The sequence below is a fragment of the Pyrus communis genome, chromosome 8 (assembly GCF_041283825.1).
Source record: "Pyrus communis isolate YQ-2024b chromosome 8, ASM4128382v1, whole genome shotgun sequence".
Classification (NCBI taxonomy): domain Eukaryota; kingdom Viridiplantae; phylum Streptophyta; class Magnoliopsida; order Rosales; family Rosaceae; genus Pyrus; species Pyrus communis.
The window spans coordinates 16,634,506-16,753,482 of NC_142572.1; the positions used below are offsets into that span (position 1 = coordinate 16,634,506).

Sequence of the window (118,977 nt, forward strand, 5' to 3'; positions counted from 1 at the left end):
AAAGCAAACAAATATCTCAAAAAATAAATACTATCAATTTCGAACCAAAGCTCCACATATAGAAGCAAAAACTAACAAATTAAGCTCAACCTCATAAAGCGAAGCAAACCTAAATCTCAAAAGAGAAAGCTGAGATGGGAAACACAAATTAATCACCAAACCATACACTGTATGGATGAACCATTCCAAGAAGTGCCGAGCAGAGGAGATGTTGTCTTCAACTTAAGAAATGGGTGAATTGGGGGTTTTATGTTATAGGTGGGATATCTTATTCTTAACTAGAATATCTATGCAAGGTTAATTTTGAAATTATATTATGCTGTTGTCATCATAAAACTACGAAACCCTAAAAGAAGGGGTTCGTGAAATGATTTTGAAACATTAGGGGGTATTTCTATTACTTTCAAAATTTGAGAGGGTTTTGTGAAAACTCAAAAATTCTCAAGTGGTGTATGTGTAAGTGTATGTGTAATTACAAGTCAATATTGCATGCAGGAATATATTACATACGCAAGAGCCTCATTTTGCTGGATATTGGCTGCATAAAATTTGGGAGGAGTTCCAAAAACATTAAAAGTATTATGAACAGTCTATTTATTGCATGCAGAAATATATTAATACAGTAAAAATATTACGAACCATCTATTTATTTGCTATAATTGATTGGCCATCCATTGTAATTTTATTGATTTTCTTATAGAGATTATGTTTATAAAATATTTTGTAATAAAAATAATTTGGATCATAAGCAAAAAGTCTCGTGAATTAGCTACGAAGTTTTGTGTGGAAATTCCTCTACAATTCTTGTGGAGTCAGTTATCTCTCTAATCGTATACGGGAGCATGCCGGATTGTTGTGTTACGTTTGGATACTATTAAGACTATAATTAATCATCTGTCCGACTTCCACAGTTAAAATAGTCAATTAAATACTGCTATAATTTATCTAAGGGGAGGTTGCATGCATGTTTCCCGGAAGATGGGTTACCATGCAGAAACACGCATGCACGAAAGCTGGTGTTATAAATACCAAGACTACTTCTCTCAAATCATAACTCAGAAATCTCTCTCTCTCTCTCTCTCTCTCTCTCTCTCTCTCTCTCTCTCTAACTGATCTGATGGAAAGAAGCGGTAGAGTAGAACCCCCCACAGTCTTTGGAAAGATAGTCACAGTTCTCAGTATCGATGGGGGCGGAATAAGAGGCCTCATTCCGGCAACCATTCTTACTTTCCTCGAATCTGAACTTCAGGTATATAAGACTTTCTGTCAATATATATATATAAGTACTTTACCATCTCTGTTTTAATAGTACTTTCAGTGATTTTCCCAATTAAGTACTAATAAGATTAATGTCATTGGTGGTACTGCAGAAGCTGGATGGTGAAGATGCAAGGATCGCTGACTATTTTGATGTGATTGCAGGAACAAGCACAGGTGGTCTTGTGACTGCTATGCTCGCAGCCCCAAACGAGAATAACCGCCCACTGTTCGCTGCCAAAGATATTATAGACTTCTACTTAAATCAATGTCCTAAAATCTTCCCCCAAAACACGTAATGCATGCTTAATTAATGACACGTTAATTATGTCCACTTAATTAATTTTTTATATTTTGGATATTCATAATAATTTTTGCGCTAATGGTTTAAACGACAGTTGGCCAATTTTTCCTAATACGACAAAGATTATCAAAGCTCTAGCAGGACCAAAATACAATGGCAAGTATTTGCATCGCTTGATTAGGGAAAGGCTGGGCAACAAAAAACTGCACGACACATTGACTAATGTTGTAATTCCCACATTTGACATCAAGAATCTCCATACAACTATCTTCTCCAAGTTTAAGGTAATTCACTGTCTTTCTAATATATTAACTAATTCGAATAATTTTAGTATATTCCAGAATATCCTATACTTCAAATTATTCTAAAATTTGTTCACGTCTAAAAATTATTTAAGCAAATTACTCATATATGTTGTAATATAATATGATGTGCTTATTTTTGTTGGCAGGTGAAAAAGAAGCCATCATACGATGCCTTACTCTCTGACATATGCATTGGAACCTCAGCGGCACCAACTTATCTTCCAGCTCATTATTTTGAAACCAAGAACGCTGCAGGCAGAACTAGGGAATTCAACCTTATAGATGGTGGCGTGGCTGCAAATAATCCGGTATATGTGATAGGAGGAGTTATATTACCAGATTGTCAATTTATACCATTGATTTTAAAAGTAAACTTCGGGATTATAAAAAATTAACTTAAACACTTAAAACACTTTTGTCCTTGCAGACTTTACTTGCTGTTTGTGAAGTTACAAACGAAATAAGGAAGGTGAATCCAGACATCTTTCCTGCGAAACCTATGGACTATGGGAGATTTCTAGTGATATCATTAGGAACTGGTTCATCAAAAGCTGAAATGAAATACCATGCACCCTCTACAGCTAAATGGGGCCTGTTGAATTGGTTAACCAGCGGTGGCTCCACCCCTATCATTAATGTTTTCAGTCAAGCAAGCAACGATATGGTTGATCTTCACCTTTCTGCAATTTTCCAAGCCCTTCATTCTGAAGAAAATTATCTTAGAATTCAGGTACTGAACTCATCATCCGAAATGCATTTTATCCATAGATTCATCAGTATAACTCTTTTTAGAATAATGTTGTTTAGACACAAAAAACTGACATCATTTCTGATACCAAATGTAGGATGATACCCTTCGTGGGACAATAGCTTCTGTGGATATAGCCACAAAGAAGAATTTGACCAATCTTGTAAAAGTTGGAGAAGGGCTATTGAAAAAACCAGTTTCTCGGGTTAATTTAGACAGTGGCAGGTTTGAGGCTACTAAGCATGAGACAAATGCAGAGGCTCTTACAAGGTAAAATATTTATCATTAAACCAACTGATTTATATGTGTAATTGGTGAGTAGTAAAAAATTGTAACTTAATTACTATAATTTTCAGGTTTGCTAAACTACTGTCGGAAGAGAAGAAGAGGCGCCAAGCAGGGTCAACCAACGAGCATGCTGAAAATACTTACTGATTAATTGTTACCCTAAGACGATGACAAGTCATTATTCTTTAAATTATACTGTTTTGAAATGTAAATTGTAATAAACTATGGATAGTTCAAGGGTATGGGGGCAAATGGCTACCATATACTCCATAAATTATACTGTTTGGAAACGTAAATTGTAATAAATTATGGATAATTCAAGGGTATGGGGGCAAATGGCAACCATATACTCCATCTATTAATATTTGTTTGTGTTCTAATCAATCCCCGTTGGGATATCACTGTAATAGATCTTTGTGTCTGTAATCGATATATTCATTCTTTTGTTAATTTGTTGGTTGTTGGATACTCAATAAAATTAGGCTTTCATTTTAAAAACACGGTATTACAGTGCTACACAGTTCTTCATCATGGTGTACGCAAGAGTATTAGAGTATACAATTACAAGAAGCAGCCATCCTATTCAGGCAGCATTATGTATATATTTGGAGGATATTAAATCGAATATGCAGAGTGAAATGATGAGATTTTGGATTAATTTCTCAACTCTCACATACTGATAACATGTATCACAGTACGTATCAATGGAAGAAAATGCAGAAAACTAAAGAGAATGTATGAGAGAGAATTGAGAGAATCAAGCTTCTGAGATTTCTTAGATGATTCCATCAGTCACAATACAAGCCGTATATATAGCTACTAGTAGTAGTAGCAGCAGCAGCTCAGCATGCAAGCTAGCACCATAACCACCTAACTTCCTAACTAATGATGTGGCGCTGATGTATTACATTTCTTAATTGCCAAAGATGATGATGTGGCAGCATTATCACAGTCTTCATCCCCCCTCAATCTTAGCTAGGATTTTGCATCTTAAGATTGTAACAATGCTTGATAAAAGAAGGACTATGTGAACCTTTAGTTAATACATTCGCAATTTACTCTTCAGTTGGTATGTATTGGATTTGTAAATCTCCTTGCTGCACTCTCTCTCTTACAAAATGATAGTATGTATCAAGGTGTTTAATCCTTGAATGGAACACTGGATTTTCACTTAACGCAATAGCAGACATATTGTCACAGTGAATAACAGGTGGACTATGAACAAACACCTTTAAATCCTTCAATATATTCCTTGTCCAGGCTATATCAGCTGCAGTGTGTGCAAAAGCTTTGTATTCGGCTTCAGTTGAACTTTGAGAAACTGAGCTTTATTTCTTTGATTGCCACAAAATTAGATTATTGCCCAAGTGAACCACATATCATGTGATTGATCTTCAAGTATTCAAATCCGCAGCCCAATCCGAATCTGAGAATGCATTGACTAAAGTAACCGTATCTACATTAAAACTGATTCCAGTGTTGATTGTCCCTTGGAGGTACCTTAGGATCCTTTTTAACAACTCCAAAATGTATATTAGTTGGTGTACACATGAACTGACATACAATATTTACTGCAAATGCAATATCGGGCCTAGTAAAGGTTAGATATTGTAATGAACCAACTAAACTTCTATACATTGATGGATCTGTGAGTAACTCTCCTTCTATTTGCAGCATTTGATGATGTGGCTTACACGGGGTATTTGCAGGTTTACAAGAGTCCATTCCTGCCTTGTGGATTAAATCCTTGACATACTTGGACTGGGTTACAAATATGTCTCCATTACTTTGATATTGGACCTGCAATCCCAGAAAATAAGTAAGCTTTCCCATATCCTTCAACTCAAAGACTTCAGATAATTCTTGCACCACTTTTTAAACTTTTGTAGCATTCGAACTAGTCAAAATAATATCATCCACATATAATAATAGGACGATAATATCTTATCCATCTTGTTTAATGAAGAGACTAGTATCTAAGGTTGAAGCTTTAAAACCCAAAATTGTCAAATAGCTAGTGGATTTCGAATTCCAGGCTCTTGGTGCCTGTTTCAATCCATATAAGGACTAAATCAACTTACAAACATGAGAGGGATATGATGGATCAACAAAGCCTTGAGACTACTTCATGTATACCTCTTCTTGCAAATCTCCACGCAGAAATGCATTTTTAATGTCCAATTGTCTAAGACTCTAATGATTGATAGCCACCAAAGCTAGGATGATTCTCACAGTGGTATGCCTTACAACTAGACTAAAAGTATCCAGGTAATCAATGCCATGTTCTTGAGAAAAACCCTGACCTACCAACCTTGCTTTATACCTTGACACACTGCCATCTAGATTCTTCTTAACCTTGTACATTCATTTACTCCCTACAATTGCTCTATCTTAAGGTGGTAGAACTAAAACCCATGTCCCTTAAGCTTTAAGAGAGTCATACTCTTCTTGCATTGTTGTTTGCCATTATGGTATAGTTGCTGCTTTTCGAAATATTGCAGGTTCAAGTACATCAGAAATTTCAGAAACAAATGAATACCCACCAATGAATGGTTCTTCATCTGTAATTTGCAAAGATTGTAACTCAAGACAAGCTACAACCAGTGCAGCATAATTTCTTCTTTCAATTGCTCCATTCTTTAGTCTAGTGAGCATTAAATGAGTTGAAGTGACAGGTTGCTGAATTGCATCAGAAAGAGACAAATTTGAAGACATACCTCAAGTTAAGATTTTGAATGGACAGGCAATACAGATATTGTACCAAAGTGATGGTGTAATAAGGAGAGATGCTGTGAAGATATTAATGATGTGATATCATTGCTCTTGTGCAACACTCCAGAACTATCAAATCCTTCTGTGTTTTGAACTGTTTCATGAATATCAGGACTATCAGAACCTGCACTTACATCACCAGTTGTGATAGATACTGAGTTGAGGTCTCGAAAATTGTGTTGAAGTTGTGCAGAAGTGGATGATCTAACACCTGGAACTTGTAAATGTGTTAGAATTGGGGGTTGTAATGACCTTTGCACTACACTTGAGGTCTTCTATGTTGAAACATGCTTGAAAGCATATATGTCTTCATCTTGAATTACATGTCTGGACAAAATAACCCTTCTGGTCTTTTTGTCATAACATATTACTCCTTTATAACCATGTGCAAAACCAAGAAATGTACACTGAGTTGATCGTGGTTCCAATTTATTATGATTGAATGATCTCAGTAATGGATAGACTGCATGCCAAATACCTTAAGATTCTTAATGTCAGATGGTCTAAAACACAATCTGATATGGAGATTTCATGTGTAAGCCTCTACTTGGCATTCGATTGATCAGAAAAGCTGCATGAGAACATGCATGATAGCAAACGAATATGTAGTTGTGCATCTGACATCAAATTGTAGCTGTCTCAACTACATGCCTGTTTTTCTTCTCAGTAACTCTATTATGGTGGGGAGTGTGAGGACAGGAAACATGGTGTATAATACCCTTTGCATCCAAAAATTCTTTAAACAAATTACACATATACTCTCATCCGCCATCAGATTGTAAAATTTTGATTGACACTTGAAACTGGTTCAAAACAAAGGCATGGAACTTGGTAAAAATTAAGAAAGCATCTAATTTATTCACCATTGGAAATATCCGTACAAACCTAGAACAATCATCAACAAAGGTAATGTAATACCTATAACCTTCCACATATTTCACAGGTGAAGGCCCCCATACATCTGAATGGATTCTCTCAAAAATAATAGTAAACCTATCTTGCTTTATATGAAATGGCAGCCTACTCATTTTTCCTTGAATACAAGAAGTACACATGGATTGACATGGATCTATACTATTTGACAACTCATTATTCTACAGCATCATACTAAGAACTTCTTCATATGGATGTCCTAACCTTTTATGCCAAATTGCAGCTTTAATCTTCTTACAAAAAAATGCAGCACACTTTCCCATTCTTGTAACACCAGACTTTAACAACATTGTAATTGGTATCTTGAACAGCTCCCCATCATCACTATTTCCTTGGTAAAATATGCTTCGAGTTGCCTTGTCATGTACAAAGAATATCAGATTCTATCGTTTTAGTAGAGTTTTATTGAATGGCCTCTATTTGTGTTTAGGTGAGTCGGTGGGAAGTGACATCGTCTTCTCTAGTTTGAGCAGCTCCCCGGGAACAAAATATATGTGAGTGGACCCCTTCTTTAATTGCATGTTTTTATAAAATATTAGGCTTGCATGCATTGCATATTTCATGAATTGAATATGTTTATTATGTTTCATGGATTTTCATACTTATGGTTTACGGAGAATTTATGATTTATTTAAATTGCTTTTACGAAATATTTATGATTTATCAAATTTACGTTTTACTAAGGGTTATGAATTATTGGCTTTTCGTATATGGAATTCTATGGATTTACGAAAATGATTTATCATGGATTTATGAGATGAAGCCTTGAGCTTTTGAGCTCCAGATTTGATATGAGATTTTTGAGATACATTTTCGATGCTTATATAGTGGGTTATCATATAACACATACACAAAACCGAGTATGTAGACGTCTATAACCATTGGACATAGTTGATGATATTTATGACATACTCCCAGCTTCACTAGCCCGGGGCTAGTGTCAGTGTGTAAATGTTTCTTCTCTGGCATAACCCAGAGTCATACAGCTTCACCTTTAGGCGATAGACCCTATATTTCTTCTCTGGCGTAAGCCGCGTAACCCAGAGTCGTAGAGCTTCACCTTCAAGTGATGGACCCTATATTTCTTCTCTAGCGTAACCCAAAGTTGTACTGCTTCACCTTCAGGTGATGGATCCACTACATATATATATATATATATATATATATTTGTTTCTTCTCTGGCGTAACCCAGAGTCGTACAGCTTCACCTTCGAGTGATGGACCCACTACATATACATACATATACATATATATATATATATACATACATATACATATATATATATATGTTTCTTCTCTAGCGTAACCCAAAGTCGTACAGCTTCACCTTCAGGTGATGGACCCTATATTTCTTCACTTGTGTATCCCAGTGTCGTACAACTTCACCTTCGGGTGATGGTTATGCCTTCGAGTCACTATGATACCCCTAGTTGAGTACATCAATGATGTGATTTACGGATGTTTTACAGATTTGCCTTCGGGCGACTATATTACCTTTACTGAGCACTAGTGCTTTGGATTCTACATACTTGTTTTACAAATGACTATATTACCTTTACTGAGCACTAGTGCTTTGGATTCTACATACTTGTTTTACAAATGTTTTTCATGGCATGCTAGAGTTTTCAGAAAACCTATTATGTCATACTATACATATGTGTTTTCAAAATAGGTGGGGTTAGTATGTTTAGAAAGAAAATGGTTTTCTTATTATTAGTATTATTATTATAAACTTTGGTCCACTCATCCTTTGTTTTACGCCCCCTTTAGGAGTTAGAATCAAGGCACACGATCTCGGCGTTAGGGCACTTACGCATAGGCATCTTCGAGTCTTCTCTGTGTAGGACTCATTCCTTTGTTCATATCTTTTTATAATAATTCTTTCACATTATTCTTGATTAGTTGTATGCACACGTTAATGGCATTTTTCTTTATAATTACATATTTTCTTTGTAGGCATGTTTAAAATGGCTTCGTTACCCTTGGGTGTCAGCCAGCATGTACCCATCCAGGTATTAGAGGGATATTGGGATCGGGGCTTGTCAATCAAGATTTAGATGGATCCCTATCTTTTATCTCTAGACTCGTGGCCACACTATATTTATTACTTGGATCTAGACTTTGTAATTTCATTGGACAATTTTTCTGAAATTAAACGCTGCCTAGGCTTTTGGACATGCTGAATTTAGAAATGTTGCCTAGGGTTTTGGATAGGCTGAATTTAGAAATGTTGCCTAGGGCAATATGGAGAGAATAAATAAAATGATATAAACTATTTTTCTAATCAATTTAATTCTTAATTTTTCACGTATTGAATTACAAATGCAAAGTATAATATGAAATTTATATAACTCATTAATTTTCATGTGTTTGCAAACACAAAGAGAAGTCATAAATTAGAAATGCTCATGTTTATGTGTTAGTAAATACATAAAAGTCAAGAATTGAAATGATTCTACTACCCAAACGTTTACTGACTTCATGGATCGAAATCAAAACTAGGTTCGATTACTGTAACAAAATAATTTATAGAATTTTTTCAACTATTTACTAGTAAAATTTTCAAAAGAAAAATATTACTTTGATAATAATACCATTATAATTTCTTTAAAATATTATTTGCTATATATTTGGTTGAGACTTGAAGACATTGCTGGAAGTTCCAGAAGCACAGAACTCAAGTCTTATAAGTGAGCTGCCATAACCAAACCATAAGCCACGTAAGGACAGGAAGCCCCTTATCGATATGTACAACTTGCCACTAGAACTTGACCACAAATTATTAATGTTTAGGCCAAAAGTTTACTACGTCTTATGGTCAGCACTTAAATATTATCTCTAAATTAACAAGAGTCTTTCGATTGTCGATTCGCGATCTTTAGGGACGCAAATTTGTCGACCAGTTGCATTGTTGATCGTGGCATGTGTGGCTCATGAATTTTTTAACCCATTTGCTGCTAAGTTATTACAATGCAAATGTTATATGATAATGCATGTTTTTTGTTGAGAGGGGACAGGAGGTCAAAGAAGCAGGGGATTCATATTCTGTGATAAGCTGACCTCCCACGTTGCATCGCTTCTTTTACGAAGGCTTTCAATTTCACTGTTACGTATCATATATCAATCCCTAATGTATTATCAATTAAAAACGCTAGATATTGTAAAAGAGTTATGATATCCATAACTCCTTTGTACTTCTCATATATTCTTTTAATTTTCCGTCATCGAATTAGATAAATTAAAGAAAATTAAAAGATAAAAATTAATAAAAATTGTCCGAAAATTTAAAAAATGTATAAATAACACACCCGATTATAAAATAAATCTCCCCTTATCTTTTGTTGGATTATCAAACTAATTAGTCAAATTTATATTTTGTATTACGTTGTTTGACTTCCCCACTTGATCCGATTGGGAATCTGAATTGGTCTTAAGCAGCACGTGCTCCTAAACTCACTGTCATAGTAGAGCATTTATATATCTTATTGTTTTTTCATTAAGGGAGAGGAGCTGATAGTTTTGTCATAATAGTTCACTTTTTTGGAAGTCGAGAAGACTTACAGAATCATTTCAGCATCTCTTTAGTCACCAGACAATAGTGTGATCTAGAAGTTCCAGAAAATCAAATCCAGGAAGTGCTGCGTGAAATACAGACTTGAAATTCGTCTCCAATCACTGAGTCATCCCATAGAGGTTTTATCTTTTTGTTTTTTTAATTTACTATTACTATTATTAAGGGGAATGGAGAGAGTTCAAAACAATTAAAATAATTTAGGAGAAAGAAGAAATTTCAAACCGAACGCATATATAAAAGGCCAACACCATATCTACTAAGATATTAGACCATGTACTAGAGCATTTATCTAAACAATTAAATCAAATGAAAAAAAATCGATAATATAGATACAGTAATACAATTGGAATAATTTGGTGGAGTGATTTTTTTTCCTAGTGTAATCATCAAATTCTTATGTGGCATTATTATTCCACCTGTAATATAACAAAATTTATTTATATATGTATCGATACTATGTTTAAATCCATAAAGTGTCATCCCAGTCATCCACCCATACAAATCGAAAGAGGTTTAAAATTGCCATCTCTGAGTTAACTCAGTAATAATTCAGTATCAATATTCTTGCATTTGTTAACATATTCTTCCCTTAAAACTATCTAGTTGCAGTTTGGGTGCTTTCTCAATCCCCTTGTACATCATCCTAAGACTACGATACTACTACAAGGGCTTCCAAAATCTGAAAGACTAGGAAAATCCACGATTCTTGCGCAGAAGCTGCTTCTTGTGCTCAGCGCAGCCTTACGGAAGAAAAGTATACAAGACGCTCTAGATAAGTGATGCAATGGTGTTCATCTCCAGCTCGTAGAGTTAAGCCTGTCGAAAAATCACCTTCTACACAAAAATGAGTCCACCCTAGACCAATGCTACCTGATAACAGAACAGAAAACCATTGCTAGCGATCACTGCTGTGACACAAATGCACCAGAAAATGCACGGATGAATTTAGCAACCAATGTTTGAAAGCAGAGGTATTAATATCTGAGAAATTCAAAAAAAGAAAGGAGAAAATAAATTTAGACATTCTTAACGATAAGGGATCTCCCGAGCAGTTTGATTCAGATTACTTGGGCTCTAGGATGATCCAACGAACTGTCTGCCCCAAATACCGAAATGATTTTGTTGTTTCTTTTAAGCGTTTGTTTTTGTCATCTCGAGTCCAATGCTGTACTCACAAAACAAAAATTTCCAACTTCTAAGTACTAAGAAGTAAACACAACTAGAAACTCAACCAAATGAGACCATATACAAATAGTTTCTCAGGCATTAACCTCTCCAAGCTTGTTGACCTTCTCACGAACACCTTTCAACAACTCCTGCACGTCCCCTTCCCATGTGTAAAACCCCAACTCCCTTCCTTCCAGCAACTTCTCAGATACCTGAAATTCACGAATCCCAGTTTGCAGAATGCAAAAGTAGTTACTAGTCAGTTGATTCCGTACTGTAAAAAAGCACTAGAAAAAACCTCATCTTTCCACACAAAGATCAAAACTTTCATGCTTCAACGAAATGGGCTGAAAGTTGGAGACCTTCTACTCTACATCAATGCATTGTATTTTAAGCGGCTTAGTCTTAGAGTCGCACACTAAATTCCGTCACATTTCCCCCCGCAAATTCAATAATGTATGTCATACGCTGATGTACTCTAGAATTTACGCAACTTCAGCAACACCGCCTCAGAATTCAGAACAATTAACATAAATTTCAAGACTGAGAATCATTTAGGCAAGATTAAAGAATCCCGAAAACTCGAAAAGTACCTGCCTTGCAATGACCTGCCCACCAGCTATATGCGAAATGTAGATATTGTAGAAGTGGCAGAGGAACAATGGAGCAGAACGTGCAGAGAGCCCCTCCAAATACTTGGCATAAGAAACTCCTGGATTGCTGGGTCCAAACATTTCCTAATTCGAAAAATTCAACGGAATTCAAGAGAAGAATGGAGAAAGCTTACCTTCTTAGACGGATGAGGCTGGCAGGAGAAAATGAACCTAAAGAGATTGGGAACGGCGCCGGGCCTGCCAAGCACGGGGGCGGACACATTAGGATCGGAGATCAAGAAGGCGAGAGCTCTAGCCGACTCGGCCTGGCTCCCACACCCATCCCTAGGGACAGCCACCGACTCGAGCAGCCAATCGACAACGGCGCCACCTCCAGCCCCAACAAGGGCGACCCTTCGGCTGGCATTGGCGGCGGCAATATCGGCAAGGAATGCAGCGACCCGGAGCTCGAAGCCGGAGCGGACCTCGTGGTTGGCAGAGGACAAGATGGGGCTGAGAGAGTGCCAGAGAACGGAGGCGCCGACGCCGGTCTGTTTAGCGTGGTGGAGAAGCTTCCTGAACGACTTGGTGGATTTGAGGACGGCATGTCGTACTCCGTTATGTACAGGATTCAACGACTTGTCGTAGCAGTCCGTCCAAACGACGACGAACAAGGCGATCAGGGCGGAGGCGAGGGTGCCGGAGAGCGCGATAGCGGCGGCGCGAGCGAGAGAGGAAGCGCCAGGGACAGAATACAGAGGGTTTAAGCGGCGGTGTAGAACAGAGGGAGGATGGGGGACTTGGTCAGAATTCTTGAAATTGTTGGGGGGCTCGTCGGGGTTTCTGGAAGTGGAAGAGGAAAATAAGCGGGCGGGATTGTGATGACGGTGGTGGTGGGGGAAGAGGTGGTGGCAGTAGCGGCGGGTTGTGTAACAGAGGCGGAGCAACATTTGGGGAATTGGAGATTGTATGGAGAGTTTCGCTACTGCACATGAGCCACATGCACATCAGTTGAACAAATCAAATTTAGCGACTCGTTTTCATTTAAAAAAAAAAAAAATGGAAGGTCGTGATTTGTTTAAATCAACCGATGCGCAAGGAATGCGCATGTGGCTCACCTGTGGAGGGAAGTTCTCTTATTGTATGCTTAATTAGAATAAGAAGAAATTAGAATGAGTAGTCATTGGATTAAGAAAGGAAACATAATGAACACTAGCAACCGGTACAGGCGTTATTCGTGTGCAATTTAATTTTCTTTCCATTATGGTATGAGTTACATGAACTTATGAAAAATAATTACTAACATTAGTAAAATAAAACCAAACTTATGAGTTAGGCAATACTTTCAAAATTTTATAATAATTTGTTAAGATATTATTACATGCAACACTAAAATTATCACTAACTTCAATTGGATGAGGATCCTCTTTGTGGGGATCATAGGGATCCTCGCATCATAGTCGTTTGTCATATTATTACTTGCAACACTAAAATCATCACTAACTTTAGTACTTCGGATAAGGATCCTCTTTGTGGGGATCCTAGGGATCCTCACATCATAGCCGTTCATCGTACATCATGTGGTCAACTTTCGTCAGATATTATTTGTGTTTAATTTTTAAATAAAAAAAGTCAAATAATTTCTGACTGCACGATGTACGATGAATGGGTAAGATGTAAGAATTTCTAGAATCCCCACAATTTGGATCCGGATAGGATCCAAATCCTAGTACATCTCCCAAAAGTTGTATAATATGGAACTCTACTTGGATGAAACCAAACCCAACAAAGGGTAAAAACAATCGAATGCAACAAAATAAGTAATCGAGGAGTGATAAATCATGATTAACATATGTATTTCAATGACGCATCTAACGAATTGCAAGAGATTTTTAATGCGTAAAAATTTCTTCCTCCAATCTTGCATAAGATGTAGAGACTAAATAATGAGGCTCATACCTTCAGAACACTGGATGCCGATTCATGGTGCGAGGTGCTCCAGTCTAGGGTTCATGGGTCAAAGAGGCAGGGGGCGGCGATAAAAGGGTCATGGGGGAAAACGCAGAGGATGTGGGAGAAGTTTTTGGGTGGTAGGTCTGGCAGAGGGCAATTAGGGTTTTGGAGGAGAGGAAGAGCCTACATAATTTGCAGGTGGGTTAGAGACAAGTGAGGTGGGCGATTATGTTATTATTACATGGTTATGAGGTTTGCATACAAAAATAATTTGTGGTTTGTAATTACTAAATTGCTTATATTTTTTTTTAATTTCTTTTCAATTTTAATTAGAAGGTTAGTGTCACATCCTGACTCGGACCCCCACCACATCCCGGGCACGACTCTACCGTAGCACGATATTGTCCGTTTTGAACCCCTACCGCACCCTCACGGTTTTATTTCTGGGAACTCACACGAGAACTTTCCAGTGGGTCACCCATCATGGAAGTGCTCTTGTGCGCTACTCGCTTAACTTCGGAGTTCTCATGGAACCCAAAGCCAGTGAGCTCCTAAAAGGCCTCGTGCTAGGTAGAGATGAGAATATACATATAAGGCTTACATGATCCACTCCCCTGGACGATGTGGGATGTTACAGTTAGAATGGTAATTTCATAGAAATTTAATTGACAACTAGAATTCTATTAATATAGTTTTAGACCAGGCTTGTTTTACTTACAAAAAATAAATTTGTAAGAAATTGATATCATTCATATTCTTATGTTTGCTAGAACCAAAAGAATGGAAAACATAAATGCATCTGGGTATTCTCGTACCTGAAAAGTGAAAAAAATTCAATGAGAAATGAGATTAACATACCAAATTCTCCGTATCCTTATTCCGATAACTTGGTAAGTAAACATGCCCAAATAAATAGGCCTGTCCCAAGTGTTTACCATCAAGAATCGAATGAAAAAAAAAACCTGAACTCTAATAAAGTGTTAACGTATTCGGAATTAAAATTGAAAATTATTATTGGCATTCCAAAAATTTCATTTTGCATTTTAAACTTTATATAATTAGAAATAAAACTACATTTATGAGGAGTATAAATAAGATTTTTTGAATGCTAATAACAGTTCTTTTAAAATAATTAATTATTAAAACACATCAGTATAAAAATAAATTACCTTTCATCATTCAAAATTGAGAAGGCAATTTGGTGTAAATTAAAATTTGAAATCTGTTCATGCTTTTTTCAGTTTTGCCTCCCACATTAGAGCTATCCTACCTGTTGGCGATGACAAGCAATCACTTTTACTATTCACTCTAAAAAGGCTCTGGCGGCCCAAAAATCAATCTCGTATTATCCTTTCATACTTTACTATTAACTCTGAAAAGGCCAACTTATGGAGTAAATTAAGTGGTAATTTCGAAAAGAATACTTAGTCTATCAATCACGTATTATTCTTATGTGTAAGTTGAGAACAGGATTAGTGTGATGAGTAGTGTGCATCAGTCTATTCAAAATGTAACAAATACTTAGGTCTACCTTAAGACAGATAATTATCTATTAGATAATGTTGGATAATATAAAGGGAGTTTTAACGAAAAGCCCACAATACTATTCACTTTAACAAAAAAACTACATTTTTACACTAAAAAGTCAATCCTGGTATTATTCACTTTACCCTATATTTTGTCCTTGTCATTAAAACTCAAAGTTTTCAAGCCCTTTTCATTAGTTTTCCTTAATATAAATGATTATGATCATAATACACATGTAAATTCAATCAATTTGATAATATCTAAATGCATCAAACACATTTATCAATAAATAAAGCAGTAAAAAGGAAAAAAGTAAAGAATGATCTGGCTTGTGATATTAAGCGAGGCGTGTTGTCATTGTTCTAAAGCTGTAGACGCCTTTCTACGCGTCGGTTATAACAACTATCTACAACTCCAAAATACAACCCTTGAATCTCACAGAGTGTCTAATGCATAAGCACGATTACGGTAGACGGGGTGCCAAGTAGTGATCAATTGCCCATTGATAATCAAGATGAGTAGGAAGATAATAAGGATTATATATGAGTACTGTTGTAGGGAGAGAAGGAAGACATTTTAATTGTTCTATTAACGTTTTGAGGAGTTTCCCATTTATAAAACTCTATATAACCTTTGGTAAAAGACATGACTTCTCTAATTGATATGACTTTTCATATTTATTATTTAAAATAATAACAAATAAAGTTTTGAATCTTTAAGAAAATAAAACAAATAACCAACAATGCCCCACAAGATTCAAAACTCCATATAAGTGTATAAGACAAAAACATATAGATACTAATGGAAGAAATTTGGGCAACTTGTATACCATGCAATGGGTGTAGGTGTCTTTTAGACTTGAACCTACACTTAGTGTTAACAACTTTCATCTGAAGGAATCATAGTGAACTATGTCTTGAACTAGACTCCTTTTGACCAGATTACTAAATGTAATACATATGGTATCGATAAAAAACTTGGCGCGGGTTAGCGCTATTTATGGCCATGCACTTAATCTTGATTCTCATGAGAGTTATTAGAGAACAGCCCAATCCTCACAGTTGTGGCCTCACAACTACTCTCACTTAGATGAGTTCTCTAAGAGTACATGTGACATGTACCCTACGGGAGATTGCCCGCCTCGAAACTCATTCAGGGTTAATACCCTTCCTAATGTCACATAAAATAGCACTAATGTCATAGGGATGAGAGGAAGAATATCTCATGGATATCTTCATTATAATATGAGTGCTAGAATTAGTCACGCAATATGGATTGTTTCTACCACATTGAACTTCCTTCATGGGATCTCCAATTACAGAAGTTGGGTTTCTTCCTTAGGTGACTCCCTTACGGGATTAAGCACATTCCCCTCAACAATTTTGCATTTAATCTCCACGAGACATGTAGACAAATGACTAACAAGTCATTTTATTATGATTGCCTTCACAAGGTATATATAAGTTTATTGGTCATATATTTGCTCGTCAATGCTTTTAAACCTGCACGTTATAACTAACTGCAAGCTAAAAATATTTTAGTCATAACTTCACATATAAATTGTTTAAGGTGCAGAATCATTCATAGTTTCACTAGAATAAACATGAGTACAAGCAATGAAACATACCACCACATTATGGTGCTCATTAGAAAAATTAATTTCATGAAAATCTCAAATCAATTTCAGTATATATAAGATATCAAAAGTAAGAGTAAATTACACGCACCTTGAAAAAAAAGTTTAATATTATTTGTTTGTTCTCAAAGAGTAGCTTTATTCTCACTGTGATACCAAAACTCAACAAAGCAAAACTCAATCAACATATAATTCACAATTTGTAACATCTGGTTAAGAGATTGAAAAATAAAACCCAAATATACTATCCCAAGTTTCTTTTTTTTTTTTTTTTTTTTTTTTTTTTTTTTGTACAAAAGTATAAACCAAGAAGATCAACAAATATACTGTTTTGACCAAATCCCATAGTGACACGGCACCGACTTATATTTACACTTTTGATTTTATTAAATTATTTTATCATCAAATGCATTGAAAGAACTGAGGCATACAAAGTCAGCAGTCCATCTTAAATTACACTTTTCTGTAGTCAATATATAATCACTCATATATATAGTGATTGACAATATTAGTAACATTAGAAGTTAATAGTGCAAGTAAAACTTTTCAAAGTACATACTGCAAATCTTTTTTTGCAGGTATATATATGAGGATGACGATATAATACACAATGAATGAATTTTTAGACATAACAAGGTGTCTAACATACGAAAATCAAAGAGCCATGAAAACTCAATAAATTCATATTCTATGATTTAGTTTACCACCCAATTAAACCAACTTTTACTTATAGCGTTTAAGTCATACTGTATGTTTTTTTATACGATTTTTGACAGATTGTGTCTTATTTTTTAACTGCAACCATGCAAGTTTGCGAAAAACATGATCAAAGGCAAGTGTCTAATATCAAAGAGAAGCGATCTAACTGCATTTCCAAGTTGTGTACCATGTAAAGATGCAATCAAACTATAATACCAGCCCCTTTCGGTCAAATTAATTATTACCAAACAGTTATGCAGTTTCAAGAACAAGAAGCATGTAGGTATAATCATATATAAAATTAATTGTTCCAATGACTGGTTCCAGAAAACCAATTTCACTTATTTCTTAGTATGATATATATATATATATATGTAACTACATAGAGCATTACTTTTCCCTTTTGACGACATAGAATCTGAAACCCAAATTAACATGCTTTCGTCCAGAATTTCCATATTCTAAGTCATTGCTTAAAATGATCATAACTCAATCAACTCACAACGAAATTTAGCAAATAATATATGGATTTTATGGTACTAGGAAGGATCTGCAAGACTACATAATTCTTGTTGGCATTTGATGCCTGTACGAATATTTACCAGGCAAGAAAAGTGACCAGTTTAGAAGGTTTTTTTTTCTTCAAATAATTCTAGATGCAAACTCCTAATCTCAATCTTTTATACCACAATGCTAAGTCATCGAAGGTACCAAGAAAACAATTACACAAGCAAGAAAGCACAAAGAATATTGAACTTATATTCAACCTGTCAGAACCCTAATTTAAAATATTTCTATGTATACTGTAGTCCTATAAAGAGATACGTATCATGGATAATCGATGCATATACATGCAAACACCTTTTTGTTAAATTACGAAATTAATAAATTGTGATAATTGATCACACAACCAAAATAACAACACATAAATTCATAGGGATTTCCACGATAGTAGAGATGCTATTTACGACTTTAGTTGTAGGATAATATAAATGATTATGATCATAATACACATGTAAATTCAATCAATTAGATAATACTCAAATGCATCAAACACATATATCAATAAATAAAGCAGTAAAAAGGAAAAAGTAAAGAATGATCTGGCCTGTGATATCAAGAGAGGTGTGTTGTCACTGTCCTAAAGCCGTAGATGCCTCCCTACATGCCGGTTATAACGGCTATCTACAACTCCAAGATACAACCCTTGAATCTCACAGAGTGTCTAATCCATAAGCACAATTACGGTAGACAGGGTGCCAAGTAGTGATCAATTGCCCATTGATAATCAAGATGAGTAGGAAGATAATAAGGATCATAAATGAGTACTGTTGTAGGGAGAGAAGGAAGACATTTTAATCATTCTATTAATGTTTGAGGAGTTTCCTATTTATAAAACTCTATATAACCCTTGGTAAAAGATATATATGACTCTTCATATTTATTATTTAAAATAACAAATAGAGTTTTGAATCTTTAAGAAAATATAACAAATAACCAACAGATAATACATGGCAAACACTTAGGGCACGTTTGTTTGGCATCCTTAAGTTTCACTAGAGTAGACTGACTTATTAGTCCGTGTTTGGTGCAAAAGGAGACTAACTTTAATGAGGCTAAGTGTGACTCATTCCAAGTAAATCCTTCGCTAGATGTTCTTAGCGAGACCCCTCCGAAAGGAGAAGATTGCTAATCATGTCTCCTAACACCTGCTTTGCTTCCATCGTCCTCATACCGATTGCTTCGTCTGTTTTGGCAACCTGCGCTACTTTGCTTCGCCAATGCACCGCTACAACCCAATTCAGCAACTGGTACAATATGCTGAATTCTCTTCTTCCTTGTTTAATTTCTTCTAAAACTTCTTTGGGTCAATTTAATTTCTTCTAAAATCTTTCTGGGTCGGTCTAATTTCTTCTGAAATCTCTTTGGGTTGATCTAATTTCTTCTTATCTCTTTGGGTCAGCTTGGTGAGGCTTTTCATTGAGATGTTGCGTTGACAATGATGTGTCAAAGGCATAAGGTGACTCACTAAGAAGACTAGGGTCATCAGGAGGTGACTCCCTAAGAAGACCAGGGACATTAGGAATAGGAATGGGCAAATACCCATCGGTTATGGGTAACCGTAGTTACCTGTCCATTTAAATTTCACGGTTACAATTATGAGTAACCGTTTATCCGTGAAATTTATATGAACGGTTATGGGTATTAACTACAGTTATAAATGGGTACTCATTTACCGTTTATTTTAATATATACATAAAATTTAAAAAAAAACAAAAAACAAAAAACCTATGCTAAGCTAAATCACAACATTCACTTTCCATAAAAATTGCATGTTGATTATAACATCCATTTCAATTATAACATCTAGTGCTAATGCTTATTGATTCCAGTGCTAGTGCTTAAAACATCCAGTTCTGGTGCATATTGATTATAATATCCTCAACCTAAGATAATGACTACCTTGAGTTTTAGAAGCTTTACTTTGTAATCGTATAGATGTTATAATTGAAGACTTGCTTGGGTATAGAAAAAAAATATGTCTAAAATACATGAATTTTATTTCCAATATGCTTGCTCAAGTAATGAGAGGTATTTTGTTAGTAACAAATCAATTCTTAGCAAATATATCATATTACCTTGATTGATAATAGTTAAAAATATTGTTCGTGTTGTAAGCATAATTTACTGAACAATTATGGAGGCCATAGAGAGAGAGAGAAAGGTGCGGCAATAGTAGAGAGAAGCGAGAGATGTGTAATTGTGGATGTATTCTATTCCACCCATTATGCCTTTATTTATAGTAGTAAGGAAGGCTAATTCCTTACCCTTTAAGATTACAACATTTAATAGGTAATCTACTTCTAATAGGAATATAAGATATATTCCCATATCTACTAGGATTTACACAATCACATTCCTAATCTAATAAGACTGCAACACTCCCCCTTGAGTGTGTAAATACTCAAGTAAATGGTGCATCAGGTCTTCAGTGATGAAGTAAGTACAGTTGATGAAGTCGTCGGCACAATGGGCGAATACGAGTCTCAAATCAAAGGAAGAATACATAAAAAGTAAAACTTACAAATCCTCGCTATGGTAAAACCCAAGGTGGAGAAAACCCATAGTCTAAGAAGAAAAGTGAGAAGTTGCATTAAGTCAAAATTATACGTCTTTTGGACGCAAGTAGAAGAGCTCACAAGGGTATGATCAGCCTAGGATGGGTGCCTCGTTAAACCCTAGTGGGAAAAATGTTCCTAATCATAGGGGAAAAGAGTACATTAAGATCAAGTAAGTATACTTCTGGATACTTCCCCTGAGTTTGACGTAACTTCCAAATGAGAACTACAAGCATTGCATATGAGTAATTAGGCATACCAATTCCTTGGACAAGCTTCTGGAAGGTTGACTTCAGCAGTGACGTCGTGTAAAGGTCGGCAAGGTTGTCTGGGATCGGCTTGCATGACTTTAATCTCCTGATGCTTTGCTAATGTAGATGTAGATGCAATATGTCTTGGCGTTGACTTCGTTAATGTATCATGGTTTGGTCGGGTTGATACATGCGACATAATCTTCATGGATCGTCGTCGAGACTCAACAATGGATGAAAACACATCAAGTACTTCGAAATTCTCCACAAGAACTCCTAACCATGTCTCACTTGTGGCGTAGTGAAGTGAGGTGAGTCTTGGAACGATTTGAAGATTTCGCAACTAAGGTCATATCGTGGACCTTCAAGATATTGTGATATCCCTAACGGTAAAGATATAACCATTTGGGGATTTTGCCTTGTGCGGGTTTGATAAGTAACTAGTGTCAACATAACAAACAAGGCAAACATCATTCTGAGGATCAAGGGGGTTGGATCCACTGTGATATGTTGGGATTTGCCCATGTAATACCTTCAGGATATGTTTTTAATACCAATCCAGTGGATGCGTGCAGGCGCGTTACTGCATCTTTACCAATAGATCAATAGCGAATGAGATGTCTTGTCTAAATACAATAAGCTAAGTACAACGAAGCGCAAAGTTGAACTTTAGATATGGAATTTCGGATTCCATAACCTCTTCAGAGTCTTATGTGCATATAATGTATAGACGATCAAATGTATACTCAAAAGTAACACATTCGGGGTGTAGTTCGACTAATAGACCAAAATACTGTCAGAATAATGCTTGAACTTCAGGTCAAAGCATAGACGAGTTTTCCCAAGATCCTTCATCTCAAATTCCATCTTCAGGTGCAAGGCAGTTTTCTCAAACTCTTCCGGAGTTTTAGTGAGATTCGTGTCAACGACATAAACTGTAACTCTAGCAATTTGGAATAAGACTTCATAGTTTAACACGCAAAGGCATAATTCATCCTTGATTGATCAAATAATCACGTACACGGGTATACCACTTCTGTCAGATTTTTCAATCCATAAGTGAACGCCTCAAAACAAGTTTAAGAAGGTGTTCCGTGGTTTTGGAACTATTTGAACCAGTCCATGTAATTCTTCGGGAACTCACATGTCAATCTCCTATCTATATCTCCATGGAGAAAACACTAACCACATTTCATAATGCTGTTATTAATCATAAAACGTTTGAGAGAAACCTTGCGCCGTAAGACGTGCATCATATAGAACTATTTCATTCATCTCATAACACTTCCTTTCCCACTTGTAACACAATAGGGTTACCTTGGGTAGTGTAGGAACGACAGGTCCAAAACACACTCTGGTAAGGAATTTGACCTGGATTGTAACTTTAGTTGTCCAATTAGTTTTACGTTGTCACTTAATCACCAGAACACGGTTCGATATCATCGTTTTTCATTTATGTCGGTAGCTACCATATAAGTGAAAACATCATTGATGATAATCTCATTTCAATTCTATTTAGCTCATCCAAACTAGTATACTGGATCAAAAACTTTAAATATCGAGAGAAATCCGGATTAATCTCACGAGATGGAAATGATTTGAGACAGTGATCGAGTTTAGATTCATTGTTGTGCTGTGTCTTCCTCTTCTAGGGAAGTGAATCATATGAATTAAGTGATATGTCGTGCTCCAGGCCAAGACAGATTGATTAGCTATCCGTCGATGTACCGGACCGTCCAACAGGGGCGTCTAAACCATCCAACAGGGGCGGCACACCTTCCAGGGATGTTGACTCGACGTCCGTTAAATACATTTATCCTTGCAGGCATGTTTACAGCTGGTATATGATCTCGTCACTTTAACTAGATCAGGGAATGCGTCTGGAGCAACATTCTAAAATCTAGAATTCATCGCACTTACTTATCATACATGTGCGGTACGGGGATCGAGATAAGACATAGTGGGTAACATCCACGAAATTCGTGTCGTTCTATAGTAACGTTGATGGTTTTATCTCCCCCTAATGGCAGGAAGACTGTCTTATTAAAGTGACAACCCGCAAATGAGCGGTAAAGAGATCACATGCAAGGGTTCTAAGAGAGCTAGTGTGAAGGAGAATCATGATCGACAAAAGATACACATCTTTCTTTGAGGACCCATAGTGGTATGTTGTGGCGGCGCAACTTGGCACATGGAATGCACACCCAAATGCGTAAATACGAAAATCGTTAGGTTTGTACCCAGTAACCAACTATAACGTCATATAGGTTGGGTGGCAATGGGCATCAAGTTAGACCAACATAACTGCGTACAAGGATTGCACAACCCTAGGCAGAAACCGAAAACTTGGTATGTTCACCAAAATTCAGGCAATCATTTAAATTGCGCTTTATGATCACTAGGCGAGACTATTTGGGGTGAACATGGGAATTCGATGTTCAATTAGAAACCCAAAACGACATGCAATACATTAGCGAAAACCTTCAATATAAACTCTCCAGCATTATCCAGTCTCCCAGATCTTAAGGGATAAGTAGGGTGGTGAACCCATAATCAGCCATGAGGTTTAACAACAATGTGTGTGGACAAACATGTGACCAGTTTGTCGATTCATCAACCAAAACCATAAGTATTTATATGGTCCACGTTTTGGTTGGATTAGTCCATATATATTCCCTTGAATCCACTATGAAAAGAGAGTCGTTTCGTATCTTTGCGAGGGATGATATAGAAAATTAATTTCCCTAATGAGCATGCTTGGAAAAGTGTTTTGTAGGCACAATATCCTTACTTCAGATAAGGAGATGCATTGTAGCATCATTGTTCGACCTAAGTGTCCCAAAAGGTCGTGCCAAAACAAGTAAACTGCTCAATCACCAAACTCCAGGGCAGCCACATGTGGTGTATTCCCAGTTGGGAGAAAACCCATTAGCCCCAAATCAAAGCTTCAGGCTTATTTTTGGAGGTGATGCAAAAATATTTCACTCTATTTTCTTCAGTAGTTTCATTTATGATCATTGTCATCCTGAATATCCTTACAAACTCAACGTCTGGGAGAATTCAAGGTCCCTTAAATGGTAATTCAGTACCATACAACGAGGAGCGTGCCAAATGCTCTTAATCAGGTTGGATAGACCTGAAGTCGTTGTTAGATATGTGATTTAGGTGTAAAGTTAGTGTGCGTAGTACGCATTTATCCAGACAACTAACTTTCCCACATTCTTACCTAATCATGTGTTTAATTGAATCGGTCACATGTATTAAGAAACATGATTCAATTAACTCATATTCGAGGACAATATCAATAAGATTATCCATAAGTAAAACATACACCAAACTTGAATCCAAGAACATCGTTTTCATGAAAAACGTCGGGTTTTCATGGGTGTATTGTTTTATGAAAACTTCGGGTTTCAAAGGCACTAAATTTGAAACTATAGGTTCAATTTAGTTTTATGAACAATTAGTTCATAATGAGAGGTTCCTGTAAGAAACACAGAATGCAATATGCTGATTTAAGTATAGTGGATTTGAGTTTCTTCGAGAACTCAAGTGTGAGAGCTTCGTTATTACGAAAGTATATGACGGTTCAAAGTATAAAAATAAATTATTGAATCGTTAATGTCCAAAAGTGATCTTCATGTCAATAATTTTGGATTCATTATCAGATTAATGGACTGTAGGTCACTTTTAATTAATTCAATAAATCGAGTCATATAGGGTAAATTGTAGAAGCTAAATAATATTAGAATAATATTATCGGGTCGAAAAATATTACCCCAAAAATAATTGGGTTTGAGTTGGGTGCCTTGAGTGAAAGGCAGGGCCCTAAATGGCCTTAGGAGTGGGCTGCAGGCCACGGGCCTGGGTGGGAAACAAAGACAGTAGCCCAAGATGCTGGTTTGGGCTTCAACAGGTGCATGGGACGTGGGCCCAGCACGGAGCTGGCCTGGTTATGGCACAGGGAGCCCAGCCAAATGGCTGGCGTCATATCAAGCAGTGGGGAATAAAGCCCAAGCATCTGGGCTGGCGTCGGAGTGGGCAGGCCGCAGGCCTGGGGCGACAACAGGGCCCAGCAAGCAAAGCTTGCTGCGGGCTGGTGTGTGAAACAGAGCCCAATTTCCCCTTTTTGTTTCCTTTTTTTTTTCTTTCGATTTTGTTAGGGTTCAAGAAACCCTAGAATTGCTTTTAATTTATTTTATATAATTTGACTCATAAATTCCACATAGCACATATGCGTAATGCATGAAACAAATATATATTGACAAATATATGAACATATACAATATATATATATATATATATATATATTTATATCAGAAGGAAAATATAAAGTGTTCATGCATCATGGGGAATGTTTTCATGCTTCATAGTCGTTTCAAATATCCTACTTTATTTTAAGCGTACCTGATTGGCAGAAAACAACAAAAGCCTTTGAATTTGTAGAAGATCCTTCTTAGAAAGCCAGAATTGCATCTCCAATGCGTTGTATCACGTTCAACAAAGAAAAACTAAATTGAACCAATAGCATGTATATTAATTCAATAAAACAATTAATTAATCATAAAAAGCATAATTAAAACGTAATACTCCCCTGATGGAAGATAAAACTCTCTTGTTAACGCAGTGTTAAGAACGTGTTGATAACGTGTTGGAGGCATAATTTACTGAACAATTATGGAGGCCATAGAGAGAGAGAAAGGTGCGGCAATAGTAGAGAGAAAAGAGAGATGTGTAATTGTGGGTGTATTCTATTCCACCCATTATGCCTTTATTTATAGTCCTTTAGGATTACAACATTTAATAGGTAATCTACTCCTAATAGGAATATAAGATACATTCTAATATCTACTATGATTTACACTATCACATTCCTAATCTAATATGACTGCAACAATTCGTGAATTATTATTTCAATTATTGGAGTTTTATATGGTTACGGTTAAAAAAAACATGTAAATAGAGAAAAAGGGGTAAATGGGTTAAAAAAAATGGGTAAACATATATACGGTTAGGGTTAAATAGATACGCGGTTATGGATATGGTTAACCATTTATAAACAGGTATACGGTATCAGTATAACCGTTTAGACAATTACCCAACGAGTAAACGATTATGCGAGCATAAGTATAAACAGTTATGGGTAAATAACCGTGATTACCTGCGCGTCATAACCATTGTCCATTTCTAATGAGAAGGCGCCTAACCAAGCACTAGGTACGGCTAATTTGCATCCGAGTAAAATCTGATTTTGAGTTTCATTGATATATTCTACTTAGTGTTTCCCCTTCTGGTATTTTGCAATTTAGGATTTCACTGTGGGTTGGATAATTTATGATATTGTATGGAATTAATTTTTTGTGATTGTTCAAATTGGGTCCTCTTTTCGTTGATTTTTATTACCCTGCTTTTTAGTTTGATACTATATCAAACGCTTTACTATATCAATCTAATTTAATCTAGTCTAAATCAGTTCAACTTAATTTTTTAAGTTAATCCGGTCTGAAATTATCCTGTATAACAAATGCATTCTTATTAGACAAATAATGCAACTCGAATTTTGTCTCGTGTGGAAGAAAGAATTTGTCCCCACCCTAAGAAGCACCTTCATGTCCACGCTATTTGATTTAGACCAAAACTAAGTTTAGACCTGTCTTTTTGAATACTCAAACCCAAACAATTAAATAAGGATGAAACTATCCTTCAACTGCGACAGATTAATTCGTTCGTTTCTTTTATTCCAAACCCCGAATTGAAAGGTTGATTATTCCTTGGGGTTTGGATTATTTCAACAATTTGATTTAATCCAACATCTGGCTGTTTTGGTTTGTTTTTTCAAGGCACGTTTTAAGAGTCTAATTATTTGCAAACTAAGAGATTACTATTCATCTCACTTTTTAAAAAGAAGAATTTGAAGTACGATTGGATAAAGTTACATATTATCCTATCTGTCAACCTCATATTGTTGAATTGGCTACTGCCATATATAAGACCAATTGGTTGACATCGAATAAATTCAATCGCTTTTTCTGTTTTTTGAACTGAATTAATAAAGTACGGCAGCATGACATTGAATAAATCCAATATATAATTATGAGAAAAGCTCATAAAATTCTGTCAAAACTTGAAGAATTCTGCAATGTTGTATCACCCAACAGATAGAGATAAAGATCAAAATATGGACCATAATCCGAAAGGCATGATTAAGCACGCAAATGAAAAGACCTTTGCATCAGTCAAAATAAAACTTTATCAACTAAAAATCTATGATTAGCATAACGAGTTGAAAAACGAACAAGATTGTTTAACGCGCACACCATAAACCTAATGATAATTAATAGACCTTGGCAGCGGTCGAGTCAAAATCTTGTCGCAGCCACATATACATCCATGATCAGTTAAATATTTGAAAAAATAAGCAAAGTTTCTCAAGGAACTATATTTACACCTCATAGCAGGCGCATCAGGTTATTTATTTATTTTTAAAAAATTTTTATTGTTAAAAAGAAAAAAAAGAGTTCAAAATTATTACAATAACTTAAGAGATGAGAAGTTTTGTGTGGAAATTCCTCTACAGTTCTTGTGGAGTCTGTTATCTCTCTAATCGTATACGGGGAGCTTGCCGGATTGTTGCGTTACGTTTGGATACTGTTAAGACTATAATTTAATCATCAGTCAGACTTCTACAGTAAAAATAGTCAATTAAATACAGCAATAATTTTAATTCGCCTCATTTCTGAAGGACCGGCTCAGAAACACGCATGCACGAAAGCTGGTGTTATAAATACCAGGACTACTTCTCCCAAAGCATAACTCAGAAATCTCTCTCTCTCTCTAACTGATCTGATGGAAAGAAGCGGTAGAGTAGAGCCCCCCACAGTCTTTGGAAAGATAGTCACAGTTCTCAGTATCGATGGCGGCGGAATAAGAGGCCTCATTCCGGCAACCATTCTTGCTTTCCTCGAATCTGAACTTCAGGTATATAAGACTTTCTGTCAATATATATAAGTACTTTACCATCTGTGTTTTAATAGTACTTTAAGTGATTTATTTTCCCAATTAAGTACTGATAAGATTAATGTCATTGGTGGTATTGCAGAAACTGGATGGTGAAGATGCAAGGATCGCCGACTATTTTGATGTGATTGCAGGAACAAGCACAGGTGGTCTTGTGACTGCTATGCTTGCAGCCCCAAACGAGAATAACCGGCCACTGTTCGCTGCCAAAGATATTATAGACTTCTATATTAATCAATGCCCTAAAATCTTCCCCCAAAACACGTAATGCTTGCTTAATTAATTACATGTTAATTATGTCCACTTAATTAATTTTTTTATATTTTGGATATTCATAATAATTTTTGCTCTAATGGTTTAAACGACAGTTGGCCAATTTTTCCTAATACGACAAAGATCATCAAAGCTCTAGCAGGACCAAAATACAATGGCAAGTATTTGCATCGCTTGATTAGGGAAAGGCTGGGCAACAAAAAACTACACGACACATTGACTAATGTTGTAATTCCCACATTTGACATCAAGAATCTCCAGCCAGCTATCTTCTGCAACTTTAACGTAATTCACCGTCTTTCTGATATATTAACTAATTCGAAAAATTTTAATATATTCCAGAGTATTCTATACGTCAAAGTATTGTAAAGTTTGTTCATGTCTAAAAATGATTTAAGCAAATTACTCATATATGTTGTAATATAATATGATGTGCTTATTTTTGTTGGCAGGTGAAAAAGAAGCCATCATACGATGCCTTACTCTCTGACATATGCATTGGAACCTCAGCAGCACCAACTTATCTTCCAGCTCATTATTTTGAAACCAAGAACGCTGCAGGCAGAACTAGGGAATTCAACCTTATAGATGGCGGCGTGGCTGCAAATAATCCGGTATATGTGATAGGAAGAGTTATATTACCAGATTGTTAATTTATACCATTGATTTTAAAAGTAAACTTCGGGATTATAAAAAATTAACTTAAACACTTAAAACACTTTTGTCCTTGCAGACTTTACTTGCTGTTTGTGAAGTTACAAACGAAATAAGGAAGGTGAATCCAGACGTCTTTCCTGTGAAACCTATGGACTATGGGAGATTTCTAGTGATATCATTAGGAACTGGTTCATCAAAAGCTGAAATGAAATACCATGCACGCTTTGCAGCGAAATGGGGCTTGTTGAATTGGTTAACCAGCGGTGGCTCCACCCCCATCATTAATGTTTTCAGTCAAGCAAGCAACGATATGGTTGATCTTCACCTTTCTGCAATTTTCCAAGCCCTTCATTCTGAAGAAAATTATCTTAGAATTCAGGTACTGAACTCGTCATCTGAAATGCATTTTATCCATAGATTCATCACTATAACTTTTTTAGAATAATGTTGTTTAGACACAAAAAACTGACATCATTTATGATACTAAACGTAGGATGATACCCTTCGGGGGACAATAGCTTCTGTGGATATAGCCACGAAGAAGAATTTGACCAATCTTGTGAAAGTTGGAGAAGGGCTATTGAAAAAACCAGTTTCTCGGGTTAATTTGGACAGTGGCAGGTTTGAGGCTACTAAGCATGAGACAAATGCAGAGGCTCTCATAAGGTAAAATATTTATCATTAAACCAACAGATTTATACATGTAATTGGTGAGTAGTGAAAAATTGTAACTTAATTACTATAATTTTCAGTTTTGCTAAACTACTGTCGGAAGAGAAGAGGAGACGCCAAGCAGGGTCAACCAACGGGCATGTTGAAAGTACTTACTGATTAATTGTTGCCCTAAGACGATGACAAGTCATTATTCTTTCAATTATACTGTTTGGAAATGTAAAGTGTAATAAATTATGGATAATTCAAGGGTATGGGGGTAAATGGCAACCATATACTCCATCTCTTAATATTTTTTTGTGTTCGAATAAATCCCTGTTGGGATATCACTGTAATAGATCTCTCTGTAATCGATATATTCATTCTTTTGTTAATTTGTTGGTTGTTGGATACTCAATAAAATTAAGCTTTCATTTTAAAAACACGGTATTACAGTCCTACATAGTTCTTCATCATGGTGTATGTAAGAGTATTAGAGTATACAATTACAAGAAGCAGCCAGCCTATTCAGGCATCATTATGTATATATTTGGAGGATATTAAATCGGCAACATTATGTATATATTTGGAGGATATTAAATCGAATATGCAGAGTGAAATGATGAGATTTTGGATTAATTTCTCAACTCTCACATACTGATAACATGTATCACAGTACGTATCAATGGAAGAAATTGCAGAAAACTAAAGAGAATGTATGAGAGAATTGAGAGAATCAAGCTTCTGAGATTTCTTAGATGATTCCATCAATCAGTCACAATACAAGCCGTATATATAGCTAGTAGTAGTAGCTCAGCATGCAAGCTAGCACCTTAACCACCTAACTTCCTAACTAATTTGACACGTGAAGCCTAAAATAGTCCCAAAAATTCTAGAGGCAACACATGAACTTTTATTCAAGAAAAATAAGATTGCCCTCAATAAATGGGTAGGTTTCTTAGATGCTCCCACGCGTAGCTCACATCCTTGGAGAACTCAGGAGTTGAACATAACTGCCCACAGCTCACCTGCCCTTGGCAAGGAAAAGATAAAGATTAATTACCCAAATCATATCTTTAATACATTCCCAATTGAAGATTGACTCCAATTAAGTAAGTAATCCTAAGTTAAATAAATTAGGGATAATTACTCCATTATCTGAAGATATTATTTCCTATTAAATATCTTGGGAATATTTAGAGAATATATCTCCATTAAACACTATATGGCTGGCCCTATCCCTATAAATACCCCATATTCTACCAAATTTTAGAACTTTTGCAACCCTAAAAAGGCCTTAAACACTTTCTCAGAGAAACTAAGTTAGTCATCAGAGCCTTAAACATTCTCTCAGAGAAACTAACTTAGGCATCGGAGATCCGTTGACCTAACCCCCGCCCCCACCTCGTGGGCGCGTGAGACTTAGGTACTTGATCAAAGGTGTTGATTGTTTTGCAGGTGTATTTTCGCCAAGACTGAAGACGGTGGAAATTTGCATTGACAACTTGGTGCTTTCATTGAGAGTTGATTCAAAATACTTGAAGAGGCCTTTAGCATTTGTTTCTTGAATTTTCTATTAGGTTGAATCTCTCATACATTATATCAATTAATATTTCCTAGAAAAGTTTCTTGATCAATCCCTGAAGAAAGGATACAATGGTAGGAAATTCAGAAACTACGACGAACGAAACCCCGTACGTGTGAGGATTTGGACCAGAGAGTGAAGACGAGGACATAACCCCACGATGCAGGTCCTCAAGGCTCAGTACAACGGCAGAAGGAGCTCCACCATCGTGGAGCTGCACCACAACTATCACCACCATGACCCAGTAGCCACGGTAAGGCCACAGGCCACAGCATAAATTCCACTGCCGTTGCCCTTGTAGCGCCGCATCCCTCCAAACCCTAAGCAGGAGGCCCAGTTCCATTTCCAAGCCCACAGGCAGGAGGCCTAAAACTTGGCAGCTGCTACAGCAGGCCTAGGGCAGGAGGCCCAACCCACTGTGACAGCAGGTCCAAACCCGAGCCCAGAACGTAGCAGCTTAGCGAGCCCAAGCCCAAGCCACCCGGCCAGCAGGCCAAGATGTGGCAGACCAACGTGTTCCGTGAACTGCTCCGACAACTTGGCCTGTGGCCCAATCCATTCCGAGGCCACCTCCAGCAATCTAGATTCCAACCACAGATCCCGCGATCGATTCATGGTTACTTACACCCCATTTTTCTGTAGGAATGTCTGCTTTGGGCTGAAGTTTTGTACCTGCAATCTATTATATTTTCACCACACATGGAGACGCCCATTATCCAAACTCTTCCAATCCAAATGACGAGCACCATCTGCCCCAGAAGGTTGCCAATTTGATGAAAGCCCTTGCGCAGCAAACCACCTTAGTAAACCATCTCTTTGAGCGCACCGAGATGCAGCGCACCTTAGATGAGATGTCTCGAAGCAAGATAAGGGCAGAAGAACGTGACTCATTCCAGCAACGTCCCGGCAAAAAGTCACTCAGCCTGCCACGAACCGTGTGTTTGAGTAATGTGCATTCTCATTTAAGCCCTTGGGGAAATGTCTTTTCCTACCTAAATACACAGAGAAACGTTCATTCCGACTAGGCTGATGAGTCAGTATACATTCGAGGTTAGGTCCACACTCTGACGAGTACTCAGGACATTCCAGGCAAAGCATTCACATAAGGCTATGCCCACAAGGAGATCTTCCAACGAGGCAACAGAGTAGGCAGCTGCATGACGACTAGAGAAGAGCACGAGAGCAGTCCAGCTCAAGTTCCATTATCATCCCCCACTAAGATTGATAACGAGTAGCACATGACGAACCACGTGCACCGTAACCACGGCACAAACGAGCAAGACATGCTGAAGAGCAGCATAGACTAGCAAGTCAACACTGAGGGCAGCTGGAGGTTTCGCTGCCCCACCAGGCGTAAATCTAGGAGGAAGTACAAATGCTCCTAGCAGAGCAGCTATACGGATTCCAGCGCATTGATATTACCGACGATGCTCTTCAAAAACAAATGGCCAACCTGAGCAGGTCACCTTTTGTAGACAAGATCGAGCAAACAGAGCCACCGTGGAAGTTCAACCTGCCACATTTCACCTTGTTCAAAGGAAATGAAGATCCGAATAGACACTTGATGCACAACCGAAGTGCCATGACCCTCTAAGCCAACAACAACGCGTTCATATGCAAAATCTTTGCCACGACACTCCAAGGCGAGATGCAAGACCAGTTCCACACCCTGTCGCCACGTTCAATCCAGAACTTTAACGAACTTTCCTTGGTTTTCACTAAGGAATATTTGTCCTACCGTTTAATGAAAAAGAAGTCTGACCACCTTTTCAACATGAAGAATGGCCCGAATGAATCACTCGGTACATACGTCAAAAGATTCAAGGTGGAGAATGCGAAGATTGTCGGATGCAATGACCGCATCGCATACTCAGCATTCCGAAAAAGGCTTCCAGTAGATAAGCCAATTTTCAGAGAATTGATTATAGGCGAGAACTTGTCCCTGGCAAACTCTTATGCTTTGGTAAAAAAGCATTCCTTCTGGGACTAAGAAAAACTCTCCCAAAAGCCGCTCGAGCAGCCGTGCAAAAACTCGGAAACGACTCAAACGAAGGCGAGCGATAAACTGCTCAGCAACAAAAACAGACCATGAAACACATACAAGGACCAGTCTCCAAGGGACACACATAGGGACCGATCCCCAGCAAAGGGAGTCATAGCGCCTAAGACATACACCAAGTTCTCAGTCCCAATCAACCAGATCCTTTGCGACCTTAAGGATAATTCGTGGTTTAACACGCCACCACCTATGAAGGGGGACACCTCTAAGAATAACCAAACAAAGTACTGCGCATTCCATAGAGGTCCCGGGCACATAACCAATAATTTCACCATGTGGAAAACGTACCTTAAGCAACTCGTGAAAGAAGGCAAGTATAACCAGTATGTCAACAGACCAGCTGCCCAGCCAAAGAGAGAAGCAGATGCCAATGCCGAACCCCTAACCAAGACAATTTGAATCAACGGAATCTTTGATGAATTCGAGCATTTGGGGGCCACCAATAACTCCAAGAAGATGAAGATTCAACAAGCGAGATCGATCTATCAGGTTCAAGCTATAGATGTTGTACCTGGACCAATTGTCGGTTTCATTGAGCAGGATGTTGAGGGAGTAAACTTTCCTCACGATGATGCCTTGGTAATTTTTGTATAACTGTCCCATGCCATCGTTAACAGAATTATGGTGGACAACGGCAGCTTAATCAACATCCTACAACTATCAGTCATCCAAAAAATGGGCTTGGAAAGCACAATCCAACGAAAAACAGAGGTCTTGACCAGATTAAACGAACTCACCTCAACTGTTATTAGCATTATCACACTTGATGTAACCAGCCAACCGATTGTCTCATTGTAAACCTTCATGATCGTCAGCAACCCATCTCCTCATAATGGGATATTGAGTCGACCCTGGCTAGTGAAGATTAAAGCTGTGACCTCGATTGAGTATCAGAAAATCTGATTTCGAATCCCAGGATGAGCAGTCGGAAAGATTAAGGGCAACCAGGCCATGTCCAGGAGATGTACTGTACAAGTTTTGAAAGAATCAAAGAATAAGTTTTTCGCTTTAGCAGTAATAGCTGAAGTGCAGAAAGATAACTCTATCTCGGCCACATAGCAATTACAGCAGGCAGGTCAAGAAGATGGCGTCAAGGTCGACAATGCCTTGAAAGATGAATTAGGATGGAAACTCGAAGAAGATGTCGAAGACATCATTTTTTACCCCCACCAGCTGAAAAAGACGATTAGGATCGCTTACGTCTGAGCCCGACGGAGAAGGAAGAACTCACAGCTTTCTTTAGGGAAAATTACGACGTCTTCGCATGGTCACCCTTTGACATGCCCAATATTGATCCAGTGTTAGCTTGTCACAAGGTGCACGTTGATCCGCTACCAAACCTGTGATCCAGAAAATGCCACATTTCACACCCGAGCGAGTAGCAATTATTGAGGCGGAGATCAACAAGCTGCTAGAGGCCGGATTCATTGAGAAAATGATGCACTTAGCATGGTTGGCCAACATCGTGCTAGTGACGAAAAAAGAAAAGGGCAAATGGAGAGTATGCGTGGATTACACCGACCTCAATAAAGCATGCCCTAAAGACAACTACCTGGTTCCCCGAATTAGCCTGCTCGTTGACTCAACATCCAGGAACTAGTTGATCAACTTCTTAGACGCGTACTCAGTCTACAATTAGATTGCCATGCACAAGCCTAACAAAGAAAGGACCACATTCGTGATCGAGCGAGGCACATACTGCTACAAGGTCATGCTCTTTGGCCTCAAGAACGCATGAGCAACCTACCAACGACTCGTAAACACGATGTTCAAGAAACAGATCGGAGTCACCATGGAAGTCTACTTCAACGACATCATGGTGAAAGGCAAACAGCGGTCATACCACATTCGCAACTTAGCAGAGACTTTTACTATATTCCGAGAATACAACATAAAGCTTAACCCAGCTAAATGTACTTTTGGCATCTTCTCAGGCCAATTCTTAGGGTACCTTGTAACCCAACGAGGAATCCAGGCTCATCCAAGACAGATCAGAGCGATCCTGGATATGAAATCACTCACGACTCTGAAGAAGATCCAAATTCTGACCAGACGAGCAGTCGCACTCAATCGTTTCTTTTTGCAATCCACTGACCGATATAAGTCCCTCTTCAAGGCAATAAAAAATACACAGAATGACAAGTGAGACGATGAGTGCGAGAAAACATTTCAGGACCTGAAGCAGTACCTGACGTCACATTCACTACTATCCAAGCCGGAAGTAGCAGAGAACCTGTACATTTATCTGGCGGTATCAAAAGTAGCAGTAAGCTCTGCCCTCATACAAGAAAAGCTGGAGGCCCAACTACCTGTATTTTATACATCCAAAGCTCCCCTTGATGCGGAAACCAAATACCCAAATATTGAAAAGCTAATTTTGGTGATAGTTATTGTAACTCGAAAACTCAGACCTTACTTCCAAGAGCATCCGGTCATTGTCATGACCTAGTACCCACTGCGACTTGTTTTGCATAGTCCAGACGCTTCCTAACAAATGATGAAGTGGGCGTTGGAATTGGGCCAATACAGCTTAGTATACCAACCTCGCACGGTGATAACAGCCCAGATGTTGGCGGACTTTATAGCATAATTCACCCTAAGCCTGAAGGATGCAGCAACACAGCCCGAAAATGCCTAAGAGGTAGCCGAGCACACTATAGGATCAGGGGCAAGCCTAGTTTTTACTACTCCGAACGGCTCAATGCTCAAGCAGGCAATCATTCTAAGCTTTAAGGCGTCAAACAACGAAACAGAGTATGAAGCCCTACTGGCAGGTCTCTAATTGGCAAAAGACCTAGCGGTGAAAAAGCTCGCAATCTATTCAGATTCCCAGCTAATCACCAACCAAACCTAAAGGGAGCGCAACAAAGCATCCAAGGATGGCCCGATACTTAAGAAGGTACGAGAACAGCCAGCGACATTCCAGGGGTACACACTCACTCAGGTTTCACGAGCAGAAAATGCCCACATAGACACACTAGCAAGCCTAGACTCCATGCTAAACCATTAGTTCAGGCGCTCCATCCCAGTCGAGTACTTAGAAAAACCAAGCATAGATGACGAACTAGCGATCCAGGTGGCGCAGATTAGCACAACGGTTCACAGTTCATGGGCAAAGACTTGGAAAAATTCTTAAAAAAATATGGCATCAAGCAGCACATGTCCATGCCCCGGTATCCGCAGGGCAACGAGCAGGCTGAGACGTCCAACAAGGACATCTTTGACTGCCTTAAGAAGACTCTCTTAAGAAGACTCTCCCTGGGGCATGGTTTTGAGGCGATCATTTATCTCAACATCGTGGTGCTAAGCATCAACACTGTACTGCCAAACTTCAATCAGAACAAAAGGAGATGGCCACCAACTTAGACTTGGCAGAGGAAGAGCGTCAGAAAGTTATCACCCGCATTGCGGCCTATCAGCAGCAGTTCTTCTCCAGCTATAACAAGAGGGCAAAAATCTGGCAGTTCCAACCATGAGACTTAGTCCTCAAAAAAGCCTTCATCACCGCCCAACGAGAAGGCTAAAAAAAAAAGCTTTCATCTGGGAAAGTCTGTACAAAATCAGCCGAGTAGGCAAAAAATGGCAGCTACACCCTCATCACTATGAGCGTCAAAGAAATGGACAAACAATGGAATGCCTGCAACCTGAGGAAGTACTACGTACGACATCCCACCATTTCTTGGACCCCGTTTAAGACAAAAAAGTTCGAAGACTTAAGCAGCTTGACGAACAAGACCTTGCATGTTGAGAATTATCAGTTGTTATGCCATTACTGCTTACGAGCAAAGTTAATAAAAGGCTTTATTTTCCATGAAGATTGAATGAATTATTCATAAGCCTGGGCCAAATGCATAAACAAACTGACCAACCCTGTGACAAGCAAAAAACACCCGCAGCCCTACAGACATAACATAAACTCTCCAGCTCGATAGGGTTAACTAATTCCTCGACACCCACATAGGTATTTTACTCCTGTGACAAGTAGAAGACGTCCGCTGCCCCGTAAACATGGTGTAAACATTCCAACGTGAAAGGGTAAACCAATTCCCCAACACCCACATGGGTATTTTATTCCCGTGACAAGTAGAAGACGTTATCTACCCATTTAGACACGGCGTATGCTCTCAAATACGAGAAGGTAAACTAATCCGGAATACCCAGACGTGGATAAGTGGTACGACTGCTCAGTTTCCCCTGAATACATTGATTACTTGAGCTGGAGACTCCCAGAATTAGCCACAATAACCCTTCCCTTAAAATAGACTTTGCCAATTGAAGGATTCAATTCTGCCGGATCTTGGGTCTTTAACGGGAAGAGACGTTAAGTGTAGGACCCCTGCCTATAAAAGAATTTGCGTGACAAGATAGTCCGTCCTCAACGTGTAAATCTTCATGAAGTGGCTTGGTTTTAAAGTGTTGTAATACTAGTTAAGCGACCTGCAGACTCAAGTTGCGACTCGGAAAAATATGGTTTTTGAGGCACGATTTTGCCTACACCTTATGCCTAAAACGCCTCCGAGATGCCAGGGACAACGCCTAAAGTGGTTACGCGAGTCGTTTGCTTTTGTAAGTAAGACGCCCAGCAAATGACCCCACGGCTGGCAATCCAAGGCAATCCATAAGCCGAGACTTACACCTACTATGACTACGCGAACTCGCCTACTTACTTAAAAGCAGCATTTCTGGCTAATAGTCTACAATTTAAGTTTTGCTGGAAAAAGTTGAGGTACGACTATAGTAGCTACGCGAACCTTCTCTGCTTCCTATGAGAAGCATGAGTCTAGTCGACGATTCTATAAGTTAAACACTTCGCAACACACCCCGGGAGGGCCAAGGCTTCATAAACCAGTTAAAAGCTAAAATACAACCATAGTGGCCATAAAAACTCCTCTACTTTCTACGTGAAGCACATATTCGACCGCTGGCCCTAGAGGTTAAAAATTTCACAATACATCCCAAGAAGGCTAAAGCTCACGAAGCCATCCAAAGCCGAGATTCACAACTATAGTAGCTACGCAAACTCACCTGCTCCATGCAGAAGTATGAGTCCAGCTGACAACTCTATGAGTTAAAAAAATTTGCACTTTTCCTCTTACAGGTAAAACTCTATGAGCATCAAAGCCAAAAATGAAGCTTAAAGTGACCACACGGGTCAACTGCTCCATCGAAGTAGCCAGCTCAACCGCCCATCTCACATTAAAGTTTTGCAAGCAAGGCTCAAGAAGCCCCGAAGCCGAAACTAAAACCTAAGTGATGACGTGGGATCAACTGCTTTGTTGAAGCAGCTCACCCAGTCGCCCGTCATACAGTAAAGTTTCATGAAAGACATGACGAAATAGAAGGATGAAGCAAAAACAAGGAAAGTTGTTTATTAAATTTCTAGCAAATTGATAAACCGGCTCAAAGGCCAACAAAGTTCAAGCAAAGCAAAACAAAAAGGAAAATAAGAAAACTTTTAAGTTTAAGCAAAAAGACTATTCATGGGCAGTCTGCGCAACCACATGTTCCTCGACTACCACGCCTTTAGCAGCCGTACTGCTCTTAGCAACCAAAGTTTCCATCAGCTCATCCTCAGCCACCCCTGCCGGGATTGCCTGACCCTTAGCTGTTCCACCAAAGGCAACCTCAAATGAGAAATCAAGCAAATCAACTGGAGAAATGGAAAAAGTCTCGAAGTCCTTCTCAAAAAACTTATAATCAGACGGCATACCCTAATGATGGTTTACACAGCTAAGCTTGTAGAAATCGGCCTGACAAAAAACAAGCGCTACTTCATGACCAGGCTTGATGATGCTTAAACTAGGCTTGTTGAGGTTTACACAGTTAACCTTAACAAGCCTAGTCTAAGCACCCTACAGCTCATCCAGTCCCTTTTTTAGGTTCTCGCTAGCAAACAACGCACCTTGTAGATCGACTTCCTTGGACTCAAGTTTACTGACAACCTCCTTGAGACGAGACACTTCAGCATGCATGAAGATAAGCTTTTCGTCCTTAGCAAAACATGCAGATGGTAGCTCTGAATTGACACGTTTAAGGTCCTCGACCACTGGAGAAACACTACTGACTTCCTTCTCTACAGCTTCCAACATCGCCTGAGTCGCATTAAGCCTACCATTCAAATGGGCAACCTCCTGATGAGCGATCACCAGCTACAAAGAAGTGGGAGTAGAGACATTAGACCCTTTCAAAACGGCGAGTTCAGATTCAAGCTTCTTGATCTTTTCAACAGCTGAGCGAAGCTGAGCCACCAACGCCACTTCGGCCTCTTTAGCACACTTGACAGCATCCTGATTAACGAGCATAGACTTAGTTGCCAGGATCAAAGTCTTATGCATTGTAGCAATCAGGGATGATCTTCTTGAATAGGCAGGACGCTTCGCAAATGAGTCTCGACGAATGACAACTTTCCCAACACTGTCAACAAACTTGGCACATGCATCGACGTCTTCGAGCAGGTCAGCATTCAGCAGTGCACAAACCTCGGGAAACTCACTAACCTCAAACTCAATGGATCTCTCATAACTACCTGTGCAAAATTTCCCCTTCTCAGCAGACGAGTTAGTCACGGCAGAAGGAGGAGCAGGCCCAAGCACCACCTTAGCAGCGAAATCCACCTTCCCGCTTTTCATAGCGGCGAGCCTCTCAAAAGCAGAACCAAACTTAGCTCCTGGCGGACGCTTCGATACAAACCCAGATACCGAAGGTGGTACTGAACTCTTTCGCTGGGCAAGTCTCTCAGCAATGGATATGGCCACCTTTGGAGTAGCAGGTTTCACAAGCTCAGGCTTAACGGTCTTCTTCACCCCATTGGGGGAAGTTAAATCAATGACAAACTTCTTGACAGCAGATGAGCTCCCATGAGCAGCAGAAGAAATCCTTGGCTTCTTCTTGGCCAAAGGCTCACAAGCAAGTGAGGAAGATATTTTCTTTCCACCCTTATTGGCAGTAGGCTCTACAGCAGCGATTGGGCGAGTCAACGCCTCCTCATTTATCCGCTTTATTTTTTCCTTCGGAGGTAGGACACCTTTCTCCCAACGAATAGGGCTGAGCAGCCAACGCCACTCATGGTACTCAACAGGAATGTCCAAGGCAATGTGTACTTTCTTCATATCTACCGAAGTCCTTAGAGTTGAGCCAAACTCTGAATCTACACAAAGTAAGAAAGATGATCAATAAATTGAAGTCATGAAGCAGCTCAACAAAAATTTAAGCAGGACAAGAATGAAGCAATTCACTTACCACTGATAAAGGTAGTTGGGACATGCAGCTCAAGAGAAAAGTCAAACTCCCACTCTCCACTCACCTCCAAGGTGTCTCTCATCCACTCATGATCACCTTTGCTAGAAGTATCGAACAACCTAGGACGAGACCTCAGCTGCCTCACACCTTCCTTGTGGTTGATCTCAAAGAAGTACCAAAACTCATTTATGGTTAAACTAAGATACAAAAACCTGCTCAAGTTCGAAAATCCCACCATCGTAAGAACTACATTTGGGGAGCACTGAGCAGGCGAGCATTTCATGGAGCAAATCACCTCTTGGAAAAGACGCGACATGGGAAAAGTAAATCCCAACACAAAGTAGTACAGATGGAATTTGATAGCTCTCTTCCTAGCAGAGACACCTTCACTGCATAGTTCATGGCTGTTATCATTTTTCGACCGCTTGACGCAAACCTTTGATGGAATTGCATGCTTGTACGCCTCAAGAAAATCCTGAAACAGTTCGTCAGAATTGATCTTGACATGTGCAGCCTTAAAGTAACCCACCTTGCCAGAAAAACCATCTTTACGATATACAGGTGGAGGATATTCGTCACTTTTGCAATCGGAGGAAGACAACTCAAAGTCTCTACAAAAAGTACAAGGAAAAATACTTAGAAGGCAGCTCGTAAAAAAAAAAAAAAAAAAAAAGGACCGTAAAGCCCAGAGTCCCAGCTCATCCACATGGATAGGCCGCAAAGGGCCCAGCTCATGCTCCAGTTCGCCTTACACGCGGTCCAAGCTGCTCGACCCAGCAGGAAGGGAAGTTCGCGCCTCTTTCCTCTCTTCTCCTTCACGCGCCAGACGCCCCAAGAAGCAAACTCAGGCCTCACGACCTAGGTCATACGCACAAGAGGGCCAGTCCACGCTGGTCCCTCTTCTTCTCTTCCCGCCTGCGTAGGCTCCAACCCAGCAACCATGAAGACCTGGGCCAAGCCGGTCTCCCCATGCCAACCAACCCTCTTGCCGCACCACCTCCAGCCCCGTGGCATCCTTGCCACGCAATTCACACCTCTTTGGCACCCACCAAGCCAATTTTTCAAGTCTCGAGACTCCCAAAAAATTGAAGAAAAAGAAAATTCGAATTTTTCTTACCTTGGTGCGGCACGGAGAAGAAGAACAACAACATGAGACGACTCTTTGCAAAGGCAAGAAAAGAAGAACGCTAGGGGAGGGGGAATAAAAATTTCCTTTGGCTTCTCTTCCTTGTTGGAATAAGGATTGCTCTCCAAATTTATTTAGTCCCCTGCTTAAGGCAAAATTAAATAAGTATTGAGGGTAATTATTTTTCGTTTCCTAAAATAATTCTATCTCCAAATTAAGAAAGAAGATCAAATTCAAATTGGGAAACAACTCTACAAGCCTAAGCAGCTTGGAATTCCTAAACCTACTATCATTTTCCTGCGTGCAGCATAGTAGGTGTGGGGGCATTTGTGGAGCCTAAAATAATCCCAAAAATTCTGGAGGCGACACATGGACTTTTATTCAAGAAAGACAAGATTGCCCTCAATAAATGGGCAGGCTTCTCAGATGCTCCCACGCGCAGCTCACATCCCTGAAGGACTCAACAGCTGAACACAACTACCCACAGCTCACAATATATCTCCATTAAACACTATACGGTCGGTCTTATCCCTATAAATACCCTATATTCTACCAAATTTTCAGAGCTTTTGCAAGCTTAAAAAAGCCTAAAACATTTTACTCCATCAGATAAACTAACTTGGGCATTGGAAATCCGTTGACCTAACCCCCCCCCCCCCCACATCGTGGGTTTGTGAGGCTTAGGTCTTTGATCAAATGTGTTGATTGTTTTGCAGGTTTATTTTCGTTAAGACTGAAAACGGCGAAAATTTGCATCGACAAATGTATGAGAGATAATTGAGAGAATCAAGCTTCTAAGATTTCTTAGATGATTCCATCAGTCACAATACAAGCCGTATATATAGCTAGTAGTAGTAGCTCAGCATGTAAGCTAGCACCATAACCACCTAACTTCCTAACTAATTTGACAGATGATGTGGCGCTGATGTATTACATTTCTTAATTGCCATACATGATGATGTGACAACATTATCACAGTCTTCATCCCCCTTCAATCTCAGTTCGGATTCTACAGCTTGAGATTGTAACCATGCTTGATAAAAGCAAGACTATGTAAACCCTTAGTTAATACATTCACAGTTTGCTCTTCAGTTGGTATGTATTGGATATGTAAATCTCCTTGCTGCACTATCGCTCTTACAAAATTATGGTATGTATCAAGGTGTTTAATCCTTGAATGAAACACTGAATTTTCAATTAATGCAATAACAGACATATTATCGCAGTAAATAACAAGTGGACTATGAACAAATATCTTTAAATCCTTCAATATATTCCTTATCCAGGCTATATTAGCTACAGTGTGTGCCAAAGCTTTGTATTCGGCTTCAGTTGAACTTTGAGAAACTGAGCTTTGTTTCTTTAATTGCCACGAAATTGGATTATTGCCCAAGTGAACCACATATCTTGTGATTGATCTTCGAGTATTCAAATCCGCAGCCTAATCTAAATCTAAGAATGCATTGACTAGAGTAACCATATCTTCATTAAAACTGATTCCAATGTTGATTGTCCCTTGAAGGTACCTTAGGATCCCTTTAACAGCTCCAAAATGCATATCAGTTGGTGTAAACATGAACTGACATACAATATTTACTGCAAATGCAATATCTGGCCTAGTGAAGGTTATATATTGTAATGAACCAACTAAACTTTTATACATTGACGGATTTGTGAATAACTCTCATTTTGTTTGCAGTATTTGATGATGTGGCTTACACGGGGTATTTGCAGGTTTACAAGAGTCTATTCCTGCCTTGTGGATTAAATCCCTGACATACTTGGACTGGTTTACAAATATGTTTCCATTACTTTGATATTGGACCTGTAATCCCAGAAAATAAGTAAGTTTTCCCATATCCTTCAACTCAAAGACTTATGATAATTCTTGCACCACTTTTTGAACTTTTGTAGCATTCAAACCAGTCAAAATAAAATCATCCACATATAATAATAGGATGATAATATCTGATCCATCTTGTTTAACAAAGAAACTAGTATCTAAGGCTGAAGCTTTGAAACCCAAGACTGTCAAATAGGTAGTGAATTTCGAATTCCATGCTCTTGGTGCATGTTTCAATCCATATAAGGACTTAATCAACTTACAAACATGAGAGGGATAAAATGGATCAACAAAGCCTTGAGACTGCTTCATGTATACCCCCTCTTGCAAATCTCCATGCAGAAATGCATTTTTAATATCCAATTGCCTGAGACTCTAGCTATTGGTAGCAGCTAAAGCTAGGATGATTCTCACAGTGGTGTGCCTTACAACTGGACTAAAAGTATCCAGATAATCAATGTCATGTTCTTGAGAAAAACCTTGAGCTACCAACCTTGCTTTATACCTTGACACACTGCCATCTAGATTCTTCTTAACCTTGTACACCTATTTACTCCCTACAATTGCTCTATCTTAAGGTGGTGGAGCTAAAACCTATGTCCCTTAAGCTTTAAGAGAGTCATACTCTTCTTGCATTGTTGTTTTCCATTGTGGTATAGTTGCTGATTTTTGAAATATTGAAGGTTCAAGTACATCAGAAATTTCAAAAACAAATGAATACCCACCAATGAATGGTTCTTCATCTGTAATTTGCAAAAATTGTAACTGAGGACAAGCTGCAACCAATGCAGCATAATTTATTCCTTTAATTGCTCCACTCTTTAGTCTAGTAAGCATCGAATGAGTTGAAGTGACAGGTTGCTAAATTGCATCAAAGGGAGACAAATTTGGAAGACATACCTCAAGTTAAGATTCTAAATGGACAGGTAATATAGATATTGTACCAGAGTGATAGTATGATAGGGAGAGATGCTGTGAAGATGTTGATGATGTGATATCATTGCTCTTGTGCAACACTCCAGAACTGTCAACTTCTTCTGTGTTTTGAACTGTTTCATGAATATCAGGACTATCAGAACCTGCACTTACATCACTAGTTGTGATAGACATTGAGTTGAGGTTTTGAAAACAGTGTTGAAGTTGTGCAGAAGTAGATGATCTAACACTTGGAACTTGTAAATGTATTAGAAGTTGTGCAGAAGTGTCGGCATGTTATGTTATATGTAAACGTTTCTTCTCTGGTGTAACCCAAAATCGTACAGCTTCACCTTCAGGTGATATACCCTATATTTCTTCTCTGGTGTAACCCAGAGTCGTAGAGCTGCACTTTCAGGTGATGGACCCTATATTTCTTCTCTAGCGTAACCCAGAGTCGTATTGCTTCACCTTCAGGTGATGGACCCACTACATATACATATATATATATATATATATTTGTTTCTTCTCTGGCATAACCCAGAGTCGTACAGCTTCACATTCGAGTGATGGACCCATTACATATACATATACATATATATATATATATGTATGTATATGTTTCTTCTCTAGCGTAACTCAAAGTCGTATAGCTTCACCTTCGGGTGATGGACCCTATATTTCTTCACTTGCGTATCCCAGTGTCATACAGCTTTACCTTCGGGTGATAGTTACGCCTTCAGGCCACTATGATACCCCTAGTTGAGTACATAATTGATGTGATTTACGGATTTGCTTTTAGGCGACTATATTACCTTTACTGAGCACAGGTGCTCTGGATTCTACGTACTTGTCTTACGAACGTTTTTCATGGCATGCTAGAGTTTTCAGAAAACCTATTATGTAGTACTATACATATGTGTTTTCAAAATAGGGGGTTAGTATGTTCAGAAAGAAAATGGTTTTCTTATTATTAGTATTATTATTATAAACTTTGGTTCACTCATCCTATGTTTTACACCCCCTTCAGGAGTTAGAATAAAGGCACATGATCCCGGTGTCAGGGCACTTATGCATAGGTATCTTTGAGTCTTCTTTGTATAGGACCCATTCCTTTGTTCGTATCTTTTTATAATAATTCTTTCACATTATACTTGATTAGCTGTATGCTCTGAACACACTCCTGCATTGGCATTTTTCTTTCTAATTACATATTTTCTTTGTAAGCATGTTTAAAATGGCTTCGTCACCCTCGGGTGTCGACCAGCACTTGCCCATCCTGCTTTTAGAAGGATATTGGGATCGGGGCATGTCAATCAAAATTTAGATGGATCCCTATCTTTTATCTCTAGACTCGCGGCCACACTGTATTTATTACTTGGATCTAGACTTTGTAATTTCATTATATAATTTCTCTGAACTTAAATGCTGCCTATGGTTTTGGACATGTTGAATTTAGAAATGTTGCCTAGGGTTTTGGACAGGCTGAATTTAGAAGGGGTGCGATATCCACACACCCCATTTTACTTCTCACACACCTTTTTAATTTTCGGCTCAAAGAACTTAAATTATCAAGGGGTGTGTGGATAGCATACCCCATTTAGAAATGTTGCCTAGGCCAATATGGAGAGAATAAAAAAAATGATATAAACTATTTTTCTAATCAATTTAATTCTTAAATTTTCACGTATTGAATTACAAATACAAAGTATAATATGAAATTTATATAACTCATTAATTTTGATGAGTTTGCAAACGCAAAGAGAAGTCATAAATTAAAAATGCTCATGTTTATGTGTCAGTAAATACATAAAAGTTAGGAATTGAAATGATTCTACTACCCAAACGTTTATTGACTTCAAGGATCGAAATCAAAACTAGGTTCGATTACTATAACAAAATAATTTATAGAATTTTTTCAACTATTTAGGAGTAAAATTTTCAAAAGAAAAATATTACTTTGATAATAATACCATTATAATTTCTTAAAAATATTTTTTGCTATATATTTGGTTGAGACTTGAAGCCATTGCTGGAAGTTCCAGAAGCACAGAACTCAAGTCTTAGAAGTGAGCTGCCATAACCAAACCGTCAGCCACTGGAACTTGACCATAAATTGTTAATGTTTAGGCCAAAAGTTTACTACGCCTTATGGTCAGTGATCCAGTATAAAAAGCATTTATCGGTCAGTATTTAAATATGTCTCTAAATTACCAAGAGTTTTTCGATTGTCGGTTCGCGATCTTTAAGGACGCAAATTTTGTCGACCAGTTGCATTGTTGATCGTGGCATGTGTGGCTCATGAATTTTTGAACCCATTTGCTACTTAATTATTACAATTAATGCTAATGTTATATGTTAATGTATGTTTTTTTGTTGAGAGGGGACAGGAGGTCAAAGAAGCAGGGGGTTTTATATTCCTTGATAAGCTGACCTCCCACGTTGCATCGCTTCCTTTACGAAGGCTTTCAATTTCACTGTTACTTATCATATATCAATAATATATTATCAATTAAAAACGTTAGATATTGTAAAAAGGTTGTGCTATTCATAACTTCTTTTTACTTTTTATATATTTTTTTAATTTTTAATTGTCGAATCAGATGAATTAAATAAGATTACAGGATAAAAATTAATAAAAATTGTCTGAAAAATTAAAAACTGTGCAAATAGCACACCCGATTATAAAGTAAATCTCCCCTTATCTTTTGTTGGATTATCATACTAATTAGTGGGGGTGGTTTTGGTACATTACCGTACCAAAACCTTTATACCAATTACCATACCAAATATTTGATACGACAAAATCTATTACCATTACCGTACCAAACTTTCGGTATACCGAATATCGATATACCAAATAGTTTGGTTGGTATGGTGTGGTATGCTAATAGTAATTGCCACTTTGTTTTACACCACTTAGTTTGTCTAAAATCTAATATTTTTTTAATTAATGTAGAAGTGTAAAAAATATATAAACGCTTGTAATGACAAGCTTTACAACTTTCGTGAAGAGCTTAACTTTGAAATTCGCCATTATAATCATATAAATTATAGATCAAAATTTAACCGTTGATTGTTGTTTGCATTTACCCCTCATTTTTCTCATCAAATTTTGTTTTTTTTTTTATTTTCTTTTTTGAAAACATGATTTATTAGAGGATGTAGGAAGATAAATGGTTGGAATCGTTGATATTATGTTCAGAGTTTTACAATTAGTAAAACTATTGCTTAATGTTTATAAAGTTTCTACAAACTAGATGACATCAACTCATATTTCAGTTAACCGTAAATATCGAAACGCGATATCAAAGATCTGAATTGTTCATCTTCTTACATTCGTCAGATGATCATGTTTTCAAAAAGGAAAATTTTTAAAATGAAATTCAGTAAGAAGAATAAAATGTAAATGACAATTGATGGTTAAATATAAATTTAAGGTTTATGGATTATAGCATTGAATTTTGAAGCTGACATCTTCATGAAAGTTGTAAAGCTTGTCACTATAAGTGATTATATATATATATATATATATTTACATTTTTTACACTTCTACAATAATTATTATTAATTTTATTAATTTTGCCCTCAAATAATTATATGAATAAATACATAATATAATATTAATAATATTGATAGGTATGGTATACCACCGATATTGGTTTTGGATACCAATACTGTACCGAAATAGTATAATATGGTACAAATACCGTACCATTACCAATTGGTATAAATATTTGGTAATAATTTGGTATGGTATGGTTGGTAGGGTGGTTGGTGAGGTAATTTGGTAAAAAATTTCATCCCTACTAATTAGTCTAATTTATGTTCTGCATCTTGTTTGACTTTCCCACTTGATCCGACTGGGAATCTGAATTGGTCTTAAGCAGCGCGTGTTCCTAAACTCACTGTCATAGTAGAGCATTTTATATCTTTATTTATTTATTAAAGTAGACAAGTTAGTAACTTCGCCATAATAATTAATCTTTTCGGGAGTAGAGAAGATTCATAGAGACATTTCAACATCTCTTTACCCACTAGACAATAGTGTGATCCAAGAGTGTCAAAAAATCAAATCCAACAAGTGTTGTGTGAAATACAGACTTGAAATTCGTCCTTAATCACTGAGTCATCCCATAAAGGTTTTATCTTTTTGTTTTTTTAATTTACTATATTACTATTATTAAGGTGAATGGAGAGTTCAAAACAATTAAAATAATTTGGGAGAAAGAGGAAATTTCAAACCGGACGCATATGTTAAAGCCTAACACCATATCAACTGAGATATTAGACCACGTACTAGAGCATTTATCTAAACAATTAAATAAAATAAAATAAAACGATAATACAAATACAGTAATACAACTGGAATAATTTGGTGGAGTGATTTTTTTTTTTCTGGTGTAATCATCAAATTCTTATGTCGCGTTATTATTCCACCCGTAATACAACACGAATTATTTATGTATGTATCGATACTATGTTTAAATCCATGAAGTGTCATCCCAGTCATCGACCCATACAAATCAAAAGAAGTTTAAAATTGCCATCTCTGAGTTAACTCAGTAATAATTCAGTATCAATATTCTTGCATTTGTTGACATATTATTCCCTTAAAACTATCTAGTTGCAGTTGGGTGCTTTCTCAATCCCCTTATACATCATCCTAAGCGTTACGGAAGAAAAGTATACAAGGCATCCTCGTCTTCTCTCTAGATCAGTGATGCACTGGTGTTAAAGCCTGGTTTGGTACTGAGATGATTCTGAAAAAAGCTGGTATCAAAAAAAGCTGGGAGCTGTTTTTGTGTTTGGTAAACATTCAGCTTCAGCTTTTTTTCATAGTTTTGAGTGAAAAAAAGCCAAAAACAAGAAGCTGCAAAACCCAGCTTTGAAAAACTGGTTTTTTTTCACATCTGTTTTACATAAAAGTTTACCAAACACTATAATACTGCTTTTTTTTTTCAAAAGCACTTTTACAAAAAAGTTTACCAAACACTCTGCTGCTTTATTTCACAGCTGCTTATTCTCACAGCACAGCAGAAGCAGTTTTTTTTCAAAGCACAGCAATACCAAACCAGCCCTAAGCCTTTCGAAAAATCACCTTCTACACAAAAATGAGTCCACCCTAGACCAATGCTACCTGATAACAGAACAGAAAACCGTTGTTACCGACCGCTGCTGTGACACAAATGCACCAGAAAATGCAAGGATGAATTTAGCAACCAATGTTTGAAAGCAGAGCTATTAATATCTGAGAAATTCAAAAAAAGAAGGGAGAAAATAAATTTAGACAGTCTTACCGATAAGTGATCTCCCGAGCAGTTTGATTCAGATTACTTGGGCTCTAGGATGATCAAACGAACTATCTGCCCCAAATACCGAAATGATTTTGTTGTTTCTTTAAAGCATTTGTTTTTGTCATCTCGAGTCCAATGCTGCAGTCGCAAAACAAAAATTTCCAACTTCTAAGTACTAAGAAATAAATACAAAAACCCCAAACTCCCTTCCTTCCAGCAACTTCTCAGATACCTGAAATTCACCAATCCAAGTTTGCAGAATGCAAAAGTAGTTACTAGTCAGTTGATCCCGTCCTGTAAAAAAGCACTAGAAAAAACCTCATCTTTCCGCACAAAGATCAAAACTTTCATGCCTCAACAAAACGGGCTGCAAGTAGTCAATAACTTGGAGACCCTCTACTCTACATCAATGCATTGTATTTTAAGTGGCTTAGTCTTAGAGTCGCACACTAAATTCCGTTACATATCCCCCCGCAAATTCAGCAATGTATGTCATTCGTTGATGCACTCTAGAATTTACGCAACTTCAGCAACACCGCCTCAGAATTCAGAACATTAACATAAATTTCAAGACTTTGAATCATTTAGGCAAGATTAAAGAATCCTGAAAACTCGAAAAGTACCCGTCTTGCAATGACCTGCCCACCAGCTATATGCGAAAAGTAGATTTTGTAGAAGTGGCAGAGGAACAATGGAGCAGAATATTCTGCAAGCCCCTCCAAATACTTGGCATAAGAAACTCCTGGATTGCTGGGTTCCGGAATCACATTGCCCTGCTGCTTAAACCATTCGAGATCTCCCGAAAGACACTCCTAAAATATGCATCTAAATTGAAAAAACAAATATCCAATAATTTGTAATTAAAATTCCCAATTGATTTTTTTTTTTTTAAAAAGACGGTGAATTGATGAAATGAAATCAGCCACAAACTCACAAGCGACGCCGTTTGATTCATCGACAATGCGCTCGACGGTGTCAAATACGAGCCTGCTGTCCACCAAGAACTTGATAAACCCTTCCAAGCTCCGCCGCCAAGTCTCCGTTTCACCCCCGTCGCCGTCGGCATCCGATTCCGAGCTATTGTCCACGGCACGGGCATTATCGTCATTCCGACCATCACCGTCATCGTCATCAGAAGAAGAATTGTTACCGTTGGTGCTCAATTTATTATCTCCTCGGTGATGCCTTTGCTCTCTCCCGGGTACTGCTTCCGGTACCTCATCGTCCTCCGCACCACCGGCGGCACCGTTCCGGTGTTCGCAGTCTAAACAATCGGCGCAGACAGAGACGTGGAAGCGGCGGTGTTCGAGTCGGAGCAACGGAGCGGCAGAGCTCGACGACGGGCCTTTGTCGTTAAAATTGTCGAGGGCTTATTCGACGAGTGAGGGCGTGGAAAGACGAAATGGGCCATTGATGCCGAGACGGCTTTCTCCATTAACATCGACGACATCGTTAACGGTGTTAAGTTGCAAACTGTGTCACACTGTCTCGAATATTTGCTACTTTTATAATTTTACATCCACAACATTTATTTTCAAATAATTACAGGCCGCCTTCAAGTCAACAAAATTTTCTGCTCCCCGCTTTGCGAGGGTCAGGAAGACGTCAATCGTATGCGGCGGAGTGCTACATAATCTTTCACAAATACATATGGACAGACTCTGAAATGTTACACCTATTATGCATATGATACACAATACAACAGATGCTTTTTTTCTACAAAATTCAAAAATCTTAATGATACAACAATGCTAACAGAGTACAAAGAATAATGGTTATGCAACTCTGGGTGGTGGAGAGTACAGAAATCTGATCTGTCAAAACTATGGACGAACTCTGATGTGTCAAAATTATGCTTTTGCCTCCGCTTCCGCCTCCACCTCCGCCCAGGAATGACTCGGGGTTACCTGATCCCTTTGGATGAAAATCCACCGGTGACTCCTGGCACGCTTGGATTTGGAACATTCGTGAACATAATTCCTGAGGCAGAATCCCTTTACGCAACTGCCTGTTCATTTCTGGCTTGCTTTCAGCTTCCGCAAAAACTGTAATATCTCTGTATATGAGGGATCGCTGCGGCTGAGTGGTTTGCACGAGTTTATGTGATCTGTTGAGTCTAGTACCTGTTCCAAAGTTACAAAATTAATGCCGAAAATAAACAGACATGCAGAATATGGAACACTTATTACTGGAAGCAAATTATAGGGCTGGTTTGGTATTGCTGTGCTTCGAAAAAAAACTACTTTTGCTGTGCTGTGAGAATAAGCAGTGAAATAAAGCAGCAGAGTGTTTGGTAAACTTTTTTGTAAAAGTGCTTTGGAAAAAAAAAAAAAAAAAAAAAAAAAAAAAAAGCAGCATTATAGTGTTTGGTAAACTTTTATATAAAATAGATGTGAAAAAAAGCCGGTTTTTCAAAGCTGGGTTTTGCAGCTTCTTGTTTTTGGCTTTTTTTCACCCAAAACTGTGAAAAAAAGCTGAAGCTGAATGTTTACCAAACACAAAAACAGCTCCCAGCTTTTTTTTATACCAGTTTTTTTTTCAGAATCACCTCAGTACCAAAGCAGGCCATAGTCTAGGGTTTGTTAGTATCATTTTTTTAGGCAGATGACCTAACCGATTTTTTAGTGATCCACATTTGTTTGCAATCATACTTACAACGAGATCGCCAAATCCAGGATATGCTGATTCAATTGGTACAATTTCCATCCGGAAGGCCCATCCGCCGTAACCTTCAACAATTGGAGTTACCTTGGTCTGCAAAAGGAGTCATTACCTAATTAACAAGTTCACAAAATCGCAAATTGACACAAGCACCACCACAAAACTTTAGAGGTACCTCACAGAAACTGAGGACTTGAAGCATCCCCTTCTTGTGAAGCTGACGGATAAAGTCATTAAGCTCTACTAATCTTGGAGATCCACTTCTTAGCTCCCCTATCTACGAAACATCAAGAAGTGATTCTATCAACATCAATACAGCAAGATTTGCTGGTCCAAACATTCAGAACCAGCGATCTGATACTATAGGGAAGAAAACGTTTAGGTTGTAAACATCATATACTAACAGTCGGTGCTGGGCGAAACACAAATCCCATTCTCCAAGGCATGTCAGCTAGTTTGCTTCCAAAATGTGGGCAGCTATAGAAAACCTGAAGCGAGCATAAAACACTAGAGTTCTCATATAGAAAATGATAATAAACAGGTGAAGAACAGCCTTGTAGGTGAATTGTTCAATTATAGAAAGGTGCGTACAACTCCAATGGTGTTTTTCACGAGGTTATTGATATTATCTGCTCTTGCTTTATGCAGTATCTGCTTGACAACCAGACCTCCCATGCTGCAAACAAGAGAAAGCTAGTAGATTATTGCATTAAAAAATAGAATCATCTATAAATTATATTGTATAAAAACTTAGTAATAAAAGGATGCTATGAACTGTTTACCCAAAAAATAGAAAATCAATCAAATGCCTCTAGCAAAACCTTTTTTTATTAAAAAACTCGTAGACAACTTTCTTTATCATCAAGGACACCTTTTTGTATTATTAAGGACACTTTCTTTATTACTAAGGATCTCATGAAGGGCAACTCAATTTTGTTTTTCGTCCTTATAATACAATACATGTTCTTAATAATAAGAAAAGTTGACTAAGTGTTTTTCAATAAAAAGAGTTTTGTGAGGGACTTTTTATTAGTTCTCCCAAAAAACAAAGGATGCTGTGAACCAAAATAAAGAGAAAGATTGGTTGCATTATTTACTGCACTAAATTGAAGTTGAGAAAAGGAAGACACAATAAAAGACTATATCCTTTGGTTGTGAGACTGTGTACCACATTTGGTGTTTACCAGAAAGTTCATTTAAAAGAAAAACGTCTGCAGCACCTGCTTCTTTTACTTCTGTTTTGTTTTTTCGGGGATACAAAAAACTCCGACAACACACAAGACCTCAAAGACATCCTTAAATCGGTCAAAGTTAGAACTCGAAATTGAAAAAATAGAGAGAGAGTGCATTTTATATGTGTGTGTGTGTGTGATGACAAAAAAATATATGTCATGGCTACTGTATGATTAAACCGAAAATGGCACATCAGTGGGATAGATTTGAACACACAAGCAACACTGTACAGACCTGTGAGTCACGAAAACAACAGGTCGATTCCCAATACCTGCAGAAACAAGCTTCTCTAACAGCATCGAGCTAACTTCCTGCACAATCCAAAAACAAAGGAAGACAATTGGAAACTGCAAGGAGCTAAAAAACATCTAGATCAGCTACAGGCTCAAACATGACTTGTTGGTGAAACCAAAGATCATTGCCTAAAATTAAGTCATGCACAGATTCATATGTTCTACAAATCAATAAACTCCTGAAGTCATTAGAATCTGAATCACTAGCAATGAAGAGAATGCTCTTAACACCCTATAGAAACCAATTCCTGTCAACCAAAAAGCACTGACCTGAAGAGGCAGGCTAGCACCGGACCACTGTGTTAGATTTGTCTGCATATAACATTCAGATAAAGAGTTAGATGCCAATGAGGGGACCAGCCTACAAGAAAATAATAAATTTAATACAACAATCACAAGAACAAACCTTGTATTTAAGGGTAAACATACGAGCTCGAGGAAAGTCAGATGAAAGCCATTCACCTGGCCAGAATGTTCCTAGCTTTCCCGCTTCCTGGTCAATCTTCTCTACTAAGCCAGACTTGGTGGATGACTTGTCCTCGGATATGCGCCAAGTCTTATAAGGGCCTCCACGGAGGCCATGGACAAAAACAATATCCAGCAGAGGCTCCCTTGTGGCTGCATTACTACGAGATGCATCCATAGAACTGGATATGTTAACATCATCTGAAATTCTGGACACAGATTTATCCACACTCTCAACAGAATTTACTTGATCCGAAGAGGATGCATCCCTTGGACTTGTGTCTTGGTCACTTTTTTCAGGGCAATTCCAATGGGGAAGTTCAGGATTGATTAAGAATATCATGTCATCATAACGGGGGCAATTTTTGTTTCCATTTGCAATACCAGCATTGGGAACATCACCATTTGCAGAATCTCTTTGGCGTCCGCAAAATATATTTATAAGTGTTTTTCTAGCATAACTTTGAATTTTAAGATCACTACAACCTGAGATCTTACCGTTAGCACAATCCTCAAGCCATTTACACCAAGTTTTATCTGCTATTATGACTCTCTGGACTTTTGGATGTATTGAAAGAATAGTCAAGAGCCTCGCTGCATGCCTACGGATGTGAGCTGTGGGTGGAACTTGGACACTAGATTGACCATTACTATCTGGAATAGATGACTCTTTAGAAACATAGGAGGTTCGCTCTTGTGCCTCAAGCGTCTTAGAAGCATCATACGCTTCTATGGCAGCAAATTTCTCATAATCATCACATAACAAAAACCGTCTCAGCAAACTTAAGACTCCAAAATCTGTTAGTTTCTCCTGACATAAAGAATCGTCAGCACAAACTTCAGTCAGTGCTTTGATTCCCTTCAGAGTTGCCACTGCAGAATCTGCCGCATTAACCTTAGGCAAACTATCTTTCTTTAGGGTTTTAAATGGCCCAGAAAAAGGTTCAGCGGACAGAAGATCTGCCAGTGGAAATGTATCAATAGAATCAGTGGTTGTTCCCAGCTGATTTCCTGCTAGATTAACAACAGCTGCCAATAACTGATTAGAAGTCTGTGCAGCAAAAAGCATGTTTGACTGATCAATTTGTGTCTGCAAAAGAAAAATTCAGGTCAATATGTACATTCTAAACAAAACTAGATGAGAGAAACGAAATTGAAGTGGTTTCAGCATAAAGAAAAATTGGAAGCAACATTCTTAAAGATACAAAAGAATTTCCAAACAGGAAATAAGAATGCTGACCTTCACATTCACAGATCTAGCCTGAGGGGTTCCTTTAACTGATGCCTTTTTCAAAGTGAGAATTTCAGTAAGTAGAATAGCTAACCATCCCTGAGAAATGGGTACAGAGTATGGTCCATAGTCTTCGAGAATGCTAGAAAGGATTTTTATCGCTGACAAACGTAATGTGTCAGAAGAAGGTTTTCCAAACACCCAACAAAGTAATACAGCAGACCACCTTTGGCCTTCTTCAAGAGGTAAATGCAAGTCCCCAGAACAAAGCAATTCCAATGCCCTTGACAATGCTTCTTGCACATCATTATGCTTCATCGTTCGCTTCGCAATGTCTCTTATCAGATGAAGACCCTTTTCCATCACTATCTTCCGCGCTTCAGGGCTCCTCTCAACAGAAATCAAGAATGCTGACAAAGCCACCCGAGCCAAAGGAATGTCTTCGTTTTTAGTTGCCTGAGAAACAGTAGAAAGAAGACTGGAACTCCAATCAGAAACTGAATCGTTCAGGGGTAGATTCTGATCCTCTAATAGCAACCGAGCCACCAAACTTCCGTGCCATTTGACTGATCTCTCAGGCGCCATTAAAGCAGTCATAATAGCTTGCCCATCTGCATCCAGTTCCTGTATTCGTGACCTATTCACTTCTGATGCCATCGCCCAGTTTGCCAATGCCCATGTAGCAAAAGGAACAGCAACATGTTGACAATTCAAATCATCCCAGAGGCCAGGAACAACAGCAGAAGACAGATTACTCTGTGCTAGAGAACTGGCATGCATATTTTGCAGGACAAGATTATGAGGATTAACCCTTCCAGATCCCAACTCACTAGTATCAGCACTTCCCAGCTTCACAACTCCATTTTTTCTTGATAGGCCTAAAACTGATGTACCCCCGAGAACTTTAATACCAATCCCCTTGATTCCACTGTCACCATCTTCGTCATCTTCATTTTCATGTGACTCGTCCAAACGCATGCCACCTTCTTCAATAACTTGAATGGCAGCTGCTATATCCTGCGTTTCAGCATTCGCCGACAGGAATGGCTTCAAGGACACTTTTTCTAAACTATCACAGTTGGCTGTGACGATATCCATAATGGCAGCTACAAGCATGCTCCTCCCTTTCAAATTTTCAGAAACATCAAGTGAACTACGCCTTGCACGCTGCTCTGACAGAAATTCCATTGATTAATACTAAAAACAGAACTAAACTCATCAACAAACTCGGTTATGAAGGTCGAGTGATGTTAATTAAAATGGGGCACAAAGGATCCTACCCATGCTCACTGGAAATTGCCTCAAAGCATTTCCCTATTGAAAGTTATCGTCTTTGTCATGTTGATCTCGGTTACTATCCTAGTGCACAGAATTTTCAATAGAAAGACAATGCCAGTGTTCATAACGAAAAACGAACTCAATGCCGCAAACGCTAAGGGTCCAAACTTTTCCTAATTCGAAAAAATCAACGAAATTCAAGAGAAGAATGGAGAAAGCTTACATTCTTAGACGGATGAGGCTGGCAGGAGAAAATGAACCTAAAGAGATTGGGAACAGCGCCGGGCCTGCCGAGCACGGCGGCGGACACATTAGGATCAGAGATCAAGAAGGCGAGAGCTCTAGCCGACTCGGCCTGGGTCCCACACCCATCCCTAGGGACAGCCACCGACTCGAGCAGCCAATCGACAACGGCGCCACCTCCAGCCCCAACAAGGGCGGCCCTTCGGCTGGCATTGGCGGCGGCAATATCGGCAAGGAACGCAGCGACCCGGAGCTCGAAGCCGGAGCGGACCTCGTGGTTGGCAGAGGACAAAATGGAGCTGAGAGAGTGCCAGAGAACGGAGGCGGCGACGCCGGTCTGTTTAGCGTGGTGGAGAAACTTCCTGAACGACTCGGTGGATTTGAGGACGGCATGTCGTACTCCGTTATATACAGGATTCGACGACTTGTCGTCGCAGTCCGTCGAAACGACGACGTACAAGGCGATCAGGGCGGAGGCGAGAGCGCCGGAGAGCGCGATGGCGGCGGTGCGAGGGAGAGCGGAAGCGCCAGGGACAGAATACAGAGGGTTTAAGCGGCGGTGGATAACAGACGGAGGATGCGGGACTTGGTCGGAATTCTTGAGATTGTTGGGGGGCTCGTCGGCGTTTCTGGAAGCGGAAGAGGAAAACAAGCGGGCGGGATTGTGATGACGGTGGTGGTGGGGGAAGAGGTGGAGGCAGTGGCGGCGGGTTGTGTAACAGAGGCGGAGCAACATTTGGGGAATTGGGGATTGTGGTGGGAAATGATTAGTTTCTGTTTGGGGGAAAAGAGGGAAGGTGTTGGGGATGGAGGCTTTCCATGGCGGGAGGAAATTTGGCGATTTGTACGGAGAAGTGTTTAAGTGAAAAAGAAGGGTCTACAGAAACAGGAATTTTCCTAGGGGAGATGCGAACCTCTTCCCCAAGTAACGGTATGGACCTGGGCTTTGCTTGGTTTTCCTCTTTTTCTATTTTTTTTTTTTTTTTGGGTCAAAATTTTTTGTTTATTTTATTAAAGCCCAAGTTAAAGCCCTTTTGCTCAGTCAGTATTATTGTATGTGGAGTTTCGCTACCGCACATGAGCCACATGGACATCAGTTGAACAAATCAAATCTTAGCGACTCGTTTTCATTTAAAATAAAAAATATGGAAGGTCGAGATTTGTTTAAATCAACTGATGCGCAAGGAATGCGCATGTGTAGGAGGGAAGTTCTCTTATTGTATGCTTAATTAGAATAAGAAGAAATTAGAATGAGTAGTCATTGGATTAAGAAAGGAAACATAATGAACACTAGCAACCGGTATAAACGCTATACGTGTGCAATTCAATTTTCTTTCCATTATGGTATGAGTTACATGAACTTATGAAAAACAATTACTAACATTAGTGAAATAAAACCAAACTTGTGAGTTATGCAATAATTTCAAAATTTTATAATAATTTGTAAAGATATTATTACATGCAACACTAAAATCATCACTAACTTCAGTACTTCGGATGAGGATCCTCCCCGGATCCCCTTTGTGGGGATCCTAGGGATACTCACATCATAGTCATTCATCGTACATCATGTAGCCAGTTTTCATCAGATATTATTTGTGTTTAATTTTTAAATAAAAAAAAGTCAAATGATTTCTGACTGCACGATGTACGATGAATGGCTAAGATGTGAAAATCTCTAGAATTCCCATAGTTTGGATCCGGATGGGATCCAAATCCTAGTACATCTCCCAAAAGTTGTATAATATGAAACTCTACTTGGATGAAACCAAACCCTGCAACAAAGGGTAAAAACAATCGAATGCAACAAAATAAGTAATCAAGGAGTGATAAATCATGATTAATATATGTATTTCAATGACACATCTAACGAATTGCAAGAGATTTTTAATGCTTAAAAATATCTTCCTCCAACCTTGCATAAGATGCAAAGACTAAATAACGAGGCTCATACCTTCAGAACATTGGATGCCGATTCATGGTGGGAGGTGCTCCAATCTAGGGTTCATGGGTCAAAGAGGCAGGGGGCGGCGATAGAGGGGTCATGGGGGAAAACGCAGAGGATGTGGGAGAAGTTGTTGGGTGATGGGTCTGGCAGAGGGCGATTAGGGTTTTGGAGGAGAGGAAAAGCCTACATAATTTGCAGGTGGGTTAGAGGCAAGTGAGGTGGCCGATTATGTTATTATTACATGGTTCTGAGGTTTACATACCAAAATAATTTGTGGTTTGTAATTGCTAAATTGCTTATATTTTTTTTTCTTTTCAGTTTTAATTAGATGGTTAGAATAATAATTTCATAGAGATTTAGTTGACAACCAAAATTCTATTAATATAGTTTTAGACCAAGCTTGTTTCACTTACCAAAAAATGAATTTGTAAGGAATTGATATCATTCACATCCTTATGTTTGCTAGAACCAAAAGAATGGAAAACATAAATGCATCTGGGTATTCTCATACCTAAAAAGTGAAAAAATCAATGAGAAATGAGATTAACATGTGTTTGTTTATTTCATACCAAATTCTCCATATCCTTATTCTGATAACTTGGAAAGTAAACATGCCCAAAAAAATAGGCCTGTCCCAAGTGTTTACCATCAAGAATCGAATGAAAAAAAATAAACCTGAACTCTAATAAAGTGTAAACTTATACTGGAATTAAAATTGGGAATTGTTACTGACACTTCAAAACTCTGATTTTCCATTCTAAACTTTATATAATTAGAAAGAAAACTACATTTGTGAGGAGTGTAAATGAGATTTTTTGAATGCTAATAACTATTCTCTTAAAATAATTAATTATTAGAACACATCAGTATAAAAATAAATTACCTTTCATGTCACATCCCGGCCCAGGGCGGATCACTTCCCGGGCCCGCTCTACCACCGTAGCACGATATTGTCCACTTTGGGCTTACCATTCCCTCACGGTTTTGTTTTTGGGAACTCACGAGCAACTTCCCAGTAGGTCACCCATCGTGGGATCGCTCTAATCCCCTTCTCGCTTAACTTCGGAGTTCCTATGGAACCCGAAGCCAGTGAGCTCCCAAAAGGCCTCGTGCTAGGTAGGGATGGGAATATACATTTAAGGATCACTCCCCTGGGCGATGTGGGATGTCACAATCCACCCCCCTTAGGGGCCCGACGTCCTCGTCGGCACACCACGGCCAGGGTTAGGCTCTGATACCAATTGTCACATCCCGGCCCGGATCACTTCCCGGGCCCGCTCCACCATCGTAGCACGATATTGTCCGCTTTGGGCTTACCATTCCCTCACGGTTTTGTTTTTGGGAACTCACGAGCAACTTCCCAGTGGGTCACCCATCATGGGATTGCTCTAGCCCCCTTCTCGCTTAACTTCGGAGTTCCTACAGAACCCGAAGCCAGTGAGCTCCCAAAAGGCCTCGTGCTAGGTAGGGATGGGAATATACATTTAAGGATCACTCCCCTGAGCGATGTGGGATGTCACATTTCATCAATCAAAATTGAGAAGGCAATTTTGGTGTAAAAATTTGAAATCTATTCAGGCTTTTTCATTTTTGCCCCCCACATTAGAGCTATCCTACCGTTGAGGAAGGGAAATGGCGATGACAAGCAATCACTTTTACTACTCACTCTAAAAAGGCAATTGCTCTAGCAGCCCAAAAATCAATCTCGTATTATCCTTTCATACTTTACTATTCACTCTGAAAAGGCAAATGATAAGATTTTTACTACCTACAAAAATAGGGATAAAAACATATGAAATACTTACAAGAATACAAGGATGTTGTAGTATAGATGCTCATGCAAGGTTGTTCTCCTCAAGGACTATTTGGATAATTTATGCAAAAATAATTCCTAATTAAATACTTCAACTTAAAAGTTGAGAAAAGAGATTTTAGACTTGAGTAATATTAAAAACGACTTTTAATTAAAAACAAATATGATAAAAGAAAAGAGTTTTAAATACCAATTCATAAAAGCACTAGGGTTCCACCATCACCTAGAAATCCTATGCATTTTTACCAATTACTTATGATCCACACATGCCACTTTGAAGGTTAGGTTTTCCTAATTTATATTCTACTTGGAACCTCCAACATAGAACGTATATTTAACATACAGCCCGTCTGGACGTTCTAATCAAATCTGAACATGAGAGACTCATTATACTTTATGAAAACCCTTTGAAAAACCATACAACCCTTAATAAGTGGTGTTCATCTTAAGTGAAATCACAATTATTAATCACAAGAAGCCAGCGCCAATTTCAGGGAACCTTCCGACCAAAATTGCATCAAATTACTTTTCTAAAGATCCTAATAGTGATCAAGCATTAATATAATTAGATAGTTTTAATCACGGTGATTAATAATTCAAAGCAAACATGGAATCAATCATAAGCAATTAAATAAAAATTACATATTCATGCTAAGGCTCAAGGCTTTACCCTAGCAAAAGGAATTAGTTATGCATATTCATAATTGAAATCATAGAAAATATTATTAAAAATAAAAGGAATGAAAACACCTCTAAGAAAACTAGGGCCATCAGGAGGCGACTCCCTAAGAAAACCAGGGACATCAGGAGTAGGGATGGGCAAATACCCATCGGTTATGAGTAATCACAGTTACCCATTCGAATTTCACGGTTGCGGTTATAGGTAACCGTTTATTCGTGAAATTTATATGGACGGTTATGGGTATTAACTACAGTTATAAATGGGTACCCATTTACCATTTATTTTAATATATACATAAAATTAAAAAACAAAGTAACAAAAAACAAAAACCTAAGCTAAGCTAAATCACAACATTCACTTTCCATAGAATTTACATGTTGATTATAACATCCAGTGCTAATGCTTAGTTATTCCAGTGCTGGTGCTTATAACATTCAGTCCTGGTGCATATTGATTATAATATCCTCAACCTAAGATAATGACTACCTTGAGGATGTTACAATTGAAGACTTGATTGGGTATAAAAGAAAAATATGTCTAAAATATATGAATTTTCTTTCCAATATGCTTGCTCAAGTAATGAGAGGTATTTTGTTAGTAACAAATCAATTCTTAGCAAATATATCATATTACCTTGATTGATAACAGTTAAAAATATCATTCGTAAATTCTTATTTCAATTATTGAAGTTGTATACGGTTACGGTTCAAAAAAACATGTAAATAGGAGAAAAAAGGGTAAATGGGTTAAAAAATGGGTAAACTACGGTTAGGGTTAAATAGATGTTATAGGTATGGTTAACCGTTTATAAACAGTTATGAGTATGGGTATAATCATTTAGGCAATTACCTAACAGGTAAACGGTTATGCGGGTATAAGTATAAATGGTTAGGGATAAATAACCGCGGTTACCTGTGCGTCATAACGATTGTCCATTCCTAATCAGGAGGCGCCTAACCAAGCACTAGGTACGGCTAATTTGCATCCCAGTAAAACCCGAATTTGATTTTCATTGATATATTCTACCTAGTGATTTCCCCTTCTGGTACTTTGCAATTTAGGATTTCATTGTGGGTTAGATAATTTATGATGTTGTATGGAATTAATTTGTTGTGATTGTTCAAATTGGATCCTTTTTTTATTGATTTTTATTACCCTGCTTTTTATTTAGATATTATATCAAACGCTTTACTATGTCAATCTTATTTAGTCTAGTCTAAATCAATCCAGCTTAGTTTTTTAAGTTAATCCAATCTGAAATTATCCGATGTAACAAACACATCCTTATTAGACAGATGACGAAACTCGATATTCTTCTTGTGTGGAAGAAAGCATTTGTCCCTACCCTAAGAAGCACATTCATGTCCACCCTAATTGATTTAGACCAAAACGAAGTTTAGACCTGTCTTTTTGAATAATCAAACCCAAACAATTAAATAAGGATCAGAATATCCTTCAACCGCGACAGATTAATTCGTTTGTTCCCTTTTTCCAAACCCCGAATTGAAAGGCTGATTATTGCTCACGGTTTTGGATTATTTCAACCGTTTGATTTAATACAGCATCTGGCTGTTTTGGTTTGTTTTTTTCAAGGCACGTGTTAAGAGTCTAATTATTTGCAAACTGAGCGATGACTATTCATCTGACTTTTTAAAAAGAAGAATTTGAAGCACAATTGGATAAAGTTACATATTATCCTATCTGTCAACCTCGTATTGTTGAATTGGCTACTGCCATATATAAAGACCAATTGGTTGATATCGAATAAATTCAATCGCTTTTTCTGTTTTTTGAACTGAATTAATAAAATACGGCAGCATGACCTTGAATAAATCCAATATATAATTAAGAGAAAAACTCATAAAACTCTGTCAAAAGTGAGACTCTCCATGAGTTTTCTGTGATCGTATGTTTCTCACAATATTTTAAAATATTAGCACGGTGATTGACTGTGAGGTAGCAAAAAAGTCCACAAAAAGTCAAGAGTCTCCTTAACATTTCTCTATAATTGTTCCCATTTATGCATGAGGCTATATGTGCAGGTTTAATTACGTATAAACCCCCTTACGGGCTTAAAATGGTGTTTGTCTACAAGTTTTGATTAGACGATGCTTATTATATAAAAACACTAATAATATTTTTTTTCGTTGAAATCACTGCACATAATCGCCAAAAACTTGAAGAATTCTGCAATGTTATATCACCCAACAGTTAGAGATAAAGATCAAAATATGCAACATAATCCGAAGGCATGATTAAGCACGCAAATGAAAAGACCTTTGCATCAGTCAAAATAAAACTCAATCAACTAAAAATCTATGATCAGTATAATGAGTTGAAAAACGAACAAGATTGTTTGACGCGCACACCATAAACCTAATGATAATTAAATGACCTTGGCAGCGGTTGAGACAAAATCTTGTTGCAGCCACATATACGTCCATGATCAGTTAAATATTGGAAAAAATAAGCAAAGTTTCTCAAGGAACTATATTTACACCTCATAGCAGACACATCAGGTTATTTATTTACTTTTTAAAATTTTATTATAGTTAAAAAGAAAGAGGGAAAGTTCGAAACTATTACAATAACTTAGAAGATGAGAAGTTTCGAACCAGAAACACATAAGTGAAAACCCAACAGCTACCCACTATTTCACAAAAATAAAATAAAAAATAAAAAAAACACCTACTTACTAGAATATTTGACCACATGCAAACGCATCAAGATGGTTATGAAGAAATACTTGAGAAGGCAACGTTCATTTTTATTTACTTACGTAAACCTAAAAATATAAAAGTCGGTCCACCTTAACCTATAAACCTAAAAAGTGCCAATGTTCTGACTTTTTAACCCTCACACTTCACTCTTGTTATAAAAAAAATTTAATCTTAAAAAAAAAAAAAAAAAAAAAAAAAAGAATCTTAACTGCACAATAAACACAAAATTAAGTAAAAATTATAACGCAAAGCAAACAAATATCTCAAAAAAAAAAAAAAAAAAAAAAGGGCAAAGCAAACCTAGATCTCAGAAGAGAAAGCTGAGCTGGGAAACACAAATTCATCACCGAACCATACACTGTATGGATGAACCATTCGAAGAAGTGCCGAGCAGAGGAGATGTAGTCTTCAACTTAAGAGATGGGTGAATTGGGGTTTTTTGTTATAGGTGTGGGATATCTTATTCTTAACTGGAATAGCTATACAAGGTTAATTTTAAAATTATTTTATGCTGATGTCACCATAAAACTATGAAACCCTAACGGAAGGGGTTCGTGAAATGATTTTGAAACATCAAGGGGTATTTCTGTTACTTTCAAAATTTGAGAGGGTTTTGTGAAAGCTTAAAAAAATCTCAAGAGGTGTATGTGTAATTACAAGTCAATATTGCATGCAGGAATATATTACATACGCAAGAGCCTCATCAAGCTGGATATTGGCTTCATAAAATTTTGGAGGAGATTATGGTCATCGAACTTTACAAAAATGATAAAGTATTACAAACCGTCTATTTATTGCGTGCATAAATATATTAATACAATAAAAATGTTACAATCAATTTATTTATTTGCTACAATTAATTGGCTATCCATTGTAATTTTATTGATTTTCTTATAAAATAATTTGGATCATAAGCAAAAAGTCTCGTGAATTAGCTACGAAGTTTTGTGTGGAAATTCCTCTACAATTCTTGTGGAGTCGGTCCTCTCTCTAATCGTATATGGGAGCTTGCCGGATTGTTGTGTTACGTTTGGATACTATTAAGACTAGAATTAATCATCAGCCCGACTTCTACATTTAAAATAGTCAATTAAATACAGCTATAATTAATTAATTCGCCTAATTTCTGAAGGACCGGCTGAGCAATTCAGCATGGGTTATTATCCACACGTTGGAAATTTATCTAAGGGAAGGTTGCATGCATATTTCCCGGAAGATGGGTTATCATGCAGAAACACGCATGCACGTGCGAAAGCTGGCGTTATAAATACCAAGACTACTACTCTCAAAGCATAACTCAGAAATCTCTCTCTCTCTCTCTCTCTCTCTCTCTCTCTCTCTCTCTAACTGCTCTGATGGAAAGAAACGGTAGAGTAGAGCCCCCCACAGTATTTGGAAAGATAGTCACAATTCTCAGTATCGATGGGGGCGGAATAAGAGGCCTCCTTCCGGCAACCATTCTTGCTTTCCTCGAATCTGAACTTCAGGTATATAAGATTTTCTGTCAAAATATACTAGCAGAGAGCACACATTTTGTGTGTGTGTGAACAATTTCTTTTAATAAGTTCATATTAATATTATATAATTACTGTTTTGTCTTCCTCATGTAAATATTGTGTATCAAAAGTGAGGGAAAAATAGAAAGATAGGTATGATTGTCATTTTGTCAAAATGTACAAAATTACCATTTTACCCTCCCTTTTGTCAATAGTGTGCATAAAAATGAAGGTAAAATAGGAAAAAAAGGGAAAAAAGTTGACAATGAGGATTTTCTTAATAATAGTATAAATAAGTACTTTATCATCTGTGTTAAGTGATTTATTTTCCCAATTAAGTACTAACAAGATTAATGTCATTGGTGGTACTGCAGAAGCTGGATGGTGAAGATGCAAGGATCGCTGACTATTTTGATGTGATTGCAGGAACAAGCACAGGTGGTCTTGTGACTGCTATGCTCGCAGCCCCAAACGAGAATAACCGCCCACTGTTCGCTGCCAAAGATATTATAGACTTCTACTTAAATCAATGTCCTAAAATCTTCCCCCAAAACACGTAATGCATGCTTAATTAATTACATGTTAATTATGTCCACTTAATTAATTTTTTATATTTTGGATATTCATAATAATTTTTGCTCTAATGGTTTAAACGACAGTTGGCCAATTTTTCCTTATACGACAAAGATTATCAAGGCTCTAGCAGGACCAAAATACAATGGCAAGTATTTGCATCGCTTGATTAGGGAAAGGCTGGGCAACAAAAAACTGCACGACACATTGACTAATGTTGTAATTCCCACATTTGACATCAAGAATCTCCAGCCAGCTATCTTCTCCAGCTTTAAGGTAATTTACCGTCTTTCTAGTATATTAACTAATTCGAAAAATTTCAGTATTGTCCAGAATATTCAGAATATTCTATACGTCAAAATATTGTAAAAGTTGTTCATGTCTAAAAATTATTTAAGCAAATTACTCATATATGTTGTAATATAATATGATATGCTTATTTTTGTTGGCAGGTGAAAAAGAAGCCATCATACGATGCCTTACTCTCTGACATATGCATTGGAACCTCAGCGGCACCAACTTATCTTCCAGCTCATTATTTTGAAACCAAGAACGCTGCAGGCAGAACTAGGGAATTCAACCTTATAGATGGCGGCGTGGCCGCAAATAATCCGGTATATGCGATAGGAGGAGTTATATTACCAGATTGTCAATTTATACCATTGATTTTAAAAGTAAACTTCAGGATTATAAAAAAATAACTTAAAACATTTTGTCCTTGCAGACTTCTCTTGCTGTTAGTGAAGTTACAACTGAAATAAGGAAGGCAAATCCAGACGTCTTTCCTATGAAACCTATGGACTATGGGAGATTTCTAGTGATATCATTAGGAACTGGTTCATCAAAAGCTGAAATGAAATACCATGCACGCTCTGCAGCGAAATGGGGTCTGTTGAATTGGTTAACCAGCGGTGGCTCCACCCCAATCATTAATGTATTCAGTCAAGCAAGTGCCGATATGGTTGATCTTCACCTTTCTTCAGCTTTCCAAGCCCTTCATTCTGAAGAAAATTATCTTAGAATTCAGGTACTGAACTCGTCATCCGAAATGCATTTTATCCATAGATTCATCAGTATAACTTTTTTAGAATAATGTTGTTTAGACACAAAAAACTGATATCATTTCTGATACCAAACGTAGGATGATACCCTTATGGGGACAATAACTTCTGTGGATAGAGCCACAAAGAAGAATTTGACCAATCTTGTGAAAGTTGGTGAAGGGCTATTGAAAAAACCAGTTTCTCGGGTTAATTTGGACAGTGGCAGGTTTGAGGCTACTAAGCATGAGACAAATGCAGAGGCTCTTATAAGGTAAAATATTTATCATTAAACCAAAAGATTTATATATGTAATTGGTGATTAGTGAAAAATTGTAACTTAATTACTATAATTTTCAGGTTTGCTAAACTACTGTCGGAAGAGAAGAGGAGGCGCCAAGTAGGGTCAACCAACGGGCATGCTGAAAATACTGATTAATTGTTACCCTAAGATAATGACAAGTCATTATTCTTTAAATTATACTGTTTTGAAATGTAAATTGTAATAAATTATGGATAGTTCAAGGGTATGGGGGCAAATGGCTACCATATACTCCATCTTTTAATATTTGTTTGTGTTTGATTAAATCCCTGCTGGGATATCATAGATCTCTCTGTCATCGATATATTCATTCTTTTGTTAATTTGTTGGTTGTTGGATCCTCAATAAAATTAAGCTTTCATTTTAAAAACACGGTATTACAGTCCTGCACAATTCTTCATCATGGGGTACGCAAGAGTATTAAAATATACAATTACAAGAAGCAGCCATCCTATTCAGGCAGCATTATGTATATATTTCGAGGTTATTAAACTGAATATGCAGAGTGAAATGATGAGATTTTGGATTGATTTCTCAACTCTCACATACAGCTGTTTCTATTATCCTTAATTCGGTGCAAATCTCCTCTTATTGTGTGGCAGAACCCGGACCTAAAAGATATGGATTATCGTGAAGTGGAAAAAAATAGCATGAATACGATGATAATTGTAGTTTATTGACATGAGAAACCAAAGCTACAATTAACTCGAACGATATATGTGTTACATCGTCCCAAAACTGACATAAATCAAAGCTACATTAACTCGAACAAATTCAAAAGTCAAATACCTCAATTTTCGTGATACGCAACAACAAATAACCTTTATTGAACGTCTCTCCATTATTCTATTTTATTGAAATAATCCAATTTCTATTTACATCAAGCTATTCCTTATTTTATCATACAAATGTCATAATCGCATCCATTCTTAATTATCATTATTTAAAGACCATTTTTAGATTTATCCGACACTTATGAATGACTAAACAGTTTTTAAATTGAATAAATTTTTTTAGAGATGATCTTTAGACAATGATAAATAAATAAAAAAACAATCCCGATTATGAAATTTATACAATAAAATGTTGCCACATTTTCATTCGAGGAAGGATGCATGGCTCCTTACATGTATGGAGCCGAAAATTGTCATAATATATATAGTTTGTGTGTGTGTATTTTAGTAGAAAATAATATTTCCAAAACTATGCAGTGTGCATACACTTTTAGACTCAAATTTAAATTTCTCTTTCCGTAGGTTAGAGTAGTTTAAAAGTTCTCTCCCCCTTTCACAACGTACTGGACATTAGGTTGATTTCAATTCTTGTGAATGTGAACAAAAAAAAAATTAATAATAATAAGGAGATGAAAGTCCTAATTCAATCGCGAGAGGGTGATTCCTTGTTTTCTTTCTTCAACACCGAATTGAATGTTGATTGTGCGATGGGGTTTGGATTTCAATGGTTGCTAATATAAAACAATACATCTGATGGATTATTTCTTTTAATTAGATTTCAAATTGTTGCAAACTGGCAGACGAAGAGGTTTGAATCATCTCATTTTAAAAAATAAATATAAAATCTGTTTGGATAAAACCATCTATTACATGTCGTCCTATCTGTCAAGCTGATTGTTGAATTGGCTTTTGGGGCCATGTGTAAGACCAATTGAGGTACTACTACTTTGACCACTAGTGGTCATGAATATTTACAGGTCAATATTGCATGTGCAGGATATGCAGCTACCACGAAGAACTCTTCATGTTTATATCATGTACGCAAGAGCCTCAAGAATACTGATAACGGCTCATGTGTCGATAAGTTGTTAAAGTCTGCATACAAACAATTAGATGCTTTAATAAAAAAAAGGGCTGGTTGAATTACCGAATGGCTAGGTCTACAAGAAACCACGGTTACAACTAAGCTATATATATCACTTACAATTTTGTGTTTACGTTTCTATCTTTTTTCTGATATCTTATTAGCTCCATTGCTGATACTTGATTTGTAACATTCTGTCCCGATTTTATCGGAACAAAAGAGGTATTTTCGGGAAATTTGCATCTTGGGCTAGATATTTCTCTTTTAAAATTGTTGTGTGCCCAAGGGGCCCACCTTTTGTTTGTTGTTCCTCGGGTCCAAGCCTTTCACCTTTCTCTCTCTTCTCTCCTTCTCCCCAAGCTCTCTTTGTCTCAGTTCTATCTTTCTCCCTCTCGGTGCTCTTCTTTCCGACAAGAACACACACACGCACCCATACATATATACACACATCCATATCAATCTCTTCATCCCGCTAAGTAGTACAACTTTCCTTTTTGAGTCACCCAATTTCGTTTAGTATTGAAGAAGTTATATCAATTTGAATTTTACCCAGTTTCCAGCGACCTCCGAGGCTTTCGAGGCGTTTTCCTGCCAAACCACAGCGCGTTAGATGTCGTGCGATGTACCATTCTCTTTGTCTCATCGAGTACTACAACCTTCGTTTTTGTCTCACTTGATTTCGTTGAGGTTTGACAAAGTTATAGATGTTTAAAGTTGGCTCAGTTTTTCGACAAAAAAACCTCAAATTCTGGTGTTCTTCTATGGTTAGCTACAGTGAGCAGCAGCCACACCAGGCCTTTGGGCCTTTAGCATCGGCCCTCTTTACTAACCCAAGCTCTTAAGAACTCGGGCTTTAGGCCCGTTATCCTTTTAAACCCAACCCAAATCATTTAATCTATTTATATTTATTTATTTCGTTTTATAAAAACCCAAATGGCTACTGGGCCAGGCCTTCAGCCTAAGGCTAGTTAGGACCAAACCCAAAACCCTTAGAGGCTAAGGCCTTAGGGCCGTGTAGGAGTAGGCCTTCGGGCCTTTGCATTTAAGCCCAAACCCTAGGCCCTCCAGCCTATTAACCCCTTGAAGCCCAAACCCAATAACCTTTTTATTTTCATTTATCTTAAAACCCTAAACCCTTTTTTCCTTTGGGCCAGGCCTTAAGCCTAAATCCCTTTGGACCCAAGCCCAAAGCTCAAGCCCAACTCGGATCCACCTAAGCCTAGACCCGCTGACTTTGACCATGTTTGACCGTTGATCAAAGTTGACTTTGACTTTGATTGGTCAACGTTGATTTTGACCATTGACTTTTTGGGTTTTCGTTCAAGATCTCTCCTGGGCTAATTTCGACGTCCTGGACCTGTTTTTGAAGTCTTTTTTTTTTCCAAATTCAATCGTTTGAGTAGAGTTTAACTAAATGTACCCTTTATGTGTGTAGAGACAATTAATTGTGGCGTTCTGTCTCCGTTAGTTGCGTGGCTCTTCGGCGGTTAAGTATATGTGAGTAGACCTCTTCAAAAATGCATGTTTTAATAGTAGAAATGCATACATGAAAAGCATGATTTGATGACTATGTTTTATGAAACGTTTTATGAAACGTTTTATGAGATAACATGCTTACTGAGGCTAGTTTGAATTATTACTATTGTTCTTATAACCCTTGTTCTTATAGAATATCCGATGGATGATGATATGATAATTAGAACATGTTTAGAACACCTCTTTATAGTATAAATGATGGATGACTTTATACTATGAAGTTGCTTTTCAATATATGTATGTTCAATGGTTTTGTACCTACCTAGTGGTCCTTATTCCGCTACGGGGCGTAGGGATAATTTTCAGTCCGTCCCGGGCGACAGTTTGGTGTTGGCATAGGGCTTGAAGTGTGTTTCCTCTGGCTATTAGCACAGGGACGGGGAGTTGGCATAGGGCCTGAAATGTATTTTCCTCTGATTGTTTGCTCAGAGACGGGGAGCCGGCATGGGGCCTGAGGGTTATTGGACATTCACCAATGATTATTATATATACAAGTTATGATTTGAGACATTGTACGGCATGCTAGGTTTCGAAAAACCTATATTTATCATGATATATATGTGGTTTCATAAAACCTGGGGGTTAGTACGTTGATAACTGTTTTACTATATATATATATATATATATATCAACTTGGTCCACTCATGTTTGTTTTGCACCCCCTTCAGAACTTAGAATTGAGGCATACAATCCCGGCGTCAAAGTACTTCTGCATCGGCATCTTCGAGTCTTCTCAGCGGAGGACCCATTCTTTTATTCATTCAATTGTATATTATTTCCCTTGGTATTCTAGTTAGTTGTATACTCTGAACATGTTCCTTTAGTGCTTATTGTTCATAATTAAATTTAGGGTAAATGACAAAAAACTACCTCAACTATGGGTCTCACGACACTATCATACCTCATCTTTTAAAATTGACAATGTCATACCTCATCTTTAGAATTTGGTCCAACGTTATACCTTCCGTTAGCTTGGCGTGAATTTCTCAGTTAAATACTGACGTGGTTTGATGCGAGACCCACTTTCTATTAAAAAATTAATAAAATATTATTAAAAACTAAAAAAAAAATCATTTAATATTTTTTAAATATTAAAATAATAAAGAAAAGTTATATATATATATATATATATATATATATATATAATCAAAAATCAAAAGTCAAAACCCTCAGTTCGTCCCCTTCCCCCCACCCTTCTCTTTCTTCTCCCCCATCTTCATCTTCTTCCCCCTTCCTGCAACCCAGAAAAAAGAAGAAAAATAAATAAAAAATCAATTTGTCTTCCCCCCGCACCCACCCTCAATTTGTCTTCCCCCTTCCCCACCCCACCCCCCCCCAACCCCCTCTTCTCCCCCACCTGAGCCCAACCTGCAACCCAGAAAAGAAAAAGAAAAAAAAAAACCCATCTTCATCTTCCTCGACCCCCCTTTCTTTCTTTCCCTCTCCCGTCTTCCCTACCCTCCGCACCCACCCTTGCACCCACTACCTGCAACCTAAAAAAAAAAAAAAAAACTCAAATCCTGTTGAGGTGGAATCGGGAAACCTTCGCCAGGCCGATTACGGGGGTGGAGAACTTGGGCGCGGAGAAAATGGGGGGAATGGGTATGGAGGGAAGAGGGTGGGTGTGAGGTTGGGTGCAGAGGGTGGGTGCAAGGGTGGGTACGGGGAGAAGAGGGGGTTGGGGGGGGGGGGTGTGGGGAAGGGGGAAGACAAACTGAGGGTGGGTGCGGGGGGAAGACAAATTGGTTTTGTTTTTCTTTTTTGTTCTTTTTTCTGGGTTGCAAGAAGGGGGAAGAAGATGAAGATTGGGGAAAAGAGAGAGAAGGTGGGGGAAGGGAATGAACTGAGGGTTTTTTTATTTTTTTTTTAACTTTTCTTTATTATTTTAATATGTAAAAAATATTTAATGATTTTTTTGTGGTTTTTAATAATATTTTATTAATTTTTTAATAGAAGGTGGGTCCCGGATCAAGTCACGTCAGCATTTAACTGAAAAATTCACGCCAAGCTAACGGAAGGTATAACATTGGACCAAATCTAAAGATGAGGTATGATATTGTCAATTTTAAAAGATGAGGTATGATAGTATCGTAGTTGAGGTAGTTTTGTGTAATTTACCCTTAAATTTATAAGTCTTATTTATTCATTTTTCTCAGCATTTGCATTCAATAAATGGCTTTCGTCATCCTCGGTGTTGGCTAGCACGTGCCTATCCTAGTATTCGGAGAATATCGGAATTGGGACATGTCATGATTGCATTTCATTCTCTTCTCTCTTAATCTTACTGTGCACTGAGAATAAATTTCTCATTGTGATCATTCTATTAAAGATCTCTTCCATATCAGTATGATAGACTTCGTAGGTCCTTGTGTTAATTATTGTGAGTTGTTAAGCAGAACAATGCAGTCTCGCAATTTTGGTCATCTAGCTGTTACGTTCCTTCCATCTTCACAAATTCGACATTTTGGGAGCTTCATAGTGGAATAATGCAATAATGCAAGGCAAAACGATAGTTTGATTTTGAAGGTGTAAGAGTGATGAAATCAAAGGCTCAAAAGATGCCACTTGTCATTAGATTAACGAGGTTGTTAGACAAGTTATCTTTTACTGTACCTTAGTGAGCAAGCTTTGTAATAACTCATATAAAACCGATTCTCTCTTGTATTGTAAGTAACTTGATCAATAAGAAAAGATCTCTTTCTCTCTGCATTTTCTGAGATTCATCCTTCTCTGTGTTCTTCATTTCTTCAAAGCTTTACTGTAAAACCCTTGTGTTCTTCAATCTTTACAGAAGGTACACTCAACCACCTTTTCTGATTCCTTTGATTGCAAAATTATACAACAGTGGATATTCTATGAATGCAACCTGTTGACAGTCTGTTTATTGCTCTCATTGATGTTTTTTTTTATTTTTTTTTATTTTTTATAGTAACTTAGTTTAAGAAAGAAACCCTTGTTAGATTTTTGACAAATTTTATTACAGATGAGGAGAAACTGAGAAAAGTAATTGAATTGAGTTGGTAGAGTACCAACATACACACACACACACCCATATTTTTATTTCTTGTTCTCTACCAACTACAGTGATGCTCATCATCTATGGATGATAAATTATTTAGGAGAAAAGTGATCAGTACCAACTTTGTAAATCTCAGTTTTTGTAAAGCGTATATTTCCTGATTACAGTACTACAACAAAACATCCTATAGGATACCCTTCTAAGCAAACTAATGAAATTCGGTGCCTTTTCGAACTTTTCATTCACCAATGTTTGATACTAGTTGCCTTCTAATTTGGGAAACTAACAAATTAACGGCATGGCTTGCAAAAATTTGATTGCAAATGGGATTTATAAATTGGATGAGAAGTATGCATAGTGCAAATGAAGCAGAAGCCAAGTATAATTTGAACCCCCATACATGCCCAATATGGCAGAAGAGACCCTTATTACCCCAATAGGAAAACAAAAACAAAATAAACAAAGATGAAGGCGTGCAGGGTTTCGAACCCATGAGAGATGGGAGTAGAAAACAACAATTGGCAACTTTGCCGAGCACAATTTTGTTTGACATTCCCGCGTTTGACGGATATATAAACCTTCACAAAAGATGATTAAAATTTAGAGGCCTCAAAAGTCGGAAGTCCTGTGCCGTCGCACACCTCGCACACCTAAGGGCCAGCCCTATGGGGAGTGTTTGGGTAATTACCTTACCGTTCTCTTTCTACCCCATTAGTAGATGTATTAACTCAAGCAAGTGCAGATATCGATCGATCTTCGTACGTGTGCAGTTTTCCAAGCCCTGGCATCTGAATAAAAATTACCTACCATGGAGTTCGGGAATCGATTGCTGAATCAGTCATATGTGTGTGTCACTACTACAAAATGGACTTATTGTATCACTGGGTGATGTCGCTTTAATATAATATAGTGGCGGACAAGACATTTGCGACACCTACTGAACATGACGTCGAATTTATTGTTGCCTGTAAGCATTATAAATTGTCTATGTTGCTTTTAACCGACGTAAACATTTAATGTCGCTTATAACCGACATACATTTTAATAATTTTTAAATAATGGTGTGGCTTAAAAAAAAATAGTGTCGCTTTCAAGCGACATAAAGTATTGGTGCCGCTTCTAGCTGACACTAATTATTGTTTTTAAATATTTTAAAGCCTGCGTCGGTTCTGAGCGACATAGATTTTATTTTTTTTAATATTTTGAAACCGGTGTCGGTTGGAAGCGACAGATTGATGGTCTTCCCTCGTGTTTTCTTCTTCCTCTCTTGCATCTTTCTTAAGGATGAGTTTATGAGGTGCCACGCAATTAGGTCTAGCAAACGGGTCGTGTCTATCGTTTTCGCGTAACTCATGTTATCTTAACGGGTCGTGTTGTGTCTCATCCATTATCTTAACGGGTCTTTAACAGGCGACCCGTTATGACCCGTTACGAAAAATATTTTTTTTTCTTAAATTTGCACATACCACACATTGCCACATAAATATTACTTGAAAACATTAAAACACATTTGTCGTTTAAGTACTACATCTACACTCGAAAATAAGAGTCTAATAAACAAACATCCATACACTATTACTCTATTACAAAATGTTAAATGTGTAAGGATATGCAAAATGAAAGAGTTTTTGTTTTCAAGGTTGTGAAGCCTTTCTCAAAAGTTTAAACCTTGCCAATGGAACTCAAAGCTTGCATGTTATTCCTTTTACAAAATCCTCAATTTTGATCGATAATCATGACATAAGATTTTGTGGCATCCACTTGTGTAAATATTTTAAATTGACGATCAAAATAGTTCACTGTATTCATATAGGATCAATGAGTGTAGCAATAATAAATCATCAAAATTGGAGTTAAAATAACCATTAAATCGTGACTTTTCATTTATAACCGTTGAAAAGTTTTGTCCCATTACTTGATTTCTGAATGTTTGTTTTTTACAATTTTTGGTGTATGCGATCTCGAAGTATATACAAACATGTTTGACAGTTGTATCATTGAAACTAGTTTCGTAGAATGCATATCCCATCAAAACAATAGATTCACTAACACTTAAGAGTTTATTCATACTTTCATTAAGTTCACTAGTGTAAATATTTTAAATTGAAGATCGAATTCATTCATTGTATTCATATAGGGTCAAGAGTGTAGCTGTAAAAAATCATCAAAATCGAAGTTAAAATAATCGTTAAGTCGTGATTTTTCGTTTATAACCGTTAAAAAGTTTTGTCCCGTAACTTGATCTCTGAATGTTTGTTTTTTACGATTTTTGGCGTATGCGATCTCAAAGCATATACAAACAAGTTTGACAGTTGGATCGTTGAAATTAGTTTCGTAAAATGCGTATCCCATCAAAACGATATATTCACTAATAATTAGAGTTTATTTATACTTTCTTTAAGTATAACATAAGATTTTGTGGTATCCACTAATGTAAATATTTTAAATTAAAGATCGAATTTATTCATTGTATTCATATAGGATCAAGGAGTGTAGCTATAAAAAATAATCAAAATTGGAGTTAAAATAACCATTAAATCGTGATTTTTTGTTTTATAACCGTCAAAAAGTTTTGTCCCGTTACTTGATTTCTGAATGTTTGTTTTTTACAATTTTTGGTGTATGCGATCTCGAAGTATATACAAACATGTTTGACGGTTGGATCGTTGAAACTAGTTTCGTAGAATGCGTATCCCATCAAAACAATAAATTCACTAACACTTAAGAGTTTATTCATACTTTCATTAACCATGGCATAATATTTTGTGGTATCCACTTGTATATATATTTTAAATTAACGATCAAATTAGTTCATTGTATTCATATAGGATCAAGGAGGGTAGCTGTAAAAAATCATCAAAACCGGAGTTAAAATAATTGTTAAATTGTGATTTTTCGTTTATAACTGTCAAAAAGTTTTGTACCATTACTTGATCTTTGAATGTTTGTTTTTTGCGATTTTTGGCACATGAGATCTCGAAGCATATACAAAATGACACGCCCCGACCTTGATATTGCCCGAATACTAAGATAGACACGTGCTGGCCGACACCCGAGGGTGACGAAAGCCATTAATTGATACAAAAGCTAAGAATAAGAAATAAATAAGGGTTATGATTTGAAATACAATGAATTAACAATTTAGGAACGTGTTCAAAGCATACAGTTAATTAGAACACTAAAAGAAATAATATAAAATTGAATGAATAAAGGAATGGGTCCTACACCGAGACGGCTCGAAGATGCCGATGTTGAAGTGCCTTGATGCCGAGATTGTATGCCTCGATTCTAAGACTTGAATGGGGGCGCAAAACAAAGGTGAATGGACCAAGTTTATATACATACATAATACGAAAACAGTTGTGAACATACTAACCCCCAAGTTTTAATAATGAAAACTTCTAGCATAATAAGTGATAGGTTTACTGAAAACCCTAGCATGCCAAAAACATCTCAAAAGATATATCGCCGAAAAACATCGCAGAAATCAAAATATCAATCGTCTCACATATCGTCTCGTAAGCGTGGTGTGCTGCTAGTAAGATCACTGAATAAATATAATTCCCGGTCCTATGCCAGCACCGTGGTCTCTGCGCCCGTAGCCAGAGATTACCAACTCCCGGCCCAATGCCTGCTCCATGTCCCTTAGCCTGTAGCTAGGGATTATTTCTCCCGGCCTAACTGCCAACACCAGATCCTCACCCCAGGCGGCATAGTGTCCACTAGGTACGCACAAATAGTTACACCTCTAAAAAATAACCACTTCATAGTATAAAGTCATCCATCGTCTATACTATAAAGAGGGGTTTCTAAAACATGTTCTAGCATCCAATCGTCATCCATCAGATAGTCTACCAGTTCATGGTTTTCATAGAAAATACGATATATCAAACTATAGCTCAATATAGGCCAACAATTAATTCCTTACAAAATAACGAGATGATAATCAACATTTCAATAAACATGCTTAACATAAAATCAATTCATAAACTCGTAAGGCATGCTTTTCATTTATGCAATTAAACTATGAAATCATGTAATTTTAGAAAGGGTCCACTCACATTACTCAGCTGCCGAAGAGCCACGCAATTAGGAAAGACGGAAATGCCACAATTAATTGCCCCTAAGCACATAAAGGGTACATATAGGCAAACTCTAGCCAAATGACTTATTTTGAAAAAACGGACATCAGAAACAGGTTCAAGACGTCGAAATTAGCCTAGGAGGGTCTCGGACGAAAACCCGAAAAAGTCAACGTTGACCGTTGACCGGTCAAAGTCAAAGTCAACGCTGACTGTTGACGGAGTCAACGGGTCAAATAGTTAAACCGGGTCAAAGGGTCTTGGGCTTAGGGTTTTGGATCTGGATTAGGGCTTAGGTCCTAAAGCCCAAGGGTTTAGGGTTTTGCTACACGGGCCAAAGGCCCTAGTTTTCTCAAGGCCCAAAGGCTTGTTTTGAAAGGGTTTAGGGGGATCGGGCTCAAGCCCTTAACAGAAAATGGCCCAAAAGGCCCTATTTGGTTTAAAACAATTTAACTAAAATTAAAATAAAAAGGAAATGGGTTTGGGTTGGGCTTGGCAGGAAAGGCCCAAAGGCCTTGGGTTTGGTGGGTCACCGGATTCCAAGGAAGGAGAAGGCCGGATTTCGGCCGGAGAATTCCCACGCTCCGATGGAGCTCAAAACTCAACCAAAACATGTCATTCAATATACCAAATTGAAACCCCGAAGGCAACGAATCGAAATATACCCTTGGTTCCTGTCATTGTGACCGAAGTTGGCCGGAAAACGGCCTAGAAGCCATGGGTGTCCGCCGGAAACTGGGTAAGATACAAATGAATATAACTTCTTCAATACTCAACGAAATTGGGTGAAACAAAAAGGAAAGTTGTAGTACTCGACAAGACGAAGAGATTGATACCTTGCATGCCGGCCAATTCCCTATTGTTTGGCCGGAAACTACCTCGAAAGGGGCGGTGCTCGCTGGAAAACTAAGAAAGTATCCCCGAACTGGTTCTTCTTGGTTTTGACGTCCAAAGCAAGTACAAAGGGGTTAGTTTTCAACCAGTGACGAGTTTCTCGATCTGCATGTCTCTCTCACTCTTGTTGTTTCTCTGTCACTCTCTGTCTCACCCTTCCTTAACTCTCTCTCCCTCTCGGCTCTCTCCATCTCAGTCCCTTCCAAGGGCTTTTCTCACCAACAAACAACACCACCATCCTTGAGCTCCCTTCTGGCATCATTGAAACTCGACGAAGGCGAAAGAGTTACCGAGCTCCGGTATGGAGGATGAGCTTCGAAGTATTTTCTCGAATTCCAATCACGATGGTAAGTTCTAAACCCTTTTGATCATCTTTCCAGAAAGAGAATGGGAGTTGGGTGTTTGCCATGTGGCAGTGTGGGGGAGAAGAGAAATCGAGATAAAGGGTCCGGATTAGATTAAGATAAGGGACCAAAAAGAAATTTTCAAAAACTTTTTGGGGGAAAATATGAAATTTACAAAATAATTGGGGGTGGGGTGTAACACAAAAAAGTTTGATGGTTAGATTGTTGAAATTAGTTTCGTAGGATGCGTACCTATCAAAACAATAGATCCACTAACACTTAGAGTTTATTTATATTTTCATTAAGTATAACATAAGATTTTGTGGTATCCACTAGTGTAAATATTTTAAATTGAAGATCGAATTCATTCATTGTATTCATATAGGATCAAAGAGTGTAGCTATAAAAAATAATCAAAATCAGAGTTAAAATAACTTTTAAATCGGGATTTTTCATTTTATAACCTTCGAAAAGTTTTGTCCCGTTACTTGATCTCTGAATGTTTGTTTTTTTGCAATTTTTGGTGTATACGATCTCGAAGTATATACAAATATGTTTGACAGTTGGATCATTGAAACTAGTTTCGTAGAATGTGTATCCCATCAAAACACTAGTTCACTAATACTTAAGAGTTTATTCATACTTTCATTAAGTATAACATAAGATTTTGTGGTATCCACTAGTGTAAATATTTTAAAATTGAAGATCGAGTTCATTCATTGTATTCATATAGGGTCATTGTATTCATATTGATGTTTATGCCATACCTAATTTGGATGATCGGATACTTGACAATGAAATTTTCCATACAAGGGTTGGCATGGAAGAGACTCATTTTCATGAATCATTACCGTATGTGATGATATTAATTAGACTATGTTTCAATTCGTATGTGATGATATTTTATCATAAAATTATATTTTTGTTTTTTATTGCGTATTTTAGTTATTAAAATCTTAAAATATTATATGAGATAACATTTAAAAAAAAAACGCTGGTTAATTTTTTTCTTTGGGTTAAACATTTTTTTTTTTCAAAATAGTTTTCTGTCGCTTTTATCCAACGCCATTGGTTGGATTATTTGAAATACTTAGGCGGGAATTTTCCTGCTTGCATTTCTTAATTCAACACCATGTGAGTAGTGTTGGTTAAAAGCGACGTAAAGTGACTTGGGAAGAGAAATTCAATCAGTCACTTGGGAAGGGGACTGTCAGTCCGCAGCTAGTGTGTCAGATGTGCTGTCGTTTTTAACCGATGCTCCGTGTATTTCAATAAAGTCTGTCAGAATCTATTGTCGGTTATAAACGACACCAATTTTCATTAAACCGACGCCGCCTGAACTTCAATAAAGTTTGTCAGGCTTCATTTAATTTGACATGCATATCAGTAAAGTCTGTCAGAACTTGGTGTCAGCTTCAATCGATGCCAAGCTTAATTTATTTTGACGCTAGTGACTTTTATTTCGACGTCATGCAGTCAATGTCGGTTTTAACCGACTCTAACTCAGTATCCATATTTAAAACCCTTCTTCCCCATTTCATCCGTGCCATCATTTCTGTCTTTCTTCTTCTCCATCCCCATTTCATCTGTGCTCCATCTTCCTTGTGCGTCTCTTTCTTCCCCCGTTTCAGTTTTTCTCCTTCTCCTTCCAGAAACTTGTGCTATGGATCAACATTTTGAAGATCAACATTATGAGAAACTCCAATTCGAAGGGGAAGAGTTAGAGGGTGGTTCATTTTTAAATTATTATGATTATTAATTTATGTTTCTTCTTTGTAGTCTAACTAGTATTATGCTTAAATTGAAAATTTATTTTTTGTTTCTTGGGTTTTAACTGTTTTTTCTGTATTTGTAAGGATCAACTCAACGGAGACGCGGACCCTCAATTCCCAGTTGGAAAGAACAGCCTTGTTCATTTGATTCATCTGGAGAATGCATTAGTGATAATTCTAGTGCATTTTCTAGACATGTAGCGGCAAAGGTTAGAGATTACAGAAATATTCCAATGGTTAGAGATTGGCGTTTGATGAAGGAAGAAGACAAGGAAGTGTTTTGCAATAGAATAAAGGTATAAATATTTTTACTTGACGATTGTGGAATAAGTCAATGATTATAATAATAATTAATTAGCTTGGATTTTTTTGATGAATTTAGGACAATGTTATTTTTCAAGAAGAAGATATAGTAAAAATGCCAATGATCCGCCACATGACGCTTAAGATTGCAGAGCATGCACATAAAGAGTATAGAAATAAATTTAAAAAAAAACGTATTATACTGATAAACCAGTCGAGTTTGTTATGGTGGATGAGTTTTTGTATGTTATGTGTGATATAAAATGTTTGTTATGGTAGATAATTGTTATTAATTTTATTAATGTTTGCTTTGGCCTAAAATATGTTGGGAATTATTTTTTATATAAATTTTTTTATGATTATTAATTAATTTTAATTTTTTTTTATTATTAAAATATTTGGTGTCGCTTATGGACGACAACACAAGAAATATTTTATGTATCGAGATGTTAGGTAATGTCGGTTCGAACCGACGGTAGGTTTGATTAATTTATTATTTTAACTGTTGATGTCGGTTAGGATCGATAGTAGGTTTGATATTTTAATTCTTTAATTATTGCTTGACGTCACTTAGAACCGCCATCATGTCAGAAATTAACGTCGCTTCTAACCGACGTAATGTTGGAGGTCGCTTTTAAGCGATGTTGTTCTTTTTTATTTTATATTACTTTGCTTCTTGGTGGCGCATTAAAGGGACTAACCGACATCAATACCATTTTGGTGACGGTGGCAATGATGTCGCTTCACCTATCCGACATTGCACGACTTTATGTTGGATTTTTACCAAAAATCCTACAATAATTGGGTTTTATTTTCGGTTTTTACACCGCCAATGATAGCCTCTTTTGTAGTAGTGTGTGTGTGTGTGTGTGTGTGTGTGTGTGTATTCATTGTTAATATGTTATTCAACCTAGTTATTAAATGGAATGGCTGAAATAAGGATACAAAACATAATCTTGGTAGATACTGGGTGATGTTTCCACCAAGGAGAATTTGGAAAGTCTTGCAAAAATGAGACTAATGAACAGGTTCTTATAAGGTGTTAAGTGTGTTAAATTGTTCTATCTTGGTAATTAAACTTCTGCTTATATAATATAGATTCTATTATAGAAAATCTCTTTAAACCATGTGCATGGTTCACAGCTAATCAATCTGATAGTTCTTGAATATGTATCTTAAAGAGAGAAATAGAGGATTCGAAGAGAGAGAAAGAAGAGGAAAATCTGATATCTTTGTATTTCTTAATGAAGAAGTTATTACATCACATTTGTATTTATAAGCAACAAAATCTAACAACCTTCACTAACTAACTTCACATATGAATGACAAGTGTCACAATCTCTATCCATCGAATATACTCTAACATCTCCCCTCAAGATCATGGTTGGGGAATCCAAGCATGGGATTGTTGCAGTGGGTTCGAAAGAAGGGTGCACTGAGACCCTTAGTTAGTATATATGCAAACTACTCTCGAGAAGACACAAACTGCACTCCAAGTTGCTTCTTGGCAATTCGTTCTCGAATGAAATGAACATCAACTTCGATATGCTTGGTTTTCTGATGCTAAACATGATTAAAAGATAGGGTAATCGTAGACAAGTTATCACAAAATAACACAGGAGGAGCAATGACTTGAATCTGCATAAATGAAAGAAACCGTTGAATCCAATGGAATTCAGCTGAAGTAGTGGACATTGCACGATATTCTGCCTCTGTGGAAGATTGTGATACCATATATTGCTTCTTAGAAGACCAGGAAATAAGATTGGATCCCAAAAACACAACCAAACCTGTTGTTGACCTGTGATCATTTGGATCTTCAGCCCAGTTAACATCACTGAAAGCTTTTAATAATAAATCTGTAACGACCTGTCTTAAAATTCACATTTTAATTAGTTAAAATTACAAAAAGACGCCTCACGACAAAAATGTTGACTTTCATCTGTTGACATGTAGGAATTTTTTCTTTTATTTTATTCTTGTAGTGCTTATCACTACGAACGCGTAGGCAAGAGCGAAATTGATTTTAGAGTTAAAATGAAGTTTTTACGAAGTTAAGCGTCAATGATATTTAGGTAATTTTACGTTCGTAATTAGTTTTCCTGTTTCGTATTCTGTAACTTTTTTTGTGAGCCATTAGGGCCCACATATTTGTCTCGTGTCCCCTAGCTCTCTATCATTTTTTCTAGATTCATTTCTCCCTCTCTTTTCTTATAATTTAAATTGTACTACTCCTCTCCCTTTCTCACCTCTTTTTCTCTGCCATTCACGTGCCTTGTCTCCCTCACCCTAACTCTCATCTCTTTCTCTCTGTACAGCCAAAACCATCATCACAAACCACCTTATCACTTTGGTAAGCATCATTCTCAAGCAACCTTCCTCCCAAATCCTTGACTGAGACATGACCATTTTCTCCCCCTCATTTTCTTGCTTAGCACAGTAGTGCCTTTACTGTGCAAATTTTCCTGGCGAGTTATCGCCGTCCTCAGCAAAGGTAAGTCATGAGCCACCCTTCAATCTTCTTCCCACGTGGTCTAGATTACATAGTTGTTGAATAAAATGGTTTTGGTGAAGGTTTAAACATGGAAACAACTCGGGGAAGCATTTTTATGAAATCTGGAGATGGAGAATCGTGGTCGTTTGGCCATCTTCTAGCCATTTTTTCGGCCAACTCGATCTCTGTTGGGCCTCCTAAGGGTATAAACCTCATCTCCACATTCTTAACTAGCTTTTGAATCACTCGATTTGGGCTTGCATAGAGCTCGGAATGAGCTCTTGAATTTGGAAGTAAAATCTAGAAAAAAACTTCAGAAATTTGAAGAAGGCGAGTATGCTTTTACTCGCGGCGCGTGACCTCTCAGGCTGCCGCCTTATGGCAATGTGCGGCGGTGCGTGGGGGAACCCAAAGTCCCTCCTTAGGTTTTTCAATGTATCGAATCTGAATCCGCTGTTTGTTTTCCCAAATTTGATCGCTTTAGTAGAGTGTTTTTTTTTTTTTTTTTTTTTTTTAATGGGGCTCCTCAGTAGCGAAATATTTGCGAATGGACCCCTTCTTAAATTGCATGTTTTTATAAAATATTAGGCTTGCATGCATTTCATATTTCTTGAATTGATTATGTTTTATAATATGTTTTACGGATTTCTATAATTATGGTTATGGAGAACTTATGATTATTTAAATTTTTTTTACGAAATATTAATGGCTTACCCATTTATGGTTTATAAATAGCATATTTAGAGGAATCACATTTATGGCTTGTTTATGATTTTAGATGATAAGATTTTAAATGGTAAGCTTGGTATGAGTTTTTGAGATATGTTTTTCGTGCCTATCTAGTGGGTTATCATACAGCACATGCACACAACACAAGTATGTAAACGTCTATGGCTATATGACATAGTTGGGGATATTTATGACATACTCCCAGCTTCACTAGCCACGGCTAGTGTCGGTGTGTTATGTGTGTGTGTCTATATATATATATATATATATATATATATATATATATATATATATCTTCTCTGGCGTAACCCAAAGTTGTACAACTTCACCTTTGGGTGATAGGACCTACCCTATTTCTTCACCAACGTAACCCAGAGTTGTACAGCTTCACCTTCGGGTGGTGGTTATTCCTTCGGGCAACTATAATACCCCTAGTTGAGTATATCGTCATGCTGATTTTTGAGACCTGGTAGTTTTGCCTTCGGACGATTCACTATCACTTTTAAAGATGATTTTACCGTACGCACATTTTGCCTTCGGTCTACTCACTTTTGTTATTTATTTTTTATTTTTTTTATTTACGCCCCCTTCAAGACATAGTGACGAGGAATACAACCCGAGCTTCGAGGCATTTTCCTACCAGTGATCTTGCGTTCTTCCACTTGCGTATGGCTTCTTAATGAATAATTCTAACTTGATGTCTTACCTTTCACTAGTACTTCCATTTAGTGGTATGCTCTAGACATATTCGTACATCTTTTATTTCGGATTTGTGGCCGTTGGACATTCTTTTTTGTTCATGTTTAATTTGGATTATTATTATTGCCTCTTAGGGTTTGCATAATCCTTGTGATTATTGTTTGTTGTATGACTTTTGGATCACATGTCGCTTTATGTCCTCGCAAATTCATATATTCATGGCTTTCGTCACTCTCGAGTGGCGGCCAGCACTTACCATCCAGGTGTCATTTGAATATCTGGGGCCTTTTGAATAAATAATACCATGATGCATTGTACCCTTCAAGTACCCAACAATATAGTGTGAAACCATTGGAGTTTGCATAAACTGGCAGACTTGGTGCACTGAAAAAGCAATATCAGGCCTTGTAAATGTGAGATATTGTAGGGCACCTACAATTTTTGTATATGCAGCGGGATTGTTGTAGGGAACCCCATCATCCTTGAGAAGCTTGTTGTAAGGTAAACAAGGTGTATCACAACTTTTAGAATCAAACATCTCAGTTTTGTGCAGCAAATCCTCCACATACTTGAACTGAAACAAGAACAACCCAGATTTCATTGAGGTGATTTGAATGCCAAGAAAATAGTGCAGGTCACCCAAGTCGTTTATATCAAACTCAGATGTGATAGAGTGAATAACATGTTGAATGACAAATGAAGAGCTCCCTATGATTATAATGTCATCCACACAAAGAAGGAAAATCACGATATCACTGCCAATCTTCTTCACAAATAAATAAGAATCTGAATAAGTGGATTGAAAACCAATGGTAGGTAAAAATGCAGTGAACCTTTCATTCCATACTCTCGGAGCTTCCTTCAAGCCATATAGAGACTTATGAAGTTTGCAAATTAAATGGGGATTCTGTGCATCTACAAAACCAGGAGGTTGAGACATGTACACTTCTTCCTGCAACAAGCCATGCAAGAATGCATTTTTAACATCAAGTTGCCTCAATTTCCATCCATGATGTGCAGCTAAAGCCAAAACCAACCTAACAGTAGTAGGTTTAACAACTGGACTAAATGTCTCTCTATAATCAAGTCCTGGTTCTTGACTGAACCTTTTTACCACCAACCTAGCTTTATGTCTGGCAATAGTACCATCTGAGTTCTTCTTGATCTTAAAAAACCACTTGCATCCAACTAAGTTCTTCTGTGAAGCAAGAGAAACCAAAGACCATGTGCCCTGAGAATGTAAAGCTCAAATTTCCTCCTGAATTGCTTTAAGCCAAACTGGAACCTTAAATGCAGTTTTGTATGTAGTAGGTTCATCCAAAGACAAATCCACAGTTGCAGAATCATCTAGAACTGTCAATAAGGCCTTCTTTTTAATTATTCCATATTTGCTTCTAGTCTGCATTGGATGCATGTTGAGTGGAGCAAGGGGAAGAACACTTTCAGGATCAAACAAATGATCTACAGAGAGTGAGGATGACTTACTTGTAATGCCAGTAATGGACTCAGAAGCAGCATATGGTACATAACTATGGAAAAGTGGAGCAGCAAGTACATATTGTGAACTAGGGACATATGAAGAACTTGATAAAGGTTGTGACGGATGTTATGATACAGAGGGTAATGATGGAGACACTAGTACATTGTCAAGAGTTGTGACTAATAGTGGTGGTAAAGCAACACTAGGAATAGAAGAAGCATAGAGTTGTGTAGATTGTTTTATCAAACTAGAATAAAGAAACTCTAGTTCATTGAAAAACACATGTCCAGAAATATAAACCTTGTGTTTAAAGACATCAAAACAGATATACCCTTTGTATTAAGATGCATAGCCAAGAAACACACATCTAGTTGTTTTAGCTTGCAGTTTGGATTTATTTTATGGTCTTAATAATGGAAAACATGAGCAGCCAAATATCTTCAGATGAGATATAACAGGTAATTTGCTAAACAAGAGTTGAAATGGGGATTTGTGTTGTAAAAGTGATGATGGCATTCTATTGATAAGATACACAGGAGTTTGACAAGCAAAAGACCAAAATGGGGAAGGAAGTTAAGCATGTTGTAGCTAGGTAATGGCAGGCTTAATGATGTGCCTATGTTTTCTCTCAGCTAGGCCATTTTGTTCAGGGGTTAGGGACATGATTTGTTATGGATAATTCCCTTGTCTTGCAAGAAAGTATGTAATTTATGATTGACATATTCTCCACCTCCATCAGTTTGTAAGGTTTTAACAGAAGTTGAGAATTGATTTTGCACAAATGCACACAGAATGAAACAAAGGAAGCAAATAAGTCTGATTTATTAACAAGAGGGAATAACTAACAAAATCTATCACACACATCAATAAAAGTGACATAGTATTTAAAACCATCCATTGAATTACATGGTGCAGGACCCTATAGGTCACTATGAACAATCTCAAAAGGAACAATGGATTGATGAGACCTAGATTGAAATAGTAGGTTAGTGAACTTTCCCTCTAAACAGCTATTACACAGTGCAGGATTAACATCTTTAGCATAAGAGATAACAGCAATCCTAAGCAACAGTAGGGTTAAATGGATGACCTAAACAACTATGCCAAAGATTGGAGTTGACAAGTCTTCTAAAGCATGCAATAGCTTGTTGAATGCTTATTTGTGGTCGAGCAAGTGAAGGGATATGATATAGACCATCACTGCACAGTCCTTTATACAAGATCCTCCATGTGGCTTTATCTTGGATCCAAAAACAATAGGCATCGAAAATAAGCCAGCAGTTATTGTCAAGACAAATCTTGTGAACTGATAGCAAGTTATGAGATAATTGTGGAAAATATAAAATGGATAGAGTTTAATTAGATGAACTGAAGGTTTGATAATGCTGCTACCAATGTGAGACACTTTCAAACCTTCACAATTAACAGTTTGAACTGTTTCATTTGCAAGATATGGAGATGCCAATGACAAATTTTGAAGATCAGAAGTCATGTGAATTGTAGCTCCAGAATCAGCAAGCCAAAATTGAGATGTCCACTGTGGAGTAACAGTCTGAGATGGCTAAGAAATCATAGTGTTCATGGCATGAATTGGAGGCTGTGAAGTAGATGGTTATGGAGCATAGGATAGAAGTAACAAGTCATAGGTGTAGATGGAGCATAAGACATACTAGGCTGAGAAAACTGAGGTGAACTAATGTAGTTAGGACCCTTTTCATTGTAGAAACAAAACCAAATGGAGTGATTATGTTTTCCACATATATGACAACCTTGTTTTGGTGGTGGTTTAATGCCCTAAAAAAAGCAGAATGACCAAATGTATTACACAGTTGGCAAATAACTGAAGGAGAAGATGAACCACCACTTAGGGTACTGCAAAGAACACCTGATGCAGAAGTGGGATACACATTATAAGACTGTCTAGGGAATCTAGACCCTTGATTGAATTTGCCCCTTCCCTTATGCTTGTTTTCATTAACTTGTCTAGATCATCTTGAGAAGTAAGTTGATTGTTCAGAAAAAGGTTCGTAGTTGTTGTGAAATTGTTGTTGGGGTTGCACATTTGTGTTTTTAGACTCTGTGGAAACATTGTTAGCTACCATTGCAGAAAGAAACTGTGAATTCACACTATTTTCCACAACTAATTCCTCAACAGGAAGTTAAGACCTAAAGTCTTTAAGAGAAACAACATTTTCAGCCCCCCTTTATAACTGTCCTAAAAGTGTTATACTTAGGTGATAATCCATTCAAGGCAAGAGTCACAATGTCTTTATCTTCAAAGTGAACACCAGTAGCTGAGAGGTAATCTCTAACCTCTTTAATTTTCTAAATATATTGTGACATAGAATCTGACCCCTTTTTGATAGTTTGAAGATTGGATTTTCTTCTGAAAAATGCTTAGTCAAAGGACAATAGAAAAATGTTCTTTCAGCCTTGTCCACAAATCCTGAGTACTAGTGCTTCCAATTGCACAAGAAACAGCAATTGGAGACAAAGTAGCAATGATCAATTGCATCAGTGCATGATCATGCATCTTCCAAACAATATATTCATCATTTTCAACTTGTGTGGAAGAATTAGGGGTATTATTTTAAATAAGCAATTAACCAATCTAGCAGGACATGGATAAGTACTATCAACAAATCTAGAGAGTCCATGGCCATCAAGTAATAATTGCATTTGAAATTGCCAGTTCAAGTAATTAGAATCATCAAGTTTAACATTCACAGATGTAGAAACAGTGGAAATAAATGAAGTAATCGGCGATTGAACAATCTGTAGTTGTAAAGCAGTCACCATGATTGTAGAAATCAATTGATTCAGAGAAGTAAGAAGAACTATCACACAAATCTTTTCGAACACTGATATCATGAAGAACAGAGAATCGTAGTAAAAATCCCTAGAAATTGAAGGGTATGAACACTGCAAACCCTAGAAATTGTGACCAAAATCACCAACCTTGAGAAATGAAGAAACTGAGATGAAGAACTCAGCGAAGAGAGACAAAGAGTAGCGGAAGCACGTCAGAGGATCAAGGATGTGTTTGCAATTTCTGCGAGTGATACCATGCATGGGCTTATAAACCTATAGCAAGGCATGTCCATCACTGACGTGGGACAAACTTTTGCTCACATCATCAAATCTCAATACGCCCCTGCACGTGTGGTCGATTTTCAAGTCTACATGTGGACAAAATGGGTGACGCGTAAGCACGTGTGGCCCTTGGGCTTTCACATGAAAGACAACCTGCTCTGATACCATGTTAACCATACCTGATCAATCTGATAGTTCTTGAATATGTATCTTAGAAAGAGAAATAGAGGATTTGAAAAGAGAGAAAGAAGAGGAAAATTTGATATCGTTGTATTTCTTAATGAAGAAGTTATTACATCACACTTCTATTTATAAGCAATAGAATCTAACAACCTTCACTAACTAACTTTACATATGAATGACAAGTGTCACAATCTTTATCCATTGAATATACTCTAACAGTGCAGGTCGGCATTTAATTAAGCCTTCGTGATCAGGCCTTATCATCGACGATACTAGGGCGGCCGACTAATTAAGCATGACATAAAATTTTGAGTACTTGTGTTGTATCTTGACCTGAATAAAAGTAGTGCAAATACGGGATCGTTTGTAAGTGCTTAAAATGATTGAAAGCGCTTTTAAAGAAAATATTTTTGGGTTCTAAATGCACTTGAAGTGCTTTTTGCAAGAAGCACTTTAAGTGTCTTTTCAGGATTTACTTGCATTTTTACTAAAGATTGGTTCCAAAAATATTTTCACCAAAAGCACTTTTAGCTATTTTAAAAGCACTTCCAAACCAACTCGGCTTGAAAACTAATGCAATAAAATCTGCTTAGAAATTAGAAAATAGTCCAAATCTATAAGTCATTAAAATTCTTTTTGTTTTTTAGTACGAGCTATATTACTACTCTAAATTACAAACTACGGGAGAGATGGTTTTTTTTTTTTGGGAGAAGGGAGGGAGGGTGGGGGGAGTATTTCAACCAGGAACATAGTAAGTGGAGAAGAAAGACCTTAACCGTCAGGACAATCCATCACTAAATATAATAATAACCATATATATGCCATAGGCCCCTTTTCTAAAGTAAGGGTTTTGGATTCTATATGTTATCAGTACCTATGTTGGATGGTTAAAACTTTGTTTTCTTATGTTTTGGACACAAGAAAAGTGATCAAATAAATGATGCTGGTGATGGTTTCTTTTTCTGCATGTTTAAAATTTTCCACCTTCATTACAAAATCTGTTGGAATGCTACCAACGTTTGACGACAATAACTTGCAGTTCTAGAATCAAGACTAGCCCTTTATGATTTTCTTCTACGGCTGCTATGTACGTCTGAGAAGAGAGTAACTTTAGTAAAAACTCTCAGAATATTTTATTTCTGTCTCGAACTCTTGTTCGATAAGTTTTAAATATTAGTGTCGTGCCCGTACGCAATGAAATATGTCACCAACTTGCGACCAAGAACCTCAAAGCTGCCAGTTCAATTTCTTATCACTTGAACCAAAAAAAAAAAAAAACAAAGGTTTTTTATTCTCAGAAGAACTAATTGTCAAACTTTTTTCTTGGACTGTGAATTCGGAGTTTGATCATTTGAGTACGGTGTGATACACATTTTTTCCTCAGCGTGGCATCCACCTGGAGGAAAAACATACGTTACTGAGTCAACAGTGAACAGTATAGTTTTGCAGACTCAGTTAACCATACTTTCTTACGATATTTTTGCTTCTGTGCATTCATCATTGATTGTCTGAATCTTAGGAAAAAAAATTTGAACACTCGTGTACTAATTTGGACTGCTTATGCACGTACATATCTTGAATTAGCATTTCAGCATATCATTCTTATATCTTCCGGTTACCCTAGGGCACAAATAATTAAGTTGAAGCTGTTTTCATATGGGGAAAAATTATGAAAAGGCCAAAAGTCTGAATGAGACTTAATGTAGAAAAGAAATCTTTGTATGTATGCAATAGTATCCAATACAACTACAAGAAGCCGCCATCCTATATACGCACCAGAACAAAGTTACAGAACTCTGTTGTATCCGGATAAGATTAGAAATGCAGTGAATTCTTAATTGATGAGGAACTAAGCTGGAGGGATTAGCTTCAGCCAGCCACTGACAGCTAATTACCTCCCTGATTTAGTGTGCTTGCAAACTTTGATCAGTTAAAAACTTTAACTTAGAATTCAGGAAATGAATGACCAGTAAAAAATTCCAAATTTATAGTCTGCGCTAACACTATATGGTATGGGACAATGAGAAATGGAGCAAAATGTTTTTTTTTTTCGCTGTATCCAGAATACTGTATAATTGTAGAAGATGATGCAATGCTGATCCGGATCCATAATGCTTACAATATAATAGTGCAAGATAGGTTATATATAGGTCAATAATTTCCGTCCTAATCAAGGTACAGGAGACACATATAACCATAGAATATGATTAAGTCATGGACATTTCCTTGAGATACCATACATCTCTTTATTATCATCATGCACGATTTTGACTACTTTGTTCCATTGTTGTTCATCCTAATTGACCTTGTAAACCTGCTATGCCCCTGTTAATCATCGCCGCCTTTTGCGAATCAAACTAATTGTAGCGTGTTATATATGATATGATATATTCTACTAAACCTTTGAATGCAGCATCAATCTTATCATGATTCCTTCATAGTATGTTGGCCGCACAAAAGAAACTGATTTAATAATTAAAAATCTAAAGCAGTACTAGTTTGCTTGATGGAGGTTACTTTAGATGTTATGCAAATTTCATGAGCAGAGGTTTGGCCTAACAAGCTGTTTCCCTTATGTTTTCTAACCTCAGTTGTTTCACCTAATCACTCTTACCTACAATTCTCCTGGAGTCTCACCTACAAGTCTTGAATTCTCAAATATATATGTTTGTCCATGACCTAGCTAGGGGAGCAATGAACATTTTCTCTCTAGCACACGGGGCACAGCTGGACTAGGTATGAACAATTAGTTAATTATATATCGTTTTGTTGTTTAGAAAAGATGCCGAGTTCAACTCAGACCATATCGAAGAAATATACAAACCGGGTCAAAATTTTGCATCGCATAGACATTCTTGCTTATTTGATCTTAAGGGAATGTGGGGGCGCATGTAATCCATTGACTTGGATATCTCTTGGAAAATGAGTGTAATAGGGAGTCTATAAATACCTATATTTCTCTTAAGGGAAAACTCACCAAAGAACTCTAGCTAGCTATTTTTCTAAAGCATTTTCTAAGTTCAGACTCATTCTCTTCAGCTCCCTTTTATATACAGCAGCATTTCAAAACTCTCAAGTGTCATGGAAAGAACCACCAGCATTCCCCTTCAGCCCCCAACTTATGGAAACATAATCACTGTTCTAAGCATTGATGGGGGTGGAATAAGAGGACTTATCCCAGGAACCATCCTTGCTTTCCTAGAATCCGAGCTTCAGGTAGAATATGAATATCTTAGGTTAATCTCATGTGAGGAATATATAGATATAAATGTTTTACGACTTGCATTTCACAAAACACATTCATTTGCAAATCATGCATCCAGTATGCGTTGCTAGTTTTTGAGGATATGCACATAACCTCATTGTGTGTTCTTTAAGCCTTGCATCACAAGACATAAAATTCAAGACTTCTCAATCAAACGTTACCATTCAATTTTGAGTCCGATGCTTTAACTTTAACGTGCTAGTATACATATTTGGTCATCTTCACCTTGCATGCATAATATGGTTATCCAGTTCACTTCTTAACCATCTCTCTTATAATGCTAGTACTCTATATTTTATTAACAACTGTTGCAAAAGGAATTAATGTCGTATATGAATTTAATTACTAATCTATATTTTTGTTCATCGTGTTGCAGAAGCTGGATGGTGAGGATGCAAGACTTGCCGACTATTTTGATGTGATTTCAGGAACAAGTACAGGTGGTCTTGTGACTGCCATGCTAACAACTCCAGATGAGAATAACCGTCCTGTATTTGCTGCCAAAGATATAAAGGACTTCTATCTTACTGAGAGCCCTAAAATCTTCCCCCAAAATACGTAATGATAATTTGCATAACTTTGATATAACTAATTTGCATATTGCAACGTTTTTGGATATAAATACTTTCTTCCTGGTTTCTAATCTTAGGTTTAATAATTGACAGTTGTTGGTTGTTTCCTTATATTACGAAGATTATCAAAAGTCTAACAGGACCAAAGTACAATGGGAATTATCTGCATAGCTTGGTTAGGCAAAAGCTTGGTGAAAAAAAGCTCCACCAGACATTGACTAATGTTGTCATTCCTACATTTGACATAAAGAATCTCCAGCCAACAATCTTTTCTAGCTTTGAGGTTCACCTTCTTCTCTTCACCTCTTCGGTTTGTTCTCAAGGTTTAATTTTACCCTTACATGCCTTGCTGGACATATATCTGTCGCTGAGTTATAATATCCACTTTTCTTGGGTGATCGATCAGGTGAAACATAAGCCATCTTTTGATGCCTTAGTCTCAGACATATGCATTGCAACCTCAGCAGCACCAACTTATCTTCCAGCTCATTATTTTGAAACCAAGGACCACAATGGAAATGTTAGAGAATTCAACCTAATCGATGGTGGAGTGGCTGCAAATAATCCGGTACATATTATAAATAGATAAAATAACGAATATTAGATTCTTTTAAAATAAATATTGTACAGGAAAATAACTTCAAGACAATTTTCAGACTTTAGTTGCTATTGGTGAAGTGACAAAGCAAATAATCAAGGGGAGCCCGGACTTCTTTCCTATCAAACCTATGGACTATGGACGATTTCTAGTCATATCATTAGGAACTGGCTCACCAAAAGCTGAATTGAAATATAACGCACATGATGCATCTAAATGGGGCTTATTAAATTGGTTAACCAGCGGAGGCTCGACACCGATCATCAATGTTTTCAGTCACGCAACTGCTGATATGGTTGATCTCAACCTTTCTGTGGTTTTCCAAGCCCTTCACTCGGAGAAAAATTACCTTCGAATTCAGGTATACTTATCTATTCGACTAATAACATGCATAAAATAATTATTGGAGTCAAGACAAAGATTGAAGGTTCAGATTTATTAAAAAATTCATTTGAATGAAAAAAAATAATTCGCAGGATGACAAGCTGCATGGGGACATATCTTCTGTGGATATAGCAACAGAGAAGAATTTGGACAATCTTGTGAAAGTTGGTGAAGGCCTATTGAAGCAACCTGTTTCTAGGGTTAATTTAGAGACAGGAAAATTCGAAGCTTGCAATCATGAGACTAATGAAGAAGCCCTTATAAGGTATACAGATCATATATCAGTTCCCAATATATATTACCACATTCTATATGCTAATATCTGCTCTGATTTTAATTGATCCAAAATCTGAATATTGTAACTTATGCTTTGCAGGTTTGCAAAACTACTCTCTGAAGAAAAGTGGCTTCGTCTTGCAAAGTCGCCACAGGGTCAATGTATTGCAAAATCCAACTGATCATCAAATACACATTTTAATCTTTGTGTACACAGCTCATGATTCTTTGATTTAGTATACTGTTCAGGTAGTAAATTCAATATTTGTAAGTTTTTAGGTATGGGAGGAGCCAATAATCCAACATACTAAATTCTTTAATATTCTTTATGTAATCGAATAAATCCCCGGTGTGTACACAGCTCATGATTCTTTGATTTAGTACATTGTTCAGGTAGTAAATTCAATATTTGTAAGTTTTTAGGTATGGGAGGAGACAATAATCCAACATACTAAATTCTTTAATATTCTTTATGTAATCGAATAAATCCCCGGTGGGTTTGCAAATGTGTTCCTTTATTGTGATTCATCAAAAATAAAGTTAAAAGTATTGCAAGCAAAAATTCCTTTCCGTGTCAAATTGTTTTTAAATTATCACCCATATTTCTGTGTTATATTATGCACGTACTTGTGGGGAGACCTTTGGAGCTCTTTCGATAAAACGGCATAAATTCACCAACTCTTCTTAGTATATTACCTAGAGAGCGATATTACAACATTCCACTTTAAGAAGTTTTTTTGTTTGGCACTTTGTTGCTTGTTTAAACAAAAGGTTTGAGGGTTTTTTTTCTTTCTCTGTAAAGGTATTAATGTTGCATGCAGAATCGTAGATACATCACTGTTGGAAACGTTGGTCACAAATTAACTTGACTATTTGGTCAGTTGGAATGAGACAATATTAATATAATTGTGCATTAGTCAAGTTGGAATGTGACTGTTACCAACAAGTCCACAAGCTTTAGTTTAATTGCGCAGCGACTTTAAAAATTGAGGGATAAAGTCATATTTGGTAAAAGAAGAACGCCGGCCACCATCTAACTCGGCCTCTGGGGGTTGCACTTACTAATTTAGAGCATTTTTTTTTATAGTACCATGAACAATCACATGGGCGGAAGAACCGGTCTCTTGGCATCAATATATGAATCATTCAGCCAGAAAGTACAAGCTCCCTATTTGGTTTTTCAAATGAACACCCCCAAAGCACAGCATCAGACATGAACACAAATTAATGATCAGTAAAACATTAAGCATGGATCACTAGGGATGGCTTTCTTTTTGGTTCATAACAATACCTGCATTTTCAGAGAGGTGGGTCAGCGGCACACTACTAATCAACACTGATATTGTCCCTAACGTAACTACATGGCTTGTATAGTCTGGCAAGTGTGAGTATTCAGCAATGTGAGACTAGTTGCAACTTATTCGAGCTCAGCTTTCTAACCAATTAACTGTCGTAGAATTTTGTTACATCAGGAGTGTCGATCCGTTTTATTAATTGAAATTTAGTTTTTTGCTGATCTGTGCATAGTTGCACTGGTTTTTTCTTGAGAAATTACTGGAGTATAGCTAACAAAGCCTTATATGTTGGAGAAATATTGCAGACTTATTAATCTGATGAACATACTGCAATCTTATGATCTATTTTTGCATCCTTCAAATCTTGTCGAACAAATCCTCTAATAGAGTCATTGTGATTCTTTGCTTTTCAATTTTTTCTTTATAAAATTCATCCAACTCACTGCGGTGTAGTGTGCTTATATACTCAATGGTTTTAAATATGTATGTACAGTATGCTCTAAAAACCACTGAAATTCCTACCTCTCACAACATGTAATTTTGAATCATCACTTCAGCAAGTTCAATCAAAATATAAGTTAATTTTCACTTTAGTTATATTGAAGCCTAATTTAATTATATCAGTCATGTGTTCTGCTAAAGAGAAGCATATATATCTCCAAGTTACCGCAGGGCACATTCAATTAAGCTGGATAATTTTGTGGAAAAAATTATTTTCTGAACTGCAGTGTGATATATACACGGCATGAAAAAACAGAACCAAACTATTTTCCTCTCCCTTGTTGACAGGAGGATTAGAATCATACAATGATTATGGTATTGCTGAAGTATAAGGTTACTGACAGGACGACAAAATACTACATACGCCCTTAATCAAAAGTAAACGAAATAATCATGACAATATAGAACTTGATTAAATTATGCAGCATTACTTTACCATCAAGTTGAAGTTATATGCAGACATAATTGAATGGTAGACCAATTTTTTTACATCTTACAAGTGGTTTACATTTGGCCAATAGATCAATCACACTATCAACTTTTGGCCTTCGGATTGACCTTCTTAAGTTGCTGCTAAAGTACATTGCCGCCTTACACGAATCAAAATATATACAACGCGTACAGTTTTGACAAGGAATCTTATCATCATGTGGCTTGATTGAACGCAGCTGCACAGAAGAACTTGATAACCTTAATAATATTAATAAGCTTAAAATATTAGCTGCATGCTTGATGGAGGTTTGCTTTAACGCTAGGCAGTTCATGATCATATCAAGGGGTTTGAATTTGTCTAAGCTTAGTGCATTTCTTATTAATCCTCCAATATGGCTTCACATTATAACCAACAAGTCTTATGCTTGGAGTCTCACCTACCAGTCTGCATTATCTCACAGAGATTAGTAAACAATTTATGATTAGATACAAAATGATTTTCATGTTTATAATTAACCTGCCATGCAACTTGATGAGCTCTATCCAAGAAGCTACTCCAGAATAGTTGAATCAAATTATAATCCACTGAAATTGCACTTAGTTGGGTGCATGCATGCATATGATCCAGTAACTTGGTTGATATTCTTGGAAACTTGATGCAAGAGGAGTCTATAAGTACCGTTGTACTCTCAAAGGCTAACTCACCAAAAAAGTCTAGCCATATATTTGCTTAAAGCCTCTTCTAGAATCCATCTCTCTCTCTCTCTCTCTCTCTCTCTCTCTCTCTCTCTCTCTCTCTCTCTCTCTCTGTGTGAAAGTGTCATGGACAGAACCAAGAGTATACCATTACAGGCCCCAACTTACGGAAACTTGATAACGATTCTCAGCATCGATGGGGGTGGAATAAGAGGACTTATCCCAGGAACGATTCTTGGTTACCTTGAATCTGAGCTTCAGGTAGTCAGAATATTCAATGTCGTCTTCATATGCATCCTTATTAATTGCATGTCAGAGAACAGTTGCTAAATTATATTAATATTTCACATTACATACTAAATCTCGAATTTCATTGATCACGTTGCAGAAGTTGGATGTTGAGGATGCAAGAATCGCTGACTATTTCGATGTGATTGCAGGAACAAGCACTGGTGTTCTGGTGACTGCTATGCTTGCAACCCCAGATGAGAACAACCACCCGGTGTTTGCTGCCAAGGATATTAAGGAATTCTACCTCACTCACTGCCCCAAAATCTTCCCCCAGAAACAGTAATGTCTACATGTTCATGTCAATTTTTGTTTTAATATTGATACAGAACTTTTTCTTAACCCCCCAAAAAAAAAAAAAAAAAAAAAAAAAAAAAAAAAAAAAAACCCTCTCGCCCTGCATATATAGTTTCTAATATGAACATTAACGTTTTAAACAACAGTTGTCCATTGTTTCCGAAAATGACGAAGATTATCAAAGCCCTATCAGGGCCAAAATATGATGGGATGTATCTACATGACTTGGTCGGGCAGAAACTTGGTTCTAAAAAACTGCACCAGACATTGACTAATATTGTCATTCCCACATTTGACATAAAACAGCTCCAACCAACTATATTTTCCAGCTATGAGGTAGGTTTGTTATTTTTTCCCCCGTTTATAGCAACCAAAAAAGAAGATATATAGCTGAATTTAATATCTGCTTTTCTTGGGTGCTCAGGTGAAAAGTAAACCATGTTTTGACGCTTTACTCTCAGACATATGCATTGCAACCTCAGCTACGTATCTCCCAGCTCACTATTTTGAAACAACTGACCCATGTAAAAGATTTTAACCTTATAGATGGAGGTATGGCTGCGAATAATCTGGTATATATAAAAACTAATTCGAGCTTAAGACCTTTTATAACAGGTTAAACGTTATTTGGTTAATTAAATGTCTTCCAACATTATTTTTGGTCTTATTCCAGACTATAGTTGCAATTGGTGAAGTGACAAAGACAATAATAAATGGGAGTGAAGATTTCTTCCCTATCAAGCCCATGGACTACGGGCGATTTCTAGTGATATCTCGCCAAAAGCTGAGTTCAAATACCGTGCACATTCTGCAGCCAAATGGGGTTTATTAGATTGGTTAACCAGCGGTGGGTGGAACCCCATTAATTGATGTTTTCAGTCAATCAAGTTCTGATATGCATGTGATTATCATTTTTCTGTGGTTTTTCAAGCCCTTCACTCGGATGATAATTACCTTCGAATTCAGGTACTTAAATTAATTTTACCAGTTATTAGTTATTATTTGTTGAGAATAAATTTCACATTGATGGGAGAAGGAATCTTTGCATATGCTTCTAAGTAATTGGACTCATCATCTTGTCAATTGGTTTTATGGTAGAAACTCAACTTTTTTCATTGTATCATAGCAAGTTGTCTTACATATGAAGCCCAACGGCCACACATGTTCTACGTCACCCAATTTAAGTTATCCACTTGCTAGACTTAAAAATACCCACATGTAAGAATGTAACATCTCACATCGCCTAGAGGAGTGGATCCTCTATGCCTTATATGTATATTTTCATCTCTACCTAGCACGAGGCATTTTGGGAGCTCACTGGCTTCGGGTTCCATTGGAACTCCGAAGTTAATCGAGTTCGCGCGAGAGCAATCCCAGGATGGGTGATCCATTGGGAAGTTCTCGTGTGAGTTCCCAGAAACAAAATCGTGAGGGCGTGGTGGGGGCCCAAAGCAGACAATATCGTGCTACGGTGGAGTCAAGTTCGGGATGTGATGGGGACTCAGACCGGGATGTGACAAAGAAGACGTGTTGAAAATACATCTTACATTGATGAGATAAAGAACCTTGAATTTACAATTCCTTTTGTTGAAAACTTTTAAATAATAGAGAAAAAAAAATAAGAGTATTAAAGGATATTATCCCCTCCCCTAAACCCAAAGGCGAAGGGTCCTACACTTTTTGAGAGCACGCCCCTCACCAATGAACTCCGGGTGAACAACACCATGCCAAACAGTCAACAACTTCTCGTTAAAATATGAGAAATATAATCCTGCACATAGAGATTACATTTATTATTTAACTACCTTGATTATCAATGAAATTGATACAAAAGACACTATGTTAAGGCTCATTTGAAATCTCTTTTGTAAGAATAGTTTTGCTCATAAAGCACTTTTATTAGAAGTGTTTCTGTTACAAATATGTTAAAAATTCAAGTGTTTCTCTAAAAAACGTTTAATCTATATATACATGTTTTTTCTTCCAAACATTATCATAAGCGTTTTTAATTGTTAGGAGTCCAAAACAGGTTCTAATCTGAGTTACCAACTTAATACTATGCATGGAATATATATATATGTATATTAATTGTAATAAGACAATTGAATGGAATAAATAAAAATGCAGGATGACACATTAACAGGACAAGTATCTTCTGTGGACAGCCGATAAGAAGAATTTGGATGATCTTCTCAAAGTGGGTGAAGGCCTGTTGAAAAAACAGTTTCTAGGGTTAATTTGGAGACTGGCAGGGTCGAGCCTTGTAAACACGAGTCCAATGAAGAGGCTCTAACTAGGTACACCATATCAATTACCAAAACCAGATATAAATTTCCATAATTTTTGAGGTAGAATTTTAGTAGTAACAGAAAGTTGTAACTTGTGATTCTCTAGGTTTGCAAAACTATTATCTGAAGAGAAGTGGCTTCGCCTTGCAAGGTCACCCGTTGGACATGCTGCAAATCCTGGATTTGAATGCTCGCCGGATTCCCTTCCTGGGGATCCTGGGGATCAACGCATGTGGACCGTTGATAAAAAAATCGGGCGGTCACAATTTTTTTTCTTTTTTATATTTTTCACGCAAAATGAGATTACTTTACTTTTAAAAATATAAAAAACATTTAATTGTGACTGCACGATTTTTGATCAACGGTTCACGTGCATTGATCCTTAGGATCCCCAGGGAGGGAATCTGGCGAGGATCCAAATCCGCAAATCCTAACTGATATATGGCCCTAGCTATGACTCTATGACCAAACTAGCCATGATTCTTTTGTTTTTGATTTTTGGATAAAATTCATGACTCTTTTGTTTTTCCAATTAATTTGATTGATATTTAAATTGTTGTAATAAAGTCAAGTTGGGGGCAAATAATCCATCTTACTGTTTAGATTATTCTTTTAAAAAAAAAAAAAAAATTGTGTTGGAATAGTTTTCTTCCGAGTGTGGGAAACGCTAACCCAATGTTTGACTCTATTTCGTGATTGAATTTGTTTCTCATGGACCCGTCAAAGAATTGATTTTAAAGATTTATTTTTCGTACCAGCAAGCAACCAAACGAATGAAATAAAAACACAGAAGGCTGAAGCAAAATGGAAAAATTATATATTTTGGTCGGAACTGCTCAAACTTTAGTCAGTTGGCAATATTGGGATAGTTAATTAATCTTTTTTGCATAATTTGGTTATATATGAAAAAATAATCAAATAAAGAATTAAAAGATGAAAAAAATAATCAAATAAAGAATTACAAGATGAAAAATAATCAAAACCAACAAGTTGAGTGGTCTTTATTGGGAGAGAAAATAGTGAATTTCAGCACTGAATTACAAGAGTAATTTAATTAGCACTAATTTCACCGTATGGTTAATTAATTTTCTATATAGTGTTATTTTTTTAAACTAAAATGTATCTATTAACTAATTTTCCAAAAAAAAAAAAAAAAAATTTATTGAAGGGAATAACAAGTGTTTGTGAGAGAGAGCAGGCTGAGTTGTGATCATCAGTTGGAGCTGGTTACGGCGCCCTTTCCATGTGGTGATCTCGTTTCACGGACCTTCCTCTCCCTAGACAGAATTCCAGCAATCCTGCAGCACATATAGATTGATTAATAATTAAGAAAACGAATAGTAGTCAGCAATGTTTAATCAATATTATGAACATATGATCATGCTAACATACGTATATATTGGAGATATTTGGTGAATGGTGATTAAATTATATCTACCTTACGAGAGCCTCCTCATTTGTAGATTGATGGGCTGGTTCAAATACACCGGTATCCAAATTCACCCTAGAAACAGGCTTTTTCAGCAATTTCTCTCCGACTTTTATAAGATTATTCAAGTTTTCCTCCGTAGCAATGTCCACTGAAGACACTGTCTTCTCCAATGTATCATCCTACAAACATAAATTTTCCTCACTTAAATATGTTTCGACATATAATTGATGTTGCTTGAATTTATATACCATCTAGATTTATATAGCAATATAAGTATGTTATGTTGTCAGAAGTGTAAGTATATCAAACATATATAGAAGGGTCGACGTATACATACCTGAATTCGGAGATAACTTTTCTCACAGTTAAGAGCTTGGAAAACAGTGGCAAGGTGAAAATCTACCATATCACTACTGGCTTGGGTAAATACATCGACCAGTGGACAAGAACCTCCGCTGGTCAACCATGCCGCAAGACCCCATTTAGCTACGTCATTGGCATGGTACTTCTCCTCACATTTTGGTGAACCAGTACCCAACGATACAACTAAGAACCGACCATAATCAGTTGGTCTCATGGAAAAGCTGAAGTCGGAATTTCCCTGGTGAACTTCCCGCGTCACTTCGCCAATAGCAACCAAAGCCTGATAAATGAACAAATATTATTAGATGAAGCCGTAGTTCTAGTTGGTAATTATATTGTCATGAATAGATATTTTTACATGAAATATAGGTGTTTTTTATTTAAAGAGAGACAACTGGTGGCAAGCCACAGTCTTTACATTAAATTTATCCATATTCCCTAACTATGACAACTATGTGTTAATGTATACCGGGTTATTAGCCGCGACAGCACCATCAATGAGATCGAATTCTCTTGTTTCACCAGTGGAAGTTTTTGTTTCAAAATGATGTGCTGGAAGATAAGTTGGGGCTGCTGAAGTTGCAATGCATATGTCCGAGAGTAAAGCATTTATGCTACTCTTCTTCTTGGCCTAAAATTTCCAACATATATACAAAATAAATATACATAGAGATAGAGCTAGCAAACTGTTCATAAAATTATTCCAAGCTGATAGTATCAAAAAATTAACCAACCTCATAGCTGGAGAAGATGGTTGGTTGGAGCCGCTTTATATCGAAAGTTGGGATTATAACGTTAGTCAATGTGTCGTTCAATCGTTTGTCTCCTAATTTTTCCTTCACTATCTCATGCAGATACTTCCCATCATACTTTGGTCCTGTCATAGCTTTTACCATATCCACGGCTTTACCAAATAGTGGAGCGCTGTTGTACAAGAAAAAAAGATATCTGATTGTTAGCCACTATATACATGTGAAATATATGAAAGAAAAGAAGCAGAGAGAGAAGATTTCAAAACTTGTATGTATGTATTCATGATAAGCTTATAAGAACATGCAAGGTCCCTTTCAAACAGATTTCAAGTTAAGTTTGTAATATTTAAGTAGGTACCTGTCCTGGGGGAAGATTTTCGGGCAGTGTTCGAGATAGAAAGCGTTAATATCTTTAGCAGAGAACAAGGGACGATCATGTTCATCTGGAGTGGTAAGCATGGCAGTCACGAGGCCACCTGTGCTAGTCCCTGCAATCACATCAAAGTAATCTGCTAACCTTACACCCTCACCATCCAGCTTCTGCATATGACCAACAAATTAAGGTGAAGATTAGTTAGAGTGTGCAAGCATATTATTCTACATGAGATAAATTAAAGTGACGTTTAAAATCTTTTAATTTGAAGTTAAATTATGGGTTTGAATTGATATTTATACCTGAAGCTCAGACTCCAGGAAGCTGAGTATAGTTCCGGGGATAATCCCTCGGATACCACCTCCGTCAATGCTAAGAACAGTGACGAGGTTTCCATAAGTGGGAGACTGAAGAAATGATCTTGCTCTCTCCATTTGAGAAAAAAGAGAAGACATATTATGAATGATACTCGGTACAGGGAAGGGTACGTAGGAAGGAAACGGTAAGTAGGTACTATTTATGAACTGGAAGAAAAATGCAGATAGCAAAAATATTGAACGTTAAATAACGGGGTGATGACAAGATAATTGAGTGTAGGAACCTTGAGTACCTATCTACGCCTTATATAGAGATCTTTTCCCCTACAACTTTGACCCAAAACTTGTAGATATCCAAAACAAGTTTTAGTTCGACCTATTCCAGACTTTTCAAATTAATTATTGCATTCTTGTGGACATGGTTAGTTAATCAAGGCATCAATTGAATCTTCTAGGTAATTACACTTTCAAGAATAATAGTCCACTTTAAATCTTATTTAAATTATACAAGTAAAGATATTAACAATCAAATGAACAAATCACTATGAACATGTTTTGGTGAATAAAGTTGGTGATTTCATGCACCTTAAGTACATGCTCTGTTCTCGCATGTATGAATGGTAAAGAAAATTCATTCAAACAAGTAATAATCTTACAAGTGATACTATTTAAGCACACAAAATTGAGATTATTGGTGTTTGGTTCTTAATCTTCAACATGACAAACGTTCTTGATTTGATTTTCTCCTAATTGTTCTGAATTGTTTTTCGAGCAAACGCATATACATACAATCCTGAGCCGAGTCAATTACAAGAATTGGTCAGACTTCAAGTGGCCTCTTAAACGGCAACAAATATTGTGGCAAAAAAGTCATCCCCAGACGACTAACTATAATTTTTGACACACATTACTTGACTTTTATTTCCGAATGATGTCGAATTCAACACGACATAATTTCAGGGATATTATTAATTAGGGAGACTAAATTTATAAACCGATCAACGATTATGTAACAAACCAATCATCAACAACCACATCACTTGATTTACAAAAATTGGTTTAAACATTTGGCTTGCATCTTAAAACAATGACGAAAATTAATTAACTAATAATGAAGTTCCGTGCAAACAACCGTGTAGAAACTTTTGACCAACATTCATCAGCTGTAATAGCACGTAAAATATGTAGTAGATAAACAACTCCCTAATCGAATCCTGTTGGGTGAGACCTAACCCTAAAGGCCTCTCTAGCCGAACCCTTGCTGGTTACGGAATACAGGTAAACACATAACGGCCGTGAAGTGCCGTTTTGAATGGTCTACCAAATAAGCATGGCCTCTCTAAGATAATTTATGTTTCGCACGGAACATTTCGGCCAGAAGGCATATCCAGTCTTAACAATTTATTAGAGAAGATTCATGAATCCAAGTCTCATGGACAAATCATCAAATACAGACCTTAATACATAGATTACTGCTTTTCCCCTTCTCGGTCTGAATGCATGGAAAATTGACAAACTAAGGCCTAGAAGATGTCCATGAACGCTTTGGAAAATCATGCTGTACTGGGGTTTGATTTTTCTTCGTGAGATTCCACACCTAATTTTATTTCATCTTTTTGCTTGTATAGAGACTAGTTGGGCATGACCAAGTGCCGCTTCTACAGGTGTTTCGACTAATTCTTGTTTTTTTTTTTCGACAAATTCTTGTTTTCTTTTCAACAAATTCTTGTTGCTTGACTAGCCTGCCTTGGTGTGTAGTTTCTAACCTAATTCTTCATTACCTTCGATACCGTCAATCAGGAAAAAAAAGGCCTAGAAATGTGATTTGTTGGTTAAGTAATATTCATCTAGCAAGAAGGTAATTAATTAATGAAGTATTGTATCCGAACAAGTATACATCTATTAACATCAACAAATCAAGCATTAAGTCTAAGTTAGGGACTTCTCAATAAAAAGAAAAGTCTAAGCGAGGGGTCAAGGGTCAAAACTAATAATCATCATCTATATATAAAGCCAATAATAAAGATGAATAGTACTTTTAGTGTCACCAAGTTTCAACAAAAATATTTAGACAAAAATGCCCCTAATACGAAAAACTTCAAAGGCATTCCAAGATAATGCAAGGGCATTTTCATCATTTTAACAGTGCTTTTTTTTTTCCTTTTAAAAAAAAAATTAGTACCTCATAATAGGCTAGCAATAATATGATTCAATTTCTCTATTTTTAAACACTTTCATAACATCTTGAGAGGCGTGGAATGCCAATTATAAAAAAAGAGGTCTTTCACACACAGATAATAATGTGACTAAGTTAGTTGTCAAATGATTTTTTTTTTTTAACAAACAATAATAGTATTTTTGGTGTCACTAAGCTTCAACAACAATATTTGGACAAAAATGCCCCCAATACAAAAAAACTTCAAAGGCATCCCAAAATAATGCATCAAATAAGGAAGGAGCATTTTCTTTATTTTAACAGTGTTTTTTTAATAATTTTTTTTTTTTTGTGCATTTTTTTCTTAAATTTTTATAGTTAGTACCTCACAATAGGCTAGTAATAATGTGATTCAATTTCCCTATTTTTAAACACCTTCATAACATCTTAAGAGGCGTGTAATGCCAATTATTAAAAAAGGTCTTTCGCATACGGATAATAATATGATTAAATTAGTTGTCAAATAAATTTTTTTTTTTTAACAAACAATAATGGTACTTTTGGTGTCACCAAGCTTCAACAAAAATATTTGGACAAAAATGCCCCCAATACATAAAACTTCAAAAGCATCCCAAAATAATGCATCAAATAAGGAAGGAGCATTTTCTTCATTTTAACAGTGTTTTTTTAATAATTACTTTTTTGTGCTATTTTTTTTTAAAATTAGTATCTCACAATAGGCTAGCAATAATGTGATTCAATTTCTCTATTTTTAAACACGTTCATAACATCTTAAGAGGCGTGTAATGCCGGTTATAAAAAAGCTCTTTCGTACGCGGATAATAATGTGATTAAATTAGTTGTCAAATGATTTTTTTTTTCTTTTAACAAACAATATTATCTACACTAAGGGAAATGGGGGGTGGGTTTAGCCTCACAATGGACTAGCAATAATATGATTCAATTAGTTGTTATTAAATATTATTTTCTCTATTTTTAAAACATGTTCAAAACATCTTAAGAGGCGTGTAATGCTAGTTATAAAAAAAGTCTTTCGCATGTGGATAATAATGTGATTAAATTAGTTGTCAAATGATTGTTTTTTTTTTTAACAAATGATATTATCTACACTAAGGAGGAGGAGGAGGTGGGCTTAGCCTTACAATGGGCTAGCAATAATGTAATTCAATCAATTGCTTATTAAATACTATTTTCTCTATTCTTAATGTAAATTCTATAGAAACCGATTTTATTATGTGAATTCAGCTGCTTTAATTAGCTTATGAGGGGTTTCTTCTAGCATGATCTAAGATTATTCATTTACTTCAAATATTTGACTTTCCTTTTATCAATTTATTCATATAAATACGTTTAAAACGTATAAGTCGCGCGTAGCATGCCGTGATTTAAAAAATGCCTTCTACACGCACACGAGCGCATGCATGAAGGCTAGTTAATAAAAAAGCCAAAAATTGTAAAGACAACGGAAACTTCATTTGTAAAGTGACTCGTTTGTAGCCGTGCATCCACCCATGGAGCCAATTAAAGCCCACATGGGTTACTTGTGACAACCCGTCCCAAATTTTACATTTTTATTAATTTTAGAAGCGTGAATTTACGAAAATGCCCTAGAGGCAAGGACTTTGACTTCCGTTGATCATCGGTTAGAGTGACGTATGACTTAATCTTTTAGCATATCCTCGTAGTACTTGCCACTATGAACGTATAGGCGAAAGCCATTTGCAAGACCGAATGATAACGGTATAATTACGGACATTTGAAGTTGGTTATTTAAAGGTAGTTAAATTATTTGAACTCTCACCTTGTGGGAAGGCTAACTAATCATCCTTAAGTAAAGAGAAAAAGGGACCAATCAAATTAAAAGGTATGGAGGACCAATGAGAAATCAGAAAGAGAGAAGAAAAGATAAAAAAATAAAAAAATAAAAAAATAATAATAAAAAAAAAAGCTCCCAGCTTTCCCGTGGGTTTTTCCACTCGCGACCACCCATTTTCCAAGGCCGATTCCGGCCAACTCCGGTGAAGTTATTCGACGCCACCACCACCATCTTGAAGCTCTCATTCCCCTCTACAAAACCCACCCAAGAATCACCTTGATTAACCACGGTATGTGGTGGTTTGAGGCCACAAAATTTGATGGTTCTCACGATGCTCTGGCCACCCTTTTTGATTTTCTGGTAAATCGGCAAAGTGATGGCCAATGCCAGCACCTGGGCTTTGTAGCCCATCCTCCCAGTAGCAAAACCCAACCAACCTTGACCCCGTTGGACCACCGTAGACGACAAATCGACACCGGGAAGCTTTAGGCACCCGCCGGCTTCGTGGGCAAAATTGATAATCTTCCGTCCACTTTTGGACTTTGTGACAGGTATGAAAGTTGTTCCTCTCTTTGAGATCTTCATTCTTGTAAATTTTGGTAAATTTTTGAAATAGTTGGATTTTCAGGCGAGTCGAGGCGGTCGACCGCCACCCACGGCGGCGCGTGTGGCGACGCGTGGCCAGCGGGCCGCCAATGCTATTTTTTGGCTATGTTAAATGTCTTGAATTTAGTCTTGATATTTGAATGACGTAGGTTGATCGTTGGAACCTAAATTATCTACGATACGTTAATAGGTATTTATGTGAATCGACGATCCAACCGTTGGATCGTCACCAAACTTTGTTACATTGTAGTACATAATATTTGAAGAATGTAGGAACTTCAAATTGGGAATCCGACGTACAGATCTTTCCGAATTGGATTTGTAAGTTCATAAAATAAAACGTTAACCGCTAATCAGTTTTGGGAATTGGCGAGGATCCAACCGTTGGATCATAATAGAATCTTATTATGTTATTCTAGAAGCATAATGTGTATCTTTGGAAGTTACGGATTGGAAATCTGATATGCGGATCTTCCGAATCGAGTTATATAAGGTTGTAGACCCTATCGTTGATCAAAGATCGACGGTTGACTTTTGGTCAATGGGTCTCAAATTATTCTTGAAGGTCCTTGAGGATATGTTTTATGTAAATTATGTATTCTATCGGTAAGAACCTTGAGACGTGATTTGATAATTGGTCACAGGCGACGATAGATCGTGATGTCTCGATGTGCGTGCAAGGTAATCATAGCGTGGACTCCAGGTGAGTGGGTCTTTTTCTTTCATAGGAATATAATTGATAGTTCCACAAACACTTCTAAAGTGATCTATGCTTGTTACCTACAATTAATCATTGCGAACTACGAATGGCTTGATCCCTGTTTAGGGTACGTAGGCAGTCTAACAAGACGTTAGATGCAGCCATATAATAAATGAGATTAAATAATTGAGACAATAGCCTTATTTAGTGAATTGAGCAATGTGAGGGACATTGGTGGGAAGTGTGAGATTTAGCTTTATGATTTGGTGATTAAATGTTGATCATAAATCAATGGGTGAAGAATCAAGAAATTGAAGTAAGGAAAGGTAAGTAATGATAGTTAATTTAACTAGTGTCTAATTGGGCTTATCACCGATGATTACTCTCAAAAGTAAATTATTTGGGAGTAGGGTGTTATTAATTGTACATGTTACGCCGTATTATATATTTTGGGAATATAATGAAATGTTTGGGTTTAGATTGCATCATGGCATATTCATATGGATATTACCTGAACCTAACAATTGTGAATGCTTTGAAGTGCTAAATGACGCCGCGAACGCCCAGGTAAGCTTCAGGTGAGTACATGTTGATGATAGTGATGGTAGTGAGTATGATTGTGTTGAGATATATTATAGCTCATAAACCTGCACCCCTGTGTTAGTGCTCTCGCATGTGGCCAGGGCACAGTCCTTCACGTGATGTTCACCTTCCGCACCTTACACTGACCTTGGATCCAAGGTAAGTGCACAGTCCTATCGTACAGACCACTTTAGGTGGTTTCGACTCGTAGGTGACCCACGATTATTCGCACAATCTTCACGTGATCGTAGCACTTAAGCGTATTTATTTACAACCAGTCTTGTTGTACAGACCATTTTAGGTGATTCCGACTCGTGTGCAGGTATATTTATTGAGCTATTGGGTAGCATGTTATTGAGCAATTGGCTAGCATGTTATTGAGTTATTGGCTAGCATGATTAATGAGATATGTGATGACATATGGATAAGTCGTACAGGTCACATTAGGTGACTCCGACTTATATGCTAGCATAGATTGATGAGATATGGATAAGTCGTACAGGTCACTAGAAGTGACTCCGACTTATGTGCTAGCATTGATTGATGAGATATGGATAAGTCGTACAGGTCACTAGAGGTGACTCCGACTTATGTGCTAGCATTAATTGATAAGATATGGGTGCAGTCATACATGTCACATTAGATGACTCCGACTGATATATCATTTTGTATTGATTAAGTTCAAGCTCATTTGGTCTACTTATTAATGCATGGTGGAGTTAATGGACATGGCAAACCGTGGTTTTGGGCATTTTTTTAGTATGGTTTGGATACATGTATATATGTTGTATTGTCTTATGGAAAACGATACGGGTTTTACATTGAGGGGCATTACTTTTAGAAAGGTAATAACTTTGGGAAGCTTGGTTTTATTGCTCACTCACGCTCTCTGTTTGGTGCCCTCCAGGTTTTAGCTGCTGAGTTTGTATCGACAAGGATCTGTGGCGAATCTTAGTATTGATAGATACTTTTGAGGGTATGATTCTTACCTACACTTCTGTACCTTACTTATACTCTGACGTAGTGTGTGAAATGGGTTTGTTCTCGTTCACAACGCACTCTGGTATTTAAAATTTTTAGGTTCAAATTATTCACATTTTTTCTACACTCTATCACATTTTATAGCTTCGTCACCTTTCAGGTGTCAGCCAGCACAACTCGATTCAGGGTCTAAGTGGACTTTCTGGGTCAGGGTGTGTCATTATTTAATCCTTTTCATTATTTTGAAAATATGTTTTTGTACGGATATGCACTGTTCTAAAAATTCCCGCCTAGCGCCGCCTAGGCGCTAGGCGGCTGACTACCATCCCGATTAATGTCTAGGCGTTTGAAAATTAATAAGGGACGCCTAGACCTACTGAGGCGTCTATGTACCTGTCTAGCCTACCTATACTCGCCGAGGTTATGACTCACTTAAACAGAAAATTGATAACTTTCATTTTGCATTTTATTTTTTCAATAAATTGTAAGAGACTTGTTGAATACTTAAATAAACACACAGTATATGTTCGTTCCCAAGTTTTTATTATGTTTCAATAGCTCATAATAGATATGTCATTTTATTTTGTAATTTATGATGAAATCATATATATTTTAAGTATAAACATACACTTATACGTATATGTTATCTATTCCTAGGTTTTTCATATTTGTATAGTAATATTTGCTCCATTAAACATAATTTAACATCGTAAGTGCTTAAGATTCATGAAACTGAATACATTGGGGGCTTAAAGGTGTATGTCACTTTCATTTCTTGCCTCAAGTTTCTTAATTAATTCACATGTGTGTATTAAATTTGTTTGATTTTTTTTCAGTAAATTTAAATCAACATTTAATACTCTTATTGTTTGCGTATCCCTTCAATCTCTTTTCTTGATAAAATTTTGGCTATAATTTTATTTAAAAAATGGGTTATGTGGTATTATTATTGTCACATCCCGGCCCAGGCCCCCACCACATCCCGGGCTCGACTCCACCGTAGCACGATATTGTCTGCTTTCGGCCCGCCTTCACGATTTTGTTTTTGGGAACTCACACGAGAACTTCCCAATGGGTAACCCATCATAGGAGTGCTCTCGCGCACTACTCGCTTAATTTCAGAGTTCCGATGAACTCCGAAGCCAGTGAGCTCCTAAAAGGCCTCGTGATAGGTAGAGATGGGAATATACATATAAGGCTTACAGGATCCACTTCCATGGGTGATGTGGGATGTCACAATTATCATATAATTTGGAATGATAACATTGTTAGGTCATAAATATCAAGTTTGTAATATTTATAATATAATTACTGACGTTTAAGATCCTACATATTAAAGTTACGTTCAACCCCTTATTATAAGTTGTGGCTACACCTGCGTGCATCCTAAATTCCTATTCGTTTTCTCTCGAAAAGATTGTGAATTGTGAGGATTATTGTGCCGACATATTTCTTAGGGAGCTTTCATGAAAAGGGCTTGGGTTAAATTTATTTTAATAAAAAACCATGCTAGCTATAACTTTATTTAATAAAAAAGACTTAAATTTTAATGAAAAGCTCTTAGATTTTAATAAAAATGACAAAAGAACTTAAATTTTAATGAAAAAGACATAATTTTAATATTAAAAAAATTTAAAAAAAATGACGTGCACAAATTATTTATGAAACTTACTAGACTGTTTATAAAACTTAACGGTACTATATTGTTTATGAAACTTGATACACTGTTTATGAAATTTAACGGTACTACATTGTTCATTACTTTAGTTGCTGTAAATAAATAAATAAAAAGAAAACGGGCTAGATATGTGATTTTTGTTGCTTGACTTATTCTTGTATTCTTTCGACAAATTCTTGTTGCTTGACTACCCTGCCCTGGTGTTTGATTCTTAATCTTCAACATGACAAACTTTCTTGATTTTATTATTTGGCCTCTTAAACGGCAACAAATATTGTGGCAAGAGTCATTCCCAGACGGCTAACTACAATTTTCAACACACATTACTTGACTTTTATTTCTGAATGATGTCGAATTCAACATGACATAATTTCAAAGATAATATTAATTAAGGAGACTAAATTTATAAACCAATCAACGATTAAGTAACAAATCAATCATCAACAATCACATCACTTGATTTACAAAAATTGGTTTAAACATTTGGCTTGCATCTTAAAACAATGACGAAAATTAATTAACTAATAATTAAGTTCCATGCAAACAACTGCGTAGAAACTTTTGACCAACATTCATCAGCTGTAATAGCACGTAAAATATGTAGTAAATAAACAACTCCCTAATCGAATCCTGTTGGGTGAGACCTAACCCCTAAAGGCCTCTCTAGCCGAACCCTTGCTGGTTACGGAATACAGGTAAACACATAACGGCCGTGAAGTGCCGTTTTGAATGGTCTACCAAATAAGTATGGCCTCTCTAAGATAATTTATTTTTCGCACGGAACATTTCGGCCAGAAGGCATATCCGGTCTTAACAATTTATTAGAGAAGATGCATGAATCCAAGTCTCATGGACAAATCATCAAATACAGACCTTAATACATAGATTACTGCTTTTCCCCTTCTCGGTCTGAATGCATGGAAAATTGACAAACTAAGGCCTAGAAGATGTCCATGAACGCTTTGGAAAATCATGCTGTACTGGGGTTTGATTTTTCTTTGTGAGATTCCACACCTAATTTTATTTCGTCTTTTTGCTTATATAGAGACTAGTTGGGCATGCCCAAGTACCGCTTCTACAGGTGTTTCGACTAATTCTTGTTTTCTTTTCGACTAATTCTTGTTGCTTGAGTAGCCTGCCTTGGTGTGTAGTTTCTAATCTAATTCTTCATTACCTTCAATACTGTCAATCAGGAAAAAAAAGGCCTAGAAATGTGATTGGTTGGTTATGTAATATTTATCTAGCAAGAAAGTAATTAATTGATGAAGTATTGCATCCGAACAAGTATACATCTATTAACACCAGCAAGTCAAGCATTAAGTCTAAGTTAGGGACTTCTCAACAAAATGAAAAGTCTAAGCGAGGTATGGTTTGAGAAGTATATGTGAGATTCCTCCAGACTATAATTGGTCCAGGGTCAAAACTAATAATCATTAATAAAAAAGCTAAAAGATAGTAAAGACAACGGAAACTTTATTTGTAAAGTGACTGTTAAAAGATAGTAAAGACAACGGTTACTTAATCCTTTTCATTATTTTGAAAATATGTTTTTGTACGTATATGTTATCTATACCTAGGTTTTTTCATATTTGTATAGTAATATTTGCTCCATTAAACATAATTTAATATCGTAAGTGCTTGAGATTCAAGAAACTGAAGACATTTGGGGCTTAAAGGTGTATGTCACTTCATTTCTAGCCTCAAGTTTTTTAATTTATTCACATGTGTGCATTAAATTTGTTTGATTTTTTCAGTAAATTTAAATCAACATTTGATACTCATATTGTTTCCTTATCCTTTCAATCCCTTTTCTTGACAAAATTTTGGCTATAATTTTATTAAAATTTTTGGTTATGTAGTATTATTATCATATGATTTGGAATGATAACATTATTAGGTCGTAAATATCAAGTTTGTAATATTTATAATATAATTACTGACGTGTAAGATCCTACATATTAAAGTTACATTCAGCCCCTTATTATAAGTTGTGGCTACACCTGCATGCATCCTAAACTCCTAGGCGTTTTCTCTCCAAAAGATTGTGAATTGTGAGGATTATTGTGCCGGCATATTTCTTATGGTTTGTTTCTTTTTTTTTTTTTTTCTTTTCTCCCTGACGTAACACGAAAAAAAAAAAAAAAAAACACTAGCCAGACGAATAACATTCCTCCTGTAAATAAAAAAATAAAAAAACCACTAGCCAGACAAATAACATTCCTCCCGTAAAGTATGTAGGAGTTCGTCTCTTAAAATTTAAAGGCGGCAGATCTCCATCCGGCAGAAATTGTCACTGGACTTTTAACCTGACGAACCATAGTGTCTATCGGGAAAAAGCACCTGCCCTGGTGAATACCGATGAACATTCGTCGGCCAAACTCACGTTGACCAAAGAGACCCGGCAAAAAATTGTAGCCCAACGAAACCCTTTCCTTGGGGCAAAATTTAAAAATTTAATTAAAAAAAAAATGATAATATCTACACTATAAGAGGGTGGAGGAATAGGCTAAGCCTTACAATGGACTTGCCATAATAATGGGGTTCAACTTTGCCTATGAGAATCGTACCTAAATCCTTTCACTTATACATAAAAATGAATACCATAAGACCGTAGTACTAAGTGGCCACAGTACCGTTTTGAATGGTCAACCAAATGTGCGTGGTCTCTCTAATTAACATCACTTAATTTATTTTTTTCACGGAACATTTTAGCCGGAAAGCATCATCTTAACAATTTCCGATTTTGGTTGCAACAAAGGCTTTTGGTTTATAAATTTCCGATTTTGGTCGAGTTTGCATAGGGTGAATAGAATGGATAGGTTGTGGGGGATGAGAAGATGAACTAGAGAAATGGATTAGGTGCAGCAAACAGTAAAGATGGTGGAGAAGTAGTTGGATAGGGAGATGGTGGAGGAGGAGAAATAGAGGAGAGAGATTGAACTAAAGAAGTGGATCGGATTAATTTCGTCTTGCAAACACCACCGTTGATGAAATTGATGGTCTCTTGCTCAACAAAGAGATGGATTTTGCTCGAAGGAAGCACATCTAGCTCATTTTTCTTCAAATAAGCCTTATCAGGCTTTTCATTATTTCTGGTACCCTCATATGCTCATCTGCTGCTTCATACACCTTGAGAGCCTCCACCCCAGGCCTCAAATGCTCAGCAAGTTCCAAATCGAGATAATTTTTATAGGAACAACAATTTTCAGAGGAATCCTAATAATCGTAACAGATTCAATCATAACAATTGTGGCGGTAACCAAATCTGATCCCCTGGTCCAACAGTTCCCTGTCAAATTTGTAAGGATCCTGGACATCTTACAATCAATTGGTACAGTCGTAAGAATCCAAACTTTCAAGGTCGCATTCCACCAGCCAAACTTGCTTCTATGTGTGCTGGCATATTAACTCTGGAGCAAGCTTTCATATAACAGACAACATCAATAGTTTGCATAATCATTTGCCTTATTCTAGCCCTGACAAGGTTTACATTAGTGATTTTCAAGGTCTGTCTATTCCCTAGTATGATTCTTCTTTATTTAAAACACCACTTTCAACTTTTCATTGAAAGAATGAGATGCATGTTTCTCATTTGAAACATGATCTTTGCTTTGAAAGTATGTTTCAACTTAATAATTGGTGTTCATTGACATTAAAGGATTCATTGACATTAAATCCTTTTGACTTCTATGTGAAGAATCTTATTATGGGGATGACACTTTCTAAAAGTCATGTTGGCAGAAGTCTTAATCCTTTTCGTGCATTTCCTTTGTCTCCATCAAGGATTTCTACTAATCCTACAATAAAGGCTTCTTCTTAGATTTGACATCAACGTTCATGAATTTAAGCTATGTATTTTTTAAGTCTGCTTTACCTATCTCTAATTTGTTGATAATGAGTCTCACATAGATGAAAATATGAATCTTGCATGAGCTTAATTATAATAAGTTTGGTTACTTCTCATATTGCCAATTGGTTTTATGGTGGAACCTTAACTGTCTTCATATTCAGTTCAACATCTTTTTTGTACCAATTGTGTTTTATGCAAGTGTGCTAGATTACCTTTCACAGTTTCTCTATGTATTACTTCTAGGCGTTTAGAATTAGTACATGTTGATATTTGCGGTTTAGCTCCACTATTAACTGTTGGTGGTATTCGATTTTATATCATCTTTGTTAATGACTTCACTAAGTACTCTTAGTTGGAGACTCTTAAGCATAAATCATAAATTTCACTATTTTTCTTCAATTTCAAGTCCTGATACCATTAAAGAAACAAAGATGAGAGAAAATATGATTTCATTCGCTTCTGAAAAGATAAGTTCCATTGGTATTTATAATTACACTTTAGGAAAGCTAACAACTATAAATAAAGGTAAAAGAAAATTGCAGAGGTAAACTTTTCTAAAAAACTTTTGACCTGTTTCCTTTGACTATCATAAATTATTTTTTCACTTGTCAAATTACTCTCTTCATCATTACATCCGTGGATGTATTACCACTATTACCATAAACTGGGAGTGGGTACTTTGTATGCCATGGATAGGGATTGCATACAGAATCCGAATCAAGTGACTAATGAATATTTTAATGGGATTTCAGAAAAAAAAATTTATAAGTGTAAGCAAACACGTCAACACTGAGGGTTATACTAAGTGCCCATGCCAAACTTGTAATAATTGTAGATTGAAGTCATTGAGAGAGATTCAACAAGATTTGGGTAGATATGGAATGTCATACAATTATACTATCAACAATGATAATGTAGAAGTGGATGATGATGATAAGAATCTTTATCCACAAGAAATTCAACGATCTTCATCCATTGAGAGATGATTAAAACAAGCTCAAGGAGAATTGTACCTTGGGTGTGAAGGTTTCTTTGTACAAACAGAAATTGTGGAGTTCATGCATGGCAAGGTCATGTTTCGAATGTCAAACACATGCTATGATTATTTCATTGCACTTTTCAAACATAATATTGAAAAGTGCCACGAAATTTTTTGCCGAAAAATGTAATTGAACCGATCATTCAATTATCAAGCTTCTTTCAACAAATATGTGCCAAAATTTTTGCATGTGGCAGACTTGGAAAGGCTGAAAGAACATATCGTGCCGGCTTGAACAAATATTTTCCCTGCATTCTTTGATGTAATGATTCAAGTCATACTTGATGGGCCTTAATATTTTCGGTAGATGTACCCTATAGAAAGGTAGCAATATTATTCTCCCATTCAATCTCATTGTTTCCAATCGACGTGAATAAAATATTGGTGATGTCGTGCGACAAGAGAAGCTTTTTGTATTTGCCGAAATTGCAAAACCGTTTATGGGTAGTTCAAGTGTTGGATTCGCTAGCGCTTACGTGAAGATAGTTGAATGGTTTATATTCAACAATTGTGACGAGGTGACACCATTCCTTGAGTAGGTGACATCCTCTATATTTACGTTAAATAGTTTTTTCCCTCTAATATTTATTTGACTTGTTATGCAAGGAACATAAGGAAATAATAAAGCATGAAAGTAGTTCAAACATGGAGCAAAGACATAAAGATAAGTATCCTTCTTGGTTTCGTGAGCATGTACGTCAAAGTTTGTAGTAATTGTAATGTGTTGCATGATTTTAAAACAATTTGTGCATTACACTATCCATTATATTACTAGATGAGGAGCTTGGGAAAAGAAAAATTGCCTTTATATAATGATGATCCTCACCCTTTCCCGGATTTCGTGATGCAACATATCAACATGATGAAGGAGCTGCATCAACATGATGAGGGCTAGAGTGAAAATGATGATACTTAAGGATATTTTTTTCTATATTATGGTAATGTCGAAATGAAAACATAAATATTTTTGTATTTTGTAACTGAACTAAATTGTGAACCTTTCATTAGTTTATATGATATGAATTTTTGTGTTGTTCCTACACTAATTCTTCATTCACGCCCCTTCTCAATCTCTTAAGCTTGCCTGTTAATTTGAAGGTGGTACGCAAATGATGATATGCCAGGTACATAATTAATGACATGATCAATTCAATGAAACTAATTCATTATTACCAGCTTAATTTAAAC

General features: G+C 37.0%; 6 protein-coding genes, 1 long non-coding RNA gene and 1 pseudogene across 9 annotated transcripts; 6 read left to right on the forward strand and 2 right to left on the reverse strand.

Moving 5' to 3' along the window:
• The first annotated feature begins 1,042 nt into the window (after positions 1-1,042).
• Positions 1,043-3,352, forward strand: LOC137716882 (patatin-like protein 2). Its single transcript, XM_068456239.2, has 7 exons — positions 1,043-1,249; positions 1,371-1,552; positions 1,656-1,845; positions 2,013-2,174; positions 2,294-2,596; positions 2,712-2,884; positions 2,971-3,352. Exons 1-7 carry the CDS (start codon positions 1,118-1,120, stop codon positions 3,047-3,049), a joined length of 1,221 nt encoding a protein of 406 aa, XP_068312340.2. The 5' UTR covers positions 1,043-1,117; the 3' UTR covers positions 3,050-3,352.
• Positions 3,353-10,677: 7,325 nt separating this feature from the next.
• LOC137716879 (uncharacterized) lies at positions 10,678-58,087 on the reverse strand. 2 transcript variants are annotated; one of them, XM_068456236.2, is made up of 12 exons: positions 57,173-58,086; positions 55,681-56,838; positions 54,382-55,530; positions 54,246-54,287; positions 53,917-53,993; positions 53,041-53,125; positions 52,854-52,937; positions 52,625-52,726; positions 52,444-52,542; positions 50,723-51,911; positions 49,792-50,613; positions 10,678-11,051 (listed from the first exon to the last, which is right to left on the reverse strand). In XM_068456236.2, exons 1-10 carry the CDS (start codon positions 57,926-57,928, stop codon positions 51,801-51,803), a joined length of 3,663 nt encoding a protein of 1,220 aa, XP_068312337.2. In that variant the 5' UTR covers positions 57,929-58,086; the 3' UTR covers positions 10,678-11,051; positions 49,792-50,613; positions 50,723-51,800. The 2 variants fall into 2 exon arrangements, with proteins under 2 accessions (XP_068312337.2, XP_088554735.1); XM_088698609.1 differs by lacking the exons at positions 10,678-11,051; positions 49,792-50,613 and having other exon boundaries at positions 51,273-51,911; positions 53,954-53,993; positions 57,173-58,087.
• LOC137718727 (patatin-like protein 2) lies at positions 27,953-30,121 on the forward strand. The gene is made up of 7 exons (XM_068458266.2): positions 27,953-28,104; positions 28,226-28,407; positions 28,512-28,701; positions 28,869-29,030; positions 29,150-29,452; positions 29,567-29,739; positions 29,826-30,121. Exons 1-7 carry the CDS (start codon positions 27,973-27,975, stop codon positions 29,902-29,904), a joined length of 1,221 nt encoding a protein of 406 aa, XP_068314367.2. The 5' UTR covers positions 27,953-27,972; the 3' UTR covers positions 29,905-30,121.
• Positions 58,088-65,633: 7,546 nt separating the features above from the next.
• Positions 65,634-68,156, forward strand: LOC137716880 (patatin-like protein 2). The gene is made up of 7 exons (XM_068456237.2): positions 65,634-65,842; positions 66,226-66,407; positions 66,511-66,700; positions 66,877-67,038; positions 67,149-67,451; positions 67,566-67,738; positions 67,825-68,156. Exons 1-7 carry the CDS (start codon positions 65,711-65,713, stop codon positions 67,901-67,903), a joined length of 1,221 nt encoding a protein of 406 aa, XP_068312338.2. The 5' UTR covers positions 65,634-65,710; the 3' UTR covers positions 67,904-68,156.
• A 15,706-nt stretch (positions 68,157-83,862) lies between these two features.
• LOC148695209 (uncharacterized) lies at positions 83,863-85,599 on the forward strand. The gene is made up of 3 exons (XR_015965497.1): positions 83,863-84,048; positions 84,129-84,251; positions 85,372-85,599. It is a non-coding gene; the product is annotated as an uncharacterized LOC148695209 (long non-coding RNA).
• Positions 85,600-93,221: 7,622 nt separating this feature from the next.
• LOC137718809 (patatin-like protein 2) lies at positions 93,222-95,766 on the forward strand. The gene is made up of 7 exons (XM_068458344.2): positions 93,222-93,448; positions 93,874-94,055; positions 94,163-94,352; positions 94,476-94,637; positions 94,726-95,028; positions 95,144-95,316; positions 95,428-95,766. The coding sequence occupies exons 1-7, from the start codon at positions 93,314-93,316 to the stop codon at positions 95,507-95,509; spliced, it is 1,227 nt and encodes a 408-aa protein (XP_068314445.2). The 5' UTR covers positions 93,222-93,313; the 3' UTR covers positions 95,510-95,766.
• Positions 95,767-98,118: 2,352 nt separating this feature from the next.
• Positions 98,119-99,815, forward strand: LOC137716965 (patatin-like protein 2; annotated as a pseudogene). The gene is made up of 4 exons (XR_015965587.1): positions 98,119-98,512; positions 98,640-98,821; positions 98,983-99,172; positions 99,261-99,815. The product of XR_015965587.1 is annotated as a patatin-like protein 2 (transcript).
• Positions 99,816-102,097: 2,282 nt separating this feature from the next.
• LOC137718592 (patatin-like protein 2) lies at positions 102,098-104,639 on the reverse strand. The gene is made up of 7 exons (XM_068458141.2): positions 104,347-104,639; positions 104,030-104,211; positions 103,654-103,843; positions 103,389-103,550; positions 102,894-103,199; positions 102,563-102,735; positions 102,098-102,422 (listed from the first exon to the last, which is right to left on the reverse strand). The coding sequence occupies exons 1-7, from the start codon at positions 104,497-104,499 to the stop codon at positions 102,338-102,340; spliced, it is 1,251 nt and encodes a 416-aa protein (XP_068314242.1). The 5' UTR covers positions 104,500-104,639; the 3' UTR covers positions 102,098-102,337.
• Between the last annotated feature and the right edge of the window lie 14,338 nt (positions 104,640-118,977).

What these genes read in the sequence shown, in the direction of transcription:
- LOC137716880 (XM_068456237.2), top strand. Translation starts at nt 65,711, where the DNA reads ATGGAAAGAAACGGTAGAGTAGAGCCCCCCACAGTATTTGGAAAGATA. An exon ending in TCCTCGAATCTGAACTTCAG is followed by an intron (nt 65,843 to 66,225) that starts GTATATAAGATT and finishes GTGGTACTGCAG; the next exon opens with AAGCTGGATGGTGAAGATGC. An exon ending in AATGCAGAGGCTCTTATAAG is followed by an intron (nt 67,739 to 67,824) that starts GTAAAATATTTA and finishes TATAATTTTCAG; the next exon opens with GTTTGCTAAACTACTGTCGG.
- LOC137718727 (XM_068458266.2), top strand. Translation starts at nt 27,973, where the DNA reads ATGGAAAGAAGCGGTAGAGTAGAGCCCCCCACAGTCTTTGGAAAGATA. An exon ending in AAAATCTTCCCCCAAAACAC is followed by an intron (nt 28,408 to 28,511) that starts GTAATGCTTGCT and finishes TTTAAACGACAG; the next exon opens with TTGGCCAATTTTTCCTAATA. An exon ending in AAAATTATCTTAGAATTCAG is followed by an intron (nt 29,453 to 29,566) that starts GTACTGAACTCG and finishes TACTAAACGTAG; the next exon opens with GATGATACCCTTCGGGGGAC.
- LOC137716879 (XM_068456236.2), bottom strand. Translation starts at nt 57,928, where the DNA reads ATGTTGCTCCGCCTCTGTTACACAACCCGCCGCCACTGCCTCCACCTC. An exon ending in TGTTTCGCCCAGCACCGACT is followed by an intron (nt 52,727 to 52,853) that starts GTTAGTATATGA and finishes GATGTTTCGTAG; the next exon opens with ATAGGGGAGCTAAGAAGTGG. An exon ending in AAGTCCTCAGTTTCTGTGAG is followed by an intron (nt 52,543 to 52,624) that starts GTACCTCTAAAG and finishes CTCCTTTTGCAG; the next exon opens with ACCAAGGTAACTCCAATTGT.
- LOC137716882 (XM_068456239.2), top strand. Translation starts at nt 1,118, where the DNA reads ATGGAAAGAAGCGGTAGAGTAGAACCCCCCACAGTCTTTGGAAAGATA. An exon ending in TCCTCGAATCTGAACTTCAG is followed by an intron (nt 1,250 to 1,370) that starts GTATATAAGACT and finishes GTGGTACTGCAG; the next exon opens with AAGCTGGATGGTGAAGATGC. An exon ending in CTATCTTCTCCAAGTTTAAG is followed by an intron (nt 1,846 to 2,012) that starts GTAATTCACTGT and finishes TTTTGTTGGCAG; the next exon opens with GTGAAAAAGAAGCCATCATA.
- LOC137718592 (XM_068458141.2), bottom strand. Translation starts at nt 104,499, where the DNA reads ATGTCTTCTCTTTTTTCTCAAATGGAGAGAGCAAGATCATTTCTTCAG. An exon ending in CCATCTTCTCCAGCTATGAG is followed by an intron (nt 103,551 to 103,653) that starts GTTGGTTAATTT and finishes TGGAAATTTTAG; the next exon opens with GCCAAGAAGAAGAGTAGCAT. An exon ending in CTGTCGCGGCTAATAACCCG is followed by an intron (nt 103,200 to 103,388) that starts GTATACATTAAC and finishes TTCATTTATCAG; the next exon opens with GCTTTGGTTGCTATTGGCGA.
- LOC137718809 (XM_068458344.2), top strand. Translation starts at nt 93,314, where the DNA reads ATGGAAAGAACCACCAGCATTCCCCTTCAGCCCCCAACTTATGGAAAC. An exon ending in TCCTAGAATCCGAGCTTCAG is followed by an intron (nt 93,449 to 93,873) that starts GTAGAATATGAA and finishes ATCGTGTTGCAG; the next exon opens with AAGCTGGATGGTGAGGATGC. An exon ending in AAAATTACCTTCGAATTCAG is followed by an intron (nt 95,029 to 95,143) that starts GTATACTTATCT and finishes AATAATTCGCAG; the next exon opens with GATGACAAGCTGCATGGGGA.